At 41.4% G+C, this 144,179-nt stretch overlaps 2 long non-coding RNA genes across 4 annotated transcripts; both read right to left on the minus strand.

The window, feature by feature from the left end:
* Nucleotides 1-25,508: 25,508 nt before the first annotated feature.
* On the minus strand, nucleotides 25,509-39,410 carry Gm34503. The gene is made up of 3 exons (XR_384084.2): nucleotides 38,360-39,410; nucleotides 37,728-37,780; nucleotides 25,509-27,111 (listed from the first exon to the last, which is right to left on the minus strand). It is a non-coding gene; the product is annotated as a predicted gene, 34503 (long non-coding RNA).
* A 9,760-nt stretch (nucleotides 39,411-49,170) lies between these two features.
* On the minus strand, nucleotides 49,171-100,251 carry Gm34562. 3 transcript variants are annotated; one of them, XR_875334.1, is made up of 5 exons: nucleotides 100,068-100,251; nucleotides 99,575-99,757; nucleotides 96,032-96,234; nucleotides 51,248-51,325; nucleotides 49,171-49,418 (listed from the first exon to the last, which is right to left on the minus strand). It is a non-coding gene; the product is annotated as a predicted gene, 34562 (long non-coding RNA). The 3 variants fall into 3 exon arrangements; XR_384085.1 differs by lacking the exon at nucleotides 96,032-96,234; XR_001781739.1 differs by lacking the exons at nucleotides 96,032-96,234; nucleotides 99,575-99,757; nucleotides 100,068-100,251 and adding an exon at nucleotides 77,110-77,211.
* Between the last annotated feature and the right edge of the window lie 43,928 nt (nucleotides 100,252-144,179).

The following is a 144,179-nucleotide window of genomic DNA, read 5'->3' on the forward strand; positions in this document are numbered from 1 at the left end:
CACTTATAAGGAAAGACTTGGGCAAAGGTATGGGAAGATGGGCACCACAGCAGAACCCTATATATAACAGTTAATCCATAGTACATCATTTTTCCTCCTCACAAATTTTTGGAGACTACCTGCTGTACCTGACTTGGCACATGTTCTGGTCATGACCTACCTGAGATCACCTCACAATGCACTTTAACTTCCTACTGCTTCCCACTGTGTTAGTCCTGGGTCCTGAGAAAACCTTACCCATACTCTTTTTATGTACACTGTTACACCCTGAGTCCAGGGGAAAATTTTACCCATACTTAATTCTTCTTGTAAAAAATCTGGCCTTTAAGATGGGGGAGTTGGCTCATTGAGCAAAATCACTTGCTTCTCAGGCATGAGTTCAAATCCGCAAAAACTGGGTAAAAAGTCAAGCTAGTGGGAATATTTGTAATAGCAACACTTCTAAGGAGAGATAGGAGATGAAGCTGGCAGAGTGCCTGGAAACCCACAGGTAAGTTAGCCTAGCTTACACCATGACATCTCCAGCTGGTGGAAGACAATGGCCAATATGTGGACTTATCCTCTTATCCCCATATACACATGCCCATGTTTACACATGTGACTGTGTATGGACACACACACACTTCCTAACACTTCCTATCTGTTGTAAACCCTATGTTTAATAAATTTTCTTAATAAACAGGCTAGTTTCGTGAGTTCTGTTAACTTATGTGTGTCTTCATATCATTGTGTTCTGATAAAAATCCAGCTTATTGCTGCCTTTTGATCAAGGAATTTAGTATGAATATACTTCAGCAGTTTTCCTAAAGCCCTCAGCTTTGCTCTGTGAAGTGACAGAGATACGTCCATACTTTTTTTTCTTTTTTTAACTAAATACTTTTTTTATTTATTTACATTTCAATTGTCATCCCCTTTCCCGGATTCCACTCCACAAACCCCCCTATTCCATCTCCCCTCCCCCTGCTTCAATAAGGGTGCTTCCCCTCCCACTCCCACCTCCCCATCCTAGCATTCCCCTACACTGGGGCATCTATCGGGCCTTCACAGAACCAAAGGCCTCTCCTCCCACTGATGCAAGATAAAGTCATCCTCTGCTACATATGCAGCTGGAGCCCTGAGTCCCTGCCCCCATATGTACTCTTTGGTTGGTGGTTTAATCCTTGGGAGCTCAGGGAGTGGGGGGTGTCTCATTGATTGGTATTATTGTTCTTCCTATGGGGATGCAAACCCCTTCAGCTCCTTCAGTCCTTTTCCTAACTCCTCCATCAGGTTCCCCATGCTCAGTCCAATGGTTGGCTTTGAGCATCCACCTTTGTATTTGTCAGGCTCTGGCAGAGCCTCTCAGAAGAAAGCTATATCAGGTTCCTGTCAGCAAGCACTTCTTGGCATCCACAATAGTGTCTGGGTTTGGTGTCTGTGTATGGGATGAATCTCGAGATGGGGCAGTCTCTGGATGGCTGTTCTTTCAGTCTCTGCTCCACACTTTGTCCCCTTATTTCCTTTAGACAGGAGCCCTCTGGGTTAAGAATTTGGAGATGAGTTGGTAGCCCCATCCCGGAACCAGGGTCCTTGCCTAACCTCTGGATATGGTTGCTTCAGGTTCTCCCTCCCCTTTGTTGGGCATTTCAGTTAATCTCATCCTTGTTGGGTCTTGGGAGCCTCTTGCTTTCTTGGGATAACTGTATTTCTGTTAAGTCCAGCAAGAGTGATGAGATTTATCTGTGGGAGCAGACTAAAGAATATTTCCACACACAATGAATCAACTAGATTAAGGATGCAAAGGAAAGTGTACAAATATAGAAGGCTAGTCAGAGTCCAGAATCTTGGAGACCAAGATGAGAAGATTCAGGCTCTTTTTCCAAAGAGGCAACAGGAAAGCCTCAGGATTGTTCAACACAAGAGGTAGCATAAAGATGATGTTAAAGATGATGTTGACCAGGTAAAAGAGAATGACTACAGTAAGTATATGTCGGGTGTAAGGGAAAGAGGGGGTAGGAAGAGAGTCTGCATCTGGCCAGAGTTCCTGTGCTCTGGGCAGGCAGACATGGGAGGACTGCCAGACACTTTCCACATGGCCCCGGGTGGGCATCTGGCTGTGTGAAGCCACTGACCCCACACAGCCGGGGATGGACAAGGGACAACCCCCAGTACCAGGTTCTCAGTCTCTGGCATCTCACGCTGGATATGGCAGAAAGCTGAGAAAAGAATAGGGGCCCCAGGGATATGGGAAGAGGGTAAAGGGTGAGAGGTTGCCACACAGGTGAGAGTCCTAAGTCCAGTCTGTGGCTGGAACACAAGAAGGCCTTCCATCTGGAGATTAGAAGCGGCTCATTAGAAGAAAGCCTACACCATCATCCAAACACAGCAGGCCTTGATGAACAGAGACAGTCTATGGTTTTAGAGCTTCATTGTAGAAAGGCAGGTGAAAAGAGAGAAGAGAGAGAGAGAGAGACCGGCCATAGCCAAGACGAGAAAGGGGGAAGAGAAAGAAAGAGAGAGAGATAGAGAGTAAGAAAGGTGAAGGCTTAGAGAGTAAGAGAGAGTAAGAGGGAGAGTAAGGAAACTAAAAGCTTTAGAGAGTGAGGAGAGGCCAAGCAACCCCTCTTATAGTGGGCTTGTTATCTTGCTGTTGCTAGGTTACTGGGAGGAGTCTAGCCTAAGGTCAGAAGCTTGGGACATGTGTATGTGACTACTACCCACACGCTTCTCCTGTGGAGCCTGTGGTAGCGGTAACTTCGACCGGAGCCAGGGGCCCAGGAGACATGGGGGAATGCCTTCCGTCCCATGTAGGTGAATTATCACTGGGGTTCATGACCTCAACTTGACTGGAAACCAGCCTGTCTGTGCATAGCCCATTGCCCCACAAGTATAGGGACTCAATGAACACATTGATAACATAGTTGTTATCCATGAGATGGGAACAAGACAATAAAGGGAAATAAGGAGCAATTCTAGATTACTTGGCTTTGTTATGAATGACAACAAGGCATTGACTTGGTCATCTGAGTAGATATTGGTGCCACATTAAATATGGGACACTTTTTGAACAAATTGTAACTTAACCCCAGAAGGCAAACTGAGGTGTCAGAATAGCAACAGTTCGAGAGCCCTGTCTTTCCCCTATTCTGTGTCCCAGGATGGATATTGTGACCAGGGTTCCATCTACACCGCTGCCATAGTCCATTTCCCAGTTGTTATATGGATTACCCACCACTCCAAAGGTGCTTCACACTCACCACAGGAGACAGCTTCATGACCTTGGAAATAAGCATGAAATGTCTGAGTTCCTTGAAACCATAGAATCTGATTGAGTATGACTTGAATTATGGGAATGCATTATATCCATCATGGGGGAAACCCAGGGCAAATTATTGAATTTGAGGCCTCTTAATAAAAGAAATACAAAACCACAACCAAAATTTTTCGATGACAAAATAAACTATCTTGGGATAGGAAACCATGTATATTCACATACAGGTCCATAAAAATGTTTGCCCAGACCATAACATTTTACTAGGTTTCCCCACATTTAACAATGCCAGTCTCACCCTTCACACTAAACACTGTTTCCAACTGCAGAAACAGCTGGAAAAAAAAATGCTCAGAAACAGAAGTGCTCCAGATCAAACTAAGGTTGCCATTCATGGTAGAAGACCATAATCTACTTTTTTGTAAAAAATAAAAAAATAGTAAGTCTTTGTTGAGACAAAAGGTAATTGCCACTTATTCAAAACAATACAGCTGATCACATATAATTTTGAATTTGGTTTTTTTTTTCTATCATGATTTTGGGGAAAGATCAAGTAATTAATCCTATCCAATCACAAAAATAAAACATGGTCTACACAGAAATTATCTTCGTTCTTATAACTGTTTTGTGAGACCCATTTGGATGCTTATATGATTTCCATATGTGAAATTACTTTGTAAATATTCGCCCCTTCTGATTCAAGAATAATGTAAGGCTCTTCACAACTCTCCTATAAATAGTGGCTCTCTAGGTAGACAGGTACCATCCCTGAGGTTCATGTGCATCTTAATCCTGACAAGACTTGCCTAGTGCCACAGATATTCCTTTGGTTTTCTAGAGAAGTAAATGAAGTTCGTAGAGACTTGGACTCAGGTCATACAGCGAGCAAGAAGAATAGCCAAGAAACAAACCCAAGTGTGTTTCCCTCCAAAGCCCTGCTTTCTATTCACATTATCGGCTACACTGAGTTTGTGGCTTCCTGGGATAGGTGTACAAATTCTTGGATTAACAAATCTATTTATTTTATACCTACATATCTGTAACTAATGAAAACTAACATAGAGCTATAAACATAGTTCAGTGGCAAAACACATGGTACCTATGCACAAGAGCCTGTATTCAATCCTTAGCACAAAGAAAGGAAAAAAAAATATTAACACTAATATAGGAATCCTAAGGCTGTGAGCAAGTTTCTCCAGAAAAAGTTCTTGCCGAGCAAGTGTGGTCAGATCCCCAGTGTCTATTTTAATGTCATAATAAGCCACCTATAATTCCATCGTGCAGAATGTGAGACACAGGACCCGCAGAGCAAGCTGACAAGGCACATTACCTATATCAACAAGGTCTCTATTCAATCAAGACATCCTACATTTATGACTAACACACACACCCATCAATGAAGACTCCCAACATGAGCCACTGGCTGCCACAAACTTACATACACACAAAAAATTAAAACATATGACAGGCATGTTGGAGCATGCCTATAACTTTAGTATTCAGTGGGCAGAGGCAGGAGAATCAGGAAGACAGGCCTACATAGTGTGTTTGAGACCAACATGAGCTATAGGAGACCATGTCTACAAAACAAGACAAAACTGAACACTCAGGATAAAAAGTTCCAAGCAGTTATATTCACTTGTGTATTTTACATTTTAATAAATAATACTATAGAGCCATAATATTTTGCACTAGATTAGGTTTTTTTTTAAGTGTGGAAGTGCTATATTTAGAGGTTTAGCTGACCCTTCTATACCCAATAATCTTCAAAGTCACTTCAAACATGTGCTACAGTTAAATATAAAACAAAGCCCTGGACTTACAGTGATGGCTTTAATCTATTAGTCCTAAAACTGTGCCTTTCAGAGGATGCAGCTTATACATGGGAAAATGAAATGACAGCTGAGTGTCTAACTCTGTGAAGGGTGATGCTAAGCCCTCTACCCACATGATCATTTTCAGGCTTCCTGAGTCCCAGAGAGAAAGCCATCATTCTCTACTCTCTCAAGAGCAAAGAAAAGTTCTGTAGGTACATAAAGTCACTCAGCCAATTACAAATAGCTGTAGACTTCCCTGCTAGAAATTCTGATTCACTCTGCCTACAGGGCTTATGCCCATGAAACTCAATGTCACAGCATGCTCTTCAGAACGTTTTATGAAGCTCGGAAATTTCCTGAAGACGCTGTTGAAAACCCTGGGTAGCAGAATGTCCATTTTATGCCTGCCATGTGCTAGCAGCACTATAACAGTTAAATTCATTGGCATCTGTAATATAAGAACTAATGGATTTAGTATTCTCTGAAAATTATGGTTTTTTTCCAAATGTCACCTTATGTTCCACACATATTTTCAAAAAGGAATGTTAAGGTTTTAGAGGAGGACTAAATGTAATTTTATCCAGGTACAAAAAAAAAAAAAAAAAAAAAAAGGAAGAAGAAGAAAGAAAGAAAGGCATACACACAATCTCTTGCCTTATGACTTACTCCACCAGTTGAGCTGTGATGATAATTTACTATTCTAGAACACAGTTATTCTTCCCACTTTGACATAACTGCCATGTTATTTCACTCACATAGTCTTCTGTCTGTCCTAGTAGCCAGGAGCTGTTTTTCATTCCATTCATTTGCATCCTAAATTACAGGCTTTGATACCACTGCCACAGTCTATGTTTTAACTTTGAAATATATTGTAGCTAACTCTCTAGGATGGCTGGTCTAGTTCATGATTCAGTCTGACTGCAGCTGTGGTTTTCCACAGAGCCTCCACCTACAAAATGCTGTTGTGAGCTTATACAGAGAGACTCTGGGAGCTCAAGCCTCCAGCTCAGGCTGCAAAGGCTTCTTCAAAGCTGCCCTGAGGCACTGTCTATTCTGGTCAAAGGCATTCTATGAATTTTGACATCTTTGAACTCTATTTCCATGCCTAATTGTTTAAAACCTAACTATAAACAGAAAGGTAAATTGAAAAGAAAATCTCCTGTAGGTAAATTGAAAAATAGATTTCTAAATCGACTGGACATCACTTGTTCATGGCTTATGGTCACTAGCTAGTTTTCAGTAGAGCCAGGCAGGAAATCTAGCTCCCTACATGCCAATGTTGCAGGGGGCTCTTGCTGTCATGTACCATCACGGCTCCTGCCCAAGATGTACTTGTGCCTGACTGGACTCCACCTAACTACAGATATATAGCCCCAATTTCCACAAAATACTGTCTTTCTTTCATTCTCCTTCCTCCTTTTCAGCTACCCAAACTCATGAATCAATCTTTCTGAGAACTTCTATAAGAGTAGGTACCACCGGTCTTCTCACCATCACCCCTAGAGCAAAGTCAGGGGTGTCTCTCATGCTCTCAGAGCACAGCTTATTCACCAGCAGGATTAAAGTACCTACTACAAAATCTTCAACACACAATTCATCCTGCCTACGAGATGTGCAGGGATAAAGACAGAGCAGAGATTGAGGGAATGACCAATCAATGACTGACCCAACTTGAGACCCATGCCATGAAAGAGAGAGCCCAGTCCTGTTGTGGAAATATCTAGAGCTAGCCCTTGCACCAGGTGAGCTCACTCGCTCAGTCTCTCAGCCCACCAACTTGCCATCCCTGATAGGCCACGTGGCTTGCACCAGGCCATTTCTTGGACAGGAGCCCCAAGTTCTTCTCACTTTCATGCAACACCCTATGTACCCCTGGTTAGCCATCTCAACACCTAATTACCCGGTAGAACCAAAACTCTTGATGCTTAATTAGCCAATCAGATTCATGTATCAATAATAACACAATTTACAAGATGCCAATACAATAATTTCAGAGCCAAATGATAATGATAAAGCTTTAACACAATTATTCTAACCTTATCATAACCACATCAGCCTCCATTCTGGTTCTCCACCTCCTCCTCAGATCTCTCTCTCTCTCTCTCTCTCTCTCTCTCTCTCTCTCTCTCTCTCTCTCTCTCTCTCTCTCTCTCTGTCACAACTCCTTGCTAGACCTCCCTTCTCCTGTCCAATCGCAAGCCTCCCAATGCCCTAATGTGATTGGACAGGGAAAATCCTAACACTTTTAATGATCTTCTGCTATACTTGTAGACAAGAGCCTAGCATAACTGTCCTCTGAGAGGCTTTCACCCAGCAACTGATAGAAACTGATACAGAGATACACAGCCAAAAACATTAAGTAGAGCTCCAGAAGTCTTGTGGAAGAGGGGGAGGAAAGATTAAAGAGGCCAGAGAGGTCAAGGACACCACAGAAAATAAACAGAACCAGCTAACCTGGGCCCATGGGGGCTAACAGAAACTGAACCTCCAACCAGGGAGGGACTTAGACCTTCTCCACATATGTAATGGATGCGCAGCTTGGTATTCATGTAAGACTTCTAACAGCAGGAGCAGGGGCAGTCTCTGACTCTGTTGCCTGCCTTTGGATCACTTTTCACTAAATCTAGCCTCAATAGGAGAAGATGCACCTCATCCTACTGCAGTTGATGTGCCAAGGCTGGTTGATATCCATGAGAGGCTTCCCTTTCTCTGAGGGGCAGGGAGAGGGGCAGACTGGGAGGAGAGGAAGGAGGGGAAGCTGTGTTCAGGATGTTAATTAATTAATTAACTAATGGAAAAATAACCCACACCCTGTTCAGGAGGGTGGAGATTAAAAGACAATAATAGCATGCTCCTACCCTGAAAAGAGTACAAACCTACTGGTTAGAGAGGTGGGTGTAGCATTTACTTCTCTGTCGCTGGGTTAAAACATTAGGATCACAGAAACTTATCAAAGGAAGAGTATATTCGGTCTGTGACTTCCAGGGATAGGATCTATAATAGCTGGTGATACATGGTGGGAGGAGATCATAGCAGGTAGCTGAGAGATTGCATCTCCAGTCCCTCACAAGAAATTGCATCTCCATCCCCACACAGGAAACAGAAATAGGGAACAGGAAGTGAGGAGGGGCTGTAAACCTGAAGTTCTCAACCTGTAGGTTGAACAACCTTTTCATAGGGGCCACCTAAAATCATCTGCATATCAGATATTTGCATTATAATAATAACAGTAGTAAAATTACAGTTATGAAGACAATTTTATACTTGAGGTCCACCACATCATGAGAAACTGTATTAAAGGGTCGCTGTATTAGGAAAGTTGAGAAACACCACTGTAGACTCTCAAAGCCCAGTCCCTGTGATGTATATCCTCCAGCAAGGCTGCATCTCCCCATTATCTTCCCAAAGAGTACCACCATTCGGGAATAAAGAATTAGCCTACGGGGGGGGGGGGAGTTCATTAAAACCTCCACAGCAGGTAAATTAGGAAGCTGCCCTGCTAAGCCCCTCTCCTTTTTTTTTCTTTAGGTATTTTCTTCATTTACATTTCCAATGCTATCCCAAAAGTCCCCCATACCCTCCCCCCCACTCCCCTACCCACCCACTCCCACTTCTTGGCCCTGGCATTCCCCTGTACTGGGGCATATAAAGTTTGCAAGACCAATGGGCCTCTCTTTCCAATGATGGCCGACTAGGCCATCTTCTGATACATATGCAGCTAGAAACACGAGCTCTGGGGGGTACTGGTTAGTTCATATTGTTGTTCCACCTATAGGGTTGCAGACCCCTTTAGCTCCTTGGGTACTTTCTCTAGCTCCTTCATTGGGGTCCCTGTGATCCATCCAATAGCTGACTGTGAGCATCCACTTCTGTGTTTGCTAGGCTCCGGCATAGCCTCACAAGAGACAGCTATATCTGGGTCTGAAAAAGCAAAATCTTGCTGTATGCAATGGTGTCAGTGTTTGGAGGCTGATTATGGGATGGATCCCTGAGTATGGCAGTTTCTAGATTAAGCCCCTCTTCTATCAGGCATTCCAGTTCAAAGTCAGTAGTAGACTCTCCCTATCTTCAATTTTCTCAAATGTTTCCGTTTAGATGGCATATCAAATCACCTTGGTTATAAGTACGCTAGGAAGAAGACTGTAAAAATGGAGTGATAAAATAGAAAATATTATTTGTTTTGTGTCATGATTACTTTTGTCAACTTGAAACAATCTAGAACCACCTGTAAAGATAAAGCCAACAAAAAAATAACATATTTAAATTAGGTTGTTTGCAGGCTTGCATGTAAAACGTTTTCTAAATTGTTTTAATTGCAGTGGAAAGACCCTGAATGTCAGCAGTACCATTCCTGTACTTGGGTCCCAGGTTGGAATCCTGGACTTTAGAACAACGGAAAAGGTGATCTAAATAGGAGGCATGCAGGCACTTATCGTCTCTCTGCTCCAGACTGTAGCTGTGACTGGCTGCTTCAAGTGCCTGCTTTGACTTCTCCACATTGATGGGCTGTAACCTCATTTGGATCATAAGCCACATAAACCCTTTCTCAATTAAAGCTGCTTTTATGGGGGTATTTTATGACAGCAACAGGAAACAAAACTAGAACAGGTTGACTCTAGAAAATCTTTTCACTGTGTTCCATGGGGAAACAGATTCATTCACCCTCTGGGAAAATATTTTGTTACCTTTGAGAATAATTTTAAAAAAAAATCTCCTGTAGATGGATTGAGGAATAGGCTTGTAAATCGACTGGAGCAATCTGCTAAATCATTTGCTCATGGCTCATAGTCACCAGCTAGTTTTCAGTAGAGCCAAGCAGGAAAAGCTAGTTTTCAGTAGAGTCAAGCAGGAAATCAAGCTCTCTAGATGCTCTGCTGTTCAGGGCTCTTGCTGTCATATACCATCACAGTTCCTGCCCAAGATATACTTGTGCCTGACTGGATCCCACCTAACTACAGACATTTCATGATTCTAATTCACCAGTGTTACCACCTACATCCTGCCTATCTCCAAACACTCTTCCCCTACTCTTACATAAAACATTCATGTGGAATGACAAAAAAAGGAGTTTCAGACAGTTAGAAGCTAAAGCATTTCAGATAGTTAGAAGCTAAAGCATTATAGCTCATACAAGATATCTTTTGACTTTGATTTGAGAAAGTTGCAGCCAACAAACTATACTCTTCTTACATTTCCTGTTTTCATCCTTTCCTTATTGTGTACAGCAAAGATAATTCACCAGACTTCACATTGAGTTGATCTGGGTGACCCTGCTTAAGTTCTAGATTCTGTGTGTCACCCCAGATTTTTGAATTGGAATGGGTTGGCCTTTGGCATGGACATCAGTGTTTTTCAAAGTCTGCCCCACCTTCCATGAAATTTCAGTTTACAACCAGCACTGGAAGCTTGGCAAGATGGTTTCAACAATGCCCAAAATAGGTACAATCGATTCTTCCTGTTAAAAGTCACACTCAAAATTTTATTATTTGGAATGGTAAGTGTGTGTCAGAGACCCAGAGATAAACCTGAACAGAATGCTACTTTTAACCATCAAGGGAAAGCTGCCACCTCTAAGTAGAGAGAAGTAGAGAGCAAGTTGATTGGAGACTGTTGGACGTACACAGCATCATGGTGAGTGGCATGGATACAGAAAATTAACTACTTCTTTGAACTTTGACCTTCTCTCTGGAAAATAGGAAGTGAAGACAATCTGACCACTTAAATATGTTCAGAATAAGAAAAGTTGCTGATGTACAGCAAGCACATGGATAGCAGATTCCTCTGAATTGAAACATTCCCTCCAGGAGAGAGACGAGAGGCTCGCCAGACATAGAAGTAAACAAACTGCATGTGTCTGAGAAAGCTGAGATATGCAATATTCCCCAAGCATCTCCATACCAAGATCTACAGAAGCATCAGCAACTACTGGAGAAGGAAACTGACCTGCCAAGCTGCAGAGAGGAGATTCTCAGACCTGATGAGCTGCCTGAAAGGTATACAGACATCCAGGGACGCAGCTTTTGTGATTGGTCACCCATCTTGGGTGGGGTTTCCAAGGATGCAACTGCTTTTGAGTCATTCCTACTCCTGCAAATTGTCTCTCTCTCATACTTGTTAATAACCCCAACATAGACTCTCTGGTTCACTGAATCAGATTTCCATGCAGTTGTTACTTTGGTATGTGTGGATTCCCTTTTGGGGGTGTATAGGCACATCTTATGTCTGCCCAGGAAAAGTCTCTCACAGTACTTCACAATACTTCATCACAGTAGTTCATAATATTTCCTGTACAGATTTCTTCTCAGCTTCTTGCCTTATGGTGCTGACATCCATCTTAGTGGCTTGGTGGCTCCTTAATGTTTTACACAAAAATAAACACAATGTTAAGAGATGATTTAGTCAGGAAATGCCTAGTAAGTTTTGCAACTGTCCCAATCTTCGGAGAACAAAATGGCAGACTAAGCACTCACATATCAGTGTGGCCTTGGTTGTTGACTTCATTGCACAGTTGAAGAATGTACTTTCTGTGCATCTGGGGAAGGAACAGGAAGCATAGCAGAGAAGATCAAGCCCAAGGGATAAAGTTTTATACAAAGATGGTATATCCTTTTGACACACTTTTGGTCCCTATATTTAGTTCTCTGTCTTTTAAAGGGAGGAAAACAAGAATCTATTGTCACTTGTGTTACGTCAGTGATGCTTAAATTATTAATACATTCCTTGGAATGTGCATGAAAATACACTGAGCAACATCTCCGGGATTCATTACTGTCTGAAATTCTCAAAATATCTTTTGACTTTGATTTGAGAAAGTTGCAGCCAACAAACTATACTCTTCTTACATTTCCTGTTTTCATCCTTTCCTTATTGTGTACAGCAAAGATAATTCACCAGACTTCACATTGAGTTGATTTGGGTGACCCTGCTTAAGTTCTAGATTCTGTGTGTCACCCCAGATTTTTGAATTGGAATGGGTTGGCCTTTGGCATGGACATCAGTGTTTTTCAAAGTCTGCCCCATCTTCCATGAAATTTCAGTTTACAACCAGCACTGGAAGCTTGGCAAGATAAGGTTTCAACAATGCCCAAAATGGATACGATCGATTCTTCCTGTTAAAAGTCACACTCAAACTTTTATTATTTGGAATGGTAAGTGTGTGTCAGAGACCCAGAGATAAACCTGAACAGAATGCTACTTTTAACCATCAAGGGCCAGCTGCCACCTCTAAGTCTACTGGGAATTTTTACAAGTACTTAAATGAAGTGTTAAAAAAAAATCTATATCTATTCCTCTCCTAAGCCCTAATACATAAACGCATGCATTACCAAGTACAAGGGAACACACTGTAGCCACAGCTTACATGCCTCTAAGTAATACTGTATTGATTTATAGTTTGCACAAATTGCAATAAATGGCATTTTCTGTTATGTGGTAGGTAATAGATTGTTCTGGAGTGAATACAAGTCCATAATTCATTCAAGGGCTATGCTGATGCTATAAACTAAAGCTCAAACCTAAGCAGTTAATCTATGGCAGTTGAAGGCTGAGAATGAATTTTAGGATGGTGTTCAATTTGGTTTCTATTATTTTAGTTGAAGCTTAATTAACTTGACATGTGTAAGAAGTAAAAGAAGTGTTCTCGGGGACATTTGCCTTTCTTCCACCTTTCTAATATCTTTTTCTCTCTACCTGGCTCTCTAGAATGGCCATTTCCTACTTCAATAGCAGGCTGGGAACAAAGAAAGGCTGTTTCAGAGACTGCCAGCTCTGGGTCATTTCTACTGTCGAGTCTGGGCACGACTGGATTTGCCACATCCCATCAGACCATACATCTATCAGAAGTGCAGAGGCATAAGCAGCCTAAACTTAAGATTCCTGAGGAAAGGGTAAAACGTTTTTAAAGATTCCATACCCCTCACTGTCATAAATATCCCCTTGCCTCTGCCCAGCTTCCTTTGTTGCCTGGGTCAAAGACAGATTCCCAATCGCCTGGAAAATGTGACGACCATCCCAGAGGCCGAGATGAGAAAATTCAAACCATAAAGAACTACTATGGGAACGTATTTTTATCTACCCAGCATTCACAATCAAAAACCAAGCCTTGATTCATAGTAGATAATCTTTGGAGTGGAAGAGAAGCAGAATCTCACCCAATGTACGAATTTTGTGTGGCTTGGTTGGTTTTCAGTGACCACTTCCACTAACTTTTCTTCCTGAAGACATGACCAGCAAGTGGGTGGTGTCTGCCAATTAGCATGAAGACAGGAGCAAGTGGGTGGTGTCAGGCAATTAGCATGAAGCTATGAGCAATCGGGTGGTGTCAGCCAGTAAGCACGAAGAATCAAGAACTTTATGAGGTAGCTTTGTAAAAAAAAAAAAAATGTAATCAAGACTAAGTATAGAATAAAGAATCTGTGATGTACTAGTTTTGCTTTATAATTCCTTATATGGATGAAAAATTAAGCTGCATCCTTGAGGAAATGATGAGAGTCGACTCACCTAAAAGAGTTAATGGTTATAAACATGGATTTATAAACCTTACAGAGCTCTGAGAGACAAAAAGCAGAAAATGGCAAAAATTTACTGAGAAACACTGAGGCCCACAACTTTAATTGGGAAGCTTAATAGTGCTTCTATTAAGGAGACAAAGGACCATTAAGAATGTAGAGCCAAACTATCCTGACTGTGAACAGAATGACACCAAATTGAATCAATCATTTTTTTCAAATCGCATGGAGCATTCATCCTGATCCATAATACCCTTAGCTACAAAACTAACTCATGTGCTTATCAGTAACACAAAATCTATCTTTCAACATAACTTAATTGAATTATGAATTAATTACAGAAATCTAGCAGAACATTTAAATGTCTGGGCTGTTTAAAATAGAACAAAAATGAAACTACAACATATCAAAGTTTGCTTTATATACCTGGAGTGGTGCTTAAGAAACTTTGACAGCATGGGATGAGAAGCTAGGAAGCAACAGTCATGAATGAGCAGGGCAAGCTGCACCATAAGACTGAGAGAAGCAAAGGTGCATCCAGAAAATAAAACCCAGCAACATGTCAAGGTCATTCAAAATAGAAAAGTGGTAAGGAAAGTAACTGACTCTAAGGATATTAGAAAGATCAGTAACACTTATAAATCCATACCAAGATGAACAGGTTATAAAAAGAGTGGGAGACCATGTGAATGGTCAGCACTGTCTTAAAGAGATATCACTAGAGACACAGTGGCCATGGGGGTGGAACAGCGTGATAATGCTATGTATATACGTGTTTTAACTTAAATGAAAAGGGACCAGTTTCCCAATTCCACAAATTAACAGAGCTCATCCAAGATAATAAACAACATAATTCATCTCATAGGAGAAAAAGAGTTTTTTGTTTTGTTTTTTTAAATCATCAAGAATGAGATTTGCAAGTCCAGATGGTTTTACTGGTGAAGTGCCCCAAGCTCAATCCCTTTAAACAGAGAGGGCAGAATGTGTCATTTAATAGAAGGAATGGTTTCCAATAAATTTTGTGGGACCAGTATCACTCTGATACTAAAATCTAGGGAAAAGGTACAAAAGAAATCTATGACCTAAACTTAATGTCCATTCATGAACCAAAGGAAAAAGCATATGCAAACGTAAAAATTTTCATCAGACTCATAAAGCATCGTTAGCTATATATATATATATATAATTCTATAGCTAATGCCATGTTTAATAAACTGAGAAACAAACTGCTTTTCTACTCAGGCCAGAAACGAAACAGGGTTTTGATTCTCACCACTTCTATTGATCATCTTACTGAAGAGCTTATCCAGAAGGTTATAATTAAAAGAACAAAAAAGAATTGATATATTGGAAGGAAGGAATTAAAATTGTTCCTACCCAATGATGAAATACAGAGTAAACACTTTCTATTCAAATATTTTTAAAAGACTCAATTAACATATTTTTTAATCTCCTGAATTAAATAAGTGAGTTTATCAATATTACAGAGGACAGATCAACACAAGGTTATTGTATTTCTTTAAATTGTCAATGTAAAATGAAAAAGGAAATTATTTTTAAAAGCATTTGTAATAAATAATTACAAAAATGAAATAGGAAAAATCTTATTAAGCATTAAAGGGAATTTAGGAATAGATTTTGTAAAGCACTACAGATTCCTTCTTCTCAAAAGTTAAAAAGGCAGATCAAAACCAGAAAAGGTAAATAGAAAGGCAACTGCACTAATGGATTGGGAGGTTAGACATAATAAAGAATGGAGCAAGTTGTATTATAGTATGAATTAAATTCTAATTAAATCTTGGCAGAATTTTCTTTTCACTTATATATTTGCTATCTTAAAGATTATTTTTCTGCACAAAAAGTAAACAATTTGAAAGCTATAAGAGGTGAGATGGCTTAGAGAAGAAAGATACTTGTCAAACCTGGCAACCAGGGTTCAAGTCCCCAGGATCCACACAGTGGAAAGAGAAATCTGATTCCCAAAATTGTCCTCTGATCTCCACATGTGTGTAATGACATACATGCTTGCACACAAGGCAAACAAATAAATCAGTGTAAAAGTGTACTTTAAATATTTTATTAAAATGTTTAATTAAGTTATAATTACATCTCCCTTCTCCTCCCAGGCCCCTCCCTTTAATATTTCTTAAATACTCCTGCTTATTTCCTCTTAAATTGATGAATTCATTTTAATTAGTTTCATTATTTGTATATTTGCATAAACAATAATAAATATTTATAAACTATAAATACAACCTGCTAAGTCCATTTAATATGACTAGTCCCTTTGACAGAATAACTAAATCATCAATGAGAGAGATATTTCCCCTCTCTCAGCAGCCATTAGTTACCTGTAGTTCTTTGCCTGGTGGTAGGATCCAGTGAGATCTTCACCTTCTGAGTTAGTGAGTCCAATGATATCATTTGAGTTATGTCTAAGCAACTATACTGTTTTAATCACATAAAACCCTTCTTAGAATTCTCAGAACTATATCCCACTTCCTACCAGCCCAACTTTCTGTCCTTTCTATGTTCCTGCACCAAGAATTTAGGCTGACAAAATTTTTTTGATTGGATGGCATGGTCTCCTGGAACATGGTTATCTTGGAAAATCTCTCTCTCTGTCTCTGTCTCTGTCTCTGTCTCTGTCTCTGTCTCTCTCTCTCTCTCTCTCTCTCTCTCTCTCTCTCTCTCTCTCTCTCAGCTAACAAATGCCAATATTTTCTTGGTTAGAGGTGGTATTTCGTCCTTGATTTCTCTCTGCATGCTCGCATTTTCTTTGGTGTAGGATAGCCCAAGTTTTGTGCATTCTGTCCCAACCTCTGTGAGTTCATACATGCAACCGCCCTGCTGTTTCCACAAAACTGTTTGCTTATGATCATCCACCACGTCTAAGTTCTTATTTTCCTTCTGCTCTTTCTGCAATGACTCTTGAGACTTAGCAAAAGGAGGCATGGTTTATATGTTCCATTAGGGCTGAGCACTCTGTGGTCTCTTATTCTCTGTACCTTGATCAGTTGTGGATCTCTGTGTTTATCATTATCCACTGCAAACAGAAGCTTCCCCAATGAGGACTGAGCATGCACTAATCTATGGGTATGACAAGTGACTAGAAGTCCATTTAGTAGTATGTGCATTTCAGACCATATGAAGCACAAGAAGAAGGAAAAGCAAAGTGTGGATGCTTCAGTACTACTTAGATAATTATGGGAAGTAGAGAGTGGGAGAGACTTGGGAGAAATAGAAGAGGGGGAAGGGAAAGGGGGGCAGGATCAAGTGTGAGAAGAGATGGGGGTGATGTACAGAGGGTCAGGAAATTGAACAGAGGTATATAGCAATTGGGGCTGGGGAACTGGGAGTAATCACCAAAAAGTCCCAGATGCCAGGAAAGCAAGAGGCTGCCAGAACCCAACAGGGATGACATTATCCAAAATACTTAACAAAGGAGAGAGAAAACCTGTAAAGACTATATCCAGAGGTTAGGCACAGCCCCCAGTTGAAAGATGACACCACCCACCCATTTCAAAAATATTAACCCAGAATTGCTCCTGTCTAAAGGAAATACAGGGACAAAGAGTAGAGCAAAGACTGAAAGAACAGCTATCCAGAGGCTGCCCCACCTTGGGTCCATCCCATATGCAGACACCAAACCCAAACACTATTACTGATGCCAAGAAGTGCTTGCTGACAGGAGCCTGATACAGCTGTTTCCTGAGAGGATCTGCCAACGTCTGACCAATATAGATGTGGTTGCTTGCAGCCAACCATCAGGCTGAGCGCTGGGAACACATTGTAGGAATTAGGGGAAGGACTGAAGGAGCTGAAGGGTTTGGCAACTCTGTAGGAAGAACAACAACATGAACTAACCAGATCCCCCAGAGATCCCAGGAACTAAATCACCAACCAAAGAGGACACATGGAGGGACCCATGGTTCCAGCTGCATATGTAGCAGAGGATGACCTTATCTAGCATCAATGGGAGGGGAGTCTCTTGGTTCTGTGAAGGCTCAATGTCCCAAAGTAGGGGAATGCTAGGGCCTTGAGATGGGAGGGATGGTGAGAGAGCACCCTCATGGAAGCAGGTGGAGGAAGGAGGGGATGGGAGTTTGCTGAGGGGAAACTGGGAAGGGGGATAACATTTGAAATGTAAATAAATAAAATAACCAGTAATTTTTTAATGTGCATTCACAAAAATAATAGTTACAGTTTCTCCTCTAGGGCTGATGCTGAGTCTATCTACCCATAATGCCATCCTGTGAGATGAGACTTAAATCCATCAGAAAGTGATTGGTTACTCCCATTAAGTTAGATTAAAAAAACAAAACAAATAAAAAACAAAACAAAAAACAAAAACTCCTTTACAATTTCACAGCTCTAAAAAAATGGTAAGCCCCAAACTTCTGACAATGAGTCACTTCTAAGACAGAATCAATTTATGAAGTATTTCCCTTTGGGCAATTGAAGAAATGAGAGAAAAATGGGAAATAACAGAGAAAAATAACTTTGATGTACATGGTTCAGTTTCAGTAGAAAAGAATCTGAGTTGATTTCTACAGCCAAAATAATTGGAACAGGTAGAGAACCAACAGAAAGAAAGGGGGTTGCTAAACACTTGAATCTGAATACTCAAATGTTCAATAATTTGAAAGAGTACCTAGCAACATTAGTCTCCACCAGGAAAAATAGTTGAAATCACAAAGTGATACCAGTATACAATCATAGAATTTCTATCCAAGTCAGAGTTGAAATGTTGACAGACATGCAAAGAGTCAGAATGCTTATCGCTTCCCATGGGAGGGCATTTAAGTGTTTCCACACTAGAAACTTATTTGGCATCATCACCTGCAGTTGAAATACTCACATCCTGTGACTCAGCCATCTCCCTCTGAGAATATGACTGTTTGATATCAAAATACATGTACTAGAATTGTTCCATATGGCACTTCCCATAAGCAGCCTGTACCATTTTCCCATTGATGGTATGAATAACTTGATCTTCCAGGCTTAAAGCAACAGATTATTTTCATATAGTTTTTAGTTCTTCATTTTAAACTGTATCTACTAGGTAAAAATCATGAATCAGTGTAACTTCTGTCCCTGTGAAGAAGCCAAGGGTAGATCTATTTTGTCGCCACTTCTCATGCAGAGTGCTATGGGCCATCCTTGTATTGAAACCTTTCTCCACCTTGAAGGCACATCACATTAGCCTCCTGTTTCCATCACATCTCCCCTCAGAACTTGACTCCCTCATCTTCCTCTCATGGAGATTTATGGGGGTGGGGGATGCAGTAAATATCCCCGTTTAAAGACCCTCAACTTAATGCCCTCAGTAAAAATTTCTTTTGCCTACTTAGGTAACATATAGCGGCATTAGAATGAGGACATATTTGGATAGTTATCATTCTAGCATCAGGAAACTTCTAGCTATTTCAAGAACCAAGGGATGAATGAGAAATCACCAACTGTAAGCAACATTATAAATGAATTTCATTCATTCAGTAGTAAGAATAAACAATATTGATTTTTCACAGTATCTTAAATGAATTCCACACCCTAGAATACTATAGAGCAATGAGCAATCTCTAACTACATGCAAATTCTGAATTAATATTACAAGCATAAAACTGAGTACAAGAAACAAGACTACAGCTGAAACAAAGGATGGGTCTGTGGGTTTTCCCTATATAAACACAGAACTGAAAATTAAACTTTGAGCCTTGATCTAAAACCTTTGTCTTGTCTTCATCCTCTCTCCTGCTCATCCTTTTTCATTTCCAGTCTCCCTTTCAGGTATACCCCGTTCTGGACAGCTACACTACAGGAATCCATCTGAATACAAGAAGAGGCAAAAGCAATCTAATGATAAAAGTAAGATAGCTTTGTTCCCCAATGAAGAGGCCATGCTTAGGTAGGACTACAAGGACACTTTTATGGAGGTAATGGTACTTTATGTCTTGATCTGGGAGCCAATTCACAGATACTGTAAATTTTCCCTCAAAGGCACACTTACATGTTATATCATATATCATGTTTCATATCACTGAAACTCATAATATCTTTGCTCTAAATAAAAGTTCTAAAGAATGAGGGCACCCTGGGTACATAAATGTATTTAATGCCATAAGAAAATGGGCCCTGGGCCAAAATAAGTTAAACCTATTATTAAACTTTTGATCCTCACTCTCATTCTCTGAAGGAAGTGGGATAACAATACTCCCTGGCTCTAACCCACTAAACTGCTGTGTGTAATATAGGTAAAGACTCATGGAACACAAAGGGTGCAAAGATGCTGCTTCTCGGCTTTGTGTTTAAATCTGGGCTCCAGTAGAGCAACTGCAACTGAACAGAAGAGAAACAATGATCTCAGAAGTTGTACTTCGCCTTCCTTCCTAGTGCCATGTTTAAAAACATTTGCCAAGCATTATAAAGTTGCTCCACACCCTGTAACACTAGTGAAGAAGTGGTTCTTTGTTCCTTTATAAAACACTGCCTGTTTCTTCTTAAAACTGCCAATTTCATTGAGAAAATCCTTTTCTCGAAGGTGAGCTGCTTCAGATTGTAAGAGCTATCATCCCCTGGGAAAAAAGGCATGAGCAGAGTGAAAGAGATAGGCTGCCCACAGAGCAAACACAGCCTGAAGAATATTGTCTGCCTTACAACCACAAGGTATGTCTCAAGGTCAAGGTCAAACCAAGCCAGACATCCAATCAGTCTCTATTACCCTCAGTAAGGCAAAAGGAAGAAAGGTGAAAACAATATGTAGATATAGATGTTGATACAGATACAGATAAAGATATAACCAGTGCAGAACATGTACCAGGGTGTGCAATACAAGACCTTGGCACACATGAGAGCAGAAATGAATCTTGGAGCTGCAACGCCCATTTAAAACATACTGGACTCATGAGTCTATAGTGCTCATGTCAAGGTCACTGAGCCCCACACAAAGACTATTTTAGTCATTTCCCAACACTTTCTAAGTCATGGTTACAACTGCCCATTCTTAGCCAGAAGCTATCATTTGTGACATTTGACTCTTATTTTGATTATTTCTTACACTCATTTTTTTATGGCCACTGGTATGTTTAAATGTCGAATAAGTTTGTACGTGTGTGTGTGTGTGTATGTGTGTGTGTGTAGGTTCACGTGAACCACATCAATGTCTGTGGAAGTCAGAGGTCAATCTCAGATGTTATTCTTCAGATGTTGACCCCCTCATTTTTGAGGCAGGTCTTGGAGCTTGCCAAGTCTAGGCTGACTGCTCAGCAAGCCCTGAGATCCACCTTTTTCCACCTCCCCAGCTATGGGATCACAAACATGTGGGTTCTGCGGATCAAGCTTAGGTCTTTCTGCTTACAAGGCAAGCACTTTACCAAAACAACCGATTTTATTTACCTTTTGACCAACAAGTAGGCTACTCACATTATATACTCCTTCCTTCTGGCTCATCTCCCAGTGACTTCTTTTGTTGTTGTTGTTGTTGTTGTTGTTGTTTTTCTTGTATATTTTTTTATTTACATTTCAAATGTTTTCCCCTTTCTGGGTCTCCCCTTCTGAAACCCCCTATCCCACCCCCTTCCCCTGCTTCTATGAGGGTGCTCACCCACCCACCGACTCCCATCTTCCCACACTGGCATTCTCCTACACTGGGGCAATGAACAACCTCAGGCCCAAGGGCCTCTTTTCCCACTGATGTCCAACAAGGCCATCTTTTGCCACATATGTGGCCAGCGCCATGGGTCGCTCGATGTGTATTCTTTGATTGGTAGTCCAGTCCCAGGGAACTCCAGTGGGGTCTGGTCTGTTGACACTGTTGCTCCCTCCATGAGGCTGAAAATCCTTTTATCCCCTTCAGTCCCTTCTCCATCCCCTCCATCAGGGACACCCAAGCTCAGTCCAGTAGTTGGCTGTGAGCTTCCTCCTCTATATTTGTTAGGGTCTGGCAGAGCCTTTCAGAAGACAACCACTTTGTATACTGGATCTCTTTCTCTATGATGGACAGCACTTTCTTCTCAATGCCTAGTTTAGAAGGGGTTCCCCTGATGTTTGTTGGAGAAATGAGCATCTCCCTGCTGGACACCAATCACAATTGATACCTTCCCACTTTTACTTAATAATTGAATTGTCAATCTCTCATAACAAATGGTATCAGATTCCATTTTTAATCTAATGACGTCTTTTTGTTACCTAAATAACTACCACCAATAGCATTCATTTGCCTCTGGCTCATTCTTCTCTTCCAATGAGCAGAATAATTTCCTTACCTTGCAACAGTAGATCTCTATAACACATCAAGATTTCCATTATGTACTCCATCGGTTGTTTTTAAACAAAATATAGGAAAGAAATGCCAGGAGATCTCCAAGCAACTGAGAAGTCAATGATTGCTTTATCTTACTTGAAAGTGGTCATCCCATCTTACCGGTACAAGATAGTAACTGAAAAGCTATGAGTGGCAGCCAGCCCACAATACCAGTACAAGGATTTGTTTTTCACATTCCTGTCCTATGGTGGTTGCTCTGTTCTCTACACTTCCTATTAGAATTTTTCCAGAAAAAAAATCTACATTTTTCAAAATGCAAGCCATCCTCCTTCCAATGTCCAAACCCAACGGAATTGTATGGGACAGATAAATCACAATCTCAAGCATTCATTTAAATCTAAAAATAAAACAGAGGAGGCATCTCGCCAAGCAGATTACACTCTGTAAGAAGGATGGAAATCCGTGTGTGAAGAGACAGTGTGTTAGCAATCGCTTTGTTTGTGGGCATAGCAGATTACTGGCAGAATCAGCCTTGCCAGAATTGGGTTTGAACCTGGGCAGTTTGGATCCAAGCTCCAGCTGCCTCTCAGGCAAATGAGAACAGCCCAGATGATCTTTGCAAACGGCCTGGAGGAACTGGACACGGGCTGCTCTTTCCAGAGATTTAGCAATCACAGGAAGAGAGATAGGGATGTTGCACAAAAGAACACGCAGGCCAAGAAAAAGTATTTTTAGGGAAGGAGAGTTTTGAGACCAATTTTTTGCATTATGGGAAAAAGCTAAGAGAAGAAGAGAGATTAAAGATACGAGGAATGATGGTGTCAGGGGGTGGAAAGTCCCCTTGCCCCTGCCAGAGAGTTGTAACACATACAATCCCTAAGACAGGGAGACAGACTCAACTTTTAAAGGCGATAAGATTCTGAAACAAGGACAAGGAACGAGCAGAACACAGAGGAAGATAAAAATAAATTTAGAATCAGAGCGATGGGAAGTTGGGAGTTCACCGTATATGGCTTCAAGGATCACTGTGAAATAGGAGGTAATTTCATCTGTTGAGAGGAGGGAAGTAGAGGACTTGGCTGAACCATGTAAAAACGCCTTAGAACACCTGTTCTCCGGGCCGAGATAGGAAAGTAGAAGTAAGTGCGAGGCTGGCTGAAATATACATGAGACTGTAATTTAGGGCCAATCTCACTAGACTTCCCTGAGCAGGGCCCTGAGAAAAGGGGAGCTTGGGATTTGACACTGTATTCTCCTCCGTAATTACTGCTTGATACAGGGAGTTTATTAAAGCTTTCTTGCTTCATTTCCCCTATAAAACAAGTTAATAATCCTTGCCCCCTTCTTATCCCATAGGACTTTAACGAGCATTAATTAATATCTTCAAAGTGTCCCCAGTGCCTTGGGAAAGCAATCTGTAAGGGCTTTCTTTCATCACATTTATTATTCTTGCAATTGCATTTCCCCACCCTCTGTGGGGTGGGGAGAAGAAGCTGAAACAATCTTGCCAGCTTCCTTCTTTTATTCCAAAATGAACCTGCTAAGTCTACCTGAGCTAGCCATCAGATAATTGTAAGACACATCAGATGCATAAAGAACATTCTTCGGGGGTCGTTACACTAGAAAGAAACGTCATCAAAAGCTTAGCCACAAGCACCAATTGTGGTCTTTTCTGTTGTTGCTGTTGTTGTTTTGGGATTTTTTTTTTTTAGAATTTATTGTTGTGTCCAATGTAAACAATATGAAGCGAAGCTTTTCCAAATGGCCCTTTACCCTAAACTGCCAACGACCTTGTAGGAAAATCCAGGCCTTAAAGGAAAAAAAAATCGCAAGCCACTAGCGTGAACACTTACAACTTAATATAACAGTTACTGGACTACAAAGTTTCTTCTAACTTCATTTTTTGAACTCATCCTAAATGCTTAATTTCTTTCTTTCTTATTGCTATTCAACAAATCTGTTAGTAGTAGGCACTGTAGCTCAAGACATAGTACTTAACATTCACCTATATCTACATGCACTCTTTTCATTATCTAAGAGGCTGGTGTCCCCTTATTTAAATTTCCTTGTTATTGGACAAATATGGCTAAAAGTCTATTCCCTTTCTACATTTTCTATATCAACATTATTTATTTGCATTAGGATAGAGAGACTAAGCAGAATTATTTGGTACTGAACATTTTCTGACCCTGAGCTGAATGGCTTCTTTCAAATTCTAATTAGCCCATGGGTATCATAGGCCATGATGAAATGCTTGTGTGAAGCCATCAGAATCCCACCAAGGGGTAGGGACTAGTTTGTAAAAATTCATTTCTGATAAGGAAGCAGCTGCTTGTTATAAGATACCCTTGCTCTGATTATATGGGGATGAAAGCTCTTACTTTCCATACTCTTTTTTTGCCAAAGTTGTCTTCTTTCAATTTGGCTTGGAGACATGACATGAAATAGTTGATGCTTGTGATACAGAGTGGAAATCCAAAGTTGGCAGTTTCTGCAGGCTATGTAAGCCAGGCTGCTTGCTAGTTCATTGTTTGATGTTACTGGGGCCCCATAACACAGCAAAGCTATAGTTAGCTGGCTGGGGAAAGTCAGATAGGCGGAGTGAAGTCCTAGTACATCAAACAAAAGGGATTTCTTGAGGCTGAAGTCACAGAATTCATAATACCTAAGTCCCAGGCCACGTATTTAACAGGACAATGATTTAGGTTTCATGGAGTGAAGCTGGTCTTGAAGCCTCAACACAATGTGGAGAAACCTCAAAAATCTTTGTGGCTACTCCACATCTAGAAAGTTCTGGAAGATTGCATATGTGGCTCTGTGGTATGTTCAAAATTACTCTTACAATTCCTCAAATTTGTATTACCTAAAACTATCAAAATCCCAATGTTCTTTGTGCTTTTTCATTTGACTTCTTATGTTGTTTGCCTGAGAATAGGTCCACAGACACTTTTACTCTGATGGAAATCATTTTCAACACTTTTCCCCCAAAAGTCTTCACAAAATCATACTGCCATCATTTGACATGAGAGTTCAAATGTCAGCCAGCCTCACCTGAGAGATACAAGAGTAAAACACAATGCAAGCAATCCAAGAAGCAGAGTGCAGATATCTCCCTAGCAAAGAGCACAGGGTGTCCCAAACCACTACTGTAGCAACCTGTTTCATTAGGACAGTGACATCTTCTGTCTCATAGGAGTGTTTTGTCTATTTCTCAGAAAGAGAAACTTCCATGCCTCCTGTCTTTATATCTGGTCAGGTTTTTGTGATTTAATGGCCAAACACATCAGATGTGACACTACATGATTTCTGAGACTAGACCTCCAAAGGATTCCACATAGAATATAGTCTTAGAATATGGTCACCTGAGGAAATCTGGGAGCCAGGTTACCTGTTGCATCTAACTCTCCCCCACATGTCACACATATTCAGTTCTCTCATTATGCCCTCCAGTGACCTATTTGTCTCCCCATTTTTAATATTTTATGCATTGTGAAGTGTTTAATACCTTTTTATAGGAAAGTATCTTCATCAACTGACCTTCAACATTTTATTGTACAAATTAGTCATTAAAATTAAGAATGTAAATTTTTCACTTGACAAGAGATCATTTCAAGACAGCCATTTTATTTACAAAATGGTGACTACATAGTAACAATGAATTCTATACTCTGAGATCAAATAAGGTAGAGAGTAAGTATTCTCACCACAAAAGTACATGAGTTAATGCATATGATATATATCTACACAAAATCATAATGCAACACAGCATAACTATCTTTTATCAGTTAAAATTGATTTACATTTAAATCACCAAAATTTAAATTCACATGCATGTGTAAATGTGAAGTGCCAAGTTCCTAAGGATGTTGTAACAAAGTTGTATCTTTTAGGATGTAGTTTAATCTAATCTACATACTAGCACACTCATTTTTTTAAAGAATTTTGCTACATGGTAAGTGCTAAGAACTTCAATATTTTTTAATATATGGCAAAATTTTATCTACTAATTAAACTATTCTTCTTTTCTTATCATTGTGATGTATGCACTGACATGATTAAGTTTTCCTATATATCACAACGTGGACCTAAGTTTCCTGTAATGATCTATTTTCCCATTTACCTGTCCACATGCTCTCTCCCTTTACTTCACATAATATAGTCCATGTTATAGAATAGAATGCATTCTCTATTATGTGAGAAGAACCCCTCATTACTTTCATTTTTCAAAATTGTATTAGCTATTTTCACCTATTTAATGTTCCAGATAATTTTAGAGACATTTTCCTTCGAAGGTTGGAATTGTGTTAAATTGCATTAAGCTAGTACACCGATCTAGGGATTATAGAGAGAAGATAGAAATTCTTGCTTAAGCTCAAAATATTACCCAAGCAGGCAGGCAGGGCTGGGGAGATGGGCCTGGACTTTTCTTTGCCTTTAGACAAAGAAACTTGATTCTCCTTCTCTCTCAGATACTTCATGTACAATTGACAGATGGCATCACAGCTCCTAGTCAGAGTTCACCCCGGCTCCAAGCAGCCTAGAGGGCTAAGTGTTTTATCCCCTGAATTTGAGTCTCAGTATCCTGTGGTCTTCAGACTGTCTCCCTGTTGTGAACTCTGTCCCAATATACCAGCCATTATTGTCTTCATCACAGCAGCTGTGATCACCCCGCAGAGACCTTCAGTAAGCTGGGCCTGCTGCCGTTCTCTCATAAAAAGGAGAGGGAGAGAGGATCCTTAGGCTCCTAACAGGCTTTCTAGCTATTCCCTTACACTTGTGCCCCCTTCCAGCTGGATGTAATTCTGGCCCACTACACAGAAGTCTTGGGAAGTACTAGAGTATACATAGACATTGGGAGGTTAACATTAACTGGAGGGGAACTCCTTTGATCGAATCATGGGGACACCATCATCCACTCTGAGGTCACATTTTTTGATGGTATGTCTGTACAGGGTTCACTCCTAATAATGACCGTTTACCCATGATTCCATAAGCAAACCCAAATGAATTCATTGGTTCACCAAGTTAAACCTAAGTGGAAAGGTTCTTTTGGTCCAAAGTCAGTTCACTGTATGTGTAAGTGACATTTGTTCAAGTCTCCATTACTTCATACGTGTCTCTCACACCAAGGCTACCAACGTCTTTCTTTCAACGGGCCTTGTTTCCTGATCGCCTTGCCGTTCTTACTATCATCCTTGAGGGCTCTGGACAGCATGTGATCTTCGTGCAGATCAGCCTCAAGAACATCACTCAGCTAAGCTTCAAGACCAAGTCCTAGGAGAATGCAGAGATTCAGTAAATGTGAAGATCCCGGGATGCTTAACACAGCCATATTGACTCAGACATTGTCTCTCAATGTCATGACAAAGGAGTATTGAGTCTGACTTCCAAGGACCTGTAAGATCCCCATTTCTAGAACTTCTGAGAAGAAAATATTCTTCATTGTATTTTGTTGTTTTATTATTTCTTTGCAAGTTATAAACATAGTCAGTATGTGTTTAAGTAGTTTGGGCAATGGTTTCCTTACATATATGCATGTAATATTCATGCACTGCATATATGCACAGGCAAGTGATCCCATTCTAAACCTTTACTACAAAGTAAATATGAAGTGGGGAAGAAAGATGTGTTTGAATAGTATATCAGCATGTGAACCACTTCTCCTCCCTCTCAAATTTAAGCTTGTTTTTCCTAGAAAAGCATTAGTTGGCCTCATGATTTGCTTGTTTGCTTTGGGAGGCTTTCTGCTATGGCTCCCCTGACCTGAGAATGAATGTTTGTTTCCCCGCAGCCTGGCAACTTTGCAACAACGAATCCAGAACCCCGACCCTCCAGCCTACAGAACAGGCTGGGCAACTGATCATTCCAGACAAGATCTTTTTCTCTTCTCATCTCTTTCCTCTGCTCCCCACTTCCCCTTTGTTCTTTTTGCTTTAGCGTTCTGGGATGTTTAATGAACAATATACTTCCCGGCAGCTATAAAGCACAAAAATTCAGTTAGGATTATAATCACCATTTCAATTATTTACACATGTTAGAAAATATTGCCATTGGGTGCCCCAAGTTATTTACTCTGGTGTTTTCTTCTATTTCGAAGTGCTAAAATATTATCCCTATTCATTACAAACCGATTGTTTTTAACATGGCGTTTCTCCTCCCTCGCCCTGTCTGAAAACCAATTTACAGCCTGCTAAAGGCCTCATAAGTTTTTTATGGATTATTTCCTGGGGTCACATTAATCTGGCTCCTTGTTACTTTACACTAATTTCACTTTGCCACAGTAAAGTAACAAGATTCGATCTCTTGGGAATTAATCTATAGAGACCTCTTAATGAGGCAAACCCAGAATGGAATGCAACTACTGTACTTAATTTCCTCAAGCACATCAGAGAAGCAGCAGCTTCCTGCCCATCCCAAGCAGTGTTCCCAGGGATGGGTCTAGAAAGAGAAGTGTCCCAGTGACAGGCAGAAAGGAGTCCAGGGAGAGGCACAGCTGGGCACGGCACACCTGGGCTCCCCCCACCCGTCCCCAACCCCACCTCAACCCCCAACGTTTGTTGTAGGAGCCATAATCATCATCTATGCAAAGTCAGGTAGAGAAGGTGCTAAGCGGTAATGGATGTGATACTGCGTGTCAGTAACGTGGGGCATAGGGAGCAGGATTGTTGAGTCTGAGGCCAGCCTGGACCACACAGTGAGTGGAAGCAGAGGCAGGAACTATACGTGGTAGCTCAACATCTATAATGCAAAGCTTGCCAGGCTCAAGCAGGAGAACTACCATGAGTTTTAAGCTAGACTGTGTTGCACAGTGATTCCAGGCCAACTTAGACTGCAGAGTGAGACCTAGTATCCAAACAAAATGAGCAAAACAAACCAACAAACAAAAATAGCCAAGCAGACATAGGAGAATATTGGCTACACAAGGCAAAGAAAGGATCTCTTTGCTTTATTTCAACCCCCAGATTGCATGAGCTGTGTCTTCTAACCTAGCCAGGCTCTTGACCTCCATAGGAACTTTAGTGATAAGAGGTAAGAAACTGGATTCCTATCTTCCTGTGCAGTTATCCATGGTTCTTACAACTTCCTATTTCAAGAAGGTAAAGGCAGCAAACTCTTACACAGTTTTATAGAAGCTAAGCTAAAAACTTCCAAGAACATGAGGGAGCATGGACATTCCTCTCAAACTGTGAACTGAGAATCAGTAACACGTCAGGGACAGGTGAGATGGCCCAGCCAGTAAAGGGGCCTGCTGCCAAGGCTAATGATCTGAGTTCATGACCAAGGAAGGACTCCTGGGATGCAATGATACAACCAGCCTTTGCAAGATGTTCTCTGACCTCTACTAGTACACTAGTGACATGTGTATTCATGTATGTGCATACATGTACACACACAAATACTAATGGTAAAAATAAATCATTTGCAATTGTTATAATTATTACAGGGAATGGTCTGGAACACAAGAGCACATAAAGAGAATGCATGTTTACAGAATATGAAAATAACATGTGTTTAGTCATTGCATGGTAGCAGGACATAAGCATTCACATAGGGGAGCTATTCTGAGCGATCTGTTCCCATTCTTATCTAAGCAGATTTTTGTCATTTAGCAATGACTGAGTACTAGAAACACATTGAAGGATGACTAGATTTTTCTACAATAGACTTATCTATGTATTATTTTACTGAATGCTCTCATCAGTGACGGAAGATGTCTGGTAGTGTTATCTCTACTTCGCAAGAAGGGACACTAAGGCTGGAGAGGTTATATGACTGAGAATTAGCTCTGACACTAAGATAATAAACACCAATCTCACTGCTTCCTCCAGAAAGAACAGAACGTAAGTAGGTGAATTGATTGTGGTACATCATAGACTAACTCTTAAAATCTGCATGTACACCATTATTAGTAGAAGCACAGTCTCCATTACAGACGTGACCATGTGCAAGGATTTAGCTCTCTTCTGTTCTTTTTTCTCATGTTGTAGGGAGAAACTGAACATACTTTATTCTGACCCTTTCTACTTCCTCTCTTGCTAACGTCAAGGGGTCTGATATGAGGGAGGCATGCACTTTTCCCACACTGGGTTAGGGCCAGACAGTGAAGTGGAGATAGCATCTACCTGTGCAGGGTTGATGTGCTAACAAATTCCCCTTGGCCAATAGATAAATGCCACCTATTTCACTTTAACAGTCAGACAATTGACATAATCCATTGATCTCAGTCTATTCTTCTTGATCTAAGACTCCAATTGGAAAAGCAAGAAAGGAAATGTTGAAATCTTGATCCCCTCCCCAAAAACAACATATTAGCAAGTGAGTTATATATAAAAATAAAACATCATTAGGAAACTGTACTCTTTTTATAAAGTCAGAGAACACTGCAGATATTAATTAATTAAGTCTTGATATTAATATGAAACCAGGATAGAACCTGGAAAGATGGAATTTCCTCAGTTGTCATATCAGAAGATAGTTTCATTGTGTATCACAAAGCTGTTAAGAGGAGTAAACAAGCTGTTAAGAGGATGTAATTCAAAGACAGTTACATTGTGTGATGTAGAGATGACCAGAGTCCTCAGATAAAATCATGTGGGCTCAGAATGGTATAGTCACAGATAGGCTCAGAATCATTCATCTATCTGAGACTTCGTAGAATGAAAATGAAATAAGTAAGCAATTTTAATAAGACTATGAGAACCAGTCACTTCGATGGCAATAATGTTTGTGAGTAGCACACACTTCTGAGCAATGCTGTGTGGCTATAAATTCAATAAACCTTCATGTATGATTTAGGCCTGCCCTTGAGCTGTGACGTTACCGCCACTCACGCTCCTAGTAGTCACCAGTTCACCTAGCTGCCCTAACCAGAGGCTCCAATATCACATCCCTCATTTATCACTCTGTTTCATTTGTTGGATTCATTACTTGGAATATTTTTCCTCTCCCTTTCATTTAGACTTGGATGCCAATATACTTTCAGCACAAAAATTAATTAAAGGAAATTGAGTTCGGTGATTAGGCATTGCTCCCGACACTTGTTCCTGAGTAGTAAAATGATGTGGGAAAAAAATCAATAAGAGATATCTCTTCTCTCTCTCTCTCTCTCTCTCTCTCTCTCTCTCTCTCTCTCTCTCTCTCTCTCCCCTATCATTAATTATTTAGAACTGAAGTTAAAGAATAAAACAGAACTCTTTAGGACTTCAAGGGATAAAAGTTTTTCAGCTAAAAGATCTGCATTTGCTAGAGAAAGCACACCCTAGGACTCTGGCATGACCAATTGTCCTATAACTCTATCTAAATGACAGTAGAAACTAAGCCTTGAATAGAGTCACTGAGGCAGAGAAAAGGCAGTAAAATATTATTTGTAAATTGTGTTTGTGCCTGAAAGAAGAATTGTAAACAGGACATGCTGTGGGGAAAATTCAGCTTCACCAGTAGTGAAAAAAACAAGTCAAATGGGGTTGCAATAAATACTTTAGATTTCTTTAAGTCTATAATAAACTTGTTTCCATATACAACAAATGACGAAGCATTGCTGAGTCAGAGGAAGGTCAAGGTCCCTAAACAAGCCTGTGAATCCATCAGCTGAGATACTCAGAACTAAAGAATCTAGGAGGTGAGTAGAGTCAGAATCCAGGTCTTTAAAAAAATTCAAATCCAAATAAACAGAGTGAATGGAGAAGTAGCAGGTTCCAGAAGGGCCAGAGGTGGCATTGGAGGCAGAGCTCCAAGCCAGAGATGTGAGGAAAGGCAGGCTTACAATAAACAGCCCTCAGAAGATGTGCTCCAAGGCAGAAGGGAATATAACAGGGACCAGATTTAATTCCTCATCTCAAACAATTAAAAAAAAAACTGGGCAAAATATCATGAAAGAACAGTTGTCAGGAATTGGACAACTGGAGTGGTAGAATAATCAATTTGGAGAGATGAGAAATAAATAAGTGACCCAAATTAGTAAGTCAAAAGTGTTTCCAGAGCACAGAGCAGGAAGGAGGGTACCCAAGAAAACTGTGCTCTCCCTATGAATTAAAGAAAGACCTGAGGCTCTGCTTTCAGAGCCCAAGGAGGACCCAACAGGAGCAGAAGAAAACTGAACAGAAAAGTATCTTTGTGCTTCCAGAAGGTTCCGCAGAGTCCTTTGCTAGTGATGGAGTATTGTATGCAATTGGGGACACTATATATATGCCAAAGAGAGAAACAGGAGAGAAAAGCTCACAGAAGAATCTCCAGGGAGATGTAGGATGCTGCTCCCTCAGCAACAAACATACACAGAACCTGGAGCAGATCCTCAGAAGAACGCGCATCAGGAGACAACCTCTAAGCGCAAGCCCATCAACAGAGAGAAGTGTCCAAAATGAGAAACGTGTCCAAAATCACTTAAAAGGAGCATTGCTCAGTCCACAGAGCACATGATGTGTAAGGATGCATTTGCATCCCTAGCACCCATGTAAAAAGTAAGACGAGGACATACGCCCCTGTAATCCCAGCCTGGCCAAATCTGTGATCCCCAGCTTCAGTGAGAGATCCTGGCTCAAAAACTAAGATGCACAGCAGCTGAAGAAACCACTAGACATAAGGTTCTGGTCTGGCTTCTATAGTCACATACATCATGAGGGTGTTTTGGTTTGGTTTGGTTTGGTTTGGTTTGGTTTGGTTTGGTTTGGTTTGGTTTGGTTTGGTTTGGTTTGGTTTGGTTTTTAATCTCAAAAATCAAAAAGAATGAAATTCATAATATCTGTATCAAGCCTGCAAGCATTCGAAGAAACAAGAAAACGTGATCACTAAGGGAAAATGGTATTAGGAGACCCAGAAATGACACACGTGATATAATGACAGGCAAGGATGCTGGCCAGCTATGACAAACGTTCAGTTCACATTTAAGAAATTAGTAATAATGTAAACATTATCAGCGTGAAAACAGAAGTCAAACATAACCCATAGTGTTGTAGGTGAGACATACTGATCGTTAATAACAGCAAGATATTACATACAGTGAAAATAGTGGACAGGAGGAGGAGTGTGGGGATAAAACTACAGCAAACAGAAGAGAGAAGAAACGGGGACAAAGAGAGAAACAGACTTAGTGGGGGGGGGGGGGAGGGCAAGGCTAGGTGGGCCAGTGTGCGTATGACTGGAGTTACACTAAAAAGGGGACTCTAGAATGACTTGGGGAGGAAGTATTGAGTGGAGATGTTCAAATTTTGAGAAAAACTATAAAGTCATATCTGTGTAAGGCTGCAAAACCTCCAAGAAAAGGAAATAAATCCCATCCAACAAATATTAATAAAATTGTGGGATCACAAGTGACTAAGAGAAAAAAATCATAAAAGCATCAAATTATGTAAAGCAGTTTCTATCTTTAAAGTACTGAAGGGAACATTGTCAGCTTAGGCCATAATCAATAAAGCTCCCTCTCAGAATGAAAACAAAACACAGGCTTCTAAGCAATGGTAAAAAGAAAAGTAATAGATGAACAGCCCCGTGTAGAAGTGTGTGCCTCTAATCCCAGAACCTGGACCATAAACAGACTGAGGTGGAGAGGAAAGGTGGGAAGGGGTGTGTTTGTATCAGCTCTTCGGGAAGGTACCCATCTGAGGTGAAGGCACTTGAGTTGTCCTAAAGGAGGTAATCCTGGTGTCAGCTGAGTGAAACCCTCTCAGGGCAGAGGGAAGCAAGCACAGAGGAGCTGAGCTCAGCAGGGGCGTGGTTAGTATATTCAGGGAAGAACTAGGGGCCCAGTGTGGTCACATGAAAATAAAGGAGAGGAGAATTAGGGAGGGGAAGTAGAAAGAACAAGATCACACAGAATGAGGTCTTTAAGTAACAGCTCCTGTCCGATCCCTCATGGGAGAGATGATGGACTTAGAGCAGGCTGGTAGGTACAACAGATAGAGTGATAACCCCAGAGATAGCCACATCTTTATGCTGGACCTTTGAATGTGGCATTTTACTTTGCAAAGTAACTTTTCAAGTGTGGTTCAACTAAGAATCCCCAAGCAGGGAGATGATACTGGCTGAATCCAGCCTAATCTCTTGGGTCTCTAAGAGCAGTCGCTTTCCCAGCTGTGACGATAAGGAGGCACAACTGAGGAGAAAGGTCAGGATGATGCAACGAAGCATTGTTGCCTTCACAGAGGAGGAAAATACAAAGATCTGGCGGGTGAGAAGAGTTGCATAAGGGAAGCAGAAGCCCCCACCCCCACCCCCAAACCTCTAGAAAGGGACGGTCTGCCAACACTAGCTGTGGCTCTAAGCAGCTGGGTGATGGCACAGCAGCCATGGAGATTTGCACAGCAGCCTGGGGGTATAGCAATGTCCTGTGGGCTATATGGAAAAAGTAAATGGAGAAAAGAGGGTTCTGAACACAGGGAGCAGGTCACCTTCTATGTAGAGGGGTCACTTCCTGGATTTGAACCATGTTTACATAGGAAGCTTCAGGGAACCAGGAAGGGTGGGGAGATCAAGATATAAAGTGAATGAATGAATACATACATACATACATACATACATACATACATGGGAAAAACTTAAAAGAATAAGCTATGCCAATCAGGTAGCTGAAGCACAAGGGTGACATTCCAGCTCAATGAGTGCGTTCAGACTGACCCACAGACTTGATGGGTGTGATGACCAAGGACCCAGTCACCTTGAAATCCAGTACAGATGGAATAAGCTCTCTGTAGACAATCTCTACAGATGCCAAAGTTGCCAGTTAGTTGCCTTCACCGAGTGTTTTCAGGGTTCAAGCTGAGTACCCTTCTGCAGTGGCATGCAACAAAGTGTGTGAAGTGGGTATCCATCACAAGAGTTAGTCTGTCATCTACAGAAACTCTTCTTCTCCACTGGGAGGATTGTCAAGACCACCCTTGGAGTCCCAGCCTCCTACACCAATGTTTCCAGAACCCTGAAGTCACTCTTAATCATCTCAGTGAGATCAGTGGATATTCTGCATGCCCACATGGATGAAAGGCATGGCATAACAATCGTAGAGACTGTGTCTCCACACATCCCCAGCATCTGGCCTACATCTGGGCCCCCTCTGAAGGGTGTCACTGATCGCCAGAATTCTTTTCTTCTTCTTGGAACTGCATTCTCTGTAGAACCCATAAGCCTCCAGTGGCTCCTCTTACTGCTGCTCTTTTGTGAAAATGGGTTTCTTTTGCTGGTAGGAAGATCCAAAAGAAATCTCACTCTCTTTCACATAAGATATATAGAATGTGACCAACATAGCAAAGAGCATGACTTTATGCCATGGAGAATCTACCAATGCCTCTCCTTAAAGAAAATGGCCAAGGAGAGCAGTAACTGCTGGGAGTACTATGAGCAATGCAGTCAAGTGGCAAGTCACTTATAGCCTGATAACAGTACTTCCAATGAGGTCTTATTATCTCCATTGTAGAGGCAAAATAATTAAAGCTTGAATAGCCGAGATAGGTTGCCATCATTCTCACAGCTGAGATGTAGTAGAGTCAGGATTCAACCCCAGGACTATCTGACCCCACCCCCTTAGAAGTACTCCAAATCCTAATTTATCGTGTGCTCTCTCTCTCTCTCTCTCTCTCTCTCTCTCTCTCTCTCTCTCTTTCTTTCCCCTTCCCTTCCCTCCCCCAAATTTTTAAATTTTTAGGCACTTAATTTTGAATGTAAGCTTGAATAATGTAGATCCTATAATAGACATTGGGTATACTATACAGGTCAACCTCAGACCTCCACCTGTATACCCATGTATTAGAAAACACACAGACACACACACAGAGACATACACACACACATACATTCACACCCATAACTGTGTGCACATATTAAAAGAAAAATAAGGTGTAATCTTCAATTGCTGTGGCCTTCATTCATTTTTTCCAGAAAACTATCTAGAATGCATTTGCTACCTAGACCTATGAGTTACAAGAAGAATTAAAGCATTCACATTTAACATAAGGCTCATTTTTAACGCACAAACACATTAGGATTTTTGTAAACCTGGATGCTTCCTGTTTTTCCACACCGAATGTGCACCTAATCCTTTGGCTAATCATCCTTCTCATGTGAATGGGCAGACATCATTACACCACTGTCAGTAATCCAGCCACTTATCCAATGGGCAGTAGAGTGTCACAGTAGGAATAAGTGATTGAGCTGAGTGGTAATGGTGCATACCTTTAATCTCAGCACTCAGGATGCAGAGGCAGGTGAATCTCTGAGTTCAGAGCCAACCTGGTCTGCAGATTGAGTTGCAGGATAGTGAAGGATACACTGAGAAACTCTTTCAAAGAAGGAGAAGGGGGAGGAAGAGGAGGAGGAGGAGGAGGAAGAGGATGAAGAAGAGGAGAAGGAAGAGGAGAAGAAGAGGAGGGGGGAGGAGGAGGAGGAAGAGGAAGAGGAAGAAGAAGAAGAAGAAGAAGAAGAAGAAGAAGAAGAAGAAGAAGAAGAAGAAGAAGAAGAAGAAGAAGAAGAAGAAGAAGAAGAAGAAAAGATAATTTTGTGCTGGAGGATAGCCATGAGTAGCTATCCATAAGCACCATACCCATTGCTAAGCCTTAGCAATCTACAATCCTATGTCCCTATTCATAAAGGGAGAATAATAGTATTTCTAGGGCCCTAAAATTGACAATGAAATAATATACACAAATCTTTTTAGCACAGTGCCACGCAGTAAACCAATGCTAGTATTACAACATACTTCAGGACAGGAGTAGCAATTCAAACCAAGGACAAAAGCACAGAATAAAGTGGAAAGAAACCTTCACTTTCTGAGTTTCCAGAAAGATCCCAATAACACCTGGGCCTCTGGACACAATCCATTTCACCCAACTTGGAGGGAGCAGTTTGTCATTAGCTTATCCTGGGTGATTCCCTATATGATAATATAGGTTTAGACTCTAACCAGCAATGGCCAGTTGCCTGGCGCTCCTCTCCTGCCCTTGGTTCCTTCTCCAGTCTCATCAGTTCTTCCAAGGAGAGCCCAAAAAAATAAAAGAACAAAAAAAACCTAACAACAAATTCCATGAAAGTTTGTTGGGATTAGAATTTTCATCTATTTTTTTATTCTTATAATATACTATATTAGGTGCTTTTCTCATTGCTATGAAGAATACATTTACAAAATAATTGAAGAAGGATTTTTATTTTTAGCTCACAGTTTCATGTCAAGAATGGCAGTGTGGCAGCATGCAAAGATAGTTTCTGCCGCACTACCATCTCTGTCCAGGACAGTTCTAGCAGAGTGACTTGCTCACATATTGGTCACAGACCATAAATCAGAGATCTTGGACTCAAACCAAGTAGAAACCAACCTGTAGCCCAGAATGCCTGCCTCTACTGCCCTATGTCAGTTACCTACATACAACATCCAAAAGGTTTCATAACCTTCCAAAACAGGGCCACCAGCTGGGGACCAAGTGTTCAAACATATGAGCCTCTCGAAGACAATTCCATTTTAAACCATATTATGCCTTAAAACAGAACACTTGACATAGGAGAAAATGTGAACACTTGAGTTGTCTCATTCCTAAAAGAACACAAGATTATGAGTTCATGTGCCTTGTGGGGCCGTGTGGGATATGGATGCAGGGAACAAGGAAAGGGGAGAGAATAAAGCAGAGTCACACCTGCCTCCAGATGCTCAAAATTGGACATCGATAATCTTGCTGTTGTTGTTGTTTTGTTTTGTTGTTATATAAATACTTGATGAGACAGCCAAGGTGAAAGATGTAGTTCTATACATAGTGGACAGGTCGATCTGTTCCTCAGTGACACTATTAACTGCCTACCTCACTGCCCCCTACTCAGACTTTACCTTCAGCAGGCAGTGGAAGACATTAGCAGAGGTGATGGAGCCAGCTTGAGTGGACATAGGGATACCTGGATTCAAACTCTGGCTCTATTCTTACCTTGTATGACATGTCATGAAGTCATTTAACCAAGCAATTCTGTTCCCTCTGACCTGTGTGAAATAACAGTGCATGCTTTAAAAAGGAGGTCTAACAAAATGAGAACAAATTAAAAATATATAATTTCCAGGAAGGTGGGGCCTCTGTTAGGTCAAGGAGCATACAAATACTTGCGCACCGAAGGAGATTCTAATCACACATCTCCTTAGTTCAACCCTGATAGACATGAACTTGCCTCTCAGATGCAACTCAGAACTGTCTGAATTATCCTACATAGAGAGTTATGTTTCTGGAAGAATGCTAAAGATAAGCAAACTATCCCAACCATGTAAATTATATGCAACTCAGTTATAAATATTTTACCTCTAACCCAGAGTTTGCGATTGATGGTCAGACTTATAGAATTAATTTATAAGCTACCAACTCACTTTAACCTTCAATAAAGTAACTATATCATCTGTTCCTCACTCCACTTTCCAACAATCACTTATGCACCCAAATGCCTCAGACAAAAACCTTGAGGTCATCCTAGACATCGCTTGACCCCTCAACCCCCCATATCCTGTGCCTTTGATGTGCTAAATTCCTTTCCATGAAACCCATGGCTTTCTCTTCCATCACTGAGTACCTACCTCCACGATCTGTTGTCAGGGCCACAACAGGAGTCTCCACTTCTCTTCCTCATGCTCCTCTGCCCTGCTCCTTCTTCCATTGCTTACTACGTGGATTTCACATGACCCCCAAAATAAAGCTTCAGCCTGAGCCATCCAGCACTCCAGGCACCGCTCAGCCTGCCTCTTCACTTCTCCATCTTCCCCCCAGAAAGGCTGACTTTACTGGCTCACTCTGCTCAAAAGCATCTTCTCACCTTTACAGACCTCCTTAAATCTCACTCATCCTTTGTGTCCCAGCTAAAGCATCATTTCCTTAGCGAAACCTTCATACATGGACTACTGTGAGACGTTGAGTGAAGGTTAATAGCAATTAAGAGGCATCTTATAATGCTTGTCGTAAATAAAACTATAGAACTTGTGTATTGTGTTTCCCCAGTAAACTATGATATATGCAACCATTTCTGCATAGAGTCCAGAACATACAAGGTCCTCAGCAAATATCATGTTAACAACAATAACAACAAGGACTAGTAAGTAATAATGAAGAAATAATGAATGTCAGATGTGCTTTTGCATATCACTTCATCTGCAGGCCTGATTTTAGTCCTGTAATTTAAAGGTAGAGAAGGGGAAAAGAAAGAAAACATGAGTGGGAACTCAGACTTTGCTTTGGTTCCAGAGGGGAAGAGAATTTTAAGGATAAGAAGAGATCCGAAAAGAAACCCATGCATGTAGAGAGCTCACAAATCCATGCTTCCTCCGTAAATAGAACAAGCATGCTTTATCTGCCAGGCCCACCACCCAGCTGCCCAGCTGCCCAGCTGCCCAGCTCCGTGGACGGAACAGCCGTGCTTGTGTCCTGAGGGAGGAGAAATCTGCGTATTTACTCTCAGCTATGCACAGCTCACACGATCTTTCCGATCTTTCCGGAGATTTCGACAGCGGATTCAGAGATTCCAAGACGTGGTTTGGGGTGTGATTTTTCAAGTTCACCTTTGCTCCTCTCAGGGCAGAAATAATCAAGCTTTTAAAAGGAAAAAAAAAAGTGTATTTCTTTTTAATTAAGGGGGGGTGCTGGCTGCACGATTTCCTCCTCCCCACCACCCCTCTCCTCAAGTGTTCCCATTTGAATGTTGTCAACTTATCACTCGTTGACTAATCAAAACAAAGGGAATATGCGAGATGACTAAAAGTTCCATGCCAAGTATGAAAACCGCCTGGAGGATGTGGTGGCACCAGCCATTCAAAAGACTCAGCTTCTTTTGGAGAGAAAAGACAGGAGTTGCTTGCAATAGTTGCTTCGGAGACTAAACATGTCTTATTTTAAGAATTCAAGGCGTTACAGGGTAAGGACTTTACTTAAGCAAGGTGGACTGACAGGCGCAGTACTTCCTAAAGCCAGGCAGTAGCTGAAATAAATTGGAATCAGCTTCTTTATTCCCACAGGAGACAAAGCTAAGAGGAAAAAGTCAGGGAGGGAATTATTTGCTCTCCCTCCCCGCCGCCGCCCCCCAGCCCTGGCTGCAGTGTGGTTTAATCTAATTTGCATATGAGACTGGGAGTTCCTGGAAGCTCACTCCCCTGTGGCTTCTAGACTCCCACCCTTCTTTCCACCAGTGACTGCATGCTGCCTATTTAATGGCGACTGGACACTGAGCATAGGAAAGGCTGCAAAATTCGTTTAATCGCCTCGAAAACTGGGCAATTATACTGCCCTAAAATAGTGACATCTCCTTCCAGAACCTTCAGTAGTTACTGAAAAACACATGGGATACTGTATCTACTGAGAGTGGAGCCAGAAAAGCAAAGAGTTAGTGTTTCCTACTAATACATTTTCTCCTTTCAAACTTCAGAAGGCTTCACCCCGCCACACCCAGCTACTTAAGACCGCTTCCAAGTAGTGACAGCAACTGTTGAAAGATGACATTTTTGCAACCCTTTCCCTCAAACACTCCTGGTAAGGTGGCCCTCCCCCAGTAGATCATACACTTCATCATCTCTGTCTGCCTGTCTGTCCAGAGAGGGACAGGATCCAAGAGGGAGATAACCTGTAGAGATGGTGCTGGATCAAACCGAAGGGGCTGAGCTCATGGTGCGCAATCAGTGAGGATTGGGGCGCCCCACCCCCACCCCCCGCCCACCTCGGAAGCTGAGTCATAGACCCGGCCAGTGTGTTTAATCACTTGGAAACTGGTTAGAGTGAACAGGACATGTAGTGATTAGCAATTCAGTCTGGTCTCAGAGCTTCATGTTTTTCAGTGTCCTATGCCAACTGCGGCCTTCCCCTTGTAGTCAACAGGAAGCAAGAGGAGCAGGCCAAATGTGACACCCCTTGACGTAACCCTGGATGGACTTCAGCCCTCATTCCTCCACCCAGTAATGGAGAGGTTTTAAAAAAGTAAGCCTTTCTGGCCAAACACCCCTCAAGTACCAAGGGTAGAATAAAAAGAACTTAAGAAAGCAAGCAAGCAAGCCTGTTTGGATGACTAGTTAAACCTTACGTGGATGTTACATAATAGAAGGAGGAGGAAAGGGAGGAAGAAGGGAAGATGTCTCAATTTGGGGTCTGAAGACAGTAAGAATCAAAAAGTAACAGTGAATCCACAAACTATTGTGCCAACTAGAAAGAGACTGCGACTGAGGCAGATGCAAAATCTACGTTCCTGTTTTTTTTTTTTTTTTTTTATTCTGCTGTATATGTGAAATATCCCCCATTGAACACATGTAGTCAGACCTTATACAAATGAGCCATTTAGGAAATAACTCCTATTTCTGATTAACATCACCTTGTGCTGATTCATGGTTAACCATTTGCAATTCCAGTCTTGAGAGCAGGGAGATTTAAAATGGGATCATTTCATTCACGAGTAGGGTTTAATAAAGGGGAAACCATGCGTGTCTTTGCAGTCATCCTCTAATTGCCCCTAACTTCCATTCTTCTACTCTAGTTCTTCCCACACATGGAGTCCTCAGATTATTTTCCAAAAATACCACCGCCTTACACATATTTAGTTGTCTTGTCATTGGGAGATCCATTCTGTAGCAAGGCAAGGCTAAGGTTAATAAGCCACTGGTATAAAGAGACTAGGGTTATCATTATTTTGCCAGCACTGCAAAAAGATTTCTGAGTCACGCTATTGAAGAAATTCAGTTTCTCACGTAACCCTAGGTGGGATGGCCCCTTTAGTTCAGACTGAAAAACAAATATCCCCGTTTTATTTGCTTTTATTTTGTCATGACCAGACATTGTGGCCAAAGGAATTTGTGAAAGAAAGCATTGAGTCTGTGGATCAGAACTCCAGCATTCACTCATGACCATTATGGTGGGAGCATGGCAGCAGGCATGTCACTAAGACATCCTTATCCACAAGGAGGCAGAGAGGGCTTACTGGAAATGGTGAGAGCTTCTGAAACTGCAAGCCCACCCCCTACCAGTGATGTCACCTCCAACAAGGCCACACCTCCTAATCCTTGACAGTTCTAACTGACAACCAAGCGTTCAAATAGCCTATGGTGTTGGGGGGAGGACAGTCTCATTCAAAGCAGGACAGCCCTGTAATGGAAGCCCTCACTTTTCCTCCCTGTTCCCTACAGCGAGCCTCGAGCCTCGGTGTTTCTCTTTCCTGCCCTCTCTTGTAATCCCATCTCACATCTCCACTTCACCGGAAGAAGGCATCAAAGTTCACACCTCCTCCTCTTACTAAATCAACAAGTACAATGGAAAGAGCAGCCTCCCCTATGCTATGTGTTGGGGGTGTCCTGAGAGTGAGATATCAAATGTAGATGGATTTAGGAAAGGGGTTTCTCAAGCTAAAGAGAGGGTGGGACCTCAGGGAATCCATGTAGAAACCCTGCAGAAGGCACAGGTCTGGAAGCAGGAATAACGGAATAAATTGTTTGAAAATTACCTCTTTCCTGAGGATCCCCCTACTCACAACCTATGACTCAAAAGCAACTATTTCCTCAAGCCCTTCCACAAAATGGAAGTAATAAAAAATAGTGTTAAATAATTGCAGCAATAATAAAGACCAACCATTCCTAGTGTGGAATGAGCAGTTTGAATATTCCTAAAAACAACACAGCTCATTATAAACTATTGGGCAAGAAATCCCTGAGGCAACCAGAAGACCAAAAAACTATGAGGCCCCCAGGTTCATGCCTCAGCTCCTCACAGCAGACCCAGATTCGATGTTGAAACATGGAAGAGCATCTTGCATTAGAGTAAAACAAGACAAGAAGAGAACCTGCCTTTGCCTGCCATGTCTATGACTCCTCCCTCTGACCACACAGGCTTCCATTACAATTTAACCCCTGTTTCTCAGCTGTGCCAGCTGACATCTTGGAGTTGCTTTCTTAATATCTGAGAAAATGTTGCTTTGGGAGAAAGTGTTACGAAGTAGCTACTCAATCTCACCTGCATCTACTTTTGTGTCACACAGAAAACTGGCCTAGCATGGCAAGAGTTTTAACATTGTCTTTCTAGTGCCCCAAGAGCCTACTTGGAAGCAGGAACCATTCTCAGAATCCTGTAGTATCAAGTCCCACCCACATCAATTGCTTTTGAATTGGTTGCACATGCTGTAACTTCTCAATTAATATATCTCGAGATTCATTGAATGCTTTTTAGCAATTTCCTTATCTATAAAAATAACACATGCCCAGAACCATAGAAGTAGAATAATTAAATGAGTTCACAAACCTTATATGCTTAGACCTTTTCCATTAAGAATCAGATAAAAAAAATATCTTAGGCACAGCTATACAGATCATTTCTGTCTCAGCTGCTTCACCTCCATTACAGTTGAGCGAAGTCAACCACAGATGAAGGAAGGTAACCAATAAAACTTTATTTATAAAACCAGACAGTGAGTTGGATCCAGCCACCTGCAGTAGTGAAAAGACCTCTGGCTCAAACAACAAGAGTTCAATAGATTTATTATAGTTTTTATCACAATCAGCACTGGCAGGTCAGGTTCACCTATTGCTTATGCTGCCTAATAGCATCATTAATTAAACTCTTAAGTACCTAACCTTGTCCATTCATCACTGGCCACTGAGGAGGAAAGAGAACATGGCAGGCTCTTTGCCTTGCTTATACATGCATATCATCTAGTGGTGGAGAGGTGCAATTGCAAGATTTTTCCCCCAGAGTGTCTTGGTCATGTTCAAGCACACTCTCACCAGAAGATAGCTCTCTCAGGCCATCCTCATGGAACAGCGATGCCCACACCATAGACACTGGTCACAGCCCCATGGTTTCAGACATTCTTCCAACAAGCCCTTGTATTGTGCTTAGAAAACAGGGTTTTTGTGTAGATGACCCTAAGTGTTCAGCGAGGAGGGAAAATGAACCTGATTATGAAAATATTTGTTAGTCAAGTAATTGTGTGCTCAACAATATGAACATTAGATGAAAATATAATTAACATTTGTTATCTTGAAGTTAGTTCTCAGCAGAACACAAAGATATTTCTCAGCATGAAATATGGAGGAGTCCTTATCCAAGATCTTAACTTTCTCTCTACAGTCTTGGTCTGTGGTCTGTGCAGGCTGCTAGTCACCTTCTGCACCTGGTTCTGATCTGTGTTCCATGATGACATATGTTACCATTACCACAACCTCATATTAAGGACAATAGTACAAATGGTTGAGAACTGGTCTCTCTGATATTGTGTAGATGTGAATAGTGAATCAAATCTTCATAAACATTCTAGACCTGGCTTTTTTTTTCTCTCTCTCTCTTATTGTGTTCAGAGATTCTGTCATTCTTTGTATTTTTGAGAAAATTTTCTCCGCCTTGTTTCTGAGACTCATGGATTTCTTTGTTTTCTCAGCTATATCCTTATAGAACCACCATTACCACCACAGCCCTTGCCTTCCACGGCTCCTGGATGGCCTGAGACCCACATCTCTATTTTCTGGCGAACTCATTTCCTGGGCATTTGGGTCCCTCCCTCCTTCCCTCTACTATGACTTAGAAGGGCTCCCCAGTGCTGCCCTTGAGGAAGTTTTCCACCCTATGTTTGGAAAAAGTCCCTATTTTATATTTCCCAACTGTTGAAGTTGATGGGAAAGTCTGGTCACAATACTCTTTGGATTAGCTTTGAGATTCTGGGCCCCTTGCCCTTCCCAGCAATTTATGTGCCTCGTCAGGTTTTCCACAGTCATCAGATAGATAGCACACTTCCTCTTTGCATCTATCTGCCTCTGGGCTCACCCCCTAAGTTTTAGGATGTTCTTGGAATCATGTGTGAAGACAATGCTGGGCGATAAATCAATGGATGCAGCACTTGAAAGCTCAGAATTCTGTCCTTGACTGTAATAGGATGTAGTGGGACAAGGAAGTCAACACTAAAGTCCACCTCAGTCAATGTAATCTGTCCATCTAGATCTAAAGTTGTTCTGAAAAGAGACCACCTGGGTTTCAGTTATAGTCCTGCATCACTTAACAAGAATATGTTCTGAGAAAGGAATCATTAGGAGACTTTGGAGGTTGGTTGGTTGGTTGGTTGGTTGGTTGGTTGGTTGTTTGGTTGGTTGGTTGGTTAGTTAGTTGATTAGTTAGTTGATTAGATTGCTTGCTTGCTAGTTTATTGAGAGAAAAATCTCCTGTATTCCATGATAGCCTGAAACTATATTCATAGATGAGGATGAATTTAAACATTAGGTCCTCCTGTGTCCATGTGCCCTGTGCTGAGATTATAAGTATATGCCACCACATCAAGTTTATGCAACAGTGGGAAGCTGAATTCAGGGCTCTGTGCCCATTAATCAAGTGTTCTACAGACTAAGCTAAGGCTTCCCTCATGCCAGGAGTTTCGTTTTGTGGGACCATCTATCACAGAGTACACTTGTACAAACATAGCTTGCCAGCCCATCAGTTGATGGTATGATGGTGTGAAACAGTCACCACACTGGTGGCAGTACAGCCTATTCATGCCACTTCCAGGAAAAGATATTAAAATAATTTACCCAGCACCCAGCAAGCTTCCAGCCTTCTTTAGCAGAAAACAAAGGCTCTGAGTTTCTGTTTTGGAGGAGCAAACACACTTCTCTTTTCTTTTTGGCATCAATATCTCTTCCAGGTACATCAATTCAGGGTTTTCAGTGGTGGAGCCTGCTTGGACTCCAGCTACCACTATCTTCCTTTTCATTACCCAACACCCCAGGGGCTTGCACCTCAGATGTGCCTGAATGTAGCACCGTGGTGCTGTCTGTATGAGAAAGGGCCTGGAATCCTTTTGAATGCTCAGTAGGTTTCTTCCCATTTCAGAATTTCTGCTTCCAAGTTCTACAAGAAAGAGATATTTTTGAATTTTTATTTGTGGCATATATCCTGCTTATGCCAGCAGATGCGTCAAAGATACCACAACTAAAATAGGATTTTTATAGGAAAACAGAATGTAGGGCCTGAATTAATTGCTGACATCATATGTACTCCCTCAGACTAGCTATTCCGAAACAACTCTGCCCCCTTCCCACATATTTTACCCCCTACCCATTCGTTGTTATTATTAAGGACACATGTATAGAAATAGGATCTTGCCTTAGTGAACTCTTTCCATGCCAGCTGCTCATTCCTCCAACGGATTTTACAATTGTCCCTTTCCACATCACAGTCAGTCATTGTACAAACGAGAATGTCCTCCAAGAACAGATTGTGACTTTAGGTGGAGAAAGAGCAGCCATCAGAAGCAGATGAACTCTCAGTGAGCCAAGATTGGGACTGTGCCACAAATGTCCTCAGGAAGACATGGGGGAAGAAATACAAATGAAGAAAAATCAAAACAATAGATTAAAGCAGAGGTGAGACTATGCTGAAGAATATTGAGAAACAGGTTTTTAAGAGATATCAGTTATTTCGTAGGTTGTATATGACCACAAATCTTAAAAGTTTGTAGCCTCGGCCACAATTCTGAATTCCCCTACTTAGGCTGAATTTAAGCCACAATTCTGAATTTCCCTACATAAGACCTAGGCTCCAAAATAGGTGCCACTATTTGCTGCCACTGCTCTTAAATAGTTCTGTATTATTTCTCTTTTTAAAGTAGTTTTTATCTTTTGAGGATATAATTACATCATTTCCAACTTTCCCTGTCCTCCTTCCAATCTCTCCCATATATGCCCTACCCCCTTTTTCTCTCACAAACTCATGACTTCTTTTCCTACAATTTCTTACATTAAACTCAGCACTTGAATGCTTTCCATCTGCTATAAGGTATTTTGGGTCTCCAGCAACTTCTTCCATTTTATCCTCTTCACCGTATTTATTAATTAGAGAGAATTGATGAATGTACCAAGCCTGGTTGTGTTTTGCTTTGGCTTGTTTTGGGTTGGGTTGGGTTGAGTTGGGTTGGGTTGGGTTGGGTTGGTTTTTTGAAAGCTTTAATTTTGGTTAATTTGGAAGTAAAATCATGATGGAGAGGGCCTGTGGATAAAAGAGTCTTGAGAAGCCTATCAGAGGACTTGCTAGAACTGTGTTGTGATTTGTTTTACTGCTCCCTAAAATTCATCCTATATTGTGTTCAAAATCACACTCTCCTTCTATACACCTGTATATGGTGGACTTCTCAGAATGGACCCGAGAAGGACAAATGTAGAGTGAATCACAAATAAATACCAAAAAAATTTAACGAAAACTCTATGTCTCAACTAAGAGAATTATGTCTTGTTGAAAGTTTCTGCATTTGCCAGTGGTAGTGATTTACATTTGTGTGTGTGTGTGTGTGTGTGTGTGTGTGTGTGTGTGTGTGTGTGTGCGTGTGCCACAACATACATGTGGAAGTCAGAAGACAACTTGCAAGAGTCAGTTCTCTTGTTCTACTGTGTGGGATCAGGGATTGAACTCAGGTCATCAGGCTTGGTGGCAGATGCCTTCACCCATTGAACCTCCTCATCAGCCCAGTCAGCTATGAATGTTAACCTGATACCTAATGCAGTCACCCCTAGGAGAGGTATCTTAGAAGGTAAGCTTAAATATCTTTGTTTTCCACTCAAGAAAGGTAAAGTTGAATAGCTCATCCAAATTCTAATCTAGCGCATGCCATCTCAGGTCAAGCCAACTCAAGAACATCTTTGCTTAGTTCCTCCTTCAAGGTTTCTCCAGCATTTTCCAAACAGTTTACCTTACCCCTTCCAGACCCAGTATCCTCTCAATCATGGCAATCCAGGGGCAGCTACAATGTTACAGTTTTGAAACACAGCCACTGGGCAACAATGAAGTAGAAACTCTGGTCTAGCAGATAGAGCACTTAGGCCCTGGGCAACTTCCCGGGCTCTTGTGCTTGCTGTGTAGCCTTTAGTTCTCCCCTCTGAAAACTGCACCCGTATTTTGAGTTCCTGAAAACATCTCTGGAGAAACACTCCTTTTCTGTCCCTCAGAGCTCTGTTAGCTTGCCTTGTCTGGCCAGGCACACATCTGAAACATTTTCTCCCCATTTCTTCCACTCTTTCATTTCATAGTACTTTAATTCCTGACTCAAATAACATGTCCCCCTGTTAGTCCACAGACTATTCAGAAGGCCTTTGTCTTCATTGTTCCTGATCATTGATAGTTAATGGCAGGCACAGATTAACTAAATAAATCGAAAGATGGTGGCTTTACATATCTGCTCAGAGATTTGGGGATGAGAGAACGGATGATATGTGGATCCCACGTTGAAAAAGAATTTTTTTAACAACTTGCAATCTCTGTCAAACAACTATAATTTTTAATAGGCCTCTTAAAACATGAGATGAATTAAAATCTCCTCACTCTGCTGTTTGGGAAACAGCATCCTTACCAGTCTAATGAGAGATGCAATTAGAAATTAAGTGTCGAGAAGTAGTTGAATAAGTCTTTATTGAATTAAATCCATGTCTCTGAACTGAATTAAACTGAAACGCAGCTGTGGCTTCTCCTACTGGAAACCATCGAGCTGCCTGGGTGGGGAATCTGCCCTAAGGAGAGAAAAAATTATCGATGGTTCCAGCTCTGGGTTAGAACCTCTCAACCCTGGCTACACATTATAGTCACCTGGGGAAATCTGAAAGATGTTGGATGCATGCTTCCCATCCTTAGGATATTTCATTTAATTGGACTGAAGTAGAGCCTTGGCATTTACATTTTCTTAAAGTTGCTTGGGTGTGTTTAATGTCCAACCATTCATGAGACAACTTGTCTGGAAAACAAGGTTGCTCCCTTGTAACTATAGCTCTGCGGCCGGGTGACCACAGCTAGAATCCTGGTCTTTGGTAGTGGATTAGTTGTATCTGCTATCATAGGTTGTGGGCCAAGATTTGGTGTCTTTCCACAGTCAGCATAGCTGGAAAGTATGCCTGCAGAATGAGCCTCCAGAACACATGTGAACTGAAGTGTGGGAGATATTTGCGTGTATAAGCAAAACAGTCATACCACATCCTACAAAAGGAGGCCAAGAGAGGACTCAACATTCTGACTGAGATGTTGTTCCCACAAACAACCCTCTTGTTCCTTCCATTGTAGACCATTGGCATCAGGTAAAGAGATTGGAAAAAAAAAAAAAAAAACCACTTGGGGAATAGGGAATATTGTGACAGTGCCACAGCTGTGCCTCCACAGAGTGGGATAGAGGAGGCTGCGTGAGGCTTCCTTCTCTTGATGTTCTTTCAGCATTTTCTTTTCTGGTTTGGAACCCTGTGGCACTAATGTTTTCCTTCAATGGCACAAGCTTTCTTCTTCACACTTGCCCAGAGCCCACGTTACAGCAGCACCTTGGTGTCTATGATTAGCAACTAGACAATCCCCAAGAGGAAGCATGCGCCCGCCCCCGCCCCCCCCCCCCACACACACACACACCCAGGATGCTGCTGCTCCTTTGCAGAAAGATTCAAAATGCACATGACATCTGTCATGCTTCAGTCTTGTCTCTCTGCCACATTTCCAAAAGGCTCTTGCAGATTTCATGTTTGTGTTTTCCTGTTTTTTCTGGCTCCATGTTCCCCTATGTAAATTAAGAACGTTCTTCCAGTGGGAACAGGCACCCGAGAGCCTTTGTTGACTTCAGACACACTGGGTCTCACCGAAAGCAGCTTTGCATACAGCAGCAGGCCGGGCTGCCTAAAGGAAATCCAGAGCAATTTAAGAAAAAGCCGTTTTAAAAATCAATTACAGTAAAGGAGAAAGCTAATAAAAGGAATCCATGCATGCTCAACTGAGAAATAAATAGTGCAGTCATATTGCTGAATATTATTAAATTGTATTTTGCTCCATCTTTTGTTATTCATTTATTGAATATGCAACATTTTCTCTATGAAATTTTTCTAATATTAGTCCAAAATACTGGACAATGTTGCCTACTTTCATGATTGTGTTTTATTTATGTGTGTCTGTGTGTGTGTGTGTGTGTGTGCACCCGCGTGCGTGTGTGTGTGTTTGCTACCTTTCATTGTACTAGAATCCTATATTGCATCCTACCCTCCTACCCCTCTGATATATACACACAGACACACAAATGCCACAAATAAAAACCAGGAAAGTCACAGTTGACACTCCTCATCAGTGGTGTCATTTACAAAGCAAGGACTAAAAAGAAAGAAGTGAGCCAATTTTTTATTTAAAGTTTTGAAATGTGATTCATTATGAAAAGTTTACAATAATTTTTGAGCCTTTAGAAAATTCATCAAAATATTAATCTTGATTAGTGAGGGGTTTGTTACTCCTTAAATTTTATGTCTAATGCCAAGTTTGTCATGTTTTTGTTTGGATTTTTTTTTAAATTTTTGCTTTTATGTTGTTTTTATCAATTAAGCTTATTTGATGATTTTTATACATGTATACAATGCATTCTGGTTATCCTCTCCCCACATCCATCCTTGTTACTTTCCCATTCCGTCAGCCCCACACTCCACCCTATTCTAAGTCCTGATCTCTGTAAATACAGAGTCAAGAACATAGACTAGTATGGGCAAGTCCTGGTGTAGATGAACTAGAACTCTTTATACTGGAGTGCTAAGAAATCTGTAATCTAAGCTTCTCTGCTTATTGCTGTACTGATATTACATTAATGTAGTCAATGTCTCAGAGGTGCTAGAATGTTTTGAAGGTTGTGAGTAGGAGAATAGTTACATGGTTTAGGGGGCACCGCCTAGTAAAATCAGCACTCCAACCCATTATACTTACACACCTGACCATCAATTCAGCTCAAGGGTGAATTCCCTTGGTCTCTCCCATTAATCTAACAATGTATCTAACACTAACACATGAATACCTGACTCTGGTAGAGTTCACAACCTAATGAAAATTCATCATAGGGTAATATCTCAGAAACAGTGACATGGATGCTCTTGAGAGAAAGTAGCACAAGAAGGGCCACATCACAGAGGCAAGGGCTTCCAGTCTGTCTAAGGGCAAGGGCTTCTGGTCTAAGGCCAACCCTCTGCAAGAAGTTGCCCCAGGAAGAATTGGGACATGGAGGACTCTCTACTTGCGTACATATTGGGATTCAAAGAGTCTAAAAGTCTGTGTGTGGCTTGGACCTCCTGCAAAGCACAACTTGAAAACATACCTCTGAGCATAAGCACGGGGCATGGACTGCCTGCTGCGCCCACACCCCTGTCAGCAGGACATGTGCTTCCAGTTGTTTTCACAGTAGTAATTATGGCTCACATTCAGCTATCTACACCCTCTAGTCTGGTTCCATTGGTGACCAAGGATACACATTTGTTCAGCAGCTGGACAAAGGCAAGGGCGCCAAGCCTTGGAATACAACAATTTACCTCTCTTCAAAGCTAACATACATTAGAAATTGAACCTTCGCCCTTCAAACTGTCAGCTATACCAACCCCTTCATTACATAATAGTGACCACCTTGACAGTATTTTGTTACAGAATTGATGGTTGGAGTCATAGATTGAAAGAACAAAGAATGGTTGAGAGGAAAGTCTCACCTGTGTGAATATTATGTTTCCAGATCTCTACGTTCAGAGGAAGAAAAGCTGAGTTTGTTGAATGTGAACAAGTTTAATCTGCAAGCAAAGAAAAACAGCTAATTCTAGGCCTGTTACACATAAATTTTCCCTATAAAGTAATATTTAATGGGACATTTGTATCAGCCCCCCACCCCTCTCCAAAGCTAGGGAACATTGAAAAGGATGGAGCAGAAGGAATGTAAGAGTGAAGGGTTGGGTTGCTATGAAATGCTGTCTTCTGAATATGACATAACCACCACACTTAGGAGGTCACAGCAGTAGCGGTTACCTGCACAGGACTTGCATGGGACTCGGACTATCAACAATCTGTCATGGAAGTGGAAGGGACTCCTGAGGCCCTACCCCTCATTGATGAGCCACTGGCAGGTAATGGAAGAATCATTGTGTTCTTACTTGTGCTCATAATGACCACCCTAATTAAAGTAAAAGGGTCTCTCTCTCTCTCTCTCTCTCTCTCTCTCTCTCTCTGTGTGTGTGTGTGTGTGTGTGTGTCTCCTGTCTCTCTCTTGCACACATGTACACACACACACACACACAGAGACAGACAGACAGACAGACAGACAGACAGAGAGAGAGAATTTTGTTGGGAAGGAGAAAGTGTCCCAACAGCAGTGACAGAGAGATATGAGAAGGGAATAGAGAATTTGATTAAAATGCATTATACACATGTGAAATTGTCAATGAAAAATTTGAAATATGTTTTTAAAATATTTTTAAAAACCACAGGGGGAACCAGATGGCTCAGCAGGTAAAGAGGCTTGCTACCAACCCAGCTCTCTGAGTGTGAGCCCCTGAACCCTCTGGGAGGAATAACTGACTCCTGAACGCTGGTCTCTGGTTTCCATTTCGACATTGTAGTATGTGGGCATATGTACATGTGTGCACTCACATACACAGAGAGGCACACAGAGGTACACACACACATAGATATAATTTTTAAAGCAACAATTTTTTTTCTTTGAAGTCTACAGTCTGCACGTGCTAGAAAAGACAGTTCAGTCTGGAGACACTTGAGTTTCACGTCAGGTGGATGATTGTCATTGGCAAAATGTTCCTAGCTCCTCATCATCCCTCATTCACCTTTCTTAATGGGGGAGTTTGGAAAGAACATGTTGATGTGCGCACTTCAGAGGGGAAAGCTAGGATCCCATCGGCTAAAAGGCTGTCCCTTGCTCCTAGGGTTCTGTTGAAAAAGTGTTGACACTGGCCTGACTTATGCTTGCTTTTATCAGTTATAAAAGTAGTATGTCTGGTTCCATTTCCTTGTGGCTTGGAGCTGTTTCTCAACAAATACTAGCATTGATCCCAATTTGCAGATAAGAAACAGTTTCAAATTCCTCATGAGTCATAGAGGTAGTAGTAATATAATCAGAATTTAAGGTCAGGTTCTTGAGTGCAGAGATAATTGAATTCAGTTTTGATGGTGGATTCTTATCCCATCTATAAAGAGCAGAATGCAATAGTTAATTCAAAGTGTTAGAAACCAAAATTATTAATCCTATTATTGTAGGTACAGGGGTGTCAAGGATTTCAGAGCCAGAATAGATCCTCAGAAATTCTCCCCAGCTTGCATAAGACTCCAGAATCTTTAACACCATTAGCACAAAGCACTGTTTCAGCCATTAATGCTGAAGAAGAAAATATACAAGCTCTGCTGGACAGATTGACTAAGAAAATGTGCTTCTATCAGAAGTTTGCAGTTTTAAGATTCCCTTGTGTTTTAGTGGCACCAACACACAAAGGGAATTAAGCCATTTTGATCTCCAATAATGAAAAACATGGCTGACGTTCAGACCTGAAACTATTTAACACAAGTTAATCCTTGAAACAAATCTGGAATGAAATGAGGGAGAAAAAAAAAATCTCATGATGGTAGACATCAACTAATGGGTTGCATTTCTTTCTTCTCAATTAGAAATGGCAGAGGGTTTTTAATTATTTTTTTCCTTAGCAGGCACATCAAAACATATCTACACAAAAACACAGCAAATATGTTATAAACGTATTTAAGCCAAAGAGCTCATCAACGCTGTTTGCAATTATGAAATCATTTGGGGATATGGTATTTTCTTTTCTTCTTTTTTTTTCTTCTATTTTTTTGAAGGAATTGTTTTTCTCTTAGATGCAAACCACATCACAGACCATCAGACATAAATCTTTTATTGTATCTTCAAGAGCAAAAATGTGAATTGTGCAACAAAGGCACCACTGATAAATCGAAACGAGCCCCCCAGAATCACAGAGATGATCTCTTTGTTTAGTAAAGATAGCAGAGAATGCCATGGCTACAGAAGTGTGTGTTCGAGCTTGTGGGGGGAGTGGGGAGGCAGAATAATTGAAATTAAATGCTACCTAAAGAGTCCCAGGAAGGATTTATTGGGAACTCCAAATCCACCCCCAATCACTTCTGACAGTTCTAATGTGCATTTAAAAAAAATGGTATAGTTTCCAAATGTTTGCTTGTCACTTAGTGGGTCATAGAATGCTCTGTGGCAATGAGATGCAGCACAGAAGACACTTAGAACACAGTCAAGAACACAGCCCCAGGATTAACTCTTTGCCATTAACCCTGTTAGTCCACCTTCTTTGTGACTTGGTTTCTTTAAGAATGGGAGTATGTGTGATTTTAGGAGGATATTGTTCAGCCATGTGACTAGCAACATGGTGATATCAGTTCAAAAACTATTGGCTTGTAAAGTGAATGAATAAATAAATACAATTTAAAAAATAAATAAATATGAAGACTAAAATAGCATTATTAATTTTAATTATACTTATTTATGTGTGCGTGTGTGTGTGTGTGTGTGTGTGTGTGTGTGTGCGCATGTGCGCGCGCACGTGGGTGTGTGTGTGTGTGTGTGTGTGTGTGTGTGTGTGTGTGCAAATATGGGCACATGTGGCACAACATTATGTGTGAGATCAAAGATCAACTTGTGAAAGTCAGTAACTCTCTTTTGTCCCCAAAGGTCACAGGGATAGAAATCTGGTCATCAGGCTTAATAACGGGGACCTTTACCAGACAGGCTACTCCACTGGCTCTGGAATATTAATACATTAATATAATAATATGATATATCAATTTTAAATAAGAACTGAAGATAAGAACAGAACTGACTTCATACTTTTGCATTAAGGATCAGATGACCAAAATACATACATATATACATGCGAACATACACATATGCACACACATATAAACGTGTGTGTGTGTGTGTGTGTGTGTGTGTGTGTGTGTGTGTGTGTGTAGAGGCAGACAGATGTACTGTATACATTTTAAAGCAGAAGAATTTGGTACTAGGTCACATCACAATCTCCAAGTGATACAGGGTCAACCAAGGGAGTCAGAAATGAAATTTTACACACAGAGGACAATTTACATGACAAAGAGAAGTCTAGAGATGACAACTTTACTGACAATGGCTGAATTTAATCATTTTGATTTTGTTCAACCTTATCACACCAAAGATGCATTAAAGAGTCAACAAGCTGTCCCTTGCCTGATTCTGAATCCAGAAATCTTAGCCTTCAATGAGTGTAAACTAACCAGCCATTCTTCAGCAAGTCTCCAGTGCCTGGGAGACATGCATAGGGAGTATTTTACAAGACAAGCGCCAACACTGGGGTAAGCATCCTCGGAAGAAGTGGGAGCCCAAGGACTGAAATTAAGAAGGGGGGCACTCTAAGCCACAGCAGCAGCGGTCGCCATCTTGGTCCGAGACCCGCCGAACTTAGGAAATTAGTCTGAACAGGTGAGAGGGTGCACCAGAGAACCTGACAGCTTCTGGAACAGGCAGAAGCACAGAGGCGCTGAGGCAGCACCCTGTGTGGGCCGGGGACAGCCGGCCACCTTCCGGACCAGAGGACAGGTGCCCGCCCGGCTGGGGAGGCGGCCTAAGCCACAGCAGCAGCGGTCGCCATCTTGGTCCGGGACCCGCCGAACTTAGGGAATTAGTCTGAACAGGTGAGAGGGTGCGCCAGAGAACCTGACAGCTTCTGGAACAGGCAGAAGCACAGAGGCGCTGAGGCAGCACCCTGTGTGGGCCGGGGACAGCCGGCCACCTTCCGGACCGGAGGACAGGTGCCCACCCGGCTGGGGAGGCGGCCTAAGCCACAGCAGCAGCGGTCGCCATCTTGGTCCCGGGACTCCAAGGAACTTAGGAATTTAGTCTGCTTAGGTGAGAGTCTGTACCACCTGGGGACTGCCAAAGCAACACAGTGTCTGAGAAAGGTCCTGTTTTGGGCCTTCTTCTTCGGCCAGGAGGAGGTCCAAATACAAGATATCTGCGCACCTTCCCTGTAAGAGAGCTTGCCAGCAGAGAGTGCTCTGAGCACTGAAACTCAGAGGAGAGAATCTGTCTCCCAGGTCTGCTGAGAGACAGTAACAGAATCACCAGAAGAACAATCTCTAAACAGAGTCAACTATAACTACTAACTCCAGAGATTACCAGATGGCGAAAGGTAAACGGAGGAATCTTACTAACAGGAACCAAGACCACTCACCATCACCAGAACCCAGCACACCCACTTCGCCCAGTCCAGGGAACCCCAACACACCTGAGAACCTAGACCTAGATTTAAAAGCATATCTCATGATGATGGTAGAGGACATCAAGAAGGACTTTAATAAATCACTTAAAGAAATACAGGAGAACACTGCTAAAGAGTTACAAGTCCTTAAAGAAAAACAGGAAAACACAATCAAACAGGTAGAAGTCCTTACAGAAAAAGAGGAAAAAACATACAAACAGGTGATGGAAATGAACAAAACCATACTAGACCTAAAAAGGGAAGTAGACACAATAAAGAAAACTCAAAGCGAGGCAACACTAGAGATAGAAACCCTAGGAAAGAAATCTGGAACCATAGATTTGAGCATCAGCAACAGAATACAAGAGATGGAAGAGAGAATCTCAGGTGCAGAAGATTCCATAGAGAACATCGGCACAACAATCAAAGAAAATGGAAAATGCAAAAAGATCCTAACTCAAAATATCCAGGAAATCCAGGACACAATAAGAAGACCAAACGTACGGATAATAGGAGTGGATGAGAATGAAGATTTTCAACTCAAAGGTCCAGCAAACATCTTCAACAAAATTATTGAAGAAAACTTCCCAAATCTAAAGAATGAGATGCATATGAACATACAAGAAGCCTACAGAACTCCAAATAGACTGGACCAGAAAAGAAATTCCTCCCGACACATAATAATCAGAACATCAAATGCACTAAATAAAGATAGAATACTAAAAGCAGTAAGGGAAAAAGGTCAAGTAACATATAAAGGCAAGCCTATCAGAATTACACCAGATTTTTCACCAGAGACTATGAAAGCCAGAAGAGCCTGGACAGATGTTATACAGACACTAAGAGAACACAAACTGCAGCCCAGGCTACTATACCCAGCCAAACTCTCAATTATCATAGAGGGAGAAACCAAAGTATTCCACGACAAATCCAAATTCACGCATTATCTCTCCACGAATCCAGCCCTTCAAAGGATAATAACAGAAAAAAACCAATACAAGAACGGGAACAACGCCCTAGAAAAAACAAGAAGGTAATCCCTCAACAAACCTAAAAGAAGACAGCCACAAGAACAGAATGCCACCTTTAACAACTAAAATAACAGGAAGCAACAATTACTTTTCCTTAATATCTCTTAACATCAATGGTCTCAACTCGCCAATAAAAAGACATAGACTAACAAACTGGCTACACAAACAAGACCCAACATTTTGCTGCTTACAGGAAACTCATCTCAGAGAAAAAGATCGACACTACCTCAGAATGAAAGGCTGGAAAACAATTTTCCAAGCAAATGGTATGAAGAAACAAGCAGGAGTAGCCATCCTAATATCTGATAAGATTGACTTCCAACCCAAAGTCATCAAAAAAGACAAGGAGGGACACTTCATTCTCATCAAAGGTAAAATCCTCCAAGAGGAACTCTCAATTCTGAATATCTATGCTCCAAATACAAGAGCAGCCACATTCACTAAAGAAACTTTAGTAAAGCTCAAAGCACACATTGCGCCTCACACAATAATAGTGGGAGACTTCAACACACCACTTTCACCAATGGACAGATCATGGAAACAGAAACTAAACAGGGACACACTGAAACTAACAGAAGTGATGAAACAAATGGATCTGACAGATATCTACAGAACATTTTATCCTAAAACAAAAGGATATACCTTCTTCTCAGCACCTCATGGTACCTTCTCCAAAATTGACCACATAATAGGTCACAAATCAGGCCTCAACAGATTCAAAAATATTGAAATTGTCCCATGTATCCTATCAGATCACCATGCACTAAGGCTGATCTTCAATAACAAAATAAATAACAGAAAGCCAACATTCACATGGAAACTGAACAACACTCTTCTCAATGATACCTTGGTCAAGGAAGGAATAAAGAAAGAAATTAAAGACTTTTTAGAGTTTAATGAAAATGAAGCCACAACGTACCCAAACCTTTGGGACACAATGAAAGCATTTCTAAGAGGGAAACTCATAGCTATGAGTGCCTTCAAGAAAAAACGGGAGAGAGCACATACTAGCAGCTTGACAACACATCTAAAAGCTCTAGAAAAAAAGGAAGCAAATTCACCCAAGAGGAGTAGACGGCAGGAAATAATCAAACTCAGGGGTGAAATCAACCAAGTGGAAACAAGAAGAACTATTCAAAGAATTAACCAAACGAGGAGTTGGTTCTTTGAGAAAATCAACAAGATAGATAAACCCTTAGCTAGACTCACTAAAGGGCACAGGGACAAAATCCTAATTAACAAAATCAGAAATGAAAAGGGAGACATAACAACAGATCCTGAAGAAATCCAAAACACCATCAGATCCTTCTACAAAAGGCTATACTCAACAAAACTGGAAAACCTGGACGAAATGGACAAATTTCTGGACAGATACCAGGTACCAAAGTTGAATCAGGATCAAGTTGACCTTCTAAACAGTCCCATATCCCCTAAAGAAATAGAAGCAGTTATTAATAGTCTCCCAGCCAAAAAAAGCCCAGGACCAGACGGGTTTAGTGCAGAGTTCTATCAGACCTTCAAAGAAGATCTAACTCCAGTTCTGCACAAACTTTTTCACAAGATAGAAGTAGAAGGTATTCTACCCAACTCATTTTATGAAGCCACTATTACTCTGATACCTAAACCACAGAAAGATCCAACAAAGATAGAGAACTTCAGACCAATTTCTCTTATGAACATCGATGCAAAAATCCTTAATAAAATTCTCGCTAACCGAATCCAAGAACACATTAAAGCAATCATCCATCCTGACCAAGTAGGTTTTATTCCAGGGATGCAGGGATGGTTTAATATACGAAAATCCATCAATGTAATCCATTATATAAACAAACTCAAAGACAAAAACCACATGATCATCTCGTTAGATGCAGAAAAAGCATTTGACAAGATCCAACACCCATTCATGATAAAAGTTCTGGAAAGATCAGGAATTCAAGGCCAATACCTAAACATGATAAAAGCAATCTACAGCAAACCAGTAGCCAACATCAAAGTAAATGGAGAGAAGCTGGAAGCAATCCCACTAAAATCAGGGACTAGACAAGGCTGCCCACTTTCTCCCTACCTTTTCAACATAGTACTTGAAGTATTAGCCAGAGCAATTCGACAACAAAAGGAGATCAAGGGGATACAAATTGGAAAAGAGGAAGTCAAAATATCACTTTTTGCAGATGATATGATAGTATATATAAGTGACCCTAAAAATTCCAACAGAGAACTCCTAAACCTGATAAACAGCTTCGGTGAAGTAGCTGGATATAAAATTAACTCAAACAAGTCAATGGCCTTTCTCTACACAAAGAATAAACAGGCTGAGAAAGAAATTAGGGAAACAACACCCTTCTCAATAGCCACAAATAATATAAAATATCTCGGCGTGACTCTAACGAAGGAAGTGAAAGATCTGTATGATAAAAACTTCAAGTCCCTGAAGAAAGAAATTAAAGAAGATCTCAGAAGATGGAAAGATCTCCCATGCTCATGGATTGGCAGGACCAACATTGTAAAAATGGCTATCTTGCCAAAAGCAATCTACAGATTCAATGCAATCCCCATTAAAATTCCAACTCAATTCTTCAACGAATTAGAAGGAGCAATTTGCAAATTCATCTGGAATAACAAAAAACCGAGGATAGCAAAAACTCTTCTCAAGGATAAAAGAACCTCTGGTGGAATCACCATGCCTGACCTAAAGCTTTACTACAGAGCAATTGTGATAAAAACTGCATGGTACTGGTATAGAGACAGACAAGTGGACCAATGGAATAGAATTGAAGACCCAGAAATGAACCCACACACCTATGGTCACTTGATCTTCGACAAGGGAGCCAAAACCATCCAGTGGAAGAAAGACAGCATTTTCAACAATTGGTGCTGGCACAACTGGTTGTTATCATGTAGAAGAATGCGAATCGATCCATACTTATCTCCTTGTACTAAGGTCAAATCTAAGTGGATCAAGGAACTTCACATAAAACCAGAGACACTGAAACTTATAGAGGAGAAAGTGGGGAAAAGCCTTGAAGATATGGGCACAGGGGAAAAATTCCTGAACAGAACAGCAATGGCTTGTGCTGTAAGATCGAGAATTGACAAATGGGACCTAATGAAACTCCAAAGTTTCTGCAAGGCAAAAGACACTGTCTATAAGACAAAAAGACCACCAACAGACTGGGAAAGGATCTTTACCTATCCTAAATCAGATAGGGGACTAATATCCAACATATATAAAGAACTCAAGAAGGTGGACCTCAGAAAATCAAATAACCCCCTTAAAAAATGGGGCTCAGAACTGAACAAAGAATTCTCACCTGAGGAATACCGAATGGCAGAGAAACACCTGAAAAAATGTTCAACATCCTTAATCATCAGGGAAATGCAAATCAAAACAACCCTGAGATTCCACCTCACACCAGTGAGAATGGCTAAGATCAAAAATTCAGGTGACAGCAGATGCTGGCGAGGATGTGGAGAAAGAGGAACACTCCTCCATTGTTGGTGGGATTGCAGGCTTGTACAACCACTCTGGAAATCAGTCTGGCGGTTCCTCAGAAAATTGGACATAGTACTACCGGAGGATCCAGCAATACCTCTCCTGGGCATATATCCAGAAGAAGCCCCAACTGGTAAGAAGGACACATGCTCCACTATGTTCATAGCAGCCTTATTTATAATAGCCAGAAACTGGAAAGAACCCAGATGCCCCTCAACAGAGGAATGGATACAGAAAATGTGGTACATCTACACAATGGAGTACTACTCAGCTATTAAAAAGAATGAATTTAAGAAGGGGGGCACTGCAGACTCCACAAGTTCACTTCCAAAGAAAGCCATGAGCTGATTGCAAAGGAATCCCTAAGCTTTCCACTCCTGCTTGTTTCTGAAGATGACCACTTAACACGTGACAGACAGACTGACTGACTGACTGACTGACTGACTGACTGACTGACTGAAGATTGAAACCACAGTCCTTGTATACTGGGGAAGAGCTCTCTCACTGAACTTTCTCCAGCCTGGAATTATCTTTAAGTGTCCTTTCTGATGCTCCCTGTGAATTAGAATATTTAAGAGTAAGATTTAGAAATCTAAAAGTTGTTCCTCAGGAGAATCTGATGCACAGCAAACTCAATTACCACTAGAAGAGGGTCTATACAGGCCGAGGGTATAATATGTCTCCACTGTGGCAAGAGAAAATATGGGAAGCGAGTACAGTGATGTGGTGTGTTCTTGGCTCCATGTTCTTCCAATGCAACATACATGAAATTTGAATTTTTCAGAGATTTACCACTGGACAATTGCTACTTGGAATAGTGGGAACTCAAAATAACTTGGTTGAAATAGCTCTGATTCCTTCACTATAGTACAAATATCTTAGGTCTGTGGTATCTTAGAATCAATTGAGTGACTCCAACTTTGAAAACTGTTCCCTTCCCCCAAATCCACAGCTATCTAATGGCATCAGGAAACAACCAAAATATCTGCATGAGGCATGTTGTAGCACATGTAGTCACATACAAACATAGGAAGCACACTGAGTTATCTTGAATGGAAATCTGAAAAGTTTTCAAGTAAAACAAAATAATGAAACAAACTGAAATATGTTAAGTATCTGTATGTTAAATTAGGTATGGCATCAAGGCAGGACTCTCATTTTCTAAGGTTAACCCTGTGTCTGTGGGATTTTACTGGTGGAAACTACTGCAGATATAGTCCCTGATGATATTCACCTTTGAAATGTGACAGTCTACAGTGTACTGACACAAAGATAGCCAAATTGCTTCTACTCTGATGGGTCATGAGCACAGTTGATTGGAATCTTTTATCCTTGAAGTGGCTCAGACCCACTTGGAAAATCATAACAGAAACTGAGGTCCAACTCTTATCCATACATTGACTTAATGGTACCAACATGTTCTGTGGTGGTTTCAGTGAAAATGGCTCCCATAGGCTCATAAAGAGTGGCACTATTAGGAGGTGTGACTGTGTTGGAATAGGTTGACCTTGTTGGAGGTAGTATGTCACTGGGAGGTGGACTTGGAGATATCAGAAGCTCAAAGCAGGCCCATTGGCTCACTCTCTCTTCTTGCTGCTTATGGATCCAGATATAGAGCTCGTGGTTCCTTCTCCAGCACAATGCCTGTCTGCACACTGGCACGTTTCCGGTCATGATGATTATAAGCTAAACCTATAGTTAAATGCTTTCCTTTATAAGAATTGCTACAGTCATGTGTCTTTTCACATCAATAGAAACCCTAACTATGACAGATTTTCTTCCTCATTTTAATGAGAACCTGAGGCTGAGCAAGGGCAGACAATATTTCCTTTTTCAAAATTATGAACCTAGATCCCTCTGAAAAGCCGGTGCTAATGAAGAAGATAGATCTAGAACCTCAAATAATGATGTTATTATATTAAAAAAATTCCATAGAAAGAAAGTGTTCTCTAATAACTGGAGCTATGTCAAAGTGAGGTGCTCCAAGATGAGTGAAAATTGCTGTGTACACACTGAATCATATCTCCTTGAAGTATCCATTCTGGGAAGGAAAAGTCTGAACAAGATGACTTCAGCAGTGTTCCAACCTAAGATATTAAAATGTATTGGCAAGCATCTGGGCAACATATTAAGTTAATCCCCTCTCTTTTTGTTGTTTAATCTTGGCAAAAGGAACGAAAAAAAAAGAAATTTTCTTGCAAAAATTTCTACTGACTGAATAGTTTTCTTGTAGAAGCAAAAAGAAAGCTGAGTAAAGTGTTTTTCTGCTCAGGATTTCCAGATATAACTAATGGTTCAGTAGGGTGGTGGGAACATGCAAAGTATAACATATTAGTTAAAAGTGCTGTGGTTTAATATCATGGCTTTGGCTCCCCTAAGCTTCATTACTTTGGGAAAGTTGTTTAGGCTTTCTAAAATGTATTTCTTTTTCTGAAACAGCACATGGTAATTGTTTCAATAAAATAAGGTACCTAAGACCCTTAACAGAATGCACATACTAAACTGCCAATAAGTAGCAGCTATGGACTGTCATAGAGGAAGGCTGGCTTGGGAAACATCATGTATGTTTTAACTTTTGTGTTACATGTGTCGTTGACCAGACATGGTTGCTGAATAGTTCTGGATGGTGATGGTTAGGTAGTTAATGAAAAATAAAATAATGTTACAAAGAAAAACTTTTTTAACTTGGTTTTTTTTTTCACAAAATAGAACCAGGGCTTTGGCTTATGACAGATGTAATTTTTCTTCTCTGTCCAATATCTGTTAATATCTTGAGTAAATGTGCTAGTCCAACAACACTTCTATAACATAACCTATAAAGTAGGAACACATCAGTTGGGATCCTTTTAGCTGCCAGTTAGCACAGTGTCTGGATACAGTTTGCCTCAGCAATTTGGGCTTATTTTTCTTATCTATCATATATTCTAGATGTAGATAGATACAGAGAAGATCCTGCAACTCAGGCATTCAGAAACATATTGTCTTGTCATTCCTTCATGATCATTAGAAATGTATAACAGCTCCAAAAAGCATATTCTCATGTCAGAAAGTACAACATTTCAAGAAGGTGGCAATGGATTCCTCTTGTGCAGTTTGCTTTCCAGAAAGAGGAAAGTCTTACCCAGAAGTCCCTAGAGGAGATCTCCTTGGGAACAACTGACCAGATTGGAGTCACATACCCATCCATACACCCATCTCTGATTAAATGGTAAGATATCATGGCCGAATCTTTGTTCATCATCTGGAAAGTGCTCTACGACACCACATATCTGAACAAATGAAGAGTTGTATTAGTAAGAAGAAATGTAGAATGTAGTAAGAAAATGGTTACAACTGACTCAAATATTTGCCAAAGTGTTGAAAAATCTTAAATGAAATATCATTTAATACATGATAAGTACTCCATGCATACTATTTGTTCTTTGAATAGTTAAAACATCTTAAAGCCATTATCAACCCAGCCAAACTACCCCACAAAGAGAAGTATTGCTTTACAAAGATACATTAGAAATTTCTCTTTCAATCATAAAGAAAACTATATAGAAAATATCTATTCTTAAATTTTTAAATCATATTCATGTATAAATTTTGAGTCTTTAATTCATTTATATGGTAATTCAAAATTATTATTATTATTCAACATCCATACCAATTTCTGGTAGACCTTTTCTATGTGCTATACATCCATATCAACATGCCACAGTAATCCTATGATCATTCCTTGAGGGGTTATGAGACTTCTCTTAGTAGAAATTGTGATTGTGGAAGTTATTGAATTGTCATATATTGGACCAAGTGGCAGGTGAATATTTATTTATAACAAGAGATACCAATGTCAGGTTAGCCACTATTAGAGTTTTGAAGGTTGCCTTGATCAAATATTTATTCAGTGGTGACTTTTTCACAAAGCATTTGTGTATTCTCCTTTCCCTTTAAAAAAAAAGGGGGGTCTAGTTACATAGCCTTGCCCAGACTGCTCATGAATACAAGATCCTCCAGCTTCGTCTTCCCAGATGTTAGGATTATATTAGGTAGCTGCTACCATGTCAGCCTATTCTACTCTTGGAATATTATATCATACAGTTTTGACCACTGTATTACATAGGGAATCATTGTACTAGAGCAATGACTGGATCTTTATTGACCGAGTGTTGTCTATATTTTGTGCACCCACTATATGCCAAGTCTGTAAAACAGGCTTCTGAAACACTTTCCTATTGAATCTTTCTACAATTCTATGAATAAGGTCTGAACTTCAGAGAAGCTGACTGCCCAAAGTCAAGCAGCTAACAGAGGGGAGAATCGCAATTCAAATCCACATTTCCCAATGCCCATAGAGTTTCTGGTACATGACAAAGCCCCCGAAAGCTAAAACATTTTTAACACTAACCAAAAAGTAGCATTCACACATCCTCTTTAACAACTTTCATTTCTCTCTTTTGCTCCTCCTTTAAAAAACATGATTAGTATCCAATAATGCAATTATTTCCAATCATCATTTATTAGCAAGCAAAACAACCCAACAAATTATTGTCATTTCCATCACTGTGATGAGAGGCTTAAGTGAATGTGTGATTAGTCTATAAATAATCCCATTACAATCTGCTTTTAGTGCCGAGGAAGGCTTGGTTGCCTACTGATGGGTTTTGCCTACTGATGGGTTTTTTACACTGATCATCAAATCTCTCCCCCGAAGTGAGGAGTGCATATAGAAGAAGATAAAAAAAACTAGAAGATTACAAAAGTATAATATGTATGTCTACTCATGTGTTACATTTGACACTGGAGCTTGATATTACACCCAAATCTCCTTTAGGACCAGGGTACCCACTCCCAGCAGATAAGAATATGGGACCTCATAAAATTGCAAAGCTTCTGTAAAGCAAAAGACACCGTCAATAAGACAAAAAGGCCACCAACAGATTGGGAAAGGATCTTTACCTATCCTAAATCAGATAGGGGACTAATATCCAATATATATAAAAAACTCAAGAAGGTGGACTCCAGAAAATCGAATAACCCCATTAAAAAGTGGGGCTCAGAGCTAAACAAAGAATTCTCACCTGAGGAATACCGAATGGCTGAGAAACACCTGAAAAAATGTTCAGCATCCTTAATCATCAGGGAAATGCAAATCAAACAACCTGAGATTCCACCTCACACCAGTCAGAATGGCTAAGATCAAAAATTCAGGTGACAGCAGATGCTGGTGAGGATGTGGAGAAAGAGGAACACTCCTCCATTTTTGGTGGAATTGCAAGCTTGTACAACCACTCTGGAAATCAGTCTGGCAGTTCCTCAGAAAATTGAACATAGTACTACCAGAGGATCCCGCAATACCTCTCCTGGGCATATATCCAGAAGATGTTCCAACCGGTAAGAAGGACACATGCTCCACTATGTTCATAGCAGCTTTCTTTGTAATAGCCAGAAGCTGGAAAGAATCCAGATGCCCCTCAACAGAGGAATGGATACAGAAAATGTGGTACATTTACACAATGGAGTACTACTCAGCTATTAAAAATAATGAATTTATGAAATTCCTAGGCAAATGGATGGACCTGGAGGGCATCATCCTGAGTGAGGTAACCCAATCACAAAAGAACTCACATGATATGTACTCACTGATAAGTGGATATTAGCCCAGAAACTTAGAATACCCAAGATACAAGATACAATTTGCAAAACACATGAAACTCAAGAAGAACGAAGACAAAAGTATGGACACTTTGCCTCTTCTTAGAATTGGGAACAAAACACCCATGGAAGGAGTTACAGAGACAAAGTTTGGAGCTGTGATGAAAGGATGGACCATCTAGAGACTGCCATACCCGGGGATCCATCCCATAATCAGCCTCCAAATGCTGACACCATTGCATACACTAGAAAGATTTTGCTGAAAGGACCCAGATATAGCCGTCTCTTGTGAGACTATGTTGGGGCCTAGCAAACACAGAAGTGGATGCTCACAGTCAGCTATTGGATGGATCACAGGGCCCCCAATGGAGGAGAAAGTAACCAAGGAGCTAAAGGGATCTGCAGCCCTATAGGTGAAACAACAATATGAACTACCCAGTACCCCCCAGAGGTTATGTCTCTAGCTGCATATGTATCAGAAGATGGCCTAGTCGGCCATCAGTGGAAAGAGAGGCCCATTGGTCTTGCAAACTTTATATGCCTCAGTACAGGGGAACGCCAGGGCCAAGAAGTAGGAGTGGGTGGGTAGGGATGTGGGGGGGGGAGGGTATGGGGGACTTTTGAGATAGCATTGGAAATGTAAATGAAGAAAATACCTAATTAAAATAAATTTAAATTTAAAAGTTAAAAAAAAAAGAATATATAATGCTATAGATGTGTCTGTTACCTGGAGAATCTCCTCAGCTGAGGAGCCAGTTTGATTTGATGTTCACGATCCATTCCCTCAGCATCCTCTACATGTCATCATTCCATGTCTCAAATACAAGTCATTGTGAAGGATCATCCAGCAAACACCTTCTTCTGTGTCTCAAAAGCCTTTAACCTGAAGATATGTCTTCAACTGTAATTCCCTCTCTACTCCAGTGTGAATTTTCTGGTTTTTCTTAGTTTGTGGGGGTTAGGGTTTTGGTTTGGTTTGGTTTGGTTTTAATTTATTTGTTTTGTTTTTGAGATACAGTCTGTCTACATAGCCATGGAACTCCCTATGTAGACCAGGCAGGCCTTGACCTCACAGAATCCTGTCTGCCTTTGCCTCCCCAAGTGCTGTGAATCAAAGATGTGTGCCACCACACCCAGCCAGTGCTAATTTTCTTGAAGGACACTCTCAACAATCACACATACTCAGGTCCTTGTCTTGGACTCTTTTTAGGGAATCCAATTAAAATACTTAACTCAGAAGTGACACCATAATAAGACTTCTAAGGCTGGGTATGGTGGCCCATATCTTTAATCTCAGCACTTGGAAGAGAGAGGCAAGCATATCTCTATAACTTTGAGGCTACACAGATCTACAGAGTGAGTTCCAGGCCAGCTAAGGTTACAGTCTCCTCCCTCTCTCTCTGTCTCTGTCTCTCTCTGTTTCTCTGTCTCTGTCTCTCTCTGTCTCCCTCTCTCTCTGTCTCTGTCTCTGTGTCTCTCTCTCTCTCCCCCACTCTCTCTCTCTCTCTCTCTCTCTCTCTCTCTCACACACACACACACACACACACACACACACACAACTTGTAATATCTCACACACTCTAAAGTGAGCTTTACCACCTCTACCCCAACCACAGGAACGTTGAAACACCAGCAATAATATACTAATTTCTGTGAGAAAAGGAGGAGAGAGAGAGACTTCTAAAATGTCTCTCTCCTCTTAAGTCCTTTCTTCTAACTGCTGTGTTACAGGGCAGAAAGCCACATTTAGATAGCAGGGGTCTACACCAATATGATAATAGCCAGTGTAGTGCATCAGATTCAATTTCAGTTGCTCTGAGTCATCCTTCATGGTTGCTCTGGACTCTACCAACCTGGAGAGATTCGATGAAGATCACACCCACTTCTGAGAACTCAAGACTGATGGAAAAGCTTCCCCTCAATCACCCATACTGAAAGCAGCAAAAGCAACAGATAGATAAGCAGATATCTAACTTACAGATTCAAATCCTAGCATAGCCTCATATCATCAGCATGTAAACTAAGACAAACTACTTCACCTTTCTTTATTTTCATTATTTCATCTTCAATGAAGAAGTAATTTTGTTTCAAAAGTTCCTTTCTTAAACTGAAGGAGCTGAAGGAGTTTGCAACCCCATGGGAAGAACAACAACATCAACCATCTAGACCCCCCCAAGAGATCCCAGGGAGTAAACCACCAATCAAAGAGTACACATGGAGGGACTCATGGCTACAGCTGCCTATGGAGCAGAGGACTGCTTTGTCAGGCATCAATGGGAAAAGAGGCCTTTGGTCCTGTGAAGTCTCGGTGCTCCAGTGTCAGGGAATACCAGGGTGAGGAGGCCGGAGTGGGTGGGTGGGAGAACACCCTCATAGAAGCAGAGGGAGTGGGGAAGGGATGGGGGATTCCAGGGGAGGGGACCAGGAAAGGAGACAACATTTGAAATGTAAGTAAAGAAAGAATCTAACAAAAAAGGAAAGAAAAAAAAGAATTAACAAATTTAAAAAGTTCCTTTCTCATGTGATTATGATTTAAAAAACAAAAAAGCACTAAGTAAATTGGTTGCTATAGATGCCTGGAGTCACGCCTAGCAGAGTAATTTTCCAATAAGTAGGAGACACCATTACCTACTAATAGTACATATTGGAGACTACAACGTCGGTACCCCACTCAATTTGGCAGACCATACCAGTGAAAATACCATTCTCTGGAGAAGCAGATGAAAGCATCCTATGGGAAAATAGACTGTCTACAGAAAAGGCTCTGTCTTGAGGAACCACTCTAAGTACTATCTAATCAGAAAATGACAATTCCCCAAACTCAGTGTAGGATCCAGTTACAAGGTGAAGCAGAACACCTAAGGCATGTGCTCCAAAAGCATACCTGGAGCCTAATAATTAGTGAAGAAGCTTGCGATCGTCCGAACGATGCTGTGACATGCTGAGCAAGTGGTATACCTAACAATAAAAACATGCCTGGTGGATGACATAGGAGACATTCATACTAAGAGTTTGTAAAGCTTATGCCGTACTCTCTAATGTAGGAAGAGTCACGTTTGATGACAGGAATTCTCTGATGATGAGTGACATATACTTGACAACAAAGAACCAACAGTTCAGGAGATAATGTGGTTTCAAACTCACAGCAGCCCTTAAGTGCACAAACACGAATCTCCTGGTCCCGTTCCTACCCTGAAAGGTGAGAAGCTTCGGAAGCAGAGTTTTCCATGCAGTTTTTTTATAAGCTGACGAGGTTGGTCCAGTGCGTGCCGTAGTTGGAGATACATAGACTGTCCATGAATCAGTGCTCTGACTCACCACTCAGAAGCAATTTTGGAATGCTGAATTTTATATGGTGCTGCCCAACATCAGAGATGGTAACATAGTTGTGTACCAGATTCATTTCCCTTCTCATGCACAATTAGCTTTCTACTATAACTTAATTCCTTGAAACTTTTACTAGTATGAGATAGATGCCAAGGGTGTGACAACCCTAAATGGATGGATACACTTTCTTCTCAGCCTAACTTTCTCAGTAACGTCTGTCTTCACTGAGCCTTTCAGATGTAAAAGCATCACTAGATCATCAGACATAGAAAAAAAATCTACTCGCCACCCAAACATACAGCTTTGACAAGACTTTGACATAGTAAAAAACACAATTAACTGAAATCCCTTGATTTCTTTCTAAATTCACTCATTTAAAGTGGACATAATGACTCTCCTAAAACAGAATGAGATACAGATACGGTACTTATAGTAGATAGTGTTAAGAATGTGTGTGCGCACGCCCGTGCATGAAGGGGGAAGGGATTGTCTCTGTATGTACGTATGTGTGTAGAGAGGGGTGGGTGTATGTTTGTGTATGTTTATTGCATATATGTATATGGAGAGGGGTTTGTATTTGTGGGTATATATGGGTGTGTGTATGTGTGCATGGAGAGAGGCGTGTGTCTGTGTATGTGTGTGTGTTTATGTGTGTGTATGTGTGTGGAGAGGGGATATCTCTTTGTGTATGTGTATGTATGTATGCATGTCTGTGTGTAAAGAAGGTGTGTCTATGTGTGTATGTATATGTATGTGTGTGCATGTATGTATATGTGTAGGAAGAGGGTGTGTCAGTGCATGTGTGTGTTTGTTTCCTACTCTAAGTGTGTGTGTGTGTGTGTGTGTGTGTGTGTGTGTGTGTGTGTGTGTAAAGGAGGTATGTCTCTGTGTGTATTTATGTGTATGTACATGTATGTGTGTATGACTGTAGGAAGAGGGTGTGTCTGTATGTGTACGTGTGTGTGAAGAAGAGGTATGTCTGTGTGTGTGTGTGTGTGTGTGTGTGTGTGTGTGTGTGTGTGTGTGTGTGTGTGTGTGTTTCCAGCCACCAATACCACTCTTCTGGGATAACAACATTCTTCCCTGATGGACAACATCAGGATCGTCACAGGTAATAGATGAATAATTAACTCTTCATAGTATCCTGTATGTTTTTATTAAGAGCGATGACCGTGGAGGACGTGAGGAAAGTGCCACCATGTTCTCAGAATTGCTGCTGTCACTTTGGTGTACTTTCCTTTGAACTGTGTTTTAATCAAAGCAGGTTGATTTCCACTTGGTGAAAATGTTTCATTTCAAACCAGTTGGGGTTTTATAGGTTTTCTACCACACTTTATTGGATCCTTGTAAATCTTATGAAATTCTGGAATGTCTAGACCATAAAAACCTGTCATTTGAACGTGTTTTCTATGGAAATGTTTCATCTCTATGCAGACTCACATGTTGGCTTGCACAGGTTTGTAGTGGTGAAGAAAAAAAAAAAAAAAAACTTTTAAGATGTTGCCACTGTGCCTGAGTTAAAAGATCACCTTTTTAGCTGACAGAAATTTTACTTGTCATGGAGAGATCCCTTATTGAACTATCAAAAGGGCTGGAGCCTGTCGTAATAATAATAAATTTTACTTCTCATCACACGCTCCTGTGCCTCTCATTCCTGATTCTTTTCCATGCACATGTATTTCTGTGAGAATGTTAAAGTGGGTGATGTACTTTTATCAGGAATGGATGCTCATCTTCATTGAGAAAGATGTGTGTTAATGGCTGAGAACAAGATTCCAAGAGAGTTTAAGAGATCCCACACACAGGCAAACTCAAACAAACACAGGAAGAAAGAACAATTTATATACCTCTTTAATGAAGCAGAGCCAAGCTCCTGAGTGCTGAGGGTGAACTGATCCTTTCTTCTCACAGAGTTTATCAGCTGGCCTCTTGGTAAGCATGAAGACGTTGGAAGAATTTTCCATTTATTTGTCTAAAGCATTGACTGCCAGTCATGCATGAGAGTTCCCGTGCTGTCATTTCTAAACTTATATGGCCCAAACCACTCTGTTACCAGTGTAAATCGTGTCTGCGCATGGGTGAGTGTGAGCAGTGAGATCAAACCATGCCTTTCCTGGTAATTTTATGAATTTTATGCAAAACCACCTTCCCATCCCCAAAATGAAGAAAAGTGTTGTTTACATGGCTCATATCTTCAGACGATTGATGTCTGGGTCCAGGGAAGGCTATGACATCAAGAAATCTTTTCCTTCCCAGAAAGAGTGATAGTCTGGCAGTGAGCACCAAGCAGGTGCCCTAGCTTGTAAAGAAAACTGCATTACTTTCGAACTCCTTCATGTTGGAGTCACATGAATCCAACTTGGGAAGATGAGTGAACCCCACCCCATACCCCCGAAAGAAGAAAGACAGTTGATTTCTCTAAACCACGAGATATGAAATTGGAGCCGTGTGACTTTCACACCCAAGCTCTTTCCACTAAGGATACTGCCCATCAATTTGGGGTCTGAAAACCTAGGTTTCTAAATGGTTTCAAAGACACTTACCTTACTCTGTGACTTCACTGACCACTTCTTTGTGCTTTGTTCTTCTTTGGAAGTAAAATGTAGTTGACACCTTTAAATCACTTAGTTACCTAATTGAATAGCTCACTAAAAGGTCTCTCTGATCCCCGGAAGCCAAGATCAAAAGCAGCGCTGGAGTGACATTTCAACACACAGTGACACTATAAATTGCCCTCAGATTAATGCAGAATTGTTAAACCTTATAAGTTGATCCCATAAATAAATATTAATAATGTGATCATAACATTAACTGTCCCCTTTAGTAGATGCCATTGGTTTTTATGTTGTCTCCCAGATCTTCAGAGTCACCAATTCATGTTGCCAGTGAGAGTAAGGTCAGGAAAGTTATAAGATCACAGGAAGTCCTAAGATACAATTCCCTTCATAGTTTAAGCTTTCAAAACAAAAGGAAGGGAGAGAAGAAATTAGGACTGGTTTATCTTAAAATTACAGAGAAGGTGTGATAACTTTTAAAGAAAATAACTGCATCTGCCCCAGCACCAAGCAAGATGTGTGAACCCAAAATGCATGTAGGGTTTTTTTTTTTAAGATTTATTTATTATTATATGTAAGTACACTGTAGCTGTCTTCAGACACACCAGAAGAGGGAGTCAGATCTTGTTACGGATGGTTGTGAGCCACCATGTGGTTGCTGGGATTTGAACTCTGGACCTTCAGAAGAGCAGTTGGGTGCTCTTACCCACTGAGCCATCTCACCAGCCCAGTAGTGTTTTAAGGATAAGAAAATCTCAGTAAAATTGGTGGTCTTGGTTTCACAGTCCTCCAACAGACTCACTCACTTTGACCTAGATGTAAACACAGCCTGACTCTCAGAAATAGCCCCATAGTACACTGAGAAAGGAAAATATTCTAGAGTTAAGAAGATGAGGCTTAGCCAGGCAGTGGTGGCACACACCTTTAATTCCAGCACTTGGGAGGCAGAGGCAGGTAGATTTCTGAGTTCGAAGCCAGTCTGGTCTACAGAGTGAGTTCCAGGACAGCAAGGGCTACACAGAGAAACCACCCCCAAAAAAGAAGAAGAAGAAAGAAGAAGAAGAGGAAGAGGAAGAACAACAACAACAACAACAACCAACAACAACAGCAAGAACGAGAACAAGAACAAGAAGAACAAGAAAGAACAAGAAAAAGCGGCTTGATGTAACAGACTGAGCACTCACTAGTGAGCAATCCCTTCATGTCATTTCCCAACCTGCCAAATGAATATAGCAGAGCTATAGATAATATTGTGTGAAAATTATACTTTCTTAGAGATGCATATGACTTTTTAAAATATAAAGTAATTAGACATACGATATGATAATGTAATTCCTTTCCACAGACATTTACCTACATCAAATTATATAAAAAGTAAATTACGTTAGACACAAATAAAGGAAAACAGTGTAAACTTTAAATGGTCTAAATTTTAAAGAACTTTTAAAACCACCTTATTCTGTTAAAAACAAACAAACAAACAAACAAAAACAAAACCACTACTTCAGGCCTGGGCACTAAAAAGGAGTCACTGTCACTCGATTTTTGTAAAATCTATTTTAATGGCATTACTATCAACAAGTATTCGTGACCCCAAAATACACCTAGTCATTCTAAACTGGAAATCCAGGAAGAGAGGAAAGAAAGCATCCTTCCCACTGTGTCACAGTAGGCTTAGAAAACAAGCTGCTTGCAAGTTTCTTCATTACATGACAGGCCTGTGGGGCACACATGAAGTGCAGTTTGTGTACCCAGAGCAAGGTGTGCACCAAGGCAGATGTCAGAAAGTAGCAGAGAATCAGTGAGCATATATGAGACAGAGGGGAACTATAGCCCAGCAACCAGAAAGGGGGGCAGAGTTGGACAGCAGAGAATTGGAGAAAAAAGCAAAACAAAGCTGAACTTCACTCTGTTGCTTGCTCTATGTGCACACACACAAACACACACACACACACACACACACGCGTGCGCGTGTATCAATACGCTCAAGTACATTCCTACTACTTTACAGTAAGTCAGCAAGAGTATACTTTTTAAATTCCAACTTCACAGAAAGCCAGCAGGAGCATAGATTTTAGCACAGGCTAAAAGTTGGAACTCTGTATGGGGATTTTGGTTTATAGTTCTTTGATCTTTCTCTACAGCGCAGAAAGAAGAAAATCACTTGCTAAGTTTTCCAAACCTATTGAAGAAAACGCTTGAATGTCCAATGTCTTAAAATCATCATAGAGACCATGTTTCCTATAGCCATAAAGCAAAATAATGTTAACAACTATCCACATTTCTTGAGCCACTTACTCTGTCCTAGGCAAAAATAACCTCTAAGTTTATCTCCTTTTATCTACTGAGCATGTGAGGAGGGCATTATCGATGTGCAACAGAACTAAGCATGGTGGTTGGTATGTGACTGAAATCCCAGCACTCAGGATGTGGAAGCAGGAGGGTCAGGAGTTCAAGGCCATCCTCAACTACAGACCGTTAGAGGCTAGTCTTGGTTACCTGAGATCCCATAAGGGAAATTTAAATAAAAAAACACCAAAACACTAACATTTCATAGATGAGGGAACTAAGGCAAAAAAAGGATTGAAGGAATCTGATTAGCTACTAAATGGTAAATGAAGTCCTAACCCAGACAATGGGCTTGCCTTTCTTTTATTTATATTTCCATATCACACTTAAGTTTACTACCTAGGTAGAAAAAGATTTTTTTTTTTTTTAGTTTTACATAGAACAAGTCTAGGTCATAAACTGGGACATTCTCCTGTAGGGTTTTCTATTACTGCCATTTCCTTCTCTAAATACAGGACCTGACCGACCTTGCCTCAGTAGTTCAAGAGCTACAGTTACCTTTACAAGGTGATATCCAGGCTCCTGGTCTGCTACCAAAATGAGCAAGGAAGTCAGGGGACCTGACACCTCTGGACTCTGGGGGCACCTGCATTCACTTTACGTACTCACACACGTATAAATACATACAAATAAATATTTTTACAAATAAACTATAAGTGTATGAAACTGTAAAACAATGAAATTAAAGAAGAATCAGGGGAAGTTTTAAGTTCAAGGTCAGTCAGTCAATCACATAGTGAGCTTTGAGACCAGCATGGGCTATGTGATATTCTTTATCAAAGGGGAGGAATCTTAATGAAATTCACTTCAGACATATCTTTATCAATTTGGGTTTTTTATAATGTATGAGAAGAGACAAAAAAATTGCTGACAAAAACATCTATTCTTTTGCTTCACAGAAACTGATCTTTCAAATTGCTCTCCCACCTCTCACTTTCCACAAAGTAAATCTCCTCTGGCAGAAGTGAGCCCTCCTGTGCCAGACCTCAGTGATGCCAAACTTGATGTAGTTTAGGCATTCGTTCAATGGCATCACAGATTTCTCACCCCCTGAGACATATGGTATACCACATTTCCATAAGATAAGATGGGAAAATCCTGCCTCCTGACAAGCTGGCATGGTGAGCATCCACTGCCAGCGCACACTGTGGCTTTTAAAGAAAGCATCATGTTAAACAGAGCTCCTGGACGTGACTTCACCAAGATGTCACCCGTTTGCCTCCGAATGTCAAGACAAGGCTTTGAAAGCAGGTTAAGACACCGTTTTCCCGATGCAACTATTTGTTCAGTTTCTACAGGTGCATCAACAAATGTTCAGGCCATTAACAGTCTACTCTACCAGTTAGAGCCAAATAATGTCCTCCAATGTATAATTCAAAAAGTAAAAATAAACCTTTCTAAATTCAACACCAAGACATCACAACCCTGGCATCTATGTCCTGCAACTTTGGCCCAGTTGCTCAACTTCTCTGAGCTTCAGCCTTCTTACTTGTAAGATGTGAGTACTGAGTACTGAGGTACTGAGTACTGAGTACTGAGGTACTGTTGTGAGACAGAAGTTGAAAGTGTCTGGATCACACGTGGCCCTCAACTAGTAGCCATTTCTTCAAGTCCCCATCCATATCAGCATATCCTCAAGGTATAACAGAATTGTTATGATCCACAAGCAGAGCTCTGAGTTCAAGATCAGGCTGCTCTACAGAGCAAGTTCTAGGATGACTAAGGGCTACATAGAGAAACTTTGTGTCTCAAAACAAAACAAATAAACCAAGAAAAACAAAACAAAACAAAAAAGAAAAGTAACAACTTAGGTATCTGAATCTGAAAGTCTCTCTCCCCCCACACACAAATCCCTCCCTCCTCATTCACATATACTAATAAATGCCAAGATCTTGCACTCTAGACTCACATAAAACCAGGGCACCAATTGCTTCTTGCAGCCCTTCCCTAGGTTCGAAAATAAAATTCAAATGCTCTGCCTTTGTTAAACTCAGCAAAGGTAGCAGCTTAGACATGAAAGTGCAAACACTAGAAAGAAAAATAATAACAGCTGTGGCCAGCTGCCAGCTCTTGGCCAATCAGTGGTCCTGTGTTTAGGTTAGTTGCTTCAGAGGCTGGGGCTGGGAGCTGGCTGAACCCCTGCAGCTGCCCAGTACAAGTGGAGACCACCCATGCTGAAGTGGACAGGCATGGGGAACAACACGCAACAATGGACAATCCCTGAGCCCTCCAGTTCTAAGTCTTTTTCCCTAGGCTTAGTCTGGACTCCGAGAAAGTCAAGACAAGGGAGAGAGAGAGACAGAGAGCGAGACAGAGACAGACAGAGACAGACAGAGACAGAGAGACAGAGACAGACAGAGACAGAGAGACAGAGAAACAGAGAAAGAAATAGAGAGAAACAGAGAGACAAACAGAGAGAGAAACAGAGAGAAAGAGAAACAGAAACAGAAAGAGAAACAGAGAGAAACAGAAAGAGAAACAGAGAAACAGAGAGAGACAGAGACAGAGAGACAGAGACAGAGTGACAGAGAGAGACAGAGACAGAGAGACAGAGAAACAGAGAGAGAAATAGAGAGAGAAACAGAGAGACAGAGAGAGAAACAGAGAAAGAAACAGAGACAAACAGAGAGAGAAACAGAGAATCAGAAAGAGAAACAGAGAGAGAGAAACAGAAAGAGAAACAGAGAAACAGAGAGAGACAGAGAGACAACGACCCAGACAGAAAGACAGAGAGAAACGCCTAGAATAAGCCAGTAGTCTCTGCTATTAAATCACTGTCTCAGGCCAGCAACAGAATCCGGGAATGGAAAATTATATTTCCAGTGGAAAATCACCGTCTCCAGCTTCGCAGATCTCACTTGAGTGGGGCACTCGCTCTCACCCAGCATCGTTAACATCTTACCTGTGGGCGGCTGCTAGAATTGCTTCGCACCTCTCTCTCTCCGTTCCAACACCTAATACTTCCTGAATGCCTTACACAGACACATAGGAGCTGATGGTTTTGAAGACAGGTTTGTTTTTTTTTTCTCCATGGCTTTTCTATGAGCCCCTCTGTGCTACTCTTAATGAATGCAGTTTGTTTCATTTTAAGGTCAGAGGACAGGCCTACTTCTGTGTCCTACTTCCAACACAATTGTGCCAACTCGTTGTAATCGCGATATACAATAGAGAATAAAACAGACTAAATGGTCAAAATAAAGAGCTGGACCTGGGATTTGGTCCTCAGCATGACAGAAACTAAGCATGGAGACACATGCCTACAATCCTAGCATTCAGGGAAGGGAGAATAGAAGATCAAGGTTCAAGTTCAATGTCATTCTCAGCTACATCATGAGTTCAAGGCCAGGTGAACTACTTGAGGCCTTGTATTTAAAAAAAAAAAATCTAACAAGAATAAGTAAATAAATGATAAACATTTTCTCCTTCAAAACAAAAAGTTGGACCTAGCACAGAGAGGCATGTAGGCAACCTTTAGGTCTAAACAAAACTTTTATCCAGAAACATCCAGGTGATAGATGTCTCTACCGACCATACCTACCTCCCCATTTCCCAACATTAATACCCACGAGGGAACTTGAACCTGAACTTGAAACCATTGCTTGCTGACTGTGGGCTCAGTCTGGTGGCAACCTGTCAGATTTTGGCTCTTTTGTTTATTTTCTCGGTGACACTAATCTGCAGGCAGATTAATGTCTGATAATCTGAGAACTCTCACAGGAGATTTCTTCCATCATAAACCACCTCCCAGGGCCAGATTGCTAACTAGCATCACCGGACAATGTAGCCTGACTGAGTAAAGGAACTGGATCATGGAGCACAGTATCAGAAGAATCCGCTTTTGCCAAATGATACAGTCCAGAAGCCGACTGGAAACTGGAAACGTCTAGAGGTTCTGCCACTAGCTCTTAGAGAAGAGCTCCACAGAGAAAACGGAATCACTGCACTTGCTATCATCAGAGAGATGCCCAGTAACACTCTGCTGATGACAGGCTTCTATACCCAGACACATCCTTCATAGAAAGTTTGCTGCCATCTTTTACAGATGAGTCTCGGCTTAGAATATTAGTGCATATAAGAATCTTAACATGCAGGCTACTGTGCCTCTCAGGAACTAAAGAGAAACCCAGAAAGCTCCCATTTGACTCAGCCATAGCTGCCTGGCAACTATTCTAGCACTTACGGATAACTGGAGCCAAGCACCACAAAAGCATAACCAAAATACCTGGGATGAGACTCCTCTGACCACCAGTTAAGGGATAGGGAAAAGGGGATCCTCACTTAGGACTGAGAAAATAGCTTAGTCACTAAAACACTTGTCTTCCAAGCAGAAAGACCTGAATTTGGTCTCCAGAACGTATATTTTAAAGAAGAAGCCATATATTGTGCACACTGTCATATTCTCTAGGAGTTCATATGTGTATCAGTCCTGTTGTGTCTGGAATCTCTGTTTCCCTGGTGTCATCCTCCACCTCTGATGACAGTCCTTCTGCCTTCTCTTCCACATAGGTCCCTGAGCCTTGAAGAGAGAGGTTCCATTGAAGATTTCTCAGAGCTGAGCGCTGCAAAGTCTCTGACTCATTGCACGCTTGTCCAGACCTGCACAGATTTTAAACAAAATGAAATCCCAGCACTGAGAAAAGTGGCTACAAAGCCTCCCACCTCCAAGCAAGAAGCTGTTTGCAGTGGATTTTGATGGACTCCCACCCATCTCTACCTGAGAGCTTTTGTCTAACATACACAAAAGTGATTTCCGTCTTGGTGAAACCCAGAAATCATACCACAGAATACAGCCGTGCCTCAGGCACTGCAGAGAAACATGGCTAGGTTCTCAGAGAAACGTGGCTAGGAAACTTATCCAGGGACTTCCTTCATGCATGACCCAGTGGGACATCAGTAATGTTTCAATCCAGAATTAAATGTATGTTAAGGGTTTCAATCCAGATTAGGTGTATGCTGTATCTGGAGAATTCCATCCAAGATGAAACTCTTTGTCTCTCTTTGCTCCACTCTATACCCAAAGATCTTGAACGTGCTTAACATGTAGTGCTTTTCAGCTGTACCTGCCTGTTTTCTTTCCTCTGACATGTTCAGGGTTCAAAGTCCCAAAGGTGCTGACCCCTGTCAACTGACCACAGTATTGTACCCATAGGATGGGCTCTTGCACTCGATGTCATAATTACACAAGCAGGATTAGAGATGTCTCCTTCACCTTTTATTTCTTCCTTTCGCCCAGATTTTATTTTCTTTATTCATGCATCCTGAACCAATTGATACCTTTAACCCCAATTTCTCTGCTCCCGTTGTCATTTAAATTCCTGCCAGTCACTTTCTGGCCCATTACCAACGGGGCCTTCTTGCAAGGGCTGTTTCCAACGTGCATTTACAAGGTGCTTTAATGTAACTGGTTGTAAGAGATGGCGAGGAATCCCTCTAAGTATTTAAGCAGCAGCGGATTGCTCCTTCCCTGCACATGCTGACACATTCACACATTTGTTACACCACGGGCCAGCTTTCTTGTGCTAGCTGAGGAAAAATTGCAAGGTAGGGCCTTTGTAATTAAATCGCTGTCCTACCATAACAATGAACGAGAACGTTGTGGAATCTCAGGCTTGTTAGAAACTGTGCCTCTGAGAGACAGAATGGATTTTCTGTGAGACCGAAGTAACCATGCCCCTCTACTCAGAATGCGTTCGTTTAGTGGCTTGCCCACAGAACATTCTAGGTGTTTGGACCCTATCACTTTGTATCTCACCGCTGTTCCACTTTCTCCGCAGAACCCAGGCATACTATCCTGATATGCTCTCAATTAAAAGTGGTGAGGTACATCAGCATGGCTGCCTAAACAGTGTGGCTACCTGAACAGGGTCATCACCAATAGACATGCTAGCAAGGAAGGGGGGATCTACCCCTACAAAAGAACTACAAGCTACTAAGAACAGGAGAAATCATTTTCTTCTAGATAATCCTCTTAATTAGTTACCTAGTATCAATTGGTCTGCCCTGATAGCGCATACGTATGAATAATACTATATACACTGAAAAAGTTCTATTTATGTATTTGTGTGTGCATGTGTGTGTGAGTGTGTGTGTGTATGTGTGTAACAATAATAAAGAAAAGACGCCATAAATTGAAGAGGGGCAGGAGACATGATACAAAGGGACGTGAGAGGGATTGGACAAAGGATAAAGAATGTGGGGTGAAGAAATAATGTAATTATATTTTCATTTCAAAAATGTTCATTAAAAATTTATACATGAGAATATATATAGCTGATGTGTATGTGTGTGCGAATGTAAATGTATATGTGTATATGTGTGTGCATGCATGTGTGCATAGACACAATTGCTTTCAGCCTTAGTCAGAGATTCTTCTTGCAGTGGGTAATAGCCAATGGAGAGCTGGGTAACTCTTCAGAAAGCTGGAAACGAGACCAAGTGCTCAGCCTTAAATGGACCTCTTTATCAATGCCGACTGCCGAAGCATGGGGAATGTCCGAGAAGAGACAAAGAAAATAATAGTGGGCAGATATGTGGAGTGTTCTGAAGCACTGCCCTCTGTACGAAACGTGGTTAGGGCAATCATGGGCTAACAGCAGCTGAAGCTACCTACACAAGATAAAGCCAGGCAAAACCCTGATGTAGATGGGCCCCGTTATCTCCAGACTCAAGGGCTACTAGAAGCTGATAGTTGCTGCAAGAGGGTGGCTTACTCTTCTTGAAGGGCATGGCCATTGGTAGCAGTATAACATGATCCAGTAGATGGATGCACACCCATGCATAAATGTATGCACACCATAATTGAATTATCTATAATTAATTAATTAATTAATTAATTAAAAGGAAGTTGGGAGGAATCATGTTGAAGGAAATATGGGAGTGAATATGATCATATTTTATTGTATGCACGTGTTTAAAATTCTCAAGAATAAGGGAAGTTTTTATTCTATAAATTTGAACATATTAACCATGATATCGTGAAGCAGAAAGCCCTTTTTTCTTGTTAAAAAAAAAAGAGCAAAGAAAAGGGAAAATACATTATAAAAATTGATAATATAAAAAATATTCAAGATACAGTAGTAGGGTAAACAGCAGATTTCTAAAGCAGAAACACAGGACGAACCCCTGTCTAAAAACAATGCATGCTGTACCTGCCTGGCTTAGAGCATATGCCCAGAGCACAAACATGCTTGCTAATGAAGTTCCAGGACAGTCACATAGGAGAGATAAAACTGAAGAGACTTATTTAAAATGCAAAATACGGATGTCCAAAATAATTATCTCTTCCACTATTCATCTCAGAAGCTGAAAGAGGAGAAGGTGCATTCTCACTGATTCCCAAGTGTCCCAGAGAGTGACTTTCTGCTCTATGCTGATGGCTCTGGCTCTGCTAGCCGCTGGCACAGTTGGAGCTTAAGAATTAATTTGGGGGCCCTGTAATTACAGTGCCCCCAATGGAGGAGCTAGAGAAAGTACCCAAGGAGCTAAAGGGATCTGCAACCCTATAGGTGGAACAACATTATGAACTAACCAGTACCCCGGAGCTCTTGACTCTAGCTGCATGTATATCAGAAGATGGCCTAGTCAGCCATCAGTGGAAAGAGAGGCCCATTGGTCTTGCAAACTTTATATGCCCCAGTACAGGGGAACGCCAGGACCAAGAAGTGGGAGTGGGTGGGTAGGGGAGTGGGAGGGGGTATGGGGGACTTTTGGTATAGCATTGGAAATGTAAATGAAGAAAACACCTAATTTAAAAAAATAAAAGAATTAATATGGACAGGTTGAAGAACACAAGTGTGTGGAAGGGACTGGAGACTTTCGGTGAGTGATAGACGTGGGGGCAAGTCAGAGACACATATACCTAAGCCTGTCACCCAAGCTCTCAGAGGTCTGTGGGTAATGAATAGCAATGTCAAGGCTAGCCTAGTCTACACAGCAAGAAATTGTCTCAAAAAAAAAAAAAAAAAAAAAAAAACCAAACCCCCTTCAAAGAGAAAAGGCAATTGAGAATAAAGAGGTGTGGGGGTGGTTGGATGAGTTACATTTTAATTTCCTGGAACCCAAAAATGTTCCACTGTGAAGCCCAGATTATAAATTCAAATTAAATCTAGCTCAAGGCAAAAGAAAACCTGCACCATTAACGATTCCCCACCAACTTCAAAAGCAGGATTGGGCCACAAGGTAGAGAAACAGAGGTTATAGAAGGTGCTGGGAGCTTTGCATTGGCTGTGCTTAACAGAGCAAAATAAGTGCTGAACTGGCAGGTTGCTGGCCACAGCCCCGGAGGCTCTGGGACAGGACAAGACCAAGGGACCTGGAAGTCTCTGGCTGCTCCTTTATCGGGAGTCCCGGGTGCAGGTGTTGTTTCTAAACAGTGTACGGCTGCCTAGAAGGAAACAAAGTTGGCTCAGAGCTCATCTCCCTCCCTCTTGGTTCAGGAACATATTTCAAAATGCCACTTTATTAACATCTAAACAGAAACACCTCTCCGAGGCTGTGGACGAAGAAGCATAGAATAAACACAGCATCCCTGCCTATTGTTCTGCCCTGTCTAAATCCTCCTTTGATGGAGTGGGAAAGGCAGTCATGGAGGAAACTGTTGGCGACCGCTGAATTCAGAACACACGGTGAGCCATTCCGACGAACAGAGCTGATGGATTAAAACGCGCTGAGGAAGGACATTTCACACCATGCCCGAGTAGGCCACGCTGGAATGAGAGGAAATTCGGCCCGCAATTTCCAATCAAGGGAAAGCTGGCAGAGGGACAGAATCGGAGACCTCCACAGATTTACACTTTCTCTGCTAATTAGCATTAACATGCGTGGTAGAGGTGCCTCACCAGCTTGTGGCACAATTTAAAAAAAAAAGAAAAAAAGAAAAGAAACAGGAATGTGTTACCATCACAGAATGTGTAATTACTTTAAGCACCGGCTGAAAATTGCAGGGCTCTTCATTGCGGAATTTGTATATATTTATTGTTAGAGATAAACTTGTTGAAGTATATCTAATTTAATTTTATGTTATAATTCCTGTTTAAGATAATTTTTAGTATCAGCAAGCCAAGAACTGAAGTAGATACTGCAGTAAATCGTAATCCATTAAAATACCAGAGCAATGCATCCATTCAGCCGCAACGCGACTCGTGCATTGTGTAAGGGCACAAGAAAAGAGAAAACTCTAGGATTACATCAAAACTCACATATAGCCTGTAGTTTTCCTCTCCAGTATCCGGTCATCCAGCCAAGGCTTTGCCAACATTGCCCACCCTCCTTCAGGACCTTGGAAATGGGAGTTGTTTTAAAACAAACTGTAGATTTCTGTTTCCCTTAGGTAGAATTTATTATTTTTGTAAAAATCTCTTCAAATTGGTGTTTCTTCTTCCCACAAGGCAAATGCGTTAAGAAAGATTATTTGGCTTAAAGTCATAACTAGGCTATTATTTGTTTTAAATTTTGATTTAAGACCAAGTTTAAATTTCTCCTTAAATTGTTAAGCAAGACAATTTAGAGCTATGAAAAGGAAGGTGTTTTTCAGTAATGGGATATGGTGGCAGGGGCTACCAAATCATACAAAAGCAATTTCTTATGGGGGGAAGGGGTAGGGGGAGTGGAGGTGACGGGGATAGCCCTGCCTGCATGTAGTCTGTTTGGCTATCTGTTTTGAAACAGCATTCTGCCAAGCTTGAAAAACTTGAAAAGCTGTGCCTCTGGGAAGAGAATCCTAGGATTGTGGCTATTTCTGCCCTGCAGCAGACAACCTCTTACTTAGCTCTTTGTGCCCTCATTTCTCGGGGGTGGGGGGAGTTGGAAGTACAGACAGTCCTACAGTTCACACGGTTAATACTTGGTTCACACCGTTTGTGTTTCTAAGATGGGAAAAGCATTAGCAGTCGGGTCTTACTATTGTCTTGAGAAAGGCACTGAAGTCAAGTCCTATCCTATGGAGCAGGAGGCACTGTGATTCTTTCAGATAGAGTCCTAGTTTTCTAATATGTGACTAACATTCACCTCCCTGTTATATGACAAATGGGGGAAGAGAAGGAGGCTAGTGTCTTAGGCCAGCTCTAAGCACTGATCCGGGAGTTGTCCACCAGCCTGTAATGCATTGCAGTAATTAATTTCAATCGGATAACAGTTCTGATACATTGGCATTGTTTTTGCCTAGGGAAGCAGTCTTGCTCAGCACATTCAAATTTTATTTATTTTATTTTTATGGTGCCTTTTAAACTTAGGAACATTATATTTTCTATTCAGTGGTTCTAATAATACAAGCCAAGAACATAAAAGACAGGATCAGAATGCCTACATAACCTGAATACTCTGAGATGGGGGAGGAGTGAGCATAATTAAGTCTTTCCCTAGAGCCGCGGGATTCTAGGCAGTAGCAATAGCAGCATCAGTACACGTGGCTCATTCTGGGGGATAACGCATAGAAGAGGTGTAAAGCCAACTGCTAGGGATATGAACTAGGCAAGTATTTACAGCACACTGCTTCTGGTGCACAGTGTGGCTCCAGAAAGACTGAAAAGTAAAGGACTTTGGTACCAGCCTCATTCCTTGCAGGATGACCTAGGCTATGATGAACACTTGAGTTAACTATCCTTATTTCACTGTGGAAAGTATTCACATCCCGGGGCTAGTAATTCCCCTCCCATAATAGCCAACTGTTATCTTGCTGAGCCAGAAAGTGTTGTGTTTAATTGTACTGAATAAAAGTTGGATATAGGCTGTTGGGTTGTTGGTTTTAAAGCATCGTTCTGCCAAGTTGAAGAAGAATGCTTTGTGCCCTTCCTGGCCTACTGTTGGCTTTGTTAAGGACAGTGTTGGTGTCCGGCTTCCAGCCTATACATGGTCCAAAACAGAAGTTAAAATTTTAGGTGAGGGAAATTCCAGTTAGGGCCTGGGGGAAGAAGAAACACAAGTTCCAATGATCATGGAAAGCCACACAGTTGTTCATATGTGTAAAAACCAATCAGTAGCTTGAGTGTGTTGACTGGATATACACATAGACAAGTCACTAGACTTATCTAGAGTTATCACCTGTCTTGGCCCATTGGGATAACAGAATACCATAACCCAGGGTGGTTTATGAATAGCAAACATTTATTACTCACAGTCAACCTGGACTAAGCTTAAAGTCCAAGCTTAAAACACCAGCACACTGAAGGCCTGATAGGACTCACTGCCTGGCTCCTTGTGTCCTGTGTTCTGTCACATGCAGGAAGCATGAGATAGCTTTCATAAGGGCACTAGCCACCAGAGACTCACCTCCAAGTCTCCGCCCCCTCCTAGTACCATGAGTTAAGATCTAGTTTAAGCTTCCCTTTAAATTGTTAAGGGCAATTTAGCCATTGAAGTTGGGGAATGGGAGAAAAAACATTCGATGTGTAAGATCTACAGAGAAAATTCTTTCTGAAGCAAGACATATTATATACAAGAACTTGTCAGAGTTCATATGAAGCAGTGGAACTGCAGGCCCTAACTGCAGTTCCCCTCACCTCAAATCTTACCTTGGGCTTTGTCCAGGATTAGGCTGGAAACTGACACTAACACTGTTCTTACCCAAGCCAACAGTAGACCAGGAAGGGAACAAAGCAAACTGGGCTGCTGTCATTCCGCAGTCTGTATTGTGACTGTCTACCATGCAGGCTACCTGTGTTCAAGCTTCACATAGATTTCCCTTTCTCACATTCAAGGCAATGTCTATATGTGCTTTTGGATACTATTAATTATGATGCCTTTATTACTCTAATTGACTCAAATTTAAAATGTTTCTGTCAGCGTAGCTATAATACGTAGGCTGACCTTCTCTGCAAGGTTAAAATTGAACTCAGTGCTTTATCAGGGAGGGACTGAAGGATGCCCCAACACAGTATTGAGGAGAGTCTTATGAAAGAGTGAGATACAAACCAGTCAAAAGAATTGATGCAAGCCTACTGGAATTACCAGCAGCCTGTATCCCCTCCCACTCTAAAGATGGCTGTATGAACTTCACCATGAATTCAGCCAGAAAGCTCTCTCTGCTTAACCACGCACACCACTCTGTAGAGAAGCAAAAACAGGAACAAACCATAGCCTCACAGAAAAGCTGGCAAGCAATAAAATACAGTGGCTGTGCCCTCTTCTCTTCTCCTGCCCCTCTTGACCATACTCAGCCTAAGGTCAAAGGGCAAGGGATTTTGTTGATGCCTCTTAGAAAATCGGGCAGGCTGAAGAGCAGGGAGAGTCAACTTGAGGGCCTTTCCAGCACAAGCCACTTAACTTCCCCCAAAGAAACGCCGTATGGAAACCAGGCCTCCCATGGGCTCCCATACAACTATAAATCCCTCCAGTAAAACAAATTCGTTACTACTTTTCACTTCTTATGGATTTTCACAGGAGTCCTTGGAGGCCAACAATTACCATTAACTGTGGTTGTCACCAATGTCTTAGAAACACACATTCCTGGAGTGCACATGTCCAAGTATGTTAAGTGATCTTTTAACTATCTTTTACCCAGAACTACATTTACTGGCTCTTAATTATGTCCAAATTGTTTATGTTTTCCTTCATAGTGGGGCCCTGTTAACCACACAATAAAAAGAAGTTCCTTATCTTTATGATTTTAGACAGAGTTCATTATACCATCCCTATACATATATTAAGGGAACTTGGTTTTTAATTTTACTCTTTTTTTTGCATGTGTGCATTTGGAGAGGAGCTATACATGTTTATATGTTCATGTATGTATGGAGAGAGCAAAACTCACTCTATGACTAATTTCTCGAGGCTGGCTCTCTCGAGGCACCTGGGGCTCACTGACTCAGCTAGACTGACAGACTGACAAGCCCGAGTGGTCCTCGTATCTCCATCCCCCTCCAGTGTTAGAATAGCAGGTGTTTTCTAGCTCAATGACATCTGGCTTTTTACATGGATGCTGGGGATTGAACTTAGGGTCTCATGCTCACATGGAGAGCAATTGATCAGCTGAGCCATCTCCTCACCACCATTAAAACACTCTTATTTCAGCATCTTACATCTTATCTTTCTCTCGATTTGTTTTAAAGATTAAAACTCTGTTACAATACAGTGATGTCTGGTGCATCCTTAACTCTCAGGCACGCTTCCTTCCCTTTGTAACTGAAGTTTAACCTATCCTAAATTATTATTTCCATTCCAAGTTGATCTTTGGTGGCTTTAATGGAAAGATGACTGCACTGCAGTGTCTTGTTTAGCCTGTCTTTAGGAACGAGATACTGAAATCTACCTATAATTTTGTCCGACTATGGCTATTGTTATTTGTATGAGGTACCCTCCTTTAGACCCACCTATGTCTGCCCTCTGGCCTCCATTTCAGGATGTAATAAGTTAATATTCTTATGGGGGGGGGAAGGAACTCTAATTTCCTCATCAGTAATCCTTCTTTTCTTTTTTTCAGTAAAAGAGGTAGCTTAACTTAAAAAAACAAAATGAATGTTCTTCTATGGTGTCTGGTAAGGGTTTTTTGGTTTTTTTCATTTATAGGTGTAAATGGGTGTGTCTGAAAATATCTTTACTTTTTCCAAGGACAGATTTGGTGCCTGAATCCGCTAGTGTTGTAACCCAGGTGGGATGAGCAAGTGTGAAAGCATCAGCTTCAGACCACCACAGCCCTGGGCAGCACAGCTCACTCCTTAGCTAGGACTCATTAGCTTAGGCAAATTCTTTTAACCTCTCCACCTGTTTTTCCTAAACTATGAATAGTATAACAATCCCTGCTTGCTGTTAGCTCTGTGTGTTTGTTACATGGGACTCTGTAGGCAAAATACCTAGGGTGTTATTTAACAAAGGATGCTGCCCATCTTTTCACTCAAAACTCTGCCTCCTAGTCACCTCCTAGTCACCTCTGCTCCAGGCCAGACTCAGGAATAAGCCCTTTGCAGTTATTGCTTCTTTACTCTGTGTTCCTGCAACCATTTCAGCCGTCACCCCCCCCATGCCTATCAGAGTTAACAAAGCTGAAGATGTAGTAATGTGCATGTTTAAATCTAACTGGAATAAGATAACAGGGCGAGATAAAGATTGTGGGAAACTAGACAATGTTTATCTACAACCACCCCAAACACAATGCGCACATATAATTTATTTGCCAAGGAAAATACAGCAGTCAGTTGAACTTGGATATGGGTAACCGTTTTGCAAGGTTGTCTTCCAACAGATCCGCAGGCAGTCACGGTTCCCAAGTCTTAGATATTATTGTGCGCTGATGCTTGGATCTGAGTTGTATTTATGAGCAATTTGCTATAAAATTTTCCTGAAAACATCTACCCATTGTATGTAAGAAACATCTTTGCAGATGTATGCATACAATGATCAAGATGTATGTGTTTACTTTTCTCTACCAAAGAAGCTGTAAACATAGCCAAAGATTGTCCCAGGTATAAATAACTATATTTTAGAAAGTTGATAAAGAAAGCAAGGAGTGTTCCAAGAAAGTGGTGCTTGCCAGGAAGCCACACAGCATCTCAGAAGGTAACGCTGTGGGCCATCAACCCTCCCTGATTCTCATGTACATGTGAGGTACATAAATAAGTTGCAACTGAATGGTGTGTGTGTGGACTTCCTTGCCTGTCATAAGAACTAGTTACATCACTTTATGTTCTTCATCAGTAACTTCTACATACCAAAAGTTAAAACAGGTGTTTTTAGCAAGACAGGAAAGCTCATGTCTATAAGCCCAGCATTCAAAAGTTTAAGGCAAAATGATTACCATGAGATGCCACACACTGAGTTCCAGGTTATCCTGGGCTACAGTGTGAGACCTTGACTCCAAAAGATATAGAGGGAGATTAGATGTTAGGTAGATAGATAGGTAGGTAGGTAGGTAGGTAGGTAGGTAGGTAGGTAGGTAGGTAGATAGATAGATAGATAGATAGATAGGTTGATAGATTGGTAGATGATAGATAAATAAATTAGATATAGATTAAATACAGATATAGATATTCCAGTGAGTTTACATCACTTTTATATTTCCTCCTCCTCTCCTCCTCCTTCTCTGTCTTCTCTTCTTCCTCTTCTTCCTCCCTCCTCCTCCTTCTCTTTTCCTCCTCTTCTTTCCCCCTCTTCCCCTCCTCTTCCTCCTCCTCCTTCTCCACTTCCACCCCCTCTTTCTTCTACTTTGTATCATGCAACCTAGGCTGATCCTGAACTTCTGCGCTTCTTGCCTCGGCTTCCTGAGAGATTACACGTGTACATAAGTTCTCCTATCTTGTCCTTTAATAGCCCCATGACGGAGCCAGAGAGGTACAACCTTATCAGATCTCATATAGGACAAAGGCAGCATATCTAGCAGCAAAACAAATACATGTGCTACCTTACACCAAGTAACAAGTGCTCACCATCCTGAATGTGACCTTGAAATAGATAAGACCATATGGTTACAATAACATAGCGGCAGAATTCTGTCTTCTCAAAACTTACATGTGGGAGCACTTTAGAATGTGGCTGGATTTGAAGGCAGGGTGCTTAATAAATTAAAATAATGTCATTAAGGTACAATTTAATTTAAACATATGTTTTTTTTTTCATTATCGGGGATTGGCGTGGTTAGTGTTAATTGTCCACTTGACAGAATCTGACTCTCCTGAGAGACAGGCCTTTGACATGCCTGTGGGCAATTATCATGATTTCACTCATTGAGGTGTGGAGAGGTACCTGCTGTGAGTGGCTCCATTCCTGTCTGGGATCCTGGACTGTGTAACTAGAGGAAGGGAAGTGAGCAGCAGTAGGCATCCATCCCTCACATTTCTTGGTATGAGTATGATGTGACCAGCTGCTTCAAGCACTTACCACCTTCGCGGTCCCTGAACTGTAAACTAAAATAAGACTTTTCTCCTGAAAGTTGCTCCTGTCAGTATTTTATCACAGCAATAGACCAAGGATTGAACCTGTGCCCTGAAGCAACTTAGGGCAAGGGCTTTATCACAAAGCTGTATTCCTGGCAGGACTTTAGTCTAATATGACTGGTGCCCTTATACAATGAGAGTATTTTAACACTGACTCACAGAGGGAAGACCCAAGAAGACAGCTAAAAACCCAGGAAAAGATTCTCAGAATCAATCAGCTCTGCTGGCACCATGATCTCATATTTCAGCCTGAAGAACTGTGAGAAAATGCTTTTCTACTGTTCAGCTTCAGGACTGTGGTAGTTTGAAAAAAGGTATCCCTACTAAAGTAACAAAATAACAATATCCAAACTCATTAAGGATTGGCCATGTACTAGCACTTAAGTAACACCACAGATTTTGACACTAGATTCTTTTTCATCAACTTTCTTCCACATAACTCCCAATAAGAAACAGAAAAAAAAAAAAAACTAAAAGAAAATAACAATCTTTTATCACTAATAGTCATAGAGACGTATGAGGTCATAATGCAGCCAATATGGTTGTCATTGGGTTTCACATCCTAAGAATGGTCAGGATAAACTTCACTGCCCCTCCTCTTCTCTCCAAGAGGGATGCTTTGAAGCCATCCACCAGGGAATAGACAGTCAAAGGCTGAAAGCCAAGCCCTTGGGGATGAATTCCTGAAGGGAAAGAAAAGCCAAGGGTGCAGAGGAAAGGAGAAAGGAAGGCAAGAGGTCATAGATTAAGAGGTTGGGTGCTGAGCCCAGAAAATGAACACATAGACAACATAAGGCTGAAAAAAAAGAGAGTCAGTACCACTGTAAGGAGCTAGAGATGTGTCCAAGAGAGCAGAGCAGTGAGGCCACTCCTGAAAGTCTACCTCCTGTGTGAAGTACACAAATGTGTGACAGATACCAAAGGACCAAACGCATTCAGCCTGTGCAACGAGCAAGCTTTCCTCTTATAAGTCTGTGCTTGCAGGTGTTGGAGTTCACTCTACGTGTGCTTGGCATCTGCAGAGGCCAGGAAGGAGCATTGGATCCCGTTAAAACTGAAGTTATGAACTCTAGCTTGAGCCACCATGTGGGTGCTGAGAATCAAACCCTGGTTCACTTCAAGAGCATCCAGTAGTCTTAACCACTGAGTCCTTTCTCCAGCCCTTGTAGAAAACTTTCACATGTTCTCAGTGGTCAAACAAGTAACCTGATTTGGGCATGAATGATGTAACTGCTTCCTTTCAGTGGCAAAAGTTTAATGCTGGGATTTCACAGAAAACAGTCATTCAGCACTCAAAACGGCTCTACAAAGCAGGCAATGCCAGCATCGCCGTGTTGTTTCGGTTTGGAACCAAAGCCCAATCACAGTGCCTGATCAAAACATTTTTTTACTGAGCAGGTGCTTCGCATGGTGTCTGGCAATGGCAATTATTGGATAATTATTTCTGAATGTAGCCAAAGAATCATTACAGAAATACTCCAAGTTCAACATCAACAAGGTCTGGGGCAAATGAATTTGGAAGGTGGTTACTGAAAGTGAGGTGGGTTCTTGCCCAAGGATTTGGTGCACCCTGGAGTGTAGAGAATTGATGTCAGGCTCTAACATAGAATCTATCATCACAGAGCCAGAGCCAGACTTTTCTGTGTGTGCCATGTGGAACTGAACGTGGATCCTACACCTGTGGTGTTTGCTTTTTTTTCAGACAAATATGCAAACTGATAACAAGACCATCTGTTTCTTCCTCCTCAGATATAAAAGATGACTGCATTTGCAGAGAATGAATCATTCTGCTCTTCCTAACTGCTTGTCTGATTGCATAAACATCTCTGTATCGTCCCATTTTAATAAGTTGCTTTAGAATTTTCTACTCCTAGGGCTTTGTTTATATACCCTTAACTTCCCAAGAATGAAAAAAAAAATCAAGCAGATTTCTTCAATTGCTACATCAACAACAAAACTGCACTCTTAGAATTGGAATCAAAATTTCAACCCTGCCCTGCTTTATGGAATTTGAGGATTGGGAGATTCAAATGCAGCTAGAAAAAAGGAACAGGAGAAGTTCCTAACAAAGCAGTGAGAAAGTCTTGTTGTTACCTCTTTTGGTTTCACTGTGACTCTGGGTGATGTTGTTGGGGACTGTTCCTCTCTACCCAAAATTTTTGATGTCCAAAAGGAATGGTTTTCTGGTTTCTTTGAACTTCTCCCATTTCCTAACCAATGATGGCATAAGAAACTCTCATTCTTACTTATTTTCAACATTGTTCCATCTTATAGAAAGATCTCTTAAGAAACCAACAATAAAGAAAACTAGTAGAAAAGTTTGTGCCCGCAGACATCCACAGAACACAACAGACAGATTTGAGATAAATCTATCCAAGACACGTGTGCAACCATCTGCATTTTTTTCCCAACATCTACCCTCTTTGCCAAGGAAATGCAGAAAGGGAACCGAGTTCTGGAGTCCTGTTTCCAACCCAATCAAGAATATTTTATTTAGGAGGACACTGGGGGTCATTGTCCCAAAAGACTGACAGTATGCTGGTAGTTTCTATGGAAACCTAGGACCCAGTGGAGGGGAAAAAAACTGATCGAGTTAAACTAGAAGATGGAAAATCCAGGAAAGATGGAGCCAGAAGTTCTGATGCAGCAATCATCTACTTCCTGCTGTTTGCTTAGTTACCACATATTTTTACCTTCACGTAGATTATTGTGTTAAGTACACAGAATTTGCATCCAGACAGCTATGCCTCCACAGCTCTTAGTTCAAATTTGATAAAGGTCTCAACTTTTCAATCCTCAATTTGTTTCTGTAAAATGGGATCATTATCTGGGTATGATGATCATCACAACACTTTTGAGGAAAAGTAGAAGGATTATGAGTTCAACTCCACCCTTGACTATATAGTGAGTTCAAGGCCAGCCTGGGCTACATAAAGAGTGGAGGATATATATAAATATATATAAATATATATATATATATATATATATATATATATATATATTACATAAAGAGTGGAGGATATATATATATATGTGATTAGTAATGCCCATGCCATTTGACTTCTTGCAAAGACTCAATGAGAGTACCCAGAAAATGACTCTAGGTGTCACTTCACAGGATGTCAACACATTGCCTGTCATGTACTGAGCTCTTAATAAACTATGATTATCACAAATTCTACTTAGTCTTTTTCTTCAAATACTGCAAACCCAATGAGCTAAACAAAAGATATCCCAAAATTTCAGTTTGGGGCAGTTGTTCCTTACTGCCTGTAAGAAGCTTACCAAGAACTGCCCTGTTTCTATGGGTATCAACTATTTAATATCTGCTCATCACTTCCACTTCATTTATCACAAAACTAAAGCACAAAGCACTTGAGACTTGAATCACACAAGCTTATAAATACTTTAAGGTTATAATCAATGGTGAAGCTGGGATTTGAACCCAGGAGATCTAGCTCAAAGCTTTGTGTTTACCTGCTACCCAAGCATTCTCTGTCTTCATACTATTGACATTGTGAGCCCGACTGGTCTTTGCTATGGTGATACCCAGGATATAGTGCAGCATCCATACCCTATGCTCACTATGTATCAATCATCCCCCCTCCTCAGTGGGCCCATCAAAAATAGCTCTATATTCAGGACTGAGTCATCTCCCCAGTTCCCTCAGCTCCCTCAGCTCCTGCATTAAGAACTTAAATGCTGTCCTACCTCTCAGCTCACCTCTCAGAGTCACACAACACTGCAGCTACTAGCAGCAGTGAGTGACAGCATTGTGTCACGCTGTCTGAAAATGCAAAAGCAGCAATACTCACTTTTCTTTCCATTGTTAGTTTAACATACTAACTGTTTATTTAGCTTGTACAGTGAGACCGGTAGGGTTTTTATAAAACTGATGATGATTCAGATTTTATCTCCTGAGATTTATAGTCTTGTTAGGGTGGCACACCCATGAGCAGCTCATTCCTGCTTTGAAGGGAAAAGTAACAGAGGCCAGGGGAAGGTGTGTGATGACAGCTGGGAGAAGAGGTGAACAGCTGGGACAAGGGAGGTGTTCATGGAGAATGTGGGGGTGATATGGAAGATGTATCCGTGTGCTGGGACTCAGACAGCTGTCCCTATTGTTTTGTGTCAGGGTAATGGCTTGATATTAAATCCTTCAAATAAGGTTGTGTTATGAAGATGGCAAGCTAATTTTAGAAAACTTAGGAAAATCTGGCTTGGAATTATATATATTTATACAGTTTTTTATAGTCTTGCTAGATAGCCCAGGATGACCTAGAACTCACAGTCTTCCTGCCTCTCCCTCCCAGGTACCAGGAACACATGTATAATACCTGGTTCTTTACTAAGTCTTTCAGCAGAGCTTGCTGTGGCATGTTTTCCTTTCAAGCTAGACTGATTAATTTCTGCTTTTTCTTCACCTGCGGGTACATTTTCTTACATTTTATGCTCAGTCCTAAGCACTAAATAGATTGTTTGTAAGCTGAGTTTGGCTCATGGTACTTTTGACATTCTTAAGAAAGTGGATCAACTCTGCATGGAGTTTAAAAGATATTTTTCTGGCAAACTCTGAAGTGCTTGCCTGAATTTTCTAATTTTAATATTTTGTCACATTACACAAGCAAATAAAGGTCTCATTTTCATATGCAGAGTCTCTCTGTGTAGAAGCCTATTCGTCTGAATATAGAGACACATATGTGTCTATCTATAAATGTACGTGTAACAACCGAACTTCATTCTGGCAAGTGGTAGCATGCTTAATATACTATGAGAGCAGAGTTTCTGTGCCAGTTAGTGTTTATTCTTGAACAAATCTATACACAAGGTGCAAGTTAAGAGGTTAAAAGACACTGGGTGTGCGTAGGATGGCCAAGGCAATCGTGGCTCAGAAAGAAACGAGCCCTAAGAATAAATACAGTAGTGATGGAAATGGTGACCTGACTTCCATTGTTTACAGTTGGGAATGCCCAACAGGCTTTGGTTTATTAACATCCAAAAAGTAGTGGAGGAGGTTGGCCTTATCTGATGGCTCATCACTTGTGACTTCTCTACAAAGTGGAGAAGCTTCCATTTGCTCTAGTGCTCACTGCTTTGTTGATTTTACTGAAGCGTCTATTTATCTAATCTCCGTAGAATAGTTTCCATTTAAACAGGAAAAATAATCTTGGAGGATTTTACTCTTCGTTTAATCTTTCTCTCTCTCCCTTTCTTGTGAGTGTTTTCCTATTTAAAACTCATATGAGTCACCTTCATCAGCATTTCTGACAAAAACCCCTTCTATATTCCTGTGGATCTTAACAAAACAAGCATGACAGGAGTTGTCTGCCATGCCAAAACCTTAACTAGTGCGACTCCACTTTTGGTGATAAGTGGTGGTTTTGTTTTGACGTCTTTATAACTCAGCTCTTAAGTAATACAAGTTGCGAATAGTATGGTTCTTTAGTAACCCTGAAGGAAGTTATTTTTCCACTCAAGAGGAATCACTTTTTTCGAGGATTAAAAGATACACATTTATGTATATTAACATATATACATATAGGTTTGTGAAAAGTTCATATGAAGGGGAACTATTCCTTTCTAGAGTAGTTTCTAGAAACTTCTGTTTGTGAGCAAGAATGAAGGGTTGGAAAATTCCAGGATCTAACTTCAGTGTCAGCCAGTCATTTCCAAGACTTACAGTGACTGGTGCATTGATATGGATAGACCAGCAGGAGAAGGAGCCAGACATTTGCCTATCCATCATTCTGAAGTGACTGTTCCCTTGTATCCACCCTCAGTGCTTTCTGAGTTGGCGAGGAAGTGTTACTTTACATACGGGTTAGTCTTCCTTCTCCAGATACTCTGCGTGCTACACTTTTCTATACAAAATTATTGGAGAGAAAAGATCATGTTGACTATTCCCCAAATTTTCAAGCTTGTGTGTGTGAGATTATATGTGTGCATGCAGGCATGTAGACCCACCTGTGCATATGGATGCTAGTGGCTGATCTTCAGAGTCTTTCTTTATAAAATTCTACACCTTCATTTTCTGAAGCAATGTCCCTCATTGAACTTGGAGCTTGAGTTTTAGCTAGATGGGATCTTCACCCAAACATCCTAGTATGCAGGCATATACCTCATGCTCAGGGTATCCAATATCCTCTTCTGGTATCTTCCAATACCACCTTACGCATTGCACACACATATGCAGACAAAAAGACAGACAGACAGACAGACAGACACACACACACACACAAATACATAATTACAAATAGAGTAATTGAAACTTCCCTGCTGGTTAATGGAAATTCCTCTGGTATTGCCATAAATTATATCCCGAAATGAATGATAAACATCATCAAAGACTCTGGTTATAGATCCTTCTCTAGCGTAAGAAAATGTTTCATGGTTTTGTGGTGCTGAAGATGTATGTGTTTCTTGGTTTCTTGTTTGTTTGGTTGGTTGGGTTGGGTTTATGTTGCTTTTAAAGAGAGAAAGAGAAAAGGAGCATAAATGTAGGTGGCTAGGGAGATGTGGAGGATCTGGAATGAACCGGAATGGGAAAACATGATCAAAATCCATTGTATAAGAATAATTTGTTTCAATATATAAAGAAAAATGTGTGGGCTAAAAAAGACACCCTTCCTGCATTTATCAATTCATCTATGAAGCCATTCATCACATTGGTTATTCCTGAGTCTGTTTGTTTGTTTGTTTGTTTGTTTGTTTGTTTGTTTCTTCATCTACATGCAGAATTGGGTTGGTACTAATCTTCAATTGATCACCTATTGTAATGGCTAGTTTTGTGTCAACTTGACACAGGCTGGAGTTATCACAGAGAAAGGAGCTTCAGTTGGGGAAATGCCTCCATGAGATCCAACTCTAGGCATTTTCTCAATTAGTGATCGAGTGGGGAGGTCCCCTTGTGGGTAGTGCCATCTCTGGGCTGGTAGTCTTGGTTGTATAAGAGAACAGGCTGAGCAAACCAAGGTAAACAAGCCAGTAAGTAACATCCCTCCATGGACTCTGCATCAGCTCCTGCTTTCTGACCCTCTTGAGCTCTAGTCCTGACATCCTTTGGTGATGAACAGCAATGTGGAAAGTGTAAGCTGAATAAACCCTTTCCTCCCCAACTTGCTTCTTGGTCAAGATGTTGTCCAGGAATAGAAACCCTGACTAAGACAAATTGATACCATCACAGTGGGGTATTCCTGTGACAACCTGACCATGTTTTGGGGAGGACTGTGGAAGGACTTTGGAACTTTGGGCTTGAAGATCCATTCATTGTTAAGAGCTCTGTCAGATGTTGTGTAGGAGCTTGGAAGATAGTGTTGAGGACAGTGCAGAAGATGGAGCCCTAGCTTGTGAAATTTCAGAGGGAAAATTAAAGACTCTTTTCGGGGCCATTGCTATTTTGATTGTGAAGATTCTGTGGTTCTGGTTAGCTGGGGCTGAAGAATCAGCTGTGATTAACAAGATACCAGAACTACTAAAGTGAAAACTTTGCATTACTGGGACAATTGTTGCTGGTTAGCTGGAGCTAAAAAAATTAGCTGTGATTAAGAAGAGACCAGCATCATTGAAGTGACATCTTCTGGGAAGTGTTTTCTGAAATCACAAAGAGGCTGTGTTCCAGAGATAGCCAAAATTGCACCTTGTGCTGTAGTAGGACTTGGTAATGTATAAGAGTCACCCAGGTAGTACTGGTTTTGAAGGCATGAAGGGGTCATGCAGGGCAGCACTGTGAGAGGCCATGGAATACCAATGGTGAAGGTGCAGCCTCAGTTGTAATTGATGGCCCAGGACTGAAAGGGCCATGCAGTGTTTTGGAGATGCCAGGACCATATATGACCACCAAGAACAGCAGCAGCAGTGGAGTATAGGCATCTAGAGCCTAGAGGAAAAGCTGTGTGCTACAAAGGACAGGGCTGGAGAAGTGACCCAAGCCCTTGGAGGAGCCCAGAAGATAGTGGGTTGGATCCCAGACATTGGACAGTTGGAGTTTAATTGTTGCTTTTGATTGTGACTGTGCCCTGATATTTTTCCCTCTTGAAGGAAAAAAAATATTTTAGTGGTTTCCACAGTTAAGAGACTTTTAATTGTAAAAAGACTTTGGATTTTAAAAGATATTGGGTATTTTAAAAGGATTGAACTTTTAATATGTAAAGACTGTGGGACTTTTAAAGTTGTTAAGATCTTGGGGATGAATAAGAAACTAAGGGTTGAGGCTTACTAGTGATGTGTTTGTGTGTCAAGTTGGCAAGGGGTCAATTGTACTGGCTAGTTTTGTGTCAACTTGACACTGGCTGGAGTTATCACAGAGAAAGGAGCTTCAGTTGGGGAAATGCCTCCATGAGATCAGCTGTAAGCCATTATCTCAATTAGTGATCAAGGTGGGAGTTCCCCTTGTGGGTGGTGCCATCTCTGAGCTGGTAGTCTTGGTTGTATAAGAGAACAGGCTGAGCAAGCCAGGGAAAGCAAGCCAGTAAGTAACATCCCTCCATGGACTCTGCATCAGTTCCTGCTTCCTGACCTGCTTGAGTTCTAGTCCTGACTTCCTTTGATGATGAACAGCAGTATGGAAGTGTAAGCTGAATAAACCCTTTCCTCCCCAACTTGTTTCTTGGTCATGATGTTTTGTCCAGGAATAGAAACCCTGAATAAGACACCTATTGTCATCTATGATTCCCCTGTGGATCCATTCTACCTTAGTCCATTTTATTTTATCACTGGCTTGTTCTAACAAGGGAGTGAAGCATGTTTATCTCACGATCCAACTAGCTGTGGATCAAATCTCTGGCAATCGTGTATCTAGATTATCCCTTCCCTTCTTCTCTCCCATGTGAGGAAAATATGGTCTAAAATAAACCATCCTTCTACGTGAGTTTCAGTTTTACCCTGTATGTATGCCAATAAGCAGCATCCTTGCCTATAGCCTCTTCCAAAGGCAGTTATGTTCATGACTTGATGTCAGGAAACAGGCATATATTTTGTCTTAGGATGCCCAGTCAAGTTTGGTTAAGGTACGTATAGCTATGGTAAAAGTTACAAGGCGATCAAAGGCTCAGCCCTCAGCCCTCTTCCCCATCTATGATTTTACTTGGCTAAAGATCCCTGTGAGTTTTAGTAAAAGACAAGGGGTGTCTTGGGTGCTCTTGTTGCAGGATGTTGGCCCCTCACTCAACTGTCCTCAGTGTCTTTCATAGATGGGGGTTTTGGCTTTTTTTTCTATTTCATGGGAGGCTTTTGATATTGTGTTATTGTATGTATGATGATGGAAGAGATGAAAGTGAAACTTAGAGGCTCAAGAGACTTCACAAAGGATGGTGTGGTGCGAAGAAGAAGACACAGTCCTTCTCCCATCTTCTCCAGGCACAAACCCCAAAAAAAGAGTCATCATCTGCCCTTCTTCCTATGGAGATGGGAACTACACAGTGTTCCAGCACACCTCCACTCTCCATGTTCAGCTATTCTCACAATATTTACAAGGTGGAGGTCAAGAGGCAGAGATCTCTGAAAACTCACCTTGGTGCACTGCCTTCTGATGCTCAGGCTCTGTTTTGTACCACATTCACACAGAACATCACTGACATGTCGCTACATTTACCCTTTCAGGACTTTGTAAGTTTTCCACTTCCAGGAGCCACTTCTGCCACTGTCACCAATGTTCTTTGAAAACTCTTCTTCAAAGTGATGCTGACAAGAATCCTGAAAGACACAGTTAAAACCCATCTATCTAGTCCTTAGAAGCCAAGCAAATCTCATTGGGTGTATAGAGTCCCCAGTCAGCTTGCAGTGAGAAAGGCTCTTGAAGATATCTTATATACAAGCGAAACCCCTTTCTCAGTTTCTCCTCCACCCCAGCCACTTTTGCCACCATTGCTGGCTTTTCTTTCATAATCATCTGCCACCAAAGGCTACCCTCCTTAATCATGCTCCATAAATTCTAACAAGTCATAGCATTCTGCAAAGATGCCTTTGAAATGCAAGCCATTATGAGCCTTTATATATTTCATACCTTGAACATCTTCAACGTCTGACTGATTGCGCTTGGTTTTTCATTTTCAGTTCTTAGCAGTGTACAGACTCTGAGGTATTAAAAACCCTCTGTTAACTGTAGCATTAACTGCCACTTGCTGAAGAACAGTTTTATACAACCCACTCATTGCTAACCCAATCCATGTGCTCCTGACATCCAGCTTCACATCTCTCTGGCCTCTGAAGGTTGTGAACGCCCTCACCAAGCACCTGCAGTCCCCAGGCATCTATGAAACTGCCCTGGATTCCCTGGGGCTCTGCATACTGACGTGGGCTTCAGTAAAAGGGATGGCTGGGTGTGCCAAGCAGACGGTTTTTATTCTGGCATTTGCCAGAAGGGAAATTGCTAAAATGTTTTAGGACCCCCTCAGGAAAATAAAAATGTCACAGTGCCTTTAGCTTTTATCCCTCACTAAAAATCAATGTTTTCTAAAAAGAGAGAAGCTTTTAGTCCTCTTGTAAGGGTTCTGCTTCAGATCCAGCTCACGTTAATTAGGCACATACTTTTGGCCAGAGTTTTTAATAACTTCATTCCCATCACGATCAGCTATGAATCATCTTCACATCACAGTTGTAGAAGCAAGATGGAGAATGCAACAACCTACACGGGTCACTCTGTTTTAGGGTAGAAGCAGAATCCGAATCTGGCCCCTGGAACTCTGGCTTGTGTGCCTATAACCTGCTGGGTCTCTGCACCTCCACCCACCACGTATGCATAGCAAAGGAGGCTAGGCAGAAGTACATTATGGCCAAGTCCTACATGGAGCTGGCTTGCTCATTCCATCGTTGACCACTCTCTACTGAGAAGCACTGATGGTCCATGCAGTCTTTCAAGTATCGAAGAAATATGGTAAATGAAAACCGACAAAACTCCCTATCTCACCTCTACTGGGGGTCACGGCCAATAAACAAGATGCAAAATATCCAATATAGAATTTTAGCACTCTGTCAGAAACTAAGTCGTGAACAGTAAATACTAAGAGGAAAACAGTTACGAGTGAGAGGCTAAAGTTCTAAGAACATATCAAGCATATCTCCTTGAACAGGAAACAATTTCTGGAGTTTTAGCTGCATTGAGTTATTTACTGTTGGTGTTTGTTGTTTGGAGATGACAGAAGCACCATTTCACTTCAAGCAACAACACTGTAAGAATCAACTTGACATTGTTAATCACCAATTTATCCCCCACCCCCAATTTATCAATCATTTGTACTTTGGCTACTGTATAAGATTGCATCTGAGAACCAAATGCACTGATATGTTTTGGCCAGTGTTCAGTTATTTCAAAGCAACATTCAGAACTGGCATTCCAGGGCCTAATGTCCCTGAATATCGGCACATTATCCAACTGTGTTTGAAAGTTTATTGTTTCTCTAACTGTTTGTTTCTATAACCTTGGTAACTTATGAACAAATACATTGTCTTGCCTCACCGTTTGAGAGGCCCAGTCTGTGATTGTATGGAAGTACTGTTTTAAGGTCTCTCCAAGGGGTGTCAGCAGGCAATGGCAAAACATTAGGTAAAGCACATTATCAGGAACCAATAATGAGACCAGAAAGAGACCTGGGTGGCATTATCATTTCAAGAACATACAGTGATGTAAGGACTTCTTAGCACACCCTCTCTTCTAAAAGTTCCATCACCTCTTAATAGTGGGAAGACCCTGGGGACCAGACTTTTCACACACAGACCTTTAGAGGACACTCAGTGTCCAAACTGAAGCCCTGGATATTCTGTACATTATGGAGATCTAGAAAGGTCTATTGAGTTCACTGTGACACTTTCCCACATAAGTTGTCTATAAAGGCTAGCAAGATGATTAGGAATTCCCCATGCCTGATGCAAGCTTTAACTCAGAATTCTCAGAAGTGGCTCTGCCATAGAATTTGCACAGGTGCAAATACCAATAAAGGAGAAGAGCTCTCTCTCTCTCTCTCTCTCTCTCTCTCTCTCTCTCTCTCTCTCTCTCTCTCTCTCTCACACACACACACACACACACACACACACACACACACACACACCAAAGAAGTGAAAACACTCATGAAATCTTGTGTCTTTAAAGGAACACTGACGTCAACTTAGATCTGGTGTGGCAAACAGCCAGTGCTAAGAAAACGATTTTAATTTAAGGTGTGACTATAAACTAAAAAGGTAATTTCTTAGGAAAAAAAAAGTTTCAAAGGCAGTTCCTTAAACAGCTTAGAAAATAGCAAAATTGACTTCAGCCCTGGATAAAGAATGGCAGTCACTGGGACATGGGTATAATTGTAGAGATGATTAAATTTCATTGTGTATGAACTAGGAAATCTGTCCAGGAAAGGAACGACACATGAACATTATCTATATATTCCTGTTATCCCAGAGAGACAGTGATGACATAGGAACCACTTACCAAAGTTTACCATAGTGTAGAGTCGTGGTTGTCTCCTCCTTCCTTCCTCCCTCAAACCTTTCTTCCCTCCTTCCTTCCTTCTTTCTCTTCTTTTCTTCTTTTCCATCCCTCCTTCCTTCTCCTACTTCCTTCCTTCCTTCCTTCCTTCCTTCCTTCCTTCCTTCCTTCCTTTCTTGCATTGGTCTTGAGATGAGACTCTGCCATGTATACAAGGCCACCTTCAAACTCTCCATCCTCCTGCCTCAGTAACCCATTTCACTGATCAGTTTTCAAATCTTGTTCTCCATTGTCCTTGGACTATGCAAAGATATCACTCAAAGCATCAAGAACCGGATTTCCACTTCACTCTCCTGTCCACTGGCTTTATATATTGGTTCATGTGCAAAAATGTACCTTTTAAATCCTTTTACATTTAAGAGTCTGTAAAATGTTACCACAGAACTAGCAGGCTTCAATGCTAACATGTTTTCAGTGCGCTGACCCAATACCAGACTGAAAGCACTCATTCTGTGGCTTCCTGCTAAGTAGCTGCATCACTCTAGAAAACACATGTACATAAGTTATTCAGGAATGACTTCTGTACAAATTCAACCAGCACAAACAGTTATAACTTTTAATGTTAATCTAAAGTTGTCAAGATAGGTGAGGTTTGGAATAGAAAAATTGGTTTTTTGTAAACTGTTGGTTATGCTTGAAATTTTAAGGAAAGAGAAGTGACATAACAATGGATGGATAGTTATTGAAATAAAGAAAATAATATGGGCCCTTCAGTCTAGCAAGTCAGGGCTGAAATCCCTTAGGTTTTATGTGATGTTGAACAGCTGGCTTAAACTCATCCAACCTTAGCCCAGTTGAACTTAACAGTAGATGGTACATTCAGTTTTGTGCAGATTAAATGGGAAACTCTGGCATAGAGTTCTTAGGCCAATGTGGTACACCAAATGTGTTTAGCAAACATTACCTGCACAAGCATATGTATGTATGTATGTATGTATGTATGTATGTATGTATGATTGTATGTTTGTATGTGTGTGTATGATTCCTCACTTTTTAAACCTGTTAGAGACATAAAGGTTACATAATCTGTTGAGTTTTTGTTTTGTTTGGTTTGGTTTTTTTTTTTTTTTTTCTTTTTGGTTTTCCGAGACAGGGTTTCTCTGTATAGCCCTGACTATCCTGGAACTCACTTTGTAGACCAGGCTGGCCTCCAACTCAGAAATCCACCTGCCTCTGCCTACCAAGTGCTGGGATATCTGTTGAGTTTTAATAGGTGCTTATTAGCATCAAGATCCTTTATTTGGTGTATGACAAAACTTTAATTTATGAGTTTTCTGCCAAATTAAGAAGTCATGTTGGTAAGATCATATTTCCACCATGCACATGCTCACATTATTTCTGGTCAGTACAATACACTGTGCTCTATTAACCTTACCAGCACTTATCAAAATCCCAAGGCCCTTTGGAAAATATTTAAACATTCAGAAAATCTGACCTTCTCAAGTGGTCAACAGCCTAAAGAGAACCAGAATAATAGATGCTTATGTCTGATGTTTATGGAATCACTATGTAAGAATCATGACTGCTTTAGTACTAATGATATTGTAGGTATTACACTGAACACTACTGTTTGAGTAGTAACCACCTATTTGATGCCACACTGAGTAATACTACTACTTCAGTACTAACTACATATTTGGTACAACAGTTCCCTACTCTTGCAATGACCGTATTAAATCGGTATTTTATTAGGAGGGTGAAAATTGGTCAAAGCCCTTGAGTGTCAGAAAGTGCCTAGATTTTAACCTGTTTCAGGTGAATATCAAGCCCCAACCTTTGAACTGACACCTCAGGCCTCCTGCTGCTTGCTTTATTAAGCCTAAGTCTTACCTTCACATTATTCCAGAAATATTACTTGTACTTCTTCTCATTTGGGAATATGAAAGTCCATCTCTGATTTACAAGCCTGAAGTCATATTTAATAGATCTGATGTCCCAGCTAGGAAATGCAGGCAATGTCTAGTCAGTAACACAGCATATTTGGCTTATGATGATTGAACAGTGTATGAAAAACATTTTTATGACCAAGGCAACATGATAGTTGTATCCAGAGTTGTTACTAAGAACCTTACCATTGATAGGACTCCACTCCTAACAAAATTATCTAGTCCAAATGGTCACCATAGGATCAATGTTGGAATACATGAATACATGGGTGTAGATAAGAAAACCCACAGAAGAAAATAATCAACCAATCATTAACTATTTAAATTATGTACAAGTACAAAAGGGAAAAAGCAGTTGGATTGCAGAAAATGGTACAAAATGGAAAGCTTTAATGTCTAAAGGCCACAACACAAGCTTTGCAGTTGAACAAATGAGAATTAAACTCTAATGCCTTTAACTAATTATGTAGATTAGGTCACATCTGTGGTTTGGTTTTGTTTGTTGCTGAGTCCTGCTCAGCCATGACAGGGACAGCATGACATGGTCCCCATCCCTGGAACAGAGCCCAAAGGACATGGGTCTTGACAAGTGTCAACGCATGCTGTGGACATAAGTCTTGTTTGTTTTAAAATATATAAATTTTACTTTATGTTCCTCCTTTGGAGGGATGTCCTTTCTGCCAAGGTTAATGACAGCAGGAGCCCAGAAGGCAAGGATGTGACTAATGTCTCAGCAAAATGGCAGGCTGTGGGAAAGAACTCTGAAAACATGAGTTCAAAACTATATAATTTCTCAACTGTGAACAATATAACGATGTAACATGAATTATATGAGAGGCTTTGCACACCTAGAGAAACAGAGGCATCTGCATGATAAGCCAGCTGGTCAGACAGATATAAAGTCAGGCAGATTCCTGAGTTCAAGGTCAGCCTGGTACAGAAGAAGTTTAGGTCTTGGCTTAGGCATGGTGGAAGAGATAATTTCAGGGTGGGGTCCAAGCCAGCTAGCTTATCCTCTGTACTTAAAAAAGGCAGGCAGATCTCTGAAAATGTGTTTGCTGTCTCTTTCTAAGAATCAAGGAGCTGGGGCCAAGGGATGGTGATTCATGAGGTAATCAAAAAGGAACCTGGGATAGTGGCTGAATTGATATGTAAATAAAAGACTAGGCATGTGGTGAGCTATCTAGAGTTTTTAGAATAGAAAGAGAGAACGAAGAAGAACGTAGGCCATCAGTTTGTAATCCAGATTTGACTTCCAGTTGTTTGTTTTACTGCTCCCCTTCCTCAGAACCCCTTTCCAAACTGAGGCTGGTCCTTGGCATTTTTTATTATTTTGTTGTTGGTTTTTGCTTTTGTTTTGTTCTCAGTGTCACTTTTAGCTGATACTAAAAATATTGGCCTTATAGGAATGTGATGCAATTGAGATGACATAGAAATCAGATGGCTGGTCTTTCCCTCTGTCTTAGCTCCAAACTTTGTCTCTGTAACTCCTTCCATGGGTATTTTGTTCCCCATTCTAAGAAGTATCCACACTTTGTTCTTCCTTCTTCTTGAGTTTCATGTGTTTTGCAAATTGTATCTTGGATATTCTAAGTTTCTGGGCTAATATCCGCTTATCAGTGAATGCATACCATGTGTGTTCTTTTGTGATTGGGTTACCTCACTCAGGATGATATCCTCCAGATGCATCCATTTGCCTAAGAATTTCATGAATTCATTGTTTTTAATAGCTGAGTAGTACTCCATTGTGTAAATGTACCATATTTTCTGTATCCATTCTTCTGTTGAGGGACATCTGGGTTCTTTCCACCTTCTGGCTATTATAAATAAGGCTGCTATGAACACACAGGGCCCCTAATGAAAGAGCTAGAGAAAGTACCCAAGGAGCTAAAGGGGTCTGCAACCCTATAGGAGGAACAACGATATGAACTAACCAGTAACCCCCAGAGCTGTGTCTCTAGTTGCATATGTAGCAGAGGATGGCCTAGTCGGCCATCAATGGGAGGAGAGGCCCTTGGTATTGCAAAGATCATATGCCCCAGTACAGGGAATGCCAGGGCCAGGAATGGGAGTGGGTGGGTTGGGGAGCAGGGCAGGTGGGGAGAGTATAGGGGGCTTTGGGTATAGCATTTGAAATGTAAATGAAGAAAATATCTAATAAAAAAAGAAATCAGATGGCAACTAAGAAGATATATAAATTGCTTATACTAACCCAGAAATGGTTGCCCTGAAAGAAGGTTTTACTCTCCTATTACTTTCCTAAGGAGCAGGCCATAGTAATATGACTAACACAGTTGGGATAGGCTTATTATGATGTTGATATTTCAACTATGCTAATGACATAACAAGTTACAGAATGGTACCCTAAACTTGCTGTGCAAATGTTGGCATCCCCAGACAGACTCAGAGTCAAAGCCAACCTCCTGCTCAGCCACTAGTGCACTCTGACTCCTTAGTAGCCTTGGTGTCTTCTCCCCTTCAGGCCTAAGTCATACAATTCCTCTAACCCATCATTTTATTTTTAATCAGTTCTCAGCATGTAGTCTTAGCTAGCTTGAAGCTCACTGTGTAAACCAGGCTGGCCTTATATTTGTGCCAATCCTCCTACCATTCCCTGAAAGTGCTGGGATTGCAGATAGGCCCACCAGGTCTGAAGCTTAGCCTCTTTGATTTTAAAAGTGTGGTAACACAATGACAATGTTAAAGGGCACTTGGAGAGCCTAATCACTTCTCAGGCAAGCAATTTCTCCCACACTTCTGCACCTAACTCCTCCAGTTCTCAACATACTTTCCCAGGTGTTTTTCTTTAAACCAGGAATACAGCTTCCATTCATGAGGTCTACACCATCAAGAGAATCAATAGGGTAACACTGAAGCCAAACATGGAGAACCACAGAGTTCTCACTTAGGTCCAGACCCCAGCCAGTCTCAGCCCACAGGGTGGGATGCAAGCAACTAAGTCTTGAGGTTGAAGCCGGGCGTGGTGGCGCACACCTTTAATCCCAGCACTTGAGAGGAAGAGGAGGGCAGATTTCTGAGTTCGAGGCCAGCCTGGTCTACAAAGTGAGTTCCAGGACAGCCAAGGCTATACAGAGAAACCCTGTCTCGAAAAATAAAAACAAAAGTCTTGAGTTTGAGAAATAGGTCCCTCCCTGATAGAGAAAAAGCAGGTTGCGTGTGTCAGACTGCACTAGGCCGAACAGGCTAGAAATAAATTATTTTTCTTGGAAACCTTAAAATAGTTCCACTTTCCCAAAGAAGGCAAGCTGGGGTGTCTGTGCCTTATTTATGAAGAGCTTCTGAAGCAGCCCGCCTAGGAAAAGCAAACACATCACTTCACTGTCTGCTGCAGCAACCCCACTACTGTTTATCCAAAGAAAATGAAATCAGTATGCTGAAGAGATGCTCACTCTTGCAGGATGATCAATATTATTCACCAGAGCCAATTGACATGTCTTTCCACCGATAAATTAAAGAAAATTCAATGTGTATAAACACCTGGAAATACTATTCAGCCATAAAAAGAATGAAGTCCTGTCATTTACAACAACGTTTGGGTGAACCTGGGGGAAACTGTGTTAGTAGAAATAAAGCGACAAAAGGAAACCCAGAAACTCCCTGGTCTTGCTCATTTGCAGTCTTTAAAGATGGATATCATAAAAGTAGATGATGAACTAGCAGTAGCCTGGAGATAGGGATGTCAGGATAGAAGATGAAATAGGTAGAGATGGACAATGATACAAGATTACTACTAAAAGCAAATTCCTGGGTTGTGTCACATAATAGAGCAAGTAGCATAAATGGTGCTGTGTTAAAATAGCAGCTAGTGTCTGAACACAGCACAGTGGGCCCAAACAGTTCCTCGTGTAAGAGGTTTATTGGGAAAGGGGGGTGGGAGTGGAGGCAGAAAGAGAAGGGGGAAAAAAAGAGAGAGGGACAGGTGTTCCCCTTATTTATATGGAAAATGATGTAACGCAGGTAAAGATGGGAGGTGAGCCAAGTAGATTCTGGGAATATGGTGCCTGTTGTCTTGGCAACAGGTGTGTAGGTCCCACTGTCGCCTATGCTATGTCACAAGTTTCGGTGGTCCTGATGCCAACAAATGGTGCTGTGCATTTCAAAAGAACAAGAAGTCGGGACTTTGAATGTCCTCCTCACAGAGACAATAAATGCTTGAGGTGGTAGATATGCTATATACCCTGTGTTATTGCTATGAAAAGGGTACATACCCTGAAATGTTACACTGTACTCTATAAATTCATGCATAATCAGTATATGTCAATTAAAAGTAAATGATGAGCAAAGATGGTACTGGCTTTTGGCAGAACAGAGGATAGAGCCCCAGTGCTATCAGCTGGCCACCTGCATCAATGCTGTCCTGGACCATGATCCTGCATCAGATCACGAGCCATCTGGATGAGCCCTAGACATTTCATCATATCCAAAGCAGAAATGAATTTCATTTTCTAAGCTAAGTTAGCCCTACACACACACACACACACACACACACACACACACACACACTAGGGGGTGGGGAGGAAGAGACAACAATCAGATCCTATAGGATGCATCAGTGAATGCTCCAGACCACGTGGTAGCCTTATCATTTCATATATTTCTCTGAGAATAAAACCCTATACACCTGAAATATTCCTTAGTGGTACTTTGTGGGTGAAATAAAATTTAAACTCCATTGTCTGGTGCCTGGCACACCAAAGTGACGGAACAAATTATAGTTATAGGGTAGGGTGGTAGACACTCCCAGCACTGGGGAGACAGAGACTGGTGGGAATCTCTGGGGCTTGCTGGCCAGTCAGCCAGTCTATGTGCAAGCTCTAGACCAATAAAAGATGATGTATTGAAAAAAGTGGATAGTACCCAGGGAACAATATGCAAGATGCCCTCTAACCTTCACAAGCACCTATATATGTGTATATTGGCACGCACACAAACAGGCACATCTGTATTCATACCTCTAAATAAATAAATTAAATGTGGCTAATTGCCATTATGATGGCTATCATTCAAAATATGCATATTCATATGAATATCATATAAAATACATATTCACATACGCAATCATGAGCTAAGTTTGGTGATACCATATCTATAGAAGTCTCTAGAACAGACATTCTCAACCTATGGATCACAACAACTTTGAGGTCAAACAACCGTTTCACAGGAGTTGCACATCAGATTCCCTGCTTATCAGATATTTACATTATAATTCATAACAGTAGTAAAATTACCACTGTGAAGTAGCAACAAGAATGGTTCTATGGTTGGGGTCACCACAACATGAGGAACTATATAAAAGAATCAGAAAGGCTGAGAACCACTGCTCCAGAGAAACAGGATACATAAAATGAATGTCTATTCAAAAGGACTGTATTACTGTATTAGATTGGCGTGTATGATAAGGTCTGGGTAGTCCAACGACGACTCTCTTCACACTGGAGAGACTAAGAGCCCAACTGCTTCTCAATCTATCAGTCTAGTTGCCTCTTCACTCCCAATCTGATGCTGAAGACCTAGAGGACTCCTGGAGAGTCACTGCTCTTCAGTAGTTGTTGACAGAACAAAGGAGCTGTGTACTAATATCACCAGTGAGGGACTGGAGAAGCAGCTGCAGCTACAACAGGGCAGATGAGCTTACCAGCAGAAGGCAGGAAGGCAGGAAGCAAAGTGTTTTCCCTCTTGCACTTCCTTTTTAGCTGGGCTGCCACCAGAAGGAGCTACCCACATTTGTTCAGGGTTGGTTATATCACTTCAAACATCCTGGTCAAGAAAAGCCCTCACAGATGTTCTGCCACATATCACTTAGTTGATTCCAGATTCTGTCCAGTTGACATGAGGGTGCCATCACCCCAGACAGCATCCTCTTATCACTGACCACTCTTTAACAGCTACAGGCACATTCTGGACCACAAGAAAATGTGAACAAACACTGCAGTTTCACACAGTGAGGAATGCCATTCAGAAAAACGCCCTGGTGGACTGGATAATGGCTGCTGCCCTAGACAAGGGATGTCTACTCTAACTGTGTTCCAAGCAGGTTTCCCAGAGGAAACTGCATTGATGATCAAAGCTGAATAGTAACAAGTCAGGCAAAGAAAGAATTGGAAGATGCAAGCCTCCAGGCCTAGAAATTGGCAAGTATTTTAAAATCCTGATGGGAGGATGCATCTGAGATTGAAAGAAAAGAACGAACAAAAGCATATGTGCTTTTGGTGAGCAAGCTGGAGAACAGCTAAGATGGTATCAAAGACCAGGCAGGGCCAAAAGCAATGGGCACCCAGGTTACGCCAAGGGTCTGAGATTTCATTTCAAGTGTAATGGAAAACCACAGGAAGTTTTAAGTAGGGAGGTAGTGGAGTTTGACTCTAATTTTTAAAATGTCTTTTTTTTAAAAAATTATTACATTTATTTTTGTGTATGTGTATGTGCCATAGCATGCACGTGAAGATCAGAAGGCAACCTGCAGAAGTCCATTCTCTCTTTGTATCGTGAGGGCCACGGGGCTTGAACTCAGGAGATCAGGCCTGGCAGCATTTTACTAACAAGAAAGAAAGAAAGAAAGAAAGAAAGAGAGAGAGGGGGGGGGAGGGAGGGAGGGAGGGAGGGAGGGAGGGAGGGAGGGAGGGAGGGAGGGAGGGAGGGGAAAGAAAAAGAAAAAGAAAAAGAAAAAGAAAAAGAAAAAGAAAAAAGGATGATGATGACAATGATGATGGTGATGATAAAAAAGCAAATTTCAGTACAAGGAGAACAATTACAAAGGAAGCATGTGACACAGGAACCCCAGGAGAACGGACAGCAGCCTAAACAACAAGCAATTCACACTTTCCACTCCCAGGTTGCTACAATGAAGAACTGAACTTACAGAAATGCAATGAGGACAGTTTCTGGCATCGAATAAATTCTCAAATTATTTTAATTCTCGTCTTCTAACTCTGTACACAGCCGAGATCTCTATTTCCACCAAAGGCTGAAAAAAAAAAAAAAGGCAGACACAACGCATGTGGCTGTGGGTGCCAGCAACCTGAATTCTCATGAGCGGAATGTTGATACAGCAACATTATAATAAGTCCAAGCGAACGCCAGTTTGAGGCTGGTGCATATTGTCTTGTATTACCATTCTGTTAACTCTCCAAAAAACTACTATGCTCGAACATTGTAAATTCATTTTTTTAAAGTAGCACGGGGGGGACATAATGTGTTTGGGATTCAAAAATCTAGGATCACTGCTCCCCTGTAGTCCAAAGAGAAGATTTCAAAGCTTCCCATTTAAGCCGACACCACATCGGTCCTGCAATTAATGCTGGGGGCGCAATCTAGCTGAATTAAAAGCTGCATGCTTTGCTGCTATCATCTAATAAATACTGGAAATGGATTGCTGCAAACTACATGCAAGGAATCCAACATTCAGTGTGATTGAGAGAGGAATAAGAAGTGTGACAGCCATGCTGGAGAGACTCCAGATTAGAGGCTCCCACACGATCTCAGGAAACAGAGGGGAGCGCTGTGCAATGAGTACGAATCTAGACTCAGGAGACAGGTTATGGAGCTCTTTAACTTGTTCCACATTATTCTCCTGTGTGTGACCTTGAAAGAAGGCCACACAGGAGAGACCCTCTTAAGCTCTGAGAAGGCAGTTCCCTGGTAGGTGGATTGCCAAAGTAAAAAAAAAAAATCTCTTTCTGATCAGATCATGGTAAAGGCTCTCCATGATCATCCATGGAAAGTGTTTAGCAGGGCGCTGGCATGAACTTGAAAGAAGTGTTCCTTGTCTTTATTGCCCTCCAGTACCCAGAGGCTCAGCCGAAGAAACTGGGTATTATTTATTCTGGAATTGAGATGACTGAGTGCTTAATTTAGATTTTCATGATGAAAAAGGAATACCACAATGTATTGAGTCCTCAGGGTCTAGATGCTGTGCCAAGGATTTATGTTTTTTAAAAGAATGAGAAGAAGAAGAAAAAAATCATCCCCCAGCTTCTGACGCTGGCCTGGCATTTATAGCAGGGGGTTTTGCTGTATTCTTTCTATAAGACAGAAACCATCTCACAGAGCACCAACCTCAGGCCAGGTGGCTGGAACCATGATAGGCTGAGACAAAGCAAAGCCACTTTGTAACTTCATCCAAGCAGAGACAAAAGCAAGACTACCCATGGCACTATTCTAAAACTATATAGAGCATCCTTCTGCTACCTACAACAAATGAGTGCTGCCTGATTATCAATTCCTGCTCTCCACCCACGCCAGTGTCCCTCATTGAGTTTCTACACATATGGTTGTCTCTGCTTTCTGAGAGTGCCTACTAGAGAGTGATCCCATCCATAAATCACACACTCAAATCTCAAATTCTATGCTGGGTCCTACGTAACACCTTCTAATTCAGATACACGTGGTTGCCTGGGTGGGTCATTCCTTGATGTACCTGTTTACTAGGGGGTCTTTGGTCATTTACTCCTCTGCTACCTTGTGTCATAGCATCACTAGTGAGTACAACTTGCCCATGATGCCCACATGACAAATGTCAGAAGACAAAAAACCTCAAGCTCAAATTGGGCGTGATGCTGTACCCTAACACTCAGGAAGCTGAGGCACAACTGTCATTCAGGAAGCAGATTGTCGCAAGGTTGAGGCCCACAGTTTCCTTCAAGTGATCAAGGATGATCCAGATGAAGACTGAGCAAGAAACTCGTGCAGAATAAGTGGTCTGTATTAGCTAGGCAAGGGACCTCTCAATAGTGAGGAGGGTGGAGGGTTGCAAAGAGGGACAAATTGTCCTGCCAGTAAAGAGTATTTGTATTAAAATAATATAAGGAAGGTAAAAAAAGGATCGACATTCATAACTTTGAAAAATGTCAGGCACTTTGGGGGAAGTCAAGGAAGGACGGAGGGATCAAGAGGGGAGAAGTAGACAGATAGGCATGCCTATATGCAGACAGACAGATAGACAGACATCCTATGCTTATAACTTCATATTGCCATGATTAACTCAGATATGGTGGTCAAAGACTGACATTGGCCATGAAGTCATCAAAGTCACTGTAGGCAAAATTATCTTTTAAATGATCAGAGGTTCTTGTTCCCATTAACAAAGAAGAATGGATTTAAAAAATATATATATATATATATATATAATGTATCATAGTAATTGAATAATATATGATTGTGGTTGTATTACTTTTCAGGCCAGAAAGAGGATAACAGGCAAGTGAACATTTAATGGGGAAAATATATAGCTTGCACGATTTAAAAATAAAACCTAACAGTTTGCATATTTAGCACCTCTCATGCAAGAATCTCAGAGTGTTTTATAAAAATGAATTATGTCTCCTTCCCTTCCCCCATCACTCATGAAGAAGTTGAGTTCACAACTGCAAGAAAGGGCTTGTGAAAGTATGAGAGCCTGCCAGCTCGCACTGACGTGGGGTCCATCCTGAGTTGAAAAGGAGGTTCTGGGGTGAGCTTTTAGACAGGTGTTTGCACAGGCAGTACCATTTCCACAGAAGTGAATGTCTTCCTTCTGACCTGCTCTCTGTTACCTCTGCTCTTCTTGGCTGTTTCAATCCCATTTTCTCCCTCCTCTAGCCTTCCTGTTTTGTCCTCCTTAACTGGAGGGCAAAAATCATTTAGTTTTATGTGGATGTCTTTGCGCAGTCTCCAGGGGAAGTGAAGGAAAGAAGATGTTCAAAGAAAGAGGTGGACTTTCCATACCATGTCCTTAAAGGAGACTTTGCCAAGATGATGAGACCGTCATGGAGCCCCATTTGGCTTCATCTTAGCCAAGTTTTTGTGGAACTTATGCATTTTTAAAAAAAAAATTGAACATTAAATTTTCTATGGATAGTCTAATGATATAGCATTAAATACAACAGAGAAAGCCATGCTTTCAAGGTACACATCTGAGACAGAGGAAACTTAAAAGAACAAAGTTATTGAGACAAATCGATTATACTATACTGGCCAAAATGCTACGGAATGAAATTTTTAAAAAAATAAAAATAAAAGGATGATAGAGAATGATAAACAGAAATTCCAGAAGTTAGATTTCTAAATGAGGTGGTTCTGAAATAACACACAAACCAGGCATGGTAGATCACACAAAACAGGCTTGGTAGCTCACACTCTTAATGCCAGCAACTGGAAGGGTGGGGTCAGCAACATTACCATGGGTTCCAGTCCAGTCTGAGCTACAGAGTGAAACTCCGTCTCAATAAAAAGGGGAGTCCTCACTAATGTAATATTTTAAGCAAAGATGTGAAGGACTTGAGGGAACAGGTCATAAAAGATCTGAAGAAGCCACAGTCCCAAGAGTAGAAAGACAAGGATGAAGGTCTTGAGCAGGGGAGTACCTACAGTTCCTGGAGTAAGGTTGAAGCAGGAAAAGTGAGAGGCAAAAAGGCAGAGGAGACTGTGTGTGATCCCATGGGCCACACAGGCTTTTATTTATTTATTTTTGCTTCTATCGAATGCTTAGATTTAGCCCAGAATGATTTTTTATTTCCCTTCTTGGATTTGACCTCACTGCAATATTGAGTGTCATCCTAAGTTTTTCATTTGACTTCTGAGTACATGAAGATCTGGAGAACATCTTACTTTGCAGTCATGGTAGGCACCAAACACACTGAGGCCTATGTAAATATTTATTTGTGTTGCCGTGTTGATTTAATTTCAACTGTCACCCTTTCAAAGCATCAAAGTCAGGTCTAATAATGGTATCTCAGGAAACATGGGAAGTGGTTTGGCCTTCTGAATTTATCCACATGAAATTAAACCAAACTAATAAGAATATTCTATTAGTTGATATTATCAATAATCACAATAGGGCTGTGGCAGAGAAGGAAATGATACTTAGAGTCTCCCATCATGCAACTCTTAGAATTATATATTGAAAAAAAAAATCTGGTATGTAATTGCCAGGAAAGCTATTTAAAGCAGAAATATGAGATTAAAAGTGCCAAAGGTGTAAACAACTTTAATCTGTTAATTTATTGCACATGTCTCTTAGAGCCAAGTTTCAGTTTTAAGATTAGATCTTGGTTATTTTCGTGTTTCTGCAAATGAAACAAAAATTTCAAACTCAAGCACTAAGCATTTTTTCATCTTTTAGATGTCCCCACTCCCTCTTCTGAAGCCAGAGTGACTTCTACAACTTAAGCGTGTTGATCTACACACATCATAGCTTTTCCTTGAAAGACACTCTGAGGTTTGTAAGACACTATGGCTGTACTTCACCTATGTCTGCATTTTATCAACAAATCACTCTAGGGAACAGACTTGCTACAGAAATTATATAAATGAGAGTTACTTTTTAATTGTCAGGACAGCAAAGATGGTTTCCATTAGTAAAGATGATTCATGATTCGTGCTCACCTGACAAGAAAAATCATCCATTCATTCCTACAAGGAAAGGTGTGAACGTATGTAATAAACCTCTTATTACACACCAGACCCAATTACCTTCAGTTTTCCTTTTCTTGCAACTCCAATCCCACCTTTGTTTGGCGACCTATCTCCTTCTGATCACTCACTTAATCCCATACTACATGAGGGAACAGCCACAATAAGAACTGAAGCAGTCAGATATTTAAAAGATGATTCACTACCCAAGGTAAGTGGCTTTTGAATAGGTCTATGTTCTCAAACTTTCCGAAAGGGCTCTGCCACCTCTCCTCTTAAGAAACACTGTTCTCCAGTTACACCAACGTGAAACGTGACCTTTCTCTCCAGCTGGCACTGGGCTTTAGCCATAATCATTAAAATGATACAGGTGTGCTGCCAATTCAAGCTAGCAGGAGAGTGGCATGGTGTGAGATAGGGGGATGGGAAGGGGAAATTTACAGGAAGGCTTGCACAAAATTGAATCCTTAATATAATCTTAATAATGTGAGCTCTTTCAGCCAAATATTTGACCTCCCCTTTTCCCTTCAGAATAGCATGATTGACTGAGAGCTTATGTAAAGCCATATTTCAGGGATATTGGAGGATTTTAATGTACACATTCAAGAATTTGCTACATGTGTAACTAGCCCAAGCTTGAGTCTACCTTGTCGAGTGCAATTTCCATGTCTACAGAACAAGCAGACATTCAGGGGGTGATTCTCAATTGGAGGAGAAGGCCCAAACTGTCAGCTGATAAGGCAGAAGAACCATGACCAGGAATAGAGACAGATTTCCTTTCCATTTATAACGGAACTTGATTACGGTATTTATAAAGAGCAAGGTACTCACTTCAGAAAACTTCGTTTTTCCTCCAGGTATTCTAAAAAGCAATGAGCAGTCAGTCATTCATGAAGACATATTAGAAGGCTAGCCCTAGGTGACCCAAAAGCCATCCTTAATGACTATCAGTTTATTCCAGATCCCAGATCTGGCGGGGACCAGAGATTCTCTCTATAAGAACATTGAGAAACTGCTGCTGCTGCTGCTGCTGCTGCTGCTGCGGCTGCTGCTCTTCATGGACCACATTTTAGAACACTGGAGATTCAGAGCAGACCCACAACTGAACCCACCAACCTACACAGCTTCATCACACACTCGAGTGACTAAAGAAGTAAAGTGAGTGTGTATGTGTTTGTGCTTGCCGAGATAATCACGCTTACTACCCATCAGCGTTCCCAGAGCATCTGTGCAACAGTTGGAAGAAAGAGGCCAAGGCTTCCATTGTGCTACCATTCTTCACTCTCTTGCCACTCGCTCCTGAGCACTTATCCAGCAGGCTTACCCAAAATTACCTTTCTATGCCCAATAGGGATTCTCATTATTCCAGAGACCTGGAATAGTCATTCCAAGAAGCTCCTTCAAAGAGGCTTCTGGATGGTTAGATGGATGATTGGGAAACAGTAATTAAAACACTATGATAGTGGCCAAAGACGATGCTTTGAGAAGCAGGACTTGGATTTGGATGTTAGTTCTCCCACAGACTGGGGAGGTTCTCTGAGTTTCAGCTTCTCTCTATAATTAGGCCTGGGTGTCCTCTCTTCTAAGACAATAAAACAATAAGGACTAAGTTTCTGGCGTGGAATGCTTATAGAATCAATTAGTTAGCTGTTCCTTTCCTTCTCGTTATATAGGAAAAAGATAAATCAATTTATAAATCATGAATAAATAACTTAGGATCTAACAAATTAAGGTAATACTTAAGGAAGCATATTTCTATTCTGGAATGCAGAATAATAAAAAAAAGATATCTAGTTTTTAAAGAAATGTAGATAATTTTCTGTAGGATCTTAGAATAGAACTGAGGGCTTTGGAGGACTTTAAAAGGGGAAATAAGGAATTCTTACACCACATTTCAACCTTTCTTGCTTTGAAGAAATTGTGTTAGAAAATGCTTGCTATCCAAGAACTCACAGCAAATATGTATCTAATTTTAATACAACACTATAAAACTGTCTGGAAAGTTTAAACTAGTTATTAACAGACTCTGAGTGGGAGAAATATTCTCCAGAGGTAAAATGATTTCCCTTGAGAAGAAGTGGGCTCAGGGACTCCTGATCAGATGCCTTTCAGATGTGCAACCATAAAAATGCTGTTAGGTTCCTTATGGAACTATGTGGTCCTCAGTAGTACATTTTCAATGAACCTCAACACAACTAGTAACTGTAGAACTGAAGCAAAATGTTCCCAATCATTTCATCTTCTGTGTAACCTAACACCACCATTTTTTTTTTTTTTTTTTTTGTCCAGAAGTTAAGCATTTAAGAGATATCATGGCCCCAACACAGGTTCTAAAGGTGTCTTTCTATTCGGTCACTTGTTATTTAAAATAATAATAATTTTAAAAAACTACTAGAAAATTTTAGAAGAAAAGCAGTCTCGTTGGACCATTTATCATATAATGAGAGTTCAAAGCTCTCATTATGTCTTCTTTTAAAACACAGATACCCCTCAAGGATGAATTTTTCCATTTCTGATAAGGTCCTTGTCCAACCCAAATTACAAGGAAAGGAAGTCTTGGGGGTAAATGTGTTTACTTATTTTTCCACGTAACATCTTCAAAGACTTTAAAGGAAGGAAGAATTGATCCTAAGGATATCTTCCAGAATAATTTTTTAAAAAAATACTATGACATTTTGCTCCTCAAACAAGGTTTATCTCGGAGGAAGTTGAAGCAACACTGAAGTTTCTATGTCCCAAAGCAAACATTCATCCCAAAGAATTGTCCTTATTTGTCCAATATAAAGATCATCCGTGGAGTCATTTTTATGCCCCCAAGATTCGCATTAAAGCCAGTTTAAAAATAATTTGCCATTTCCATATGTTTTCACTAGATTGAAAGTCAAATGTTCTTTCACCCTTACCATCCCAGCAGCAAAGAAAGAATCATATTATCCTAGGGGTTTTATTCAACAAGATCCAGTGCCGGGCCTCTGAAAGAGCTATGCTCCTCATGGTGAAGGGTTAAAAGAGGACACAAAGCTACCCTCTGGAAGTCATTAAGTTACAAAGCCCCAAGAAGATAAAAGTTTCCATTTTCTAAAATGTAAATCAAAAACATATTCATTAGTATTGCAAAACAAACATGCAAATCTTCCCCACTTGAAAAGCTCGGCTAAATATGTACAAGGGCTAAACCCCAAAATACATCTGGTCCTTAGTTACAGAGCTTGCTTTTTTGGTTTTATCTAAAGAGTTTGTCTGTCCTCCATGGTTGGCTTCTTGGATTATTGCAATTCATAATAAGCCTTTTAGCTAAGGATGAAATAAACAAAGATAAAGTCTTTGTCCTGGTTTTAAATGGTCCAGATGGGATGATTTTTCCATATGCTTAGCACACCCACTGTTTATTAATCATTGCTAGCACAGTTTAAAGGATTACAGGGTTTATTGCTTGAGCAAGGGTTGAAATTTACAGTTCGTGTAATCTCCACACACCTTTTAAAATATTCTATCTTTCCTGAGTTGTTCTTTGTGCTTAACTCAGGTTGGTTCTATGTCCAAATCTGGATGTGTGGGTCTCTCTGCTTCTGTGTCTGTGCACGACATATCAGGGGGCAGAGACTCTCAGCCAACTGATCAAGAGGAGGCTTTTGTGCCCAAATTTGGAGACAATATCAGTCTTAAGGAATGTGTTACATCATAACAATGACAATGTGGGTAAAACTGGCAATACTTGACTCGCCGCCCCTTACGATGATTTACTTAGCGTCTGGCAATCTGTTCTTCATATGATGCTTGGTTCGCATAAACAGTTTCAACATGGGAGAGTACGGTGTCAAGATAACAGTCATATCATTCGTCATTGCAGAACATCTATGTGGCTTGCCAAGAAAACACAGTCCTTTTATCTTGAGAGTCTTACGAGTCCTTTGCTTTCTGCCGATTGCTTCTCTTCATCGTGCTGTACTGTCCTTTGAAACCTGATCGTTACCGCTCCGTTCCGTTGCCACGTCAGCTCGTCATGAGTGAGATGAAGTCTGGTCTGTGAAGGGTCAGCATGGGGAACAGCAGAGAGAAGAGAGAGGAGGAAACCTTGAGGCACAAAGCAATCATGGAGAGGGGAGAACCCAAAAATAAGTGAAGGGGGCCACAAAGGAGTCCTCACTTTTAACCTGACATTTCTGAAATGGAATGTGTCTTAGATGAGGGACTGATGGTTCCACCCGCACAAGCATACCACGATCTTCTCTGCAGTTTAGTAGTAAAATGGTTAAACCAACAATGTGGGAGGTAGGAGGAAGAAATCTCTGTCTTTTTATGTGACAATCACAGTCTCCCGTGGATTCAAGGGGAATCTGACAGAAGGCTTCCATATTTGGAACACCCCCTAAAACTTGGAAGGAGAAAAAAGGGGGAAATATTCTTTAAGTTTTCTTTTAATAGAATTGGTTAAGACAGTTAATGTTGAAAATGTTCTATTAATCATGGATGCTTTTTATAGTGTTTCTACATGCATTCTGAGATGCGGTTTTATATCTTCAGCAAGTGGAGAGTGGAAGACCACGGAAAAAACATAAGAATTGGCAGCTGTGGGCACACACACACACACACACACACACACACACACACACACACACACAAAAACCCTGAAAATTTAGCCCTTCAAAAAAGACTTTGAAATCTCTCTGCTGGAGTTTCGTGTATAATAATTAAGCTCTAAACAGGACTCTGGTATGATATTCTACTCTCTACTATGGACCTATAACACTTGACCATTTGAAATAAAATAGAGAATTCATAGTCAGAAACCAATGTCTTACAATAGTGCTACCTAAAGGATCAGGATTGTGTTCACAGATAGAAACAGTTTAAATTGAACTTGGAATGTCAATTACATTCAACAGATAACAGCAAGATGACCTGTGACATCTATACAAAGAATCCCCTTCTGATAGCTCACCTTAGTTTCTGTAGTCAGAAAAGTCACTAATTTAAAGCATTGTGCTTAGGCAGATAAGTACCCAGGAGAAAGATATGGCGCTCTTTCCTAGGCAGAGACTAAGATATGACTAGTCAAGAAAGAAACACCTTGATTCTTTAAGAGAATCTAGTCTGTACATAGCATATATCAAAAGAAAGACAGTTAGCCCTGGCAGTTCCAAAGTTTAGACACTTGACAGTGGAAAGGAAGAGGAAGGCCCTAGATGAAGAGGATCTAGTGGCCCTCCAAGAGTCTATGATGCACACAGCAAACTGCTAAATTCAAGGATTGGCAGGAAAACACAAAGAGAACCTGGCTTCTCTATGAGTGTGGCTGCCCCACCAAAGCTGTCGCTAGGCAAAGGAGTGTTTTGCCACCACTGAGGAGCAAATGTCCCAGCAGCTTAACCAGGATGCATGAGGGCTCTGTTTATAGTTTCCAACCCCAAAGTAATTATCTAGGTAGATGGCTTCCTCAGAAAATGACTCAGCTGTTTTTCTTGCTGAGTAAAGGGCTAAACTCAGCAACTGCTCAGAGCAAGAGGAAATTATTGCAGAAGATGTGATTAGACTGTGTGGAAGTAACTAAGTCACAAAGCTGGCTGGAGAATGCCACCCTCCCAGATGAGGCCATCCCAAATCTCCCTTCCCTAACTGATCCTCAACATTTCCCCCTATTGCCTTTGAGCCAAGCCTCTTAACGTATGCAAGTGCTACTCACCGGCTGTGTGCTCTGCCTTCAGAGGCCGCTCTCCTACCTGCCTCCTTGCTTTTGTTTCCAGCTGTGTCCTTCAGATTCTGCTGCTTGCCATCTTCCTGGATTATTGCAGCAGCTGGAGAGGGGCTCAAGTACAATTGTTCCCAGTGTGTCTCCAGCAATCCATGCTGTAGCCTGCTGCAGACCACTAGCCAAAGCAATGCCCACCCCACCCCCAATCAGCTTCACTTTGTCACAAACCAGCTAAAAAAGTAGCCAGATGTTTTCCCACTGAGCACAAGAAAAGCCAAACTTAAGTGGGTGGCATTCAAGCACCAGCTACTGCCATTTCACCCACTTCCCTTTATCGTGAACATTAATTTCTAACCTCATCCACTCACTCCTGTCTCTTTACACACATCCTCCCCAACCTCTCTCCTAGTTCAGGTCCATCCTGCTTCACCGGGTCTTGCCCACTGCCTCAGTCTTCTTGATGTCTGCCTTCTCCAGACCAGTAAAATTCAGTGTGACTCACTATAAACACAAAGTCCTAGCTGTGTGCTGCCGTATCACTATGAACAGCTTAATGTCTGTCTTCTTTTCCGAGTACGTGCTCAGAGGTGACCAGTATGATTTCAAAGTGTGCTGGTGACACTGAGCACCTGTTGTGTGGCAGACAAAAGCCTAAGTTCCCTTCACTGAGCTCCATATCTAGAATAGAAGCACCACCGGATACACATCTGTTTTGCACATACAGTCCCCGGCAAAGTAAACAGATAACACGGTTCTCTGGGTTATGGTGTCTAGATCAGCCTTCGCTGCTCTGTTTTGAAAATAATTCATATACAACACTGAAAATTCTAATACACAGACACTTTAAGATGTATCCAAATCAATGGTGAAAATTTTCAGCTAAAATGAAAACATTTTTTAATATCATCTCAGAATTGAGTCTCTCATTTCATTGGACAGTTTTCTTACAGAAATGAGCTTCTCTGATATCTCATTATTTTACTGTGATTTTCCATGGTCACACCCATGAGTTACAGAGACTTATGAGGACTTCCCAAGAGAACTGACCAAAACTCAAAGTTTCTGAGTGATCTTTTTTTTTTCCATACAAAATTCCTGACTATGTTGTACCTATTAATAGTAGTTATTTTCAACTTGCCCTGCTTTCCATAAATAAGGTCTTCCCAAACCACTTCCACCGCTTTCCTCCTCAATTTAGATTTGGTCATTTGCCCTCAGGAGAACCCGTAAGGAATAGTACCAACATGAAAGCATCGCACTGGAAACAACGCCCTAGCTGCTTTTGAGACAGGCAGAATGAGAAAGCCACTGACTTGCAAAAATCTTACAAATGCACATGAATGATCAGCAGTCTGGATGGCTCAACCTGAACGTCTGTATAGCACAAATTCTCCAGTAAGGCTCACCCTGCCCTTTACTTACATTTTTCAGAATAGTGAACGAGGTAGATGCCAAGTGAAATGGGAAGTTTATGAAGCCAAAGTTGGCCCAGTGGGGAAGTATATTTTCTCCTACCACGTTTTTACATTTGCATACATGGCACCCTTCAAAGCCAGGAGTTTATATTTTCCCACCAAGGCTCAGCATGTGTGAAAAAATGCTTTCCAAGAACTGAAGACTGGCTAAGATGCAAACGCAAATATGGATTTGTGGGCAAACATACACAGTTTAACCTGATCTGAGATCCTTCTTCCATGGCATAGATGAGCTTGGTAATTAACCCAAGTCTCCTTCAGACAAGGACTTTGAAGCATAAGGCCAGCCTTAATTCAATTTAACAACCTCAAAGTCCAAAACACAATGGCACAAGAGAGAGTCACTCTAAAAGCCAAATTGTTTCTCAATAACTATAATGCATAAATGGAGAAAAGGGGATTCAGTGAGAGATAATATGCTTAGGGCTGGGAGTTATTTGTTAGTTCATTCTCCCTATGAAAAGGATTATCTCTGTGACCACAAATAAATTCCAAGGGTTCTGATTCCATGACAGCTTTTCTCCTCACTTGGAAAGGGAACAATATGAGAATTCTCTATTGATTCCTAACTCCAAAAGGAGTCTCCAAGTAAATATATAATCACAAGGTCTGGTACTATAAGCGACAATTACACTTACCTATTGTTTTCTCAACCTATTACACACACACACACCAAAAACAAAACAAAACAAAACAAAAAAAAAGGTTCCTGTTGTCAAATATATGCAAGAGCTTAGAACAGAGTTTATAAAATTATATAATCTATGTGAACCAAATAATTAGAAAATAATTCAGATGGTCAGGGAAACAAGGAGGAAGTTGGGGGAGATACTGCCTTAAAGTTCGTGTAGACAGGGTGCTGGGAATTGATGTACATTATCTCATCCCTGGACTTCAATTGATGCTCAGTGGCATGTGCTATCTTTTTTTCTGTCCTTGAAAACAAAAGAAAAAAGACATCCAAGAGAGATTACATGGAGATTTGAATTTTGTTTAATGCATGGTTATTTGCCTACATATGGCCTGGGCCTGTTGCATACAAACTGCCAAGAATCTTTGATGGTTCCCAGGAAAATTCAAGATTCGACTTCATAACCCTAGCTTTTCTGAATCATTTTAATTGTTCCAATGAGATGCTGCCTAGTGAACAGCCAAGTACCAATAACACAGCAATTTTGCCAATCTGGATGGGAAAACCAAACAAAAAAAAATAGAGAGAGATTCACTACTCAAAACAGAATTTGTTTCTGGTGGTCATTTGGTTTTGAACTTCTTTGAAAATAACATTTGATTTGGAACAGGTTCAATTGCCCAACATGAAAAAGGACAAAAGCCCGCACTGGTGATATCTTGCCCCCAGCCCAGGGTCCTAGGAAGTAAACAAGTTTCTCTGTGCTGTGGTCCAGAGCCAATTCAGGAAGAAGCAGCCAAAAGCCTGAATGAAGGCTGAGCTCATAAAAGTCTTCTTTCCCTTATCAAGATGAGGTTCTCCGGCTCTTGGATTTCAAGGGTTTGCTTTGCTTTTTATTTTTCTTAGATCAGCACAAGCAATTCTCACATGTTTTGCCTTGGGCGCTAACTAAAGTGAGCAGCTAACACTTTTGAGTAGGGGAAAGCACATAGGAACTGTTCAGTAAGGACTTACCATGTGCAAGGTACTGCATTAGCTCTTCAAAGGCCACCAAAGGCTATGTAATACGGCCTTATGCTGAGCACGGATGGGACTTTAATAAAATGCAAAATACATATCAAAATATGGCCAGCAAATCAGGGCTGTAGATGGTTGGGAAACTGCCTGGGTCAGTTGACTAAGGCTAAGGAAAAGAAGTGAGTTTGAATTGAATCTGAGAACAAAAGAAAGCCCTGCTAGTGACAGAAAGACACAACCTCATAGCAGCAAACAAATGCAAAGGGGGGGGGGTGTTGTTGAATCTGACAATGGCACAGTTCTAGCTCAAATGCTTTCTTTTTTGTTTTCTCTATCTCTAAAGAATTGTTTCTTTATTGTATATGTGTAAGTACACTGTTGCTGTCTTCAGAAACACCAGAAGAGGGCATCGGATCTCATCACAGATGGTCGTGAGCCACCATGTGGTTGCTGGGTATTAAACTCAGGACCTATGAAGGAGCAGCCAATGCTCTTAACTGCTGAGTCCTCTCTCCAGTCCCTGTTTTCTCTTATCTCTAAATGAAAACTATTTAAATGTCTGTGCTAAGGTCTGTGACCCGTATTACCACCGAAGGCTATGCAAATATCCACCTTGCAAATATCAGGTTGTGCTGCAACCTGAAGGCATGTTGGTGTCCCTAAGCTGTACTGCCATCAGAGACAATTCTGAGATTTGTGGCATGTACTGAGGCAGAGGCCAAAGCCAAGGTCAAAGACCTTATGGATGTCATGGTCCAAGCTATCACCAAAAACCACATGCAAGTCCATGCTCTATGCTCCCACTGACTAAAATGGACAAGGAAACTACTTTAGACATGATACTAGTAACTAGACTCACAGTTAAGAGGGACACTACAGATTTTTGTGACAACACCTACCCCACTCCGTCCAAAAAAAGTAACAGCCTAGACATAAAGCCATTGAAGAGAAAGCTTAACAATTGTGATAAAGATGTTGAAGTATAGCTGTCTACACTTCATGGCTTCTGGCCAGGGTGCAGATAGGAAAGGTCTCGGTTTTCTTTGAAGAGCTGAATAGCAGAAGTTTAACTATGCCCCAAGGAGTATATGCGCAACACAAATTGGACCTGGGTTTGTTTTTGGTTTTTTTTTTTTTTTTTTTTTTTTTGGAGGGTCAGGGGGGCACACAGGTAAGGGAAGCAGATCTGAGAGGAGTGGAAAGTGAGTTTGCTTGGAGTTCATGATGTGAAATTCCTAAATCATGAGCAAAATGTTATAGATAGATAGATAGATAGATAGATATAGATATAGATATATACATGTATGTGTGTATGGGGGGCAAACTGCTCTAAATCACATGTCAAGCTGATCAAAACAATTATTTCTTTTGTATTAATTTGTTAGAAACTGTTTTTGACTTATCCTATCAGGGCTATCTCTGAACACAGTGAAGACTTAAAATGAGCAGGATTTCCCTTCTCCTACAGAAATCCTAATCAGATCCCTATATTCTTTCATAAGAAGAGCAGAATCTACAACTTAAGGCCCATGAGAGGATCTTCTCTCTCTCTCTCTCTCTCTCTCTCTCTCTCTCTCTCTCTCTCTCTCTCTCTCTCTCTTTCTCTCTCCATGATGACATTCATTTAGTGAAGAAGAAGAAAATAATTTTCAAACCTTAGGTCATGAATTATTGGTGTGTTGACAGGGTGGCATTACCTTAGAGGGGCTAGGCAGGCAAATGAGTTCCAGTCTGTCTCTCAAAGCAATAACAATTCACAATAGAATTATACAATGTTCTAAGGAGTAATTGAGCTAGTCTGAAATTAAAAGAACTATGCGTACACAACATAATGAGCAGATTTATTAGGGGGAAATACACAGATGATGAGGGAATTATTGAGCCAGCAATGAAACTATGGAAAAGATTGCCCAACCCAATTCCACGGCTTTACAATGACTCTCAGGCAGCCTTCTGGGTCTCCCAAGACATAGCTTTTCACAAACCTAGCTTGGGCTGTTTGGATCTGTCCTTTCATAAAACTTCCAAATCCCAAGCCTCCACTTGCAACCAATTGAAATGAGAAGGAAGCAAAATTTAAGCAGAAATGATTGACGTTGTCGAAGCTGGTGTCAGTAGTCCTCCACTCTCGTGATCACTCTGAGTTTCCAGCTGAGTCTTTAATGAACATGTTCATGATTTATGACCTCTATTTTTGTACTTTCCTGGCATAACATATAAACCTGGCATTATTCAATTTCCAGTTGCCCCAAATCGTTATTGAGCAACAACCACGTGCAATCGTGAAGGGCTAAGGCTAGGGCCCATGGATGTACCCATACATAAATTCCTTCATTGTCCTCCAGGTGGCCATTACGATAAAAACAGTCAGCTCAAAGGTAATCCCTGTGGCTGTGGGCTCACCACAGGTGGAAGACGTTAGCTTAGACAAACACGCTCGAGAAAGCAGACGCAATTTGCCAAGAGTATGAAAGAAAATCAAGGGAAGGTGGAGACTTTGAGACCAATAAATGAGTATTATTATCTTTTGAGATAATTGGGTACAGAGTAGAGAGGGCAGCAAATGCTCGAGGTGTTGAGACAGACCTGATTCCCTTCCCATCCTGTCTAGTCAGCAGTGACTTTCCCACAGGTGTTCTGCTGCTGCCCTGGAAGAAAGCAGGCAGCTGGGAGGCAGCCAGCAGGATGTTCCTCTTTGTCTTCACTGCCACACCCAAACCCACAACGAGAGAACTCCCAGGCGGACATGCCAAACTCAGACACAAAGGATAATGAAGCAGATATAGAAAGGGGACTCTGTGAAAGAAAAGGAACTGGTCAGACAGACAGCCTGGGCAGTCTTTCACGAGGTCTGCTAAATGCCTAGTTCAGAGCTTCAGGGAGGGGCTGTCATCAACGATTAAACCATCTTACAAGATAGGAGAAAGGCTTAGGCAACTGATACTCTCGTAGGTTACACTGGCCCTCCTTGAAACTAGAAAAAAAGAACTCATAGCTTTATCGATGCTTTGCTTAAATCATCAATTTCCCCAAATGATATTTGATCCGACAGTAGACATAGAACTGAGCCATATAAATAAGGTGTCGAGACTCTCCCAGGGTCACCCTGATTGCTGCTAGGCAGAAGACGAGCTTCTGCCCTTAGGAAATGAACTTGGAATGTTCTTTCAAATGCCCATGGCTGGGCATGGTGGTGCACATCTGTAATCCCAGCACTTGGTAGGTATGGTAAGAGAATGAGGAGCTCAAGATCATCACTGGCTAAAGTCTAGTCTGGGCTACCAAGACCATCTTGGTAAAACAGAGTAAGCCTATGGCTAGAAGAAGAAGAAGAAGAAGAAGAAGAAGAAGAAGAAGAAGAAGAAGAAGAAGAAGGAGAAGGAGGAGGAGGAGGAGGAGGAGGAGGAGGAGGAGGAGGAGGAGGAGGAGGAGAAGGAGAAGGAGAAGGAGAAGGAGAAGGAGAAGGAGAAGGAGAAGGAGAAGGAGAAGGAGAAGGAGAAGAAGAAGAAGTCTTGAGTCTTCCCACCCCTGAGATTACTCCTCTCCTTTGGCACTTAGCAACAAGATTTCTGAAACTGGTGTTTGTCTTCAAAAGCAGTTTGCATGCAATACATGGTCACCCACAAAAGAGTCACCCTCCTGGGAATTGAGTAAGTTGTTCCTCTCCTGGTTTCCCCTTCAGGAAGAAATGACAGTGAGCTTGCTAAAAACTCAGCTATCACCTACCTTCTATCCTGCAATCCCCCACCTCCCCTGTCTCCTAAGGTCCTTTTGTTATTGCTATAATCTTTCTTCTTTTTGAACTGGGAAAATTATTTCTGGTTACTATGTTATCCCTATTTCTATACTCTAAGACATCTTTAATGTAAATCACCTATCTAGATGTGTAAACCCGTAAGCATGGGTCATCTACAGCTCCTTACTTTCAAGGTGTGAACAATGTAGGAATATGTGATAGTACTGTAACAAGCAATATTTTCGAGTTGCCTTATGGTTTGGTAAATAGTTTCTTGTTTATTATCTTCCTTCATTCTTAGGAAACCACCATGAGATGTTTCTCATCCCACCTAATCAGCTCAAACTTGAAGCTAGTGCAGACAATGACTCTGGAAAGGCATGGTGTCTGTCAGCAAGCCTGCATCAACCCACCTTGAACCCAAGGATGGATCCCAGCTCTGAACCCTTTGCTCTTCTTTCCCATTCAAAGTGATCTGAGAAAAGTACAAAGAATGCGCTATTAGAATTCAGAGAAGGAAGCTTCATAGGAGGAAAAAGAGACAACAGAATGTTCTCAAAACCACATCACAGATGTGTTCTCCCGCTGGGCATCTGGCTGCAGTGACTCCAGTAACTGGTTTATCAAACAGATGCTACAAGTTCAGCCAACAAACAGGGTCCTTCCCTAGAGTCACTGCTCAGCACACAGAAAAGGCCATTGTGGTCCTAACCCTGAAAAAACAAGTTTGTCTTTATAATAGCAAAGCCCGGAAGGTTGCCAGAGATCTTTGTATTGAGCAGAAATAGAACGTTCTCGAGAATTACCGAATTTCTAGTAAGAGACATAGAGGTGAAGGGGGAGAGGGGAGGCAAGAAGACTTGAAGTAACTTACCAGGAAGTTGCAACATCAAAACTTACATTTTCATTCACCAAAATATTTATCATGTCCCTAGTTCATGTGAGGTATGTGCTAAGTTCTAGAACTCTTCCAGGGAACTGGTAAACTGTGTAAGGCACATTCATCAGGCATAGGAGCCCAGTGCTGGGTTGTGCTTCTTACATCTAGGGTGTGTCACTTTTATTGATTAAATCGTTCTGATTCAGTATCATCCTGCCTATAGCCAACTCCTGGAAACCTGGGTTTTACTGTTTGTTCAGTCAGTAGCATCCTGCAACCTACTTCTGCAAACAAAACGCTGTCTTCAAGAATGTCCTGACCATCCACTTCGGGAATTCCTGCTTTGATGATTTTTCAAGCCCTTTGGACCTCCTTGGGAGGTAATGACAGCTATATCAAATCTGCCCCCATCCTCCTCCGGGGGCCCCCAAGCAGCTTTCGCTCTGACCTTCTCAGAAAGATGCTAATCACTCCTTTTAAAACCAAACCACCATAACCTCCCCACTGCTGATAGCAAAACGTAGAGGCCATTTTTCTGGCACTTCTTTCTGCAGGAAAAAAAAAAAAAAAAAAAAAAAGAGTACAGAGAAGACCTCCCACCGTGCTGGAGAGGAGCAGGGCTCTGTTTTCAACCTTGAATTTTCCACCCTGGGTGAAGTCTTTCCTCATCTACAAGTTCTGACAGTCAGGCTGTGGAAAAACTAGGTTCCCTGTCTGTGAATCCTGGCATTTCTGGGATCTCCCTCTTTGTTTCTGGCATTTCCTTTCCAATTCTGCGTTGTGTAGGTATCAGAATGTTCATAGGCAGAACAACCCAGGCTTTGGTTTTGCACATTTGGGCCTCTGGGCCACTCCTACTCTGACGCAACAAGAGGTGATGCATTCCCCTGGAAGATTCTCTGTGAGACATCAGAGAGGAAACTGGAGACAGCACAATCACTCTGGTATTCACAGACGTCAAAACATATCAACAATAAAATAATTATCTGACGTACTTGGGTCTGTAATTCTTCAAATCAAGGGTATTCGAATAGTTCTAAAACTCTAGTGTTAAGAGATAACCCTGATGGAATAGCTCATTCCAACAAATGAAAAAAAAAAAAAAAAAAAAGATCAAATGTGACAAAGAAGTTTCCATGAGAGTCTGATTCTCCAGGCAGGAACATGTAGTGAGAACTTTGGTTTCTTTGAAAAACACAGAAATATTATGGGAATATGTTTTCATTCTAATCCCAGGTGTGGGATATGGGGCTGCTTCAAATTGTCCATAGAATGTTCATGCTCTTGTTGGGTCATGATTTTGCCAGCAGCAGATAGTTCCTATGATTGTATGGTGTTGAGAAGTTTAAGGACTTTTCAGAGGGTATATAAATGCTAGGGAACCTAGAGGAAGAGTGGGTTGTTGGTTGTGGTTTGTTGGTTGCTGGTTGTTGGTCATGGTTTGTTAAGTGATCTGTGGACAAAAACGAAAAGTAGAAGAAGCAGAAATTAGATACCCTGAAGGTGAAGAAAATTGCCCCCAGGAACTCAGTGCCCTTAATCAGCAGGATGTAGTCTAACGATAACATCGCCTTCTTCTCGATCTTTCTCTTCTTCTCTAGCTAGTGTTAGGGAATGAAAGGGTGGAGAAAGGGTATAAAAGGGTGGAAGAAAGAGGAACCCAAAAGTAGCAAAAGACAGCTACAGGAACATTTCACCCAGAGAAGCCGAAGAGACGTTTAGATCACAAATGGCTGAACTCTGGGAGAATATCAAAAGATTGTTTCCAAAGATAAACTTCTCAGAGCAAGAATCCCCCTGAATGCTCTGCCAAAAAGTATCCCATGGTCTCAAAGCTTGGACCACTCAGCAGAGAATCACTGCTCTTGGAAATTCTCAAAGCATCAGGAGCAAAGATCTGAAAAGGTCCGTCTTAACCTGGTTAGCTTTGTTGAACCCTTTTCAAAACTAATTTGGCAACCCACTTTGGATGGTATGGTGTGGTTAAAGCTTGTGTCGGCATTTCATAAAAGGGGAACTGTGTAGGGGACGAAATAAATACATCTGGGTAGGATGGAGTCCTAAAATTGAATTAAGAACCTCAGCATGTGACTGGCTTAAGGGGACAGCAACCTTGTTATTATGTGCCTGTCTGTCCTGCCAGACGAAAGCAATAGCTAATTCGTGTCTCTTCTCTAATTGGCATTCTAAGCCTTGCCACTTGGTCTTTTATCTGAGTCACAAAACTCCATCTCAGTCCAATCAAGTGGCCTTCCTAAAGCCAAATCTCCAATTTACACACATCCAGCCCTCCAAAACTGTTTTTCATATCCCCTTGTGCCCAGAGCACCTCCCTGTTGACCACTTCTCCATCCACAGTTCATGAAAGTTAGTATTTGTGTAGAACCCGTGGTCCCTCCTCAGGTGGGGCAGCAGGCAATAAAAATGTAACTCCCAGAAATTAGTAGCAAGTTAAAAATACCATTATTTGAAAGACAGTTGATAGGATGCTTAGCTAGATATTAAGAGTGTATCTGGAACTTGCTCTGAAATACAGATAGATGGGAGAGTCCTGTATCTGTCCTGAAACTGAACCCATTAAAAACCTTCTGAGGCTGGTAGAGTGAGCAAGGACTCTCAGAACCTGAGGCACTACACTAGAATAACTTGTCTAGGTTCCCCAAGCAATTCATGTATCAGTATGTTGACCCCTTGCCCGCCCACCAGAAGGGCAATGGCATGCTTGTTATTATCTCCCAGCATGTCCTTGGTGGATTTTGACTAGATACTTTCTCATCTAAGGGTGAGAGCACATGGGCTGTTGGATGAATGCCTTGTAGCTTTGCTTTTGTTTGGTCATGTAAGGAAGGCTTTGAGCACTCAGTAGTGCCTGGCACTGTACAAGGTGTGTAGTTAACATGTCCTTATAATCAACAAGGAAAACGGGAGCATGAGAAGGTAAAATATCCAACAGATGCATCACCAGAGGTAATTGGCTTTAAGTAAAATAAATAGACACCAGGGATGCCGTTTAGTTGATAAAGTGCTTGTTCAGCATGCAGGACACCCTGGGTTTGATCTCCAGCACCACATAAGCCAGACATTTGTATTCAAACACCTATAATCCTAGCATCTGGGAAGTGGAGGCACAAAGACTGGTTCAAGGTCATCCCCAGCTGTGTAGTGACTCTGAAACCAGGCTAGGCTACATAAGATCCTTTCTCAAAATTAAGTTATTAATTTAACTTAATAAAACAATAAGGACCTTTGCAATGGAATAAAAGACTGTGGTTCAATGATGTTCTCAATACTGACAGACAATATCCAGAACAGGAACAAACAACTGGCAGAGAGATTTAGCCCCTTCAGCTACACAGCACGCTCAACTCCTGTGTCTTAGGCTGTCACAGTTCCCAGGGAGATAATTCTCTGCTTGCAGCCCAGCAAAGAGAAAGTACAGTCTTTGAAGCTCTGCAGCTGTAAGCACTGAGATTTAGAAGAGAAGAACAAGAAATGGGAAAAAGGAAAGGGAAGGAAAGGGAAGAGAATCACTAACTAAAAACAACAACCACAAATAACTCTGCTACCTGGCCTGACAGCCAGCTTGAAAAATCTAGGGCAGAACGCAGGGGACCTCCCAACCAAGAGCTATGGCTGATTAAGGTGGGTGGGGGCGCTTCTCGGAAGTGCAAATGAGGACCCCTCTGCAGTAGAGCTAAGCAGCAGGGATTTTGTTCTCGGTCTGGAGATGTGGTCTGACAAGTAGGGTTGACTATAGTTCACATTGCAGTGAGCAGCAGAGGCCTAGGAGGCTCCCACATGGCACCTGGGGCAATCTAGCTTTGTCACCATTACAGCTGCCAGTAATTATCAGTAATAATAATAGATAATATTTACATAGCCTGCCCCAACTAGAGCTCCCAAGACAGATGACAATGCTTCACAAGTTAGGTATGCAGAACCCACCCCTGACAACCTGACTAGGGACCACTCTCCTTTGGTGCCAGGCAGATGACATGTGGCAAATTATCACCAGGGGTTCTAGAGTGCTGCAGAGAGATCAGAGGCTAAAGGGGTGAGATTTAAATATTCATTCAGGATTTTAAGAGATAACGAACCTGGAATTTACCCTTATGGAAAAACAAAGCGGATGGTAGAAACATGCTGTTCAGCTTTTGTTATTCACAGTGCAAAAACACCCAAGAATACACTCTAAATAGCTGTGGACAGTGGATGACAAAGAGAAGTCCATGTAGGTTTCTTTTTTTTTTTTAAGATTTATTTATTTATTTTATGTATGTGAGTACACTATCAATGTTTTCAGACACACAAGAAGAAGGCATCAGATCTCATTACAGATGGTTGACAGCCACCACGTGGTTTCTGGGAATTGAACTCAGGACCTCTGAAAGAGCAGTCAGTGCTCTTCACCACTGAGCCATCTCTCCAGCCCCCATCTAGGATTTTCTGCTGCCCAATGTTGAACACGAGGGGTGGTACTTCTCTGGAAGTAGCTAGAGCACGGCTTTGCTATGAATCTAAGACTGCTTGAGACATAAAGGCTAACTAAAAAGAAACAAAAAGAGGTATCAAGTTCCCTTCATGATAGTCTAAGGCACATTTGGTCAAATGCAATCTACTCAGTTCAAAACCCTATCCTGGGGACTGGAGAGATGGCTCAGCAGTTAAGAGTACTTGTGCATACAGAGAGGTTCCCAGCACCTACATGAAGGCTTACAACCAACTGCAACTCCAAAACCAGCAAACCTGTTGCCTTCTTCAGAGGGTGCCAGGCATGTACAAGGTACAGATACATACATGTAGACAAAACAGTAATAAATATAAAATAAAATGAATGAATCAAAAAGATGTAAGCCCTGTCTTGGGGGGGTCTCTGGATTCTGTGAGAAGGCAGTCATTAGGTTCCAGTGTATATGCAGCAACTGGGGGTGGGGGAGTCCTAGAAACCATCATCAGAGCATTAGGGAAGGGGAAGAAGAGCAGGGGAGAGGAAAGGAAGCCGTGGGGAGAAACACCAAGAGTGTTGTGTAAAGTCAGCGATTGCCTGGCACTTCACCACTCTGGGAACTCAGAGGGAAACTCAGGACCCTACCTCAGAACTTCCCTAGAAAGGAGGCTGGTACTTTGCACACTTTCCAGCTTGCCATTGAAGGGTATCAACTTCTGAAACCTTGCAACTTGTCTTCTGATCAAGAGCATCTCTGCAGAACTCCCGTCGAGGCCCTAGGTGTTCCCAGGAATCAGCCTCGGCATACAGGTGAATTCCAGTAGGTGAGAGCAGGGCAAGGCACAAGCCCTATCATTTACTCTACTTACTTCTACAAAAGAAGTATATAGGACAGAGGGACCAAGGACACCGGAGACAGGTAGCAAAGTCCTTGTCCAACTCTGATAGAAAAAGAGGAAGAAACCTCTAAATTCTTGACATGAATCAATTCCAGTCTCCCCAGTTACATGTTGTCATATCTATCCAAGCAAGGTAGACTCTTAGTCTCAGTAACCAACAGGGACCACTGGTAAATAATCTGTCTCATGCTATGTGTGCGACAGAGCTCGGCAGCCCTGTACAAAGAATGCCTCACCGTGGAAATATGTGGGTGTGTCTAAAGCATTTCAGATTTCTAGAAGATACGAGCATTGTCACGGTGGTGCCTAATGAGCCTGGTCTCGCCATGTCGCCTTGAAACAACCGTTCCCTTCAAGGAGGTAAGCGGTAATGTGAAACACGTTGTCTCGAGCTGTGAGGTTTGAAAACTCTGCAGTGACCACAATAATGCTGAGGTTTTCCCTTCATTAATATTCTAGCTAAAGTCACACCACTGACAAACTGCCCCGCCTCATGATGTCCTGGGACAACTTTTGAAAAATTCTCACATTGTCTACTCTATGAACAGGAAAAAAAGAAAAGAAACACAGAGAAGGTTTTTGTTACTAAAGAACACAAGAAGAGAGATCCTAAAGGACCCTATTAAACTCTTGAATTTATCATCAAGCAGTAAGGTACTGAAGTGCTCCCAATGAAAGAGCGACTTGATACAGGATTAAAGACAAGCTTCAGAGTTGCCCCCTGAAGGGTAAATGTGAACCTGCCCACCTGGCCTAGGAGCAAACTTGCCAACGCCCACATCTCCGGTTCTCCACCACACCCGCATCCCAAAGCCACCGCACAGGCAGATGCATGAATAAGAAACGCTAACACGCCAAGGAGACATGAAAACCAAATGCTGTGTGGGAGACGGTGGCCAATGTTGAGTAGCCTAGAGGAAGAGAGCCTTGGACATGAACATGGAATTTGAATCTCCTTTATGCAATTAGACATATCTGGGTTTCTGAACTATAGTTTGTTCAAATGCAGGACCCCTCTGTGAGGAAATGCGTCGCAGCGCGTTCCACTGTGTTCTGTATTCTTTTCTCCAATTTGATGAAATCATTTCCAGTTTTGGTTAAAAAGAAGGCAGCTTCTGGATTCATTTAGAGATTTAAATGTGTACACTGTATTTAAGGATTGCCTTCCGTTTGGTCTTTGGGTTTCTCTACTGCACAGAAGGATTCAACAGGAAATATATAGCCTTCTGAGGGCCCCGCTCTACAAACCTAAACGTAAAAGGCGACACTGAACATCCTAACAACAGCTTGTTTCTGAGACACAGCACACCAGCTTATCCTCCTCAACAATATTAATTAAGGAGAGTGGCCCCAAACATGGGGAAACCCTTCTCTGGAGCCAACAGCTGCACCAAGTCAGAACTGAATAAACATTACAGTAAATATCTTAAACCATCCATGCATCCCTATGACAACAGTTATTGGGCACTCACTACAGGCTGTCTTTAGTCTACAGACTTGTAGGTGAGGGATGCGTGTCCCTTAGGAACAGCCACAGTTCTGGTCCCCATGTCCGTTAGTTCTCTCTGTTGAAGCCAACAGCCATCCTCAGCGTTCAAGCCCCCAGCTGCCCCCAGAGGACACACTATGCTGCCCCTGGCCTGCCTCTTTAGGTCATTTGGTTCCGCATCTCATGTCTTTACGGTTTGGTTACCTTGAGACCCATCATTGGCTGGGATTGGTCCAGAGGAATCTCTGTCCTCCAAGGGATATTTTCTACAAAACACAAGTGTTACCCTTTCCACAGGCCCACTCTACAGGAGTCTAAGGGAACTTAGACTTTGACTTATATGCAACTCAATCAATTTCTACCTACAAATCTTCAAAGTGACCAATTTAACTTCACTAAGTAAGCTTCCTTCTTCTCAAAATAAATAATAGCAATGCTCTTTCAAGATTTTTGAAAGAATTAGAGAGAAAGAAATCAGTCACATTCATTAAATTTAGCTCTTAAGGTCACTTAGAATTCTCTCAGGATGCCAGTATTATGTAAATAGACAGAGGTCAATCCATGTGTTCACCTGGTCCCTTATTCTTTGACCAATAGATGGGCAGCTTTTCCCCACGGCCACTGCAACATTTAATCTTGACTGTTGAATTGATTGTTTTTGTTATCAACTAAAAGGTAAGTCACTAGTCACTCCTGTGAAGGACCATCTTGATTAGTGTCTTAGTAAGGATTTCTATTGCTGCAATGAAATAACATGGCCAAAAAGCAAGTTGCGGAGGAAAGGGTTTATTCAGCTTTCACTTCCAGGTCATTGTTCATCACTAAAGGAAGACAAGACAGAAACTCAAACAGGGCAGGAACCTGGAGGCAAGAACTGATGCAGACACCATGGAGGGATGCTGCTTACTGGCTTGCTTCACGTGGCTTGCATCACGTGGCTTGCTCGGCCTGCTTTTTTATAGAACCCAGGACCACCTGCCCAGGGATGGGACCACTCACCATTGGCTGGGCTTTCCCCTGTTGATCACTAATTGAGAAAAAATTTTACAGCTGGATCTTGTGGAGGCATTTGTTCAACTGAGGCTCCTTCCTCTCTGGTGACTCTAGTTTGTGTCAAGTTGGCACACAAACCCAGCCAGTACAATCAGATTGTGTGAAGTGTGAAATCTCACCCTACATGTCGGGATCACTCTCCTTTGGCAGCCCAGATAATAGGAAGTAGAAAAAGGAAGTTCAACTGCAAGCAGCCTGCTGGCTCCAGCATTCTTTCACTAATACCAGAACCAAGTTCTTTCAAGCTTCCAGTGTGGTCTGAGGACCAGTGGCTCTCCAAGTCTCCAGTGCCAGATTGGTACTGCTGAGACTGCCAGTTTTATGGACTGAGTGAACACTTGGCTCTCAATATTCTCTAGTAGAAGACAATCATTATTAGACTACCCAGCCTGTGCTGTATACGCCAATCTAGTACATCCCTGTCTAACATATATTCCTCCTATCCCTTGTGATCCCCTGGAGAACCCTGACTAATAAAGTCATTGAGGATATCCAGCAAGTAGCCACTGTTGAATACAACTGACAGAAGTTAGAGCTCACAGCATGTTGAAATACAAAGCATGTGTTCCCTGCCAAATATGCTGAAAGCTCATACAATAAACGCAATGAGTCTTTATCCAAAGGCTTGTTGAAATCCCACCCCACCCCACCCCACCACACACACAACCCAGTGATTTAGGAAATTAGATCTAAGGGAGGTGTGTTAAACAGCTTCCCATTCTTGTAACAGAATACCTTAGAATAGCAACCTTAAAAGGAAAAAGTTTTCCTGGTGACATTCCATGTTTCAGTCCCTGGCAGGTTGAATCCTTTGCTTTTAGGTTTATGACCAGGTGGAAATATCATTGCATATGTAATGAAAGAGGATGATTACTTCATTATAATTGGGAAATGAGAGGAGCAGTAAGAGAGGAAGAGGCTGAGGAAAAGCATCCTTCAAAAGCAAGCTCTTCCCAGCCCGCTTCCTACAGACAGACCCACCTTCCAGTTTTCACCATCTTCTAGTCATCCATTCAGTTACAAGAGTCCCTCAACAGATGGTGTCAGTCTCCTCACAATCTGTCCACTTCCCATAACTCCACCTCTGAACATTGCATTGGAGACTGAACCTGTTCCTTAGTTTCTTGACCTGCACTATCTCAACCCCAGCAACTGGATATTGAGAAGAATCCCAGTTGCTGTCTTTGCCCATCCGCCATGGTCTGCAGAAAATGGAACTGAATTAGAAGAAATGAAGCTTCAACCAAGAGAAAACTTTATTGAAAATGGAATGTTAATTTTCACATTTTCAGGAATGAACTAAGTCATGAGAATAGGGTCACCATGGATGGGATTAGTGACCTTATAAATGTTCTCTTGCCATCGCCACACCAGGGGAGGACACAGAGAAGCTGACCTCCTGTGACCCAGCAAAGGTCCCCTCCAGAACCCAACCTTGCTGGCACCCTGATCTTGGACTTTTATTCTCCAAAAATTTTGCTCCATGTCATAAAACCTGTGACAATATCCTATTCCAACCCAGACCCACTGACGACATAGCATCCTAGTTAAATCATGATTGCCTCTCTTCTACTAAAGAGTAAACTAGAGAGATTGGAAAATCTGCCCACTGCCAGGGAGTGGAATGGCCAGAGCTGGAGGGCAGAGCTACCTGCCTACTCAGAAAAGTAGCAGGATCAACATGGCAGAATCCCAGACCTGTCTGTTCCTTAGTGGTTTATTATTATTATTATTATTATTATTATTATTATTATTATTACATGTTTTCTTTATTTACATTTCAAATGCTATCCCCTTTCCTAGTTTCCTCTCTGAAAATCCCCTATACCCTCCTCCCTCCCCCTGCTCCCCAACCCACCCACTCCCACTTCCTGGCCCTGGCATTCCCCTATACTGAGGCCTAGACTCTTCACAAGACCAAGGGCCTCTCCTCCCACTGATGGCCAACTAGGCCATCCTCTGCTACATATACAGATAGAAACACGAGCTATGGGAGTACTAGTTAGTTCATATTGTTGTTTCTCCTATAGGGCTGCAGACCCCTTCAGATCCTTGGGTACTTTCTCTAGCTCCTTCATTGGGAACCACCTGAGCAATCTTAACCCAGGGAAATGGATGCTGAAAAGAATCCCAGTCAGAGCCTTTGCCCATCAGCCATGGTCTGAAGAAAATTGAACTGAATTAGAAGAAATGCAGCTTCAACTAGGAGAAAACTTTATTTTAAATGGAAAGGTAACGGTTTTCAATTTCTCCAGACCACATCTCTCTGGGACCTGTATTTACAATGTAGGTAAGGGTAGAAAGAGGTAGCCAGTAGGACTCTACCAATAAAAATGGTATCTAGCTGCCCTTAGATGAACTGCCACCTACGTTACAGTATTTTGCAGCAGTTATTGGCAGAAGACAACATTTTCCCCTTTGTAGGCTGTGTATTAGCTGTGACTCAAAGTGACTTAGGCTCAAAGCTGTTCATTGGGCATTGAATAGGACAATGGGAGCCACAAAGTCTCTCTATATAATCATAGACCACGTCTGTTTTCCATTATAAAGCAGGCCAGGCAACTAACAAAGGTGTAGCTTTTTTGGGAGCAGCCATATTTTGCCAAGACTATAGATATTCCCCCCTTGGCCCTGGTTCTCTCAAAGTCTGACTCTCACTCAGCTCATGCATGTCCTACACCAGTCCCTTTGTTTGGAACTCACCTCCAGTCTCCACCATCCTCCCTAAGTACCTATGATCTCTTTCTCTTTGAGCCTGCTTCTGCAGCAGCTTACTGGCACCGATTCCTTCCTAATGAGTGGTCTTGGCTTTTGAATTTTATCTTGTTATTCACTTGTCTTTGTGTGATTCACGCAATTCTGGCTTCCCTGGGTTTTAAGACTCCATCTCTGAAATCATTCCTAGCCCCAGCCTGAATCATCTTTTCATATGAAGTTAAAGAAATATGAGGATTCCTTAAAGAAGTAGAATATTGTACCTGGGAAGACAGGCACTAAGAAGCACATAGCCCATGTTTTACATGAAGCAGAGATTTCCTGTAAAGAAGAAATTCTAGATTCATTCAGTGGCTTCGAATAAGAAATTAGAGTGAGTAAGACGGCAGCCTACACTCACTATAAGGGATTTTGTAGCTATTATAATGGTCCAATGAGTGAATTCTTATTCACCAACATTAACGCTTTCTTACAGTTTTAATGCCCAGTTCCTGGGGGTATAAGAAAGAGTCTGAGAGATGAAGCAGGAGCTGACCTAAGAAGCCAAGTTCCTGCCAGGCTTGAAGTGAGGCAATGGTGTGAAGTGAGAATCAGAAATTATTACTCAATCCTTGGGAGAAACTGCCACGGCCATCACTCCTTCCTTGTGGCAACATCTCTTGTTTGTTGTAATCCTTTTGTAAAGTTGGTAGAAAATGAGAAGCCATGACATTATGCACGGGACCTCCCAGCACTGTCCCAGCACAAGCACCTTCTTTAGAAGTGGGTTACAGTAAGAAGCAGGAAGCTCCTTCAAGGCCCGTGGTAGAAATTTGATAGAAAGTTCCTGAGTATCAAAACTTGAATCTGGACTGCAGAAGAAGCTGATTTGGTTATGGGCTGTTTCCTTCCCACGTCCCAGATCTGGTGGGATATGGTTCGGATTTCAAGTTACAACCATCTAAAATATCAAAGCTATCTTTGCAGCAGGATATACCCCCAGGCTGTGTTTAGAAAGAATGGACTGAGGAACACAAGCACTGCTGGGGGCTAGGGAGCCTCTCTCAGAGCTCCTGGAACTGGAAATATAAGGACAAAAAACTGCCTCTAACCAGGCTTCGGCAAGCTCCTACCAATCATTTCTATGTCAAAGTCTCAGTCTCAGCAATATGGAGAAGTGATGGAATTTTTTGATGTATGAGGAGGGGGAATACTGAGGTGGAGCTTCCCCCTCTCAGAGGAGAAGGGGAGGGAGCGTGAGGGAAAGTATGGGAGGGGGGCCAGGAGGAAGGGGAGAGAGGGTATTGGGATAAAGGGAATAAATAAATAAATAAATAAATAAATAAATAAATAAGGGAAAACTGAAAATATGGGGGGGAGAGAGAGATTAGACACAGTGGAATGAAATTGGGTCACTGAAACAGGGACCCCCATCCTCTCCTCTTTCTTCCTCTTGGTTGTTTCCTAGATACCATGGAATAAGCAGATTTATCCTTCATACATTCCCTGCAGAATGGACTGACTTACCACCAGCCAGAAAGTAACAACTGAAACTGCCAAAACCATCAGCCAAAATAAACCTTTCCTCTATTTAAGTTAATTACCTTAGGTATTTTGTTACAGTAATGGAAAGATGACAAACAGGGCATCCACACATCAGTGCCTTCAATAAAAGTTATTCTTGAGTTAGTGTATTGATGACTAGGGTTTTTATCTCATTGAAATCTTTACTTTAGGAACTACTCCAATTCTAGCCATGAGCAGCCACAACACACATATGCAGTCCTGGCTACTGAGAGTCTAAGGCCAGAAGATTACAAGTTTGTGGCTTGCCTGGACAATTCTGGAGACCCTCCAGATAGTAGTCAGCTCCATGGGAAAGTGGTTGTCTTGTTAGCCTCTGTAAGGTCCTGAGTTCATCCTTATTTCCGAAAAATTCATTTAATAATACTATATAGCCATTAAACAATGTGCTTATAAAAAACGTACAAAAACAATAGTAGGTGGCCAAGTAGCATCTAAAACTTCCTCTGGACAAGCTATTCTTCTCGTATTTCTCTGTCGTTCTGGAAGGTAGCTCATGGTGCCAAAACAAAATATCACATCAGACTGCTGAGCTTAACACAGGTTTATTTCTTGTAGTTCTGGGCTCCAGGAAGTCCAGGTGCCTACAGACCCAGTTCCTGGTAAGGATGCTTCTTGCCTCGAACGTGAAGTCTACGTTCTCACTGTTTCCTCATATGACCTATCTTTTGTATAGGTAAAGAGAGAACAAAGGTTTTTCTCTCCTGTAAGGTCATCAGTCCTATTGAGTTAATAGCATCATTCTATCCCCAGCATCTTTCACCAACCACCATTGCAGTAAGGGTCAAGTCTACAGTCTGGTGAGGTCACAGGAGAGTATAATTCACTTCACAAGAAATATCCTTATAGCTAAACCTCAGCCATCCAAAATCACTTCAAGAATCCACACAGGAAGTCTTCAATGGTTCAATATAACTGCCCCCAAATAAAGAAATATTGACTTTATAAAACTCAAGATCATTTTACATAAGCTAGAAATAAACAGATCGCTGTTAAATAGTAGTACAGTCCCAGCAGGCATGGACACCACAGATGGTGTCTCTAAAGAAGACCCGGGCACATCTATATAGAATACAAAGATAAATCCTTGTAGGTGATAGGTAGTGAAAAGTCTTCTAAAGGAAATACCACAGAATATTGCCATGCTAGAGATCAGCAAATGGCAAGGGGCATAAAAAAATTCACACAGCTGTTTGATGGAAGAATATTTCAGAGAAATATTTCAGAAAAAAAAAGAAAGCCTGCACTTGGGCTACTTGATGAAGCACAGAGAGATGCATGGCTAGGTGTAAGTATGAGCAGGGGAGACAGGAGGTATGCACAGGGCCAGCCCAGCAGAGTCCTTAGGCCTTTGAGGGACTTGGGCTCTTCATCTGAGTAAAAATGGGTGCCATTGAAGATGGAGGAACACGGTCTTACTTAGCAGATGGTCACTGTGACTCTGTGCTTACAACAGGCTCCACTGGAACAAAAGTGGGAGCAGAGAGAACAGCAGCTAAGGAGCATTAGAAAAGGCCAGGGGACAATGGTGGCTTGGACACCAAGATAACAATAGGTATTTGAGAAGTGGTCAGACTCTGTACATGTAACTGGTCCTCTCTATCCATGGGCTCTATCTCCATGGAGCCAAACAGCTTCAAATGAAAAGTATTTTTTAAACCCACAAAAATCACAACTCTCCTGAGTGTGACTATATTTGTGTTATTATTTCCTCCAAAATTTCAGCTTCAGGACTACTCAGATGCATTTAACTTGTGTTACAAAAATCCAGAGATGTTCTACTCATTATGAGTCTATCTGGACATCTGTGCAGTCACTGTGCAGCTTTGTAGCTTTGCACAGTGGATTTGGAATCTGAGAGCAGGCTCTGTGTCAGTGGGAAGGATCCTGGAAACAGTGTACTGAGGATACCAAGGGACTGTATCCTGGGGGTTATTTCATTTCAAAGACAGACCACTTCTCCTCCAGGACTTAAAGAGATGTCATACCTGCTTTCTTAAATGCCTAGTCAGGGATTTAAGCATCGTCCACAGTCTTCTGGGAATCAGAGTTTGGCTGTCCCATATATAAGTATGGAAAAATAAGGGGTTTGGAAAAATACACCTTAAAGAGTTGCAAACTTGGACTTGAAAAATACCATGTGCTAAGTGGTAAGTCACGTATTCAAGAACTGACTCTATGTCTTGAATTTTATTTAAACCCCCAGAGGTCCTAAAGGTGAAATCTGTTGTGGGGTGTACCCGGCCTCATCTCTTCCTAGCCTTCCTCTCCACCCTTGTATAATAGTCAAGCTTTTGCCAAGAGGAAAGACAATTGTGCAGCCAAACACAGTGTACTCTTTGAAGACTTCATCCCACCCTGTGTCTCCAAGAGCCACAGCGCGCGCACCTGCCTAACCGAGCCTGTTCGTGGGTAGTATTCCAGCATTAAAAATTCTGGTATCAGTTCTATTCCTATCTGGTTTCGGGCCTCTTAGTTCCTTTTTGCTTAAGGACCACTCTGGCTACCTGAGAAAGGGAATCCTTTCCTCCAGCCCTAAGCCAGGACTTCAATAGTTTTAACCAAAGTTACAGTCTAAAGAAAAAAATAATAATAAACACACCCTCATGTTGTATGTCTTCCATTTGCAAGCATGTGCTAAAATGGATCAAGCAGCCAACGGGTTTAGTATTTCAGAGGGAAAAAGTTAAACACAAAGAACCATTCTAGATAATGGGGAGGAGAAGCGACTTACTATAGATGGTTGGCCGG

This window comes from Mus musculus, chromosome 15 (genome assembly GCF_000001635.26).
Source record: "Mus musculus strain C57BL/6J chromosome 15, GRCm38.p6 C57BL/6J".
Classification (NCBI taxonomy): Eukaryota; Metazoa; Chordata; class Mammalia; order Rodentia; family Muridae; genus Mus; species Mus musculus.